This window comes from Cynocephalus volans, chromosome 13 (genome assembly GCF_027409185.1).
Source record: "Cynocephalus volans isolate mCynVol1 chromosome 13, mCynVol1.pri, whole genome shotgun sequence".
Taxonomy (NCBI): Eukaryota; Metazoa; Chordata; class Mammalia; order Dermoptera; family Cynocephalidae; genus Cynocephalus; species Cynocephalus volans.
Genome location: NC_084472.1, coordinates 76,399,158 through 76,543,336, shown reverse-complemented (window position 1 = coordinate 76,543,336; position 144,179 = coordinate 76,399,158). Strand labels below are relative to the sequence as shown.

The window sequence follows — 144,179 nt, the reverse complement described above, 5'->3', positions numbered from 1 at the left end:
AAGTGAACTCAGAGAAGTGCAAACTTACCACTGCCTGAGTGATAACTCACAATCACTCAGGTCTCCCTACACACCTGCTGCCAGAGATCACCTGTGAAAGATGTTGGAGGGCAGAATTTTGGAATTATTAGAGCTGAGTATCTTTTTAATCACTCTGTAATTACTCTGAGAGCTGGTTTGGCATCTACGTTGGGGCCCCTTCTCATCTGCATTCTGACAGTTTTAAGCTGACCTGTATTAAAGAAAAAAAGTGAGTAGCAGCCAATGAGTTTAACTCTGCGGTGAGAATATTCAATTAGGTAAGACCATCTGGTTTTTTGTTTTGATGCAGTCCTCTCTGAGCTCTTCCAATAGCTCAGATTATAAGAATATATTCACTGAAACAAACCTGTGACCATAGTATCAAATTAACAAACCAAGTTTGGTTTGTTAATAGGCTAGAAATGGTGAATAGTTTCAGTACATTTTAAGATAATATGCAATGAAAGATGAACGGGCAATCCCTCTACACCAATACAGAGTGATTTGAAATATCAGGAGGAAACTGCAAGGACGACTGAGGCCAAACAGCTAGGGAAGTGGGAGAAAAACCAACGAATAAGGTGTTTTAAAGAAGAGAAAATTATCAACTGGCTCCACTACTGTTGATGCATCAATAAAGAAGAAGACTGAGGACTGATCACTGGATTTAATAATATATAAATCACTGTCTACCTTAACAACTTGAATATGCATGGAGAGGTTAAAGGGAGAGTTGAAGGATGGAAATCAATTTAAACCGGCTGGTGCAGTCAACTCTTTGGAAGATTTTCATTATAAAAGCAAGAGAAAGAAGTCAGTAACAAGAATACCTTTTTTAGTGAAGACATAAGAGTGTGTTTGCCTACTGATTTAGTAGAGAAGAAAACTCTGATGAATTGGGAGAAAGGGACATTCTGGAGCAGAGTAAGCTAGAGTAAGCTAAAGGAGACAGGATCTACTACACAGTCATGTGGGGAAGAGGGGCTTAGATAATATCACAAATCATATATCCATAGTAAGGCAGGGGAGCCAGAGTATTTAAGAACAGATGAGGTTAGGTCTATAAATATGGTAGAACAGCTTGTGGAAATGCTCTATTGGTTGCTTCTATTTTATTAGTAAAACAGGATGCAAGGTCATCAGCTGAAACTGAGGATGCAGGTAGAGGAGTTATAAGTTTAATGGCAGACCAAATATAAAATTGTTCTATATTTGACGAAGTCAAACTGGTAATCAAGGCAGTTCATGTATAGCAAAGACCATGGCAAAGAATTTGAATTTTATTTAAAGTGCAATAGAAAGCTATGTTTTAATCAATCTTTCTTTAAAACTATCTGCTTATATTGTTCTATTCATTCCTGACAAATTTTTGTCTATGCCATATTATATTTATGTTGGCACTTTATTTTAGATAGATAGATAGGGTACATATAGAGACAGAGATATAGACATGGGTACATATGGATATCTATATAGTATACATGTGTGATATCCTTAATAAGTTTTTCTCTTTGTAAATTTTACTTTACCAATAAGAGCAAAACCTCTCAACAAAAGATGTCATGCTTCGATTTCTTCTCTCATACAGCAAATTCATTAAATGTATCTGTTGGATTTAATAGAGAATGCTAAAAATCTGAGTTCTGAAGAATACTTCTTAACAAAAACACCTGTAGATGTGGCTAGCTCCTTCGGCTGGTATACACTCTGAAAACTTCAGTACTTATAAAAATGTGTTTTGAATGTTAATGATGTTTTCCAAGTTTAAAAGAGAGTTTTTTTAGATTAAGATGCTATGGACCCTGCTCACCAATCTAATCAAATTTCCCAGGCCTTACCTAGAGAATTCTATTAGAAAACAATGACAACATCAGCTGCCATCTACCTGCTTCATAAGGATATTATATAAGCTAATGAGATAATTCTTGTAAATCACTTTAGTTCCTCAGAGATATGTGCTCAATAAAGACAAAATAATAATATTATTATCTAGACACCACAGGGCCCTTTGTCTGTATACTCCTGGCAAGAGAGATATCAGTTGCATACAGGCATCTGCTGCTGTGACTTGGTAGACACTTCAGGATTTAGATGCAAACTTTCACAAAATTCAGTCCTTCACAGGTTGAACAAGTTGCCTCATTTAAATTATGTGTATCAGTGTTCTACAAGGGAGTTCTGGGTCCAAGGAGACTTGCCCTAATGATAGAATACAACAAAATTTAATTAAAAATTTCATCTACAAAAATTTTAAATTAAAGTGAAGTAAGTCTTCAAATTGTTGGGTAAATCTTTGAAGATGTGTTTTTTTTTATTCTGTTGGCTCAGATTTAATGACACTTTCTCATTGTCAAGCTCTTAAGATTATCCCCTAATCCTATGACCTGACTCTCCTAATTCCAAAATCTTTCCTTATATGTAATGTGAGAAAAAAATACTAACTCCCAAGGTTGTGATAAATAAAATGCATCTTGTCTTTGTCCTGTAGTGAGTACCAACAAAATGATGATTCTCTCTAAATCATAACTTGCTTCCTGGATTAGTAAAAGCAGAGTAATCTTCTATAGAATTTTATACATAAATATTTTGGTATTTATAACATTGTATTATAATTTGTAAACATGTCTACTAGACGAAGAAATATGAATTGCATAATGATTTTGATGCCATTTGTTTTTGCATTTGTAGTGTCTAACACACTGTATGTTGATAGGCCATATTCTGGGCCAGAAAAATCTCAATAAAAGTATAATGATTCAAATCATACAAAATTTCTCCCCTTACCACAATAAAATTAAATTAGAAATTATTAGCAAAAACATATCTAGAAAACATCCAAGTATTTGAAAACTAAAGAGCACTTTTAAATGGCCCATTGATCAAACAAAAAAAAGTCAAAGGAGGAAGATATTTTGAACTGAAAGGAAATGAAAATATATCAAAATATGTGGGCTATCCACTTGGACTTAAACAGTCAAATTGAATAGATAAATCATGCTGTTATTAACTTAATTCATAAAAATAAACTTAAGATTTACCTAAGGGGCTTTTGTATCTTAGATATGCCAATAATAATTTCTACAGCCTGCCCAATGTAGCTGGGTTCCTGGAAGGAGGCACACACCATAGGAACCAGTATGTTCAGAATTCCACCCGGTAATCATATGCATAACAAAAGACTATTTCACTAGCCTATTCATTTATTCCTGTGATGATATAAACTTCTTGAAAATGTATGGCATTGTCAGATACTTAAAATCCCTATTTTGAAAACTGAAGATTTTTGAAGATCAGTGGTTTATATAACACTCTGTGTCAGGGATGAATAGCTTGAACTCATTCAATGCAAGTGCAAGGATCTAGGTGGAAATCTCTGACCTTTTTTATTCTGCATGAATTCAGAGCAACACTATTTACTTCAGGGTTTATCTTTGAGATATGAGTTTCCTCTGAAAAAAGTTTACAACAGGGGCTACGAGATGAAGAGCAACAACAAAATCAATTTCAAGAAAGAAAGAGAAATAGGTCAAATTTCAGAAAACAGTTACCAAACTTCTTCGTTTATTTAATGTATTTATTGATAACCTGCTTTATTATAAAAATAGTGTAGTGCTTCCCCTTGAGTGGTTAAAATCCAGTGAAATGAATATATACAGAGGTGCACGAGCATGTGTGTGTGTGCGTGTGCATGTGTACTATTTCACTGCTTTCAGTAGATGCTCTGATTGTCATATGCATGGGTTCTTGAAGTAAAAGACCATAAAAAAGTAACCTAACCACACTTGTGTGTGTGTGTTGGATGAGAGATGGATTGGAAGAGGGCAATTTTGAAGATAAAGTGTTTCTAGGTAGAGAAAATATTTAAGATCTAGGGACCGATAACAGGTAGATGATGGAAATTCCAATCCACACAGGGATCTGTCTCCTCCACTACATCAGAACAAAAACTATGTGTGTTTTTGCTTAACATTTTGTCCCACTGACTAGCAAAGTGGCTGGTTCAGAACGGGTTCTCAAATGTGTTGAATGAATAAAATATAAGAGTAGCATGTCAGAAGTGGAAGGTAATGGATTTAACTTTAAACAGCTGAGTTTGACATACCTGTGAAACATTTAAGCGTGAACACTTCGCTCATTAGAAAAATTAGTTTCTATCCCAAGACAGTATGAAATGTGACATAAAGACTAAATCAGTTATTGTGGAATGTTTTGTAGATATCTACACGGGCATGCTTCCCCATAATATTTGTGGGGTTTAGGGCAGGAATACAAATGGAACTCCATATACCATGAATTTAAATATTTAAATGTCATAAAACTAAACTAGCATATTTAAAAATTATGTTCTAACTTCCTATGTTAACAAATACATCATTATAACGATAGATTTGAATATAGAATTCTCAGAATCCTCAACATTTTCTGAAAGAATATGGAGCACAGCGGGAACTGGCCAGTGGCTCTGGATCACAAGCTGCCTCCCTTCTCTTTCTCTACTGAGATTTGCCCATAAAGCAAGTGCCAAACACTCACATGTCCAAGATTCATATCCTGCCTGCAAACTTCTGTCCCATAGCCAGCACTATGCCAAAAGGTACACACAGCTACTGAACAGGCTACCCTCAGAAGGATGTGCCTGAGGAGGAAGATTCCATAGACCCTGGTAGAACTCTCAAGGTTGGTAGATCAGAGAATTCCAGAACCCCAGGTACCCACAGCCTACTGCAGAGGAGGATGACAACAGAGCACACCCTAGAAAGGATTTCCTCTTGCCTAGGCCTGAGAACAATACGGCATATTGGAGCAGTACTGAAAGGCTATAGACAATTAGGAAGAAAAAAGTTGGACTGCAGAGGGAGAGAGAAATGAAGTTGACAAGCAGAGAGAAGCAAAATGAGAAGCCTTTGAAAGAAAGAGAGAATTAAAGTCTATTGATGTTGCAGTTCCTGTGAAGCCTAGCTAATCTTTTTGTACCTGATACCCATGAGGTTCTTCTGTGGTTTTATAAATTTTTTTCTAGATGATTTGACTTTTTTTCTGATCCTTGTGATGAAATAATCCATGACTAGGATAATCATTAAGACTATGCAACTGCCTAGGGAGGCAATACAGAATGCAAAATGGGCTAAGAATATACCCTGTTCTTTCACCGATTTAACTGAATTGATCTATTAGGTAAGGAACATGTAGACATGGTCCAGAAGAGACCAAAGGCCCAGAACAATTTTTTACTAACTTTACCAGCCTTCTTTAAATTGTTTCCATTCCCCCTTTTGTTTATTTTAGGTATTAGAATCCATAGGAATCAAAAAGTCCATCTTCGTGATATAAACGGGATGGTCCACAATCACTGCCTATATTCTCAATTACAGCATTTTAAAAGTCCTACTGTATTTCTAAGCATTCTCAGAGAACAGATGCCTGACTTTGTTAAACAATGTTCACAGAGCAAACTTGCACATAAATTCATTCTAATGAGGGTCTGTGCTGATGAATGTATAAGGGAAAATGTTGAGAAACAAACAAAAACAAACCTACTATTTCTCAATTCCACCAAGCCTTCTTTCTCAAGAATTCAGCAGATGATAAAAAATGAGAAAAACTATTAGTATGGCAAAGACAAGTTGCCTGTGTTGCAAGGGAAAAAAACAAAAAGAAAGGAGAACCAGAAAAAAGAATCACATCGCTTGGGTAAATAAGTTTTCACATTTCCAAGAAACAGGTACAAGTAATTCCACAGGAGCTAGTGAGTGATTTTAGGAGTCTATCAGGCAAAATGGGCCAAACCTCCATGCAAATCAACAGAAAATGCAAAGAGCATTATGTGAGTCCTTGCACTGAGGGAGCAAATTATACAAATAGAATGAGAAAAAAATAAATAAATTGCAAAAACAGAATGTCTGTCCTGAGACCAAATAAACCACTGACAGACGAAGAAATTCACTTCAAGCTAGTCATGAGAGACCAAAGTACTAAATAGAAAAGAAGCAAAGAAGAGACTAGCACTTTGGAATTAGTGCATCAGAGAACAAAAGAGAGTATTGTTGTAGTAACACGCATGTTACAGAATCTTCAAGCTTATAAATAGCTAATGTACAGAGACAAAGAATAAATAAATATAAAGCAATTCCGGTCTGAGAGGAGAATATTTATGAAATGAAGGAATTATGTTATCATTAGGAGTAGCATGAACTCAATGTACATAGAATGGAAAACAGTTCAGAAAATATCTTAGCTATCATGTCATCCGATCTTCTCATTTTACACCTGAGGAAACTAAGAAACACAGAGTAAATGCTCTTAAAAAATGAATTACTCACTCAATTACTCACTCTCAGTCAAGGCAATATAAAATAATGGGTCAATGTCCACAATTAGCCTGAAACTAATTTTAAATGTTCAGCGTAAAATAATAAAAAACAATAAAACAAAAAAGTGACATATATAGATATTTTTCCTTTTCAAAATTAGCTCATTGAAATGTTTATCCTCTAAAGGAAATAATAACATATTATTTCCTTAATAAAGACAAGTATTTTTTAAGCATCTATTTTACTTAGCATAGGGGAAATATTATGGAATTTACAAAAGTAAAAGACGTAAAATTTTCTTAAATGCTCACACTTTGTTTTGGTTCATAATAAACACCAACTTCAAGGTTGACATTGGAGATCTATAATACAAATGATAGAAATACATTATATTTTATTTTTAGTTTTTAGTTTTATGATTCCCACCTGCAATAGACTAAATGATTGTATCTCCCCAAAACATGTTGAAATCTTAATCCCCAATGCGATAATAATAGCAGGCGGGGCCTTTGGCAGGTAATTAGGTTGTGAGGGTAGAACCATTATAAAGAATGCCCCAGAAAGCTCCCTCACCCCTTTTGCAGCAAGGATGCAACAAGAGAGCATTGAGAAGACAGTTATCTATAAACCAGGAAGCACACCCTCTCCAGACTCCAAATATGCTGTTGCCTTGATCTTGGACTTCCCAGTCTCCAGAACTGTGGGAAAATACATTTCTATTTTTTATAAGCCATTCAGTCTATGGTATTCTTTCACAGCAGCATGAACAGATTAAGACTCCACCCTATCAACTTAGATAAAAATAAATGGACATTGACCCAAACTGTGTCAGATATACCTGGGGCAACCCCCCACCCTCTAGGTATATAAATTGTCTTCCCTTCTTTATTATCCTTCAACCCGAAGATGCAATTGTATAAGTCCTTGAAAAATGCATCTACTCTAGAAGAATTCCCCTCTGTGCACAATGAAGCTAAGTGTCTGGCTCTGGTATGTGGAGGTAGAGAGCCCTTCGTTTTACAAAGACTTCTGACCTCACCTCACATCCACTCACAAAACTCCATGGCAGCTACCAGCCTTTCAGGTCAACTCACCACATTTACCTAACCTGTTCTCTCCGCATTTTCACATAAACTTCTCTGTACTGGATTCACGCCCATCTCCCATATCACTTCAGGTTGTAAGCCTACTTCTGCGTGATCCGCCATTACTTCTGAGGCTCTGTGTATCTACCTTCTCAGTGTTACTGGTTCATTACAGACTCTGTCCCATTCAGTCCTGCATGACTCACTCTCTGCAGAACCATCTCTTTGGTAAGGAACAAATCTTAGTCTCTTCTTCACGTGTACATAGTTTCTTACTGAGGTTTTGGTAAACTCACTTCTCAGTGACAGGTGTCCTGTTGCCAGCCAACATCCTGCTCTCCCCATCGGTCTTGAGGCAGCTACTGACAGTCCTTGCCCTTGCTGAATTCTTCCCCAGTTGCAACTAGAGCTTTTGGAGCCCAAATGGATTGCATGAAAGGAGTCAGATAAAATCAGCATAGACTCACTGGGAATGAAGCAGCTGATGCTCTCCACTCTAGAAGAAATCAGTCTAGTGAGCACCAGCATTAACACACTGATGTGGTTTTGCATTTCAACACTCTGTTAAAAACATTGCCTTCATGAATGACTCCATTGTCTCCTACACTAAAAACCTATCTATTTTCCAATACCATAAAGGAAATATTTTAGAATAGAATGATTTCTTTAATTTGCTAGAAACTGTACAGTGAAATATTTGGAATTATATATGGAGTACTTTTGGTGTTACAGGTACTGGGAAATCTGTTCATTAAATTTTCAAGTAAACCACCCCCACAAACCATTCGATGGCAACTTTAAAACTGTTTTGCTGATTTTTTGTAACTCTTATAGACCATATTGTTATAAGGTATGACTGTGCCTTACGACAATATGTGTGGATCTCGTTACTGAGAAAGACAATCCTTCCACTAGGTAAGGATATCTGAAGAAAGTATATGCTGCAGTTGCAAGTTTCCTTTGACTCAGTCCCTTCAACCACTGCCCAGACTGCTACCTTGTGAACAAAGGCATTTCTGGTTTCCTTGAAATTGCTTATGCTGGATTCCCAACCCAAAAAGGCTTGGAGGTAGCAAGGTGTTAAGGGACCAAAAAAAAAAAAAAAGAAAGAAAGAAAGAAAGAAAGAAAGAAAGAAAGAAAGAAAGAAAGAAAGAAAGAAAGAAAGAAAACTGAGATGTTAAACAGAGAAATAGCACAAGAGCAAGAATGAGTATTACAAAAGTAGATGTGTACAGCTTAAAAAAAAAAGTGCCAAGACAACTAAACTTCATATTTGATAGAAACAAGAATAGTAAATGGGAGTTTAGTTGCTAATGATTAATAAATAGAAGAAAGTGTAGATTTAATGAATGACACAGAGTTGATTCTCTGCCAAGAGACTAATCCTCTAATTTTAAAAGACCTTTATAGTAGTTACCAAACAACATATCTATCTATCTATCTATCTATCTATCTATCTGTCTGTCTGTCTGTCTGTCTGTCTGTCTGTCTGCCTGCCTGCCTGCCTGCCTGCCTGCCTGTCTGTCTGTCTATATAAAAACTCAGAAGACAGTCTTAGAACAAAGTATGTGAGGTATCTGTGTGTGCAGGGCATATAAAAGAGAGCCAGACTCTGTACTTAAAAGAACACAGAATTCAGTTCACAGGATCTCAATTTTAGACTTTGGTCTGCGACTTAAAGAGCTTTGGTGCATTTGACAGTTCATGCAACAGTTACTTTATCTGTTGCATATGAATAATGCCATGTGTCACACTTCTCACTACTGTAGAAAGAATAATATTAGCAACTGATGAGAGAATATTGTAAGAAGTGTAAAGAGCCCTATAAATCAATATTTTAAAAATTACTTGAGCAAACTCATAACAAATTTTATTCATTTAGAATCAGAATATACTAATACAGGATTGTTGTGATATGCCCTTGTCAATACTCCAGCAGGAACTCTCTTTTTAGATTCCATCCCAATCAACCCTCTCAAGGGAAAATATGCTTCCTCATAAAAATGAAATTTCCTTGGCTCAGTTATTCCCCAGAGAGGCAGAGTCTTCTTTTTAGTATGGGCATATATTACAGTGAAGATGCAGTCTGGAAAATTTTATTCTGGGAACAAAAGACTGAAAAATTATATATGGACTAGAGAAAGAAAACTGTAGCCTCCACTTGCGTATTACCAAATCCAGATGCTGAGAGTTTTGAAACTTCAAAGTTTCATCCTGAACCCACACAAAGAACATTACTTCTAAGACTCATAGGATCAATATGCCTTCCATAGAAAAATACAAGCAATCCAATACTGCTGATGATAGTCACTTTTCCTATCCATTCACATATTTATTTAAGTTCATGGACTCTGCTATGGGTCAAATGTGTTCCCCCAAAATTTCATGTATTGGAAACTTGTTCTTCATTGTAACAGTGTTAAAAAGGTGAAAAGTCCAGTTATGGCATTTGAAAGGTGGGCTTTGTGCCCTTGTGAATGAATTAATTCACTTATGAAGTAATGAGTTTTCATGGGCATGGTTCTGATGGCTTTGTAAGGAGAGCCAAGTGAGAAGGTTAGCTCTCTGCTCAGACTACTTTTCCCACCATGAGATGCCTTGTATTGCTGTGGAGAAGAAGGCTCTCACCAGATGCACCCCTTGCATGGTGGACTTCCCAGCCTCTAAAGCTATAAGAAATAAATGTTATTTCTTTATTAATTACCCAGTTTGGGGTATTCTGTTATAAGCAACAGAAATGGACTAATACAGACTCTCTTTGCTAAATAAAGATGTTGTACCATTTTTATTTTACTGCATTTTGCTTTTCACTTTGCTTAATAATATGGAGATATTTATGATACAATTAAAATAACGATTACTAATTGGTTTACAATTTCTTTCAATGTAGGTGAAAATCAAAAACATTCAAAACTTATTTTGTTAAAACAGCAGTGCTTTTTATTTTAGTCAGGAAAATTGAATGCATAAATTTATTTCCTAAAATCAACTATAATTAGAATAATTGGAGGAAAAGGGAATATACTCCAAAAGACAAAGAAAATGGAAAAGAAACGGCAGCAGACATGATGCCAAGGGAATTTTTACAGCTGAAAAGCAGTACACATTGCAACTTACTAAGCAGACCAGAGATAGTTGGATGCTAAGCCAAAAAAGAAATCAGGAAAAAAAAATTCAAAATTTTTCTGTGTTGCAGAACTTTAGAATGGGGAAACCAGTTACTTTTGAAAGCAGGGATCTAAGGGATGGGCTAAAAATGGGAGGATTTGCTGAAAGCCCACTTAAGAAGCAACTGGACCAGCAGATTCTCTATCTCTTATTACCTCTTTACCACCATGACGAAGGACTAAGCTTGAGGTCACATCCACAGTTGCAGAAGAGTGGAACAAACATAAATGAGATATAAATGAAAGCCTATGCTGAAAAATATAATCAAGCAGACCTCTTTCAACCTTTTGGCTCCAAGAATGCTGAAAGTAAGGCATATATGCCTCTGGAAAGAGTTTTTGCTCTACAGGACCTGGTCATCCCAAGAAAAACTCCTGTAGATACTGACATTTGGGCATCCAAGAACCATGTTCCCAGGACGTAAAGAGAGAAAGAAAGAAAGAATAAATTAATAACAAAAGGAAAAAAAAAAGAAAGGAAGAAGGAGGGAATGAGAGAGGGAGGAAGGGGAAAGAAATTGAGAGGTTACCTATGTGGGATGCTCCTATACCTTGTCTCAATCTGCTTTACTGAGCCTGTACACCCATCTCTGAGCTAATGGACGCCAAGGGCATTATCTCTCTCCTCCTCAGGAGAAATGTCTTTGGTCAAGAGGGAGACATCATGCTCTGGAAGTTACAAACCCTACACACCCCTGCCCTTTAAAGCTCATAGCTGACTGCTCAGAGGTAACTCTGTCCCATCTCTCCCCTTGGGACCGACTAAAGGGTAGACCCCTGTTGCAAGATCATGCCCTTGCTTATTTCCTGTCCCAAACCAGTGCCTCTCTCACTTCTCTTCTCCTGAATGCACTTAATAAATTAAATGCATCCAAATCTCTTTCTCAGGCTGTTTCTAGGGAACTTAGAATCAAGACGTTACTTGATCTATTTAAATCCATTGACAGGAGCTTTACATCTCTTACAGATTGGGAATAGATACCTTCAAAAACAACAGTGACAAAAAGGCGATTATTAAACCACAGAAAAACAAGAACTTGTACAGGGAAGAAAATAAAATAATTATAATTATACTATATGACTCCACTGTGGGTAAACACAAAATATTCATGTAATCTAAATGTATGAGATAACTATATTGAGAGGATAGAGTGTGAGGGATCTTCAAAAAGTTCATGGAAAGATTCATATTATCTCTTAATTCCATTTCTTCATGGATTTTTGAAGTGCCCTCGTATTTGCGTAATTGTTGGGGGAAGGGGCATGAGAAAAGCAAACCTGTTACACTTATGAATAAATTAATATATAATTCCTACAAAACATAAGTGGCAGCTATTTAGAAATATGGAGGTAAATATCAAACAAAACAGTTAAAAGTTTGAAAGTGGCTACCTTGGAAGAGCAAAAAAGGTGGGGCAAGAGAATGCTGTTTTTAATTATACACTGTATAGAACTAGTTGATTTTTAAAACCTTGTACATGTATTTATATATACAATATATGTTCATATTCAATATCTTTCTGCATATGAAAAAGTCCACACTAATTTTAGAAAATTCAGAAAAGTATAAAGAAGAATATGATATAATCTATAGTCTCAATACCCAGAGACAATATATTTTTAATGTTTTGCTATAGACCTGCCCAATAATTTTTCTTTGGTTATTTTCTTTCATAATTTTAATTCTTCTATATATGCATTTTTATTTTATTTTATATTATTTCATATGCATTTATTGATGTTAATACTTTTATAAGCATAATTTTGTTAGTAAAATACTTCATCATATACATTACATAATGTACTTAATCATTCCCCTCTTTTTGTATATTTACAGAACTCCTATACTTCTCTATTATAAATAATGTTGTTATGCACACTTATGAGTTGTAAAGCATTTTCTATATTTCTGATTATTCTTTGTAGTTTTTAATGTGCAGGTATCCACTGAGTATTATCCCCGGGTCAATCAATTTGTAGGGGCTTTTACACCTGAAGTCATTTTAACAAAATTTTGCCCCAATAAAACAATTTAGAGATACTATAGATTTCATTACAGCGACATGTGACTTATGTAAATGATTTTCCTGTTCTTAGATTTTAGGAGTTTGCCATCTCCCTCTGGTAGACTTTTCACTTCCTAGTAAAACTTCACGCTCTCTCCAGTGAGCACTAAACCAAACAAGTCATTCACTTTTCTGGCTGCATTTGCTTCTGCTGTCATTGAATTCATTTCAGTCTCTCCCTAGGGGCATATAATCTTCCTTTCCTGTCTTCTCACTTCACATATATTTATGAAACTGTTCATTTTTCTTCACAAAACATGCATTCTTCTTGAAGGTCTTCTTATGATTTACTTTATTTTATATGCTTTTGTCCTACGTTGGTAATAGTAATTTGGATTTCTTATCTTCTAGGCCTTATATTTCTTACAACCTTTATGTTTTTCCCTAAATATCAATCTCACTCATTTCCTTCCTCAGCTGATGTTTATTAGTAGCACCCACATTGTTTAACTCCTAACGAGTTAATAGCAACCCTATGTTGTGTTGCTATTATATGCCAAGCATTTTTTCTTCACTACAACCCTGTAAATTAGGCATTCTATGTTACACTAGAGGAAACAATCACCAATTGTGAAGTATTTGGACAAATGAGTTATTTGAAATAAAGGGAGAGCTTCCAGTTCCACTTTTTGGAAAGTGTAGATGGGAGATTTAGAGAGTGGTTTTTGTTTATTGGCTAGTTTTAAATAACTAAATTAAGTCAAACCAATTTGAGTCAATTCATGTCTAATTAAAATTTGTGTATTCTTTTTATCAAATAAAACCAAGTAAAGTTGAAAGTTTCCTCTCCATTCTGTGCTTAAGTGGCTATTTTTTTCATCTGATTTTCCCATTGCCTGAGTTAAAACTTTGTAGGCATCGGTTAACAACACTTTGAAAATCAAACACTGACCACTTAATTCTGTCTCCCTAACATTCAAATGCATGGCTCCTGGTGGAAAAGTGAACCTTAGGAAAAACTGTCAATAGATTGATTATACAAGTCCATCTCTGCTATTGTGGGAAAATGATCTAAAACCAAGATTTAATTAAACATCATTAGTTTTATACAGTGTACTCCATTTATACCTAACAAATATTTTGCTATGTCTAAGAAATGATATACTTTTAATTTTTTTATTGTTTGATATTAGCAAGTATTTAAAGACTTAAGTGATTAACCTTCGTAATGTGCCAATCTAATGAAAAGGCTCTCATACCAATGGTAATTTCTTAACACTCTTTTCATCTTTTAGTGATAGGAAGAGATAAAGCCTGAACCAACCATGGTAGTTTAAAGTAGGATGAATCAGGGTTTATAAACAACAATAGCACTTCATTCTTAGTCTTTCCTTCCTATTGGCCTTAATTCTGGCTTTTTTTCAGTTTGACCTACATTGTCCTTGGAAAGCCTCCTTCCAGTGATTGTGTCATTAAATCCTGCCTCTGACAATGACTGACAGTTCCAAAAGTACCCACCACCCTAGAATAATCTGTTACTGGAACACTGTCCTAGGGCAGTGAGGGGGAGGCTTATCAGCGAGAGTTGTTATTGCCTGTCTTTATCATTACATCCTAGGCATGGTGCTGACCCTTCTCTTAGTTCTACTAACACAGAGGAAAACAATTTTTACCTTTTGATGAGACTTTTTTAAGCTTATATTAATTTACATGAGAGAATTACAGCACAGTAATTTACAATGAACAGTATATGTGGCTGCTCTCAGAGCCCACAGGCTCTTGCCAATCTTCCTTGAAATTGTACCTTCCTACTTAGACATTTAGAGTGCTATCTTCCCCTACAGTCTCTATCCTGCCCCTTTGTGAAAGGGACCAATTTAACCCAACCAATGAGAGTACCCTAAAGGAAAGCTAAACCTCAGTATCAGGTCCCAAGAACTGAGACCAAGGAGAGGCCCCAGCCTCAGGCCCTGGATTTGCCTCATCAGTGGATGAGAGAGAGTGGGAAATTACAGTCCGTTCAGGAATATGGGGACATGCGCACACACTCTTATTTAGTGGCTCCTAAAGAACAATCATATCAGAACATAATGTTCCAACATTAGTGCATCCCACAATGTCTTGGTGCCAGTCATTCTTGGCACAATACAAATTGAACGTCAGCTACCTCAATCTTCCTGCAGCCTTCTAAAACAAAACTTCACGTTTCCTTGTCGGTGAACCTTCAGACAAAAACAAACATGGTGAGCAACTCTTTAGAACAGAGTACAATCTAAGTCTGCATGGAGAAAATAAACATTCTTCTCGCTCATAAGCAGAAAAGCCTATAAAGACAGGGTCCTCTCTCAACACTACACAACTGTACAGAATTCTAGACATACCACTTTCCTTCCCCGTCTAAAACTTCTTCACTAAAATTAATAGCTACTTCAAGAGTTCTCCAAAGAAAAATCAGAGGTTTACTTTGCATTGAGAAAGGATCCTTTTGGGTGGTTACTAAAAACAGTGAAACAGAATGTCCATTGGGGGTATTTAAATCCTGACCTCAGAGATTAAAACTGTTTATAGCTTTAAGATGTCATCTTTTCCCAGATACTACTAGTTCTCTAGAAAGCTACAAAGGTGTCTGAAGTTTCGGTCAGGGAACTCTTTACAGATATAATCATTAAATCCAACATCTTTAAAGTACCAAATGTCCTATTTATTTTAATCTGTGAATCTATACAATATAATCTGTTCATCTAAACTACCTGCTGAATCACCTCTGTAAATCACGTTTATGATAGCACTTCCTAAATCTTCCAGAAATGTGGAAAGTACTCTTTGTAGAAGAGTCTCAAACCAATTACATTCCAAATCCAATTACTCCAATTCCAAATAAATTATTTATACTTAATTACCTTAGATGTCAGAAAGTTTCCTCTACTTTCTATCCAAATATGTTTTCCATTGAACTTAATTTTGCTTTAAAACACACAAAAAGTCTTATCCTTCAAATACCTGAAAACATTTATCATTTTTTCTCTTTATGTTAAACAAGCCCTTTCCTTCAACCATTTCTCATATTATGTGGTGTGGAATTTTTTAAACAAGGGCTTGGTTAGTAAGGCAACTTAGAGGTTTTTCCACTATGTACTACATATAGGACACTATTAACATCTCTAAGCCTAATTTTCACATTGTTAGTATGTAGATGTGGAAAGAATAGTGCCTACTTCATCAGGTAGTTATAAAATTTGATTGAGATTATGTGTTTAAATCACATAGCACACCACTAGGCACATAAAATTAAACATTGTTACTGTCTTGGGCAATTTTATCTGGATAATCTTCTGTTTGCAACTTTCTTAAAATAGTGTGTTCACATTTCAGCAGATCACTCAAGGGGAGAACTGGCATGCACCACTCTCCTATTAACATATCTGGAGAGTGCATTCTTCAGCAATAATTACACATTATATTTATATTCAGCTAAACACTTCCCTCCAAAGAATGTGCTATGTGTCACTTCTTTAAATCACAATCACTGTTTAGTATCAACCAGTGATTAACAAGTCAATATAGAAGGCAGGAAGTACAACAAACAATGAGATGATAAAGCCATAATCTCTGATTGCTGGATGCTTAACAAATATAAAGGCATATAGACGTATAAATAAACAGTTGTGTTATGCATGGAACATGTATAATAAAAGCTGTGAAAGAAATTTGTAACACCTTTTAGTGTTACCAAAGCACAGAGATAACTACCAAATATTTTTGCTGGGGAAGATGTTAGAAAGGATTTATTGAAGATAACGGAATATGATAGGAGTCCTAACATATTCATTCATTCATTTGTGTCTCCATCATGCATTAATTTATTCAATAAGTCTTTGTTCGATGGTTTTTATCTTCAGGATGCTAAGCTCACTCTAGTAATTGTTACAGACAATACAGTGATAAATACTCAGCCCTTGCCCCTGAAGAGCAAACTGTCTAGTAGAAGATATAGATAAACAACATTTTAGGATACTAAGGATAGTGCCACGAAGTACTGGATGTTAAGAGAACGCATTGACTTGGTTCTAAGAGAAGGTAGAACAACTGAACAATTTTTCTCTAAGATGTATTCAATTGAAGGGTTTTTCCCTGCATATTTGTACTAAAATGTACTAAAACTAAAAGTCAAAACATCATATTAGTTAATGGGAAATTGTTCTGATACATGCATTAAAGGGAAACATCATATTAGTTAACAAGAAATTGTTCTGATATATGCAATAAAAAGAAATTAAAAGCATTATTTCCAAATTGATTGTGCCATGTAAACTCAGCCAAATATGAGTTCAATATACCACAATGCTCTCTTCTCGTGGTCTTGAACTTTGCTTTACATTTTTTCTAATAGGATTTGATGTTTTGGGTATGCTCAACACAAGTGACACCAAACCAAAGTTGAGATCATTATTCTTAACCTGAACATGTTGGAAACCAAGGAGAGGCTGAATGGATATGCTACAGTGTTCTTGAAATAAACAGTTATCTATCAGGAGAGGTGAAATGAAATTAAAATTTTCTTAAAAATAAAACAACTGAAAATTAAATTTGAATTTGACCTGCAGGGGTTGGTCACAATTGAGTAATCTGACCTTTAAAAAATGGCAGGAAAATTGGCAGGGAAAAATTGTTCACTTGATCCAAGAAGGCTTAGTTGTAACCTGAGTAAGGCTGATAGATTTAGCCAATAAAAATACAGAATGCCCATTTAAATTTGAATTCCAGATAGATAGCAAATAATTTTTTAGTATAAGTATGTCTCATGCAATATTTGGAATATATCTATACTAAAAAAATTATTCAGATTATCTAAAATTTAAATCTGAATGAGTGTTCTGCATTTTATTTGGCAACCCTAAATCTGAAGGATGAATTGAATAGAAGTTTTCCCATTCTCAGGATACATGGAGGGAAATGGGAGACAATATGAGGTAAAGGAAACAGCATCCAAAAGGGCTGGAATGACTCAACAAACTGAGGCCGGCTACTACTCATAGGTAGATCTGCATTTGGAGATCTGTGGCCAAACTTACAGAAGCAATGCACGGATCAGAATTCCAGCCCATAGAGAATCACCACTGCTACTTTTTCAGCAGTTGACTGACAAGCTAACCCCCTAATTAAATTGGTAGATAAAATGCAAATACATCTTTGTAAATGTATCCAAAAGTTGTGAAAGAAAAATATACCCTGGCTAAGATTTAAGCACAGTAAGGGGTGCAGGTAGGTAAAATGCATGCTAAAGTTGACTTGGACTTTCAAGTTTTGAAATGTGAGGATAGAATAGAATGCCCAAATCTCTCTCAAAATGGGGAGTCTCATATTTTGGTTTCCAACATAAAGCAAGAACCAAAAAGAGTGTCACTGTTAGCGTGAGGGTAAAACAAGAATAAAAGAGCTCTACATCTAACAAACTTGATAATCAATCAATCGATAATAAAAAATCTGACTCAAATTTTTATACCTGTACATGGGGGAGGGGGAGAAGGATGAGAAATCTTCCTAGAAAATAAATAACCAGAACCTCTTATGTGGGTTTTCAGGCCAAATTCACAGTGCTTGGTTAATAAGAAAAATGTGAAGCCAAGAATTTATTTTAAAATTGAAAGTGGTAAGACTCACAGGCATTTGAAAAAAGCAAAGGAAAATTCTCTCTGGAAGAACCTACCTTTCTCAGAGCCTACAATAATTCATAAATATAAAGTTCTAAAAAAGCCAGCTAACAATCAAAAATCATGAAACACACAAAGAAAACACACAAACAAGGGTACTTCAAAAGTTCATGGAAAAATAGAATTAAAAGGTAGTAAAAATCTTTCCATGAACTTTTTGAAGTACCCTCATGTAAGCAAGAATAAGCAGAAACAGAAAGGGACCCACAAAGCCTTCGGATACTGAATTTGCAGTAAAATAATGTACTTTAAAAGTATGTTTAATATATCTCAATAAATAAAAGAAGTTTAAAACAGAAATAAAAACAACCAACTTTGTAAGAAAAACAAACTGCACTTCTAGAAGTGAAATGAAAACCTAGTGCCTGAAATTAAGAACACAACTGTTGGAATATTGGAAGCTAGTGTATTGGGGTACTTTTCAGCATGAGATCTTGAACCAAATAGGTCAAAATTTAATCATTTGTTTACTTAATATTTTCTGTTTTTAAGTGTCTTACAATTTCAACAATAGGTAGAAACCACCCTTTGCATCTCCTATTAATACAAACCAGGAATTAAATGAGGGTATCTATTTCTAGTCTAGTTGAAGATGATAGAGATATATGTCAGCTCTTCGGATTTTGTCATTTAAATAGTAAATGAACTGATACCTCACTATAAAATATTGGCATAAATAAAATCATATTGTTTTTCTTTTAAACAAAAGTAAAATTCTTATTAAATCAAATCACTTTCAACTGTTTTTCTTCATTTATTGGATTTGTCTTTCTATAATAAAATCAAATCAGATTAGGCAAGCTTTATTAAGTCTCCAAAAAACCATGTTGGTCATTACCTGGGCTATTTGTAAGAATTTGATATAGCAGTTAATGATTGTTTCTGTCTCTCAAAAGAAGGAAGTTAAACTGTCACTCTTGTATTTCCCAGGGTGGAGGTGTTTGAAAGGTACCTACTTCTCTGACCTACTTTGAAATGTACTCAAGGTCACAAGCCACTCTTATCTACAGACCTCAGGATAACTTACTCCTTTTTTCTCTATTCTCACCTTAATCATCCGGCTCATATTGTTACTTTCACTGATTTTTTTGTTTGTTTGTATTTACATCTTAAAGTAAATTAATGTAATACACCATATTAATAGAATAAATGTAAATAACCACAGGATCATCTCAATGAATGAAGAAAAGTCATTTGAAAAGCTTAACACCCCTTCACAGTAAAACTCAATAAATATTGAACGGAAGAAAATTCCTCAATCTGCTTTAAGGCATTTATGAAAAACTCACAGATAACAACATATTTGATGGTGAAACTGAATGTTTTCTTCCTTAAGTGAAACACAACATATTGTCCTATCATGGGTGTCTCTCCTTAACTCAAAATAAAACTATCCAAATAGCCAGAAATAATGACAAAGAGTTACAAAGGGCAACAAATAAAAATAATAATTCACATAAGGCTATATTCATAAACATGACATGCTTATAAATGGATATGAACTCTTCATTTTTTAATTTTTTTTATTTTTACTGGTTATGAATATTCATGAGATACAAAGCTGATTGTCACTCCTCGTGCTCAACGTGTGAAGGCCAGATCCATACTGGTTGCATGCCCATTGCTACAAATTATGATTGTATCCCATGTCCCCCACCCAATTATCCCCAACCTCCCAACAAACTCCACTCCACTCCACTTCGTAGCCCAGGGAATGTTTTCTCCCTCTGCAAGTCCAATGCACCACTGTGCTCTTTCTTTCCTTCCTTCTCTCTCTCTTAGCTCCCACTTACAAGTGAGGACATACAGTATTTATCCCTCTGTGCTTTGCTTATTTCACTCAACATAAGCTTCTCCAGGCTCATCATGTTGTTGCAAATGGGAGAATTTCTTTTTTATGGCAGAGTAGTATTCTATGGTGTATATATACCACAGTTTCCTTATGCAATCATCCATCAATGGACATTTAGGTTGGTTCCATTGAACTCTTTATTAGCAGAAAAAATAAACTTCTTTATGTCAAAAAAAAAAAAAAGAGTAGCTTTTCCCCCCATAAGAAAGAAAGGTGGAATATATATAATAGGTGAGGGATATCCAGAACTTGTCACATAAGTCAGTAAAACTATCTCAACAACTAAGAAAGATTCATTTTTCAGTGATCCATTAATCACAGGACAATTAAATAATGACATAAAAATTTAAGCCTACCTACATATTTGAACAGAAAAAAATTATATTTATTAAGTGACAAAAAAACTACCTATTAAATTCATGTACTATTTCTTAAAGATTACCTGCAGAATTCTCACTTCAATGATTCCTTGCAAAAGAAGTAGAAATCAAAAATCCAGAGACCCTCTTAAGAATGAGCCACTGATAAACACAATGTATGTATAACTTGTATAACATTTCATTCATGTTGTGGATTTTCTCAAGCATTATACAATAATTAATTTGTATCAGGCATTCCATATTACTTGCATTTACAGTATTTCTTTCCAGTGGCAATTTATAGATGATTTTTGAAGTAATAGTTAAAATTTTTTAAAACTGCATTTTTCAAACTACTAGGGTTTATGTCTGGTATGCATTCTTATATTTATAATGTCTGTCTAGCCCATATTGTTACTTCCACTGATTCTTAATAGCAACTGAATTTGCTTCTATAGACTGAAGTTAGTTAAAAAGGAATTCATTAAGTCTACGTCACTTTAGTGCCACTCAGCTTTCTATTTCCAGCTAAACAATGAATAGATTTTGTCATAATGGTGTTTTATTCATAATAGATTAAAACATGTGCATTTTAATTTCTGTTTATTGCTCTGGTTAGGTACATATGAATCTAGAGAGAGCCAAAATAGTAATTCCTAAAACAAGGTGAGCATGTGATTGTATATTAGATAAAAAGAAAGAGTACTAACTTATAAAATATGCAGTCAGGAAAATTTCTAATAATTATTCCCAGCTCCCAAATTGTCTTTCATTGACAAACATTACAGCTATAACTAAAATATTTAAAATTTAGAAAGAAACAGAATGATTATCTGATTATATTTTTACTTTGTCTCTGTAATTAACAATATTAATAAAGACAAGAATTGCAATGAAACAAAGCAAAGCAATGTTAGAGTTTTTATTATCTCATAATTTGTGACAGCATCACAGACCATAAAAGATAGAACAAACTTGCTTTTTTTTGTTTGTTTAGCAACTCAAGTAATTGGTCAAATGCATTGACTTTGGAAATGTCTAAACTGTGTCTTTTCTCTCTCTCTGCCAGTTAACCTTTAATCCCATAGGTATTTCAGGGTAAGTTAATCAGTATGCTTCTGATGTATTGTAACTTAAGTCACTGAAAGCTTGCTCCAAAAAAATTAGTTCATGACTAATGAGCTTTTTGAGCCATTTTAAAATACTTTCAAAATCTTGTCTTTAGAGACAGTCATGTCTGTCTAGATGTCACCAGACTGAAATCCCAGCCAGGTGAAGCCTGACCTCAGTTACTGTAAGTCTGAATAGATTTCCAACTTGAAAAAGCACATCTTCTACCACTATTCTCCAGTGCTGTCTAATCTTCTCTCCTTTTCCCTGGATTGGATATTTAAGCAATTTCCCTTTGAGTTCAGTTTAAAGACTGTCCAAATACTGCACTTGGATTTTCTGACTTTTTTACCATTCACCTGTTAAAATGATAATTAATGAGAGTAACTCTCTTTAACTCTTTGGTTAGATTCATCTTGTACATTTCACTATTTGCAACTGTGCTTATATTAACAGTAATAAAAGAATGTTAACTACTTTCAATTAGGTACTTGCAACTGTTATTATATTCACTTGTGACTGTTATTATATTTTACAAAATTATGGTAATAACAATAATAATCCCTTACCAAGTTTTTATAGTTTGTGTAAAGTACATTATATTTGTTATCTACTTTAACATTCTTCACAGTTCTTTGAATTAAACATTATTGGTCCTATTTTAAAGACAGGGGAGCTAAAGGTTTCAGAATTTAAGACATTTGACCAATTTTACACAGCTAGAAAAAGTAAAAAGTCAAATTATGAACCCAGGTCTATCTGGATCCAAAGCTTGTGTCTTCACAGACAGACACACACCAATGACGGTAACTATAATGTATGAATGCCTTAGATCAAACTATGTCTGTGTTTAAATAGACAAATAAAACTGTCAATTTTAAGTTTCTATGGCAGGGGTAGACAAACATTTTTAATCTCTAGAAAAGCAAAATGAAGAATTGGGAGGTCTGGCTGGTTAGCTCAGTTGTTTAGAGTACAGCCTTGTAACACCAAGGTCATGAGTTCAGATCCCCAAACCAGCCAGCCACCAAAAAAAAAAAAAAAAAAAAAATGAAGGTATCAAAAGGAATTAGGCTGCTGAGGTCAAGAGGGTGCAATAAGGTACAAGGAGTGAAAGAGACATTGAAGAGAGTACATAACAAAATCAAAATGTCCTGTTAAAATCTGAAAATATCTCTTTCTCTCTCTGTCTCTCTCTAACACACACACACACACACACACACTTATTTCCTGCACACACTTTTAACTCGAGCTTTTTACCTTTGCTCCTTTGGAAAGTCTCTTTCTAATAATATACACCTAACCACTTAAAAATTATTTCTTCTTATAATACGTAGTTTTATGTTCCTGTTTTGAAATAATTGAAACGTTTAACCTTATTAAATTTTTTTCTCTTAGAACAAATATTTTTTAAAACTTAAGGATGCTGTTTACCATGTCTCTTTAATGGTGTTCCCCACAATGCATCAGGCCCTCACGTTAATACTGTCATGCATCGCCTAGAGAAAAGAGCTCGTGAACAGCAAAATTCTGAATAGTAGGGTCACAAGAGCCCCACAATGTCTTCAGGCCCTCAATTTTTTCTACCAAAGGCTGCCACAGATCCTAGAATTCCCAAAACTTGATTTCCCCACTTAGGCTAAACTATTGTTTCCAGAAGGCTTTTGTTTAAAGACATATCATACCTAGGATTTAATTTAATATTATTATCATTACTTACCTGATCAGTTAACTTTAATTTGGAAATAAGATGTATGTACTGACATGATGACAAAACTGATAATTAAATTTTGAAGTGGAATTGGAGAAAGGGATATTTTAACAATAATAATAGTAACAATGTCTTAGGTTAAAAATACCAGGAGGCAGAGCTGAATGGAACCCATCTGAGGACCCTGAGAACTGAGAGAGGAAGGGATTATTAATAGAAGAAAAAAAATAAAACAATAACAAAAGGACACTAAAACAAATTTTACCGGTGTACAGTTTTATTAACATATACAAAACAAAACTTGAACACGACATCAGTCTATTGACCACACAAAGTATTTAGTATGAGAACCATAGGACTTGTTCTGTGATTAATTATTCTTACAGAACTCTAATGTCATAGACTAAATATTCTGTTATAAATTTCACTAAGCTTAGAACATGTCAGAGAGAATATACTTGTTCTTGAAGCCTTTCAAGTAGAGAATGTAATGCAGCTTTTAACAATCACTGGTGTAAAAAAGTAATATTAATGTACCACATTGGGTAAGTTATTATTTGTTCACTCAGAAAATACTCTCTGATCATTTGCTATGTGCTAGCTGCTGAGAAAACAAGCTGGAGAAGCAGTCGGTGCTATGCTAGAGCGAGCCCACACCAGTATGAAAGAACTGATTGTTAAATGCTAAAGAATTTTGAGAGCTACTTGGTAAATAGAGACATTATTAAAAATAAAATCATATAAACTTACAATTCAATACTTTTGTAATGTTATGAATACTCAAAGCTCATAATTTCCTAATTCTTTTACTATCATCTATGTTCATGAGGTTATTTTTTTACACATTTTATTTTATTTTATTTTTATTTATGCATATATATGGGGTACAGAGCTAACTATCAGTATTTGTGTGCAGTATGTGATGATCAAATCGATATTATTAGCATGTTCATCATTACAAACCATAATTAGTCTTTGTGTCCTTTACCCAGTTACTCCCTATCCTCTCTCCTCTGCCTTCTTTCTCACTTCTAGTAACTATAGGTCTTTTTTCTCCTTCTGAAATTTCAACATTTTATTACGGTCTTTCTCTCTCTGTTCCTTAGCTCCCACTTACGAGTGAGGACATGCAGTATTTCTCTTTTTGTGCCTGGTTTATTTCACTTAACATAATTTTCTCCAAGCTCATCCATGCTGCTGCAAATGGCAGAATTTCATTCTTTTCTTACAGCTGAGTAATTTTCCATTGTGTATATATACCACATTTTCTTTATCCAGTCATCTGCTGATGGACATTTAAGTTGGTTCCGTAGTTTGGCTATTGTAAATAGAGCTGCAATGAACAGGGGAGTGTAGGTATCCCTTCAGCATAATGATTTCCATTCCTTTGGATATATACCCAGAAGTGGGACTGCTGGATGATATGGCAGTTCTATCTGTAGTTGTTTGAGAAACCTGCATACTGCTTTCCATTATAGCTGCACTAATTTACAGTCTCACCATAAGTCTACTGTATCTGCATGATAAAAATATAATAGACTGGGGTGCTGCTCTGCATCTCTCCCCAACTCTGTTCTCAATGATATCATGCTGGTATGTTGGAATAAGCCATGGCAGGAGTTTTGCACTGCAGACATCAGCAAATGCTACAAGTCAGGGTATTATTTTTTGTTGTGTTGATTGTCAACACATAGAAAATAATGAACATGTTAATAATACAGATTTAACTTAAAAGTGTGTGCGTAGCTCTTATACTATCAATAGCACAAACATGAGAAAATATTCTTCCAGTATTCAAAAACTAGTATGCAGTCCAACAAAGTCAATCACACAATGACTAACAGATGAAGTCCCAACATATGTCTTTGTCTTTGTCATTTTAACTTCACCTTGCACACGGACCTAAATGAAAATATTAACCAACATTCATTTCAGAACTACATTCACCCATCCATTGCAGTGATTGGTTGATAATGGACACAAAAGTTTAGAAAAAATCAACAAATGTATTTTGTGAGAATCAATTGGCTATATGGGATTTACAATTAAAAGCATTAAATATTTATTTATTATTATATGTGTGGATTGTATGCAGCATATTGTATTGTATACTACACAATCTTTATGAGAGTGAAATTTAGTACGTATATGCTATAGATTGGATAACCCCCCAATCTCATTGAAGCTTAATTCTTTCTGTAACTGTTGAGGGTGGAAAATCTTATAATGGTAATTGAAAAGTGGAGCCTTGAAGAGGTGATTAGATTTTAAGACCATGCCATAGTAAATGGATTAATAATTGTGGTCAGGGGCATGGTTTAGAGGGCTTCAATAGAAGAGTACATGAGAGATCCGTCTCTCTTTGCTCAGCCATTTTCTGCCTTGTGAGATTCCTGGGTCACTGTTGTCACCACCAAGTCCTTCATCAGATGTGTTGCTGGACTTTGGATTTCCTAGCTTCTGAAACTGTAAGCAGTAAATTTTGTTTTCTTTATAAATTGCCCAATTCCATGTATTTTATTATAAGCAACAGAAACAGACTAATACTGAAAATTGGTACAAGAAAAGTAGGTGTTGCTTATATAACAAATACTTGCAAATGTGGAAACAGCTTTGGAACTGGATGTTGAGGAGAGGGTGGAGGAATTCGGAGGAACAATCTAGAAAAAGCCTAGATGCTAGTGAAAGTTTAGAAGACAAGAAAACCAGGGAAGAGTTGGAACTTCTTAAAGACTGGTTAAATGGTGGTGAGCAGAATGCTGATAGAAATATGAACAGTAAAGGCCATACTGAGGAGATCTCAGATGTAAATGAGAAGGGGCTTATTGGAAACTGGGGTAAATAAACTGCCTTGCTATGTTCATGGCAAAGAATTTGGCTGCATTCTGTTCATGCCCAAAAGCTTTATGGAATGTGGAACTTAAAGATACTGAACGAGCATATTTGGGGGAAGAAATTTTTAAGCAGCAAAACATTCAGGAAGCTGCATGGCTACTTGCAACAGCCTATGCTGAGTTATGGCGGCAAAGGCATGATGTAAAGCCAGAATTTATAATTAAAAGGAAAGCAGAACATAAAGATTTGGAAAATGTGCAGCCTGTCCATGTGGTAGAGAAGCAGAGAGCATTTTCAGGAGAACAAATCAATAGTATGTGACTGGTGGCTAAGGAGATTAGTGCAGAAGGAAGGGATTATTAAGGGAAGGGAAAAAAAGACCTTGAAGGCATTTCAGAGATCTTGAAGGCTGCACCTTCCATTACAGGTCCAGAGGCCTAGGGAGACAAAATGGTCTCAGGGAACAGGCCTGAGTCACGCTCCTCTGGCTCGCTGCCCAGGGCCACCTCAGGATGCCCCTCCTCACACCCGCACCCCAGTTGCTTTGGCTGCTCCAGCTGTGCCTAAATTGGCCCCAGATGTGGTTGGATCTGCAGGTTTGGAAAATACAAGCCAGAAGCCTTGGTGACATCCATGTGGTGTTAGGTCTGCAGGCTCACAGAATGCCAGAGCTGTGGAGGCTTGGGAACCTCCACCCAATTTCAAAGGGTGGATGGAAAAGGCTGAGGACATAGGAAGAGATCTGTCGCAGGGGTGGAGTCACTGCAGACAGCCTTCACTAGAGCAATGCCAAGCAGAAATGTGGGGTCTGAGTTGCAGCAGAGAAACTCCATCAGCACCATGTTTAGTGGAGCTGTGAGAGCAGGACCACCACAGAGACCCCAGAACTGCAGAGCTACCAGTGTGCATCACCAGCCTGCGAGAGCTGAAGCATCACCTAAGACCAGGAAAGCCATAGAAGCAGAGCTGCCCACGGACTTGGGGACTCAACCCCCACACCAGCATGCAGAGGACATCAAACGTGGATTCAAGGTACATAATTTGGCAGCTTTGAAATTTAATGCCTGCCCTTCACAGATTACGACTTGTTTGGGACTTGTTACCACTTTCTGTTGGCCTATTTCTCCCTTTTCGAATGAGAATATGAACCCTATGTTTGTCCCCCCATAGGTATCTTGGAAGTAGATAACTTGTTTTCATTTCAGAGATGGGACTTTGGACTTTGGACTTTTGAGGTGAAACAAGTTAAGACTTTGGGGATAAAATGAATATATTTGTATGTGAAAAGGAATTGAGTTCTGGGTGGTCAGGTACAGAATACCGTAGATTGGATGACCCTTCAACATCACTGAAGCTTAATTCTCACTGTAACTGTTGAGGGTGGGAAATCCTATGATGGTAATTGAAAGTGGGGGGGGGGTCCTGGAGAGATGATTAGATTGTAGGACCATGCCTTAGTGAATGGATTAATAATAGTGGTCGGGGCATGGTTCGGAGGGCTTTTAAAGAAGAGCACATGAGAGGTTAATCTCTCTCTGCTATGTCTCTACTATGTCATTTTCAGCCATGTGTGACTCCTTGGGTCATTGTTGCCAACACCAAGTCCCTCACTAGATGTGTTCCCTGGACTGTGGACTTTCCAACCTCCAAACCTGTAAGCAATAAGTTTTGTTTCCTTATAAATTACCCAGTTCCATGTATTTTGTTGTAAGCAACAAAAATGGACTAATATATGTGTGTTTACATTTTGGGGGGAGAATTAGTTGCTAAACACTTATAAACACACATCTGGAGTTGCTAAAATAGTGAACTTGTTTTACAGATACTCAAAGTCTTGTATGAAGAATACAGACATTGTAATAACAAAGATAGGCAAAAAATATTTGAGAACCAGAGGAGGAAATCTAACCTATACTGTGTTCAAGGAGGCCACAGAATAGTTTTCCTTGAGGATCTAATAGTACCTGAGCTATGTTGGAGTAGAGCTGTGTGTTAAAATTCTTCCTACAGTTAACAGTACTATACTGTGCATTTAAAAATTTAAGAGGGTAGATCTCATGTTATCGGTTTTTACCACAATTAAAAAGACAAAAACAAAAACAGTAGAACTCCTTATTATAATGATTCTGAAGTAATAAGTTAAAGATTATTTTACAGGTAACAAATCAATGACTAAAGATCTCTGACAGGCAGAACTATGATTATTCTGTAGATGTGTGCAAATGGTATTGATGTAGAAAGTTAACAGAAAATATTATTGAAAGAAGAATTTCTACCACAATGTTTTTCCAAGCATATTCCTGCACAGAGAAGGATGGACTAGACTATACCAGAACTAGATGTTGCTAGGAAGAATAGGACATTCATTTGTAAGATGTACTCTGGAGTCACAACATACTAACTGACAAGATATCAAGATATCTCCCGCCCACCAGATGTGTGAGACTGCAGAATATCAATCTGGACAGCAAGCTTTCAGAATTGCCGGACAAAAAAAGGTAATGGGATAGTGCACAGAAGTTCCGTGCCTGCGATGGGTTGTGCAGAGGGGGTGAAGAGTATGCGCATGCCCCACACTCCCAGAAACACTCTGATAATAGCCCCAGAAAGGGAACTTCTGTGGAGCATTTCAGGGGAACTACAGAGAGAGCTGCCTTCTCTTCTTTGCACACTTCCAGAAAGGGTGACTCTGAACAGGTTCCTAGATCCCAGAAAAATGATCAAGTATGCAAATGTGGGTTATATATGTGTTTGTGTGTGCACATATGAATATATGAGGGTACTTTGAAGAACTCATGGAAAATAGAATTCAAAGATAAAACAAATCTTTCCATGATCTTTTTGAAGTGCCCTCATATGTATGGGGTGTGTAGGTAAAAGAAAGAGAAAAGGAACAAAAAATAGATGAAGATAGATAAAACCCAGAATCCAAGCCCTCCTAGTAATTGTCCTCAATATTTACTCCCTAGATTCTCATATTACAGAAGGTGCCAACTACTTTACTTGATTCTAGGTCTAAGTGCTATTTTTTCAGATACGAATCCTTGTCTCACATCCACCTCTGTGTTTGGATTGCTTACAGAGAAATTCTTGAACCTCAGAAAATAGTGCTTTCTTCTTTGCTTTCCTTTTCATGTCTCTAGATCCTTCATCGACTGTCACTTCTGGATTTCACACATAAGTTCTCACCAAAAGGAACAACATCCTGAAATTATTTCTTTATCTTCACCTCTTCACAATAGCTCAGCTTCTAATGCCTTTTTATGTGTTACATTTTACAGCTGAGTTCTTCAGTGAAACTTTACATTGATCTCAACATTATAATTTCCCTGACAGTTTACCACTTTCATCTTCTTGAACAAGGAATATACTGTCACCAAATAACCTTGTTAATAAGGTGACTGTGTTAGTTTATCTCCTGCATTGTATCTATGGGTTATATCGTTTCATCTCCAGAGGCATAAAAGTTTATTCTACATTTCACAAACCAATAAAGAGAAAGAGCAAAATTGAGACTCTAAAATAACATGATCCAGCAATTCTTTTTAAAACCAGTTTATTGAGGTATGAGTGACATACAAAATGCTGTATATATTAAATGTACGCAACTTGATGACTTTGAAGATAAATGTACGCCCATGAAACCATCATCTCAATCTGTGCCATAAATCTATTCATCACCTCCAAAAGTTTCCTCCTGTCCTCTTTATTAATTATTATTTTTCATGTGATATGAGCACTTAACATAAGATTTACCATCTTAGAAGATGATTAAGTATGTAATACAGTATTGTTAACTATAGGCACTATGCCGTACAGTAGATCTCTAGGACTTATTTATCTTGCATAACTGAAACTTTGTGTGTTTTGACAAATATGTCCCCATTTCCCCTCCCCAGTCCCTGGCAACTGCCATTCTACTCTTTGCATCTATGAATCTGATTATTTTAGATTTATCGCATAAATGGTATGATGTAGTATTTGTCCTTTTGTGTCTGGTTTATTTCACTTAGCATAATGTCCTCCAGGTTCATCCATGTTGTTGTAAGTGGCAGGATTTCCTTTAATTTTAAGGCTGAGTCAGAATTAATTCATAATGAAGAGATGGCATCAAGGTTATAATCCTGTGAGGCATGACCATCACTGCCCACTGGCAAAGCACACAACATGGTAGCAAAACTCTAAACACAGAGGCAGAAAAGTTGAATTGTATTCCCATATCTGCCAGTAAATTATCACCTCTGTAAGTAAATCACTTTTTCTCTCCAAGTCTCCTTACCCTGTACATAATAGTATATAAAGTATTTAAGAGTAATATTTTCAGCCTACGTTGCAATACTGTAAGGATTATTTGTGGTAAAATAAAGGAAACTGCAAACTAATGTACTTAGATATAAGCTTACACATTCGTCTACTCATTTATCAAATAACTATTCCTTAACTATTTCTTAAAAAATCCTCAAAATTTATGTTCGCAAAATCTTTGACAATAAGGAAAGAGAGTTGTTCATTGATTGGAATTATTTGTTATGAAAGTTTTATTAAGAACATGCTCTCTGCCAAGATTATGTTAGATTCTCATGATATTAAAAAGAGAAAATATATAGTTCCTACCCTCAGGAAAGCTTTAGGCTCTGCATGGATTGAATGTTCCCCCAAAACTCACTGAAGCTTGATCCTCATTATAACTGTGTTAAGAGGGTGGGAAATCAGACTATGACAGTGAAAGGTGGGGCCTTTAAGAGAGTATTGGGTTGTGACAACTATGCCCTTGAGAATGGATTAATCCATTAATGGTTTAGTAAATTGTTGCCAGAGTGGCACTCGTGGCTTTATGAGGAGGGCAAGTGAGCACGTTAAAGGCTCTTGCCGTTCTCATCGTGTGATTGCCTGTGTCACCACAGGACCCAGTAGGGTTCCCACCCGGGAGAAGGCCCTCACCAGATGTGTCCCAGATCATGGACTTCCCAGCTTCTGAAACTGTAAGAAATAAATTTTGTTCTTTATACCCATTTTCAGGTATTCTATTTCAAGCAACAGAAAACAGACTAATACAGGCTCCATTTCACAATGAGGAAAATGATAATTTGTACAAAGTCACATTTTTAGCACAGTTCTAAAACAAGTATTTGCATCTTCATTTTTATTTATCTTTATTAAATTATTATAGTAATATATTTTACCTTATTTTCACAGAATTATATTAATGCATATACATTAAATTGTTTTCTTTCTAAATACAAACTTACACAGATTAATAACATACCTATAGCAATCTCTATAATCATCAAGTTCTACATTGATACTAAATATTGACTGAGATAACATATTTCAAACAAATAAAGCTTATTAATACACATAGCAATATAGACTTCTATCAAAAAGAAAATTAATACAATATTGGATTAAATGACAATTCTGTTTCTATTGTGGCAGCTAACATTTTGAAATATTAATATGTGTTTTGTTCACTGTATTTTTCCCTTTCCTGCTTTCTAATCAGATTGCTGGACTTTTATTATTTTCTTGCCTATGGATTTTTGCATGTGGAAAACTAAAGCTGATTTTAGTAAAATTCTAAATTCATTGAAGACACCATGCCAGGAATCCCAGAGCAAGAAGAGATAGAGAAAATAGACATTCCATCAGCTAGAAAAGGAGACTGTGGGGTGGGGACCTAAGCAATGTCTAGAGTTTGTTATCTGGAAGTGTGGCCAGAACTCAGAGAGAATAACTGATTGCTACCACTAGGCTGACTAGAGCTGATGCAGTGTTGAAAGCACCTCCAAGCAGTGAATAGAATACCAGGTATCTACCAAAATATGAGTACTTCTTGATGCAACATCATTAATTCTGCATGTGAGAGAATCTGATATTTAAATCATTTATATCTTTATAATAAAATCAATAATGTAGCATGTCAATATGTACAGAAAAGACAAAACAAAGTGTTGTCTACAAATATAGCAGATCTGCATTTGCACACGTTGTAATAAGTAATCATCTAGTTTTAAAAGTTTCTGCCATTTTAAGCATAATTGTTCTCATATTTCAAAGACCTTATGAACAAGTGAAATATGTGTCATGGTATTAAATTGATACTGTGCATTGTATTGTGGGAAGGGGGATGAAAAAATGTCTTTGGTGTTATCAGTAGTGCTTGTGATTCTTTAAAGATCAGGAATTCATGGGAAAGTATTTGAAGTTAGCTTCTAGAAGTCCACTAAACATTCTGCCATTAGTGTAGACTTAGCAAATGCCTTTCCAACAGATAGAGATTTTTAGACAGAAACAGACCCAGCTCAATAATAATCACATTAATTCACTTTTTGGGAGGATATTGGTTACAAAGAAATTGAATTGTACTACATATTGTTAAATTATTGTGAACAAGTAAATTCACTTCCATGTAGTTTTGGTTTTTAGATAATATTTATTATATTAATTTTATCAGCTTATAAGAATATATTCTTATGGACTGAATGTACATGTCCCCCAAAATTCATATGTTGAAATCCTAACCACCAATGTGCTATTATTACGAGTTAATTGGGTCATGAGGGCAAATCTCTCATGTAAGTGCCCTTATAAAAGAAACCGAAGAGACTTCTTTAGCCTTTCTTAAGCCTTGTAAGGTACAAAGCAACCCTGAAGAAGGTCTTCACCAGAACCCAACCATGCCAGAATGCTAATCTTAAACTTCCAGGCTGCAGAACTGTGAGCAATAAATTCTGTTGCTTATGGGACACCCAGTCTATGGTACTTTGTTACAGCAGCTGGAAATATAACATATATTTAATATTTATATTTTTGCTAGATTAATATTTCACTTGATGTTTACAATATGTTTATAAATTTAATGTATTATATGGTTTTACTGATTTTTCTTATAATATATAGTCTTAGCATTTTAATATAATACTACTATTACTGCCATTATTAGAGAACAAGCAATAAAAAATACTAGTATTACTATTCTGATCCCCTTTGCAATAACTCCTCCCATCCATCTGTGCCCCCCAAAAAACAGAAAATCATCAGGACTGACTGTAGGACCTAAAAGACTGGTAAATACTCAAACAATGTTGTCTTAGCAGCAGTGACCCCAGGGGTCTTCCTCAAGTTTTAATGGGAAGGCAAAAACCCCAGAGGACAAGACCACTAAGGACTGAGATTAAATTTCCTGTCAGCCTTAAGAGATAAGAGGAGATTTTAAATAAATTACTTTCAATGTTGTGTTTCTTTCATACCAACAATTGAGTTGGCAAATTTACATGTGTTTTTCCCCTAAAAAATTTATTTATTTTTGATTATACGTATTTACAAAGTACAGAATTGACTACCAGTATTTATGTACAGTATGTGATGATCAAATCAATATTATTAGCATGTTCATCATTATGAGTCATAATTATTTGTGTCCCTTACCCAATTACTCCCTAACCCCTCTCCCCCTCCCCCTTTCCCATCTCTAGTAACTATAGGTCTGTTCTCTCCTTCTGAAAGCACAACATTTTATTGTGATCTTTCTTTCTTACTTTCCTTCTTTCTTTCTTTTTTAACTCCCATTTATGAGTGAGGACATGTGGTATTACCTGTAGTTGTTTGAGAAACCTCCATGCTGTTTTCTATAATGGCTATAATTAGTACAGCTATTATGGAAAACAGCAAGGAGCTTCCTCAACTACAGATAGAACCACTTTATGATCCAGCAATACTACTACTGGGTATATACCCAAAGGAATGGAAATCATCATGTCAAAGACATATCTGCACTCCCATGTTCACTGCAACATTAATCACAATAGCCAAGATATGGAAACAACCCAAGTGTCCATCAAGAGATGAATGAGAGAGCTGAGAGAGAAAGAAGGAAAGAAAGAAAGACCCTGTGGTACATTGGACTTGTAGAGAGAGAGAACATACCTAGGGTTTCCAGGGGTGGGAGGGATGGAGAGGGAGGAGGAAGGTCAGGAGGAGGTTGGGTGAGGGACACTGGGAATAATTGCAATTTGTGGTAATAGATATACTGATATTGATCTGATCATCACATCTTGGACACAGGTGGTGATGGTCAGCTTTGTACCTCATGAATTTACATGATCAATAAAGAAAAGAAAACATTGTATATACATACAATGGAATATTATTCAGCCTTTAAAAAAATTAAAACCAGGCCATCTGAGACAATGTGGATGAACCTGGAGGAAATAAAATAAGCCGGTCACAGAAGGACAAATACTATGTGATTTCACTTATATGGGGGATCTAACATAGTTAAACACATAGAAGCAAAAAATGAAATGGTGTTTGACAGAGGCTGGAGGGTGGAAAAAATGGGGATTTTTTGTTCAATGGGTATAAAGTTTCAGTTATGCTAGATGAATAAGTTCGAGAGATCTGCTGTACAACATTGTGCCTATAATTAACAATGTGATATTATGCACTTCAAAATTTGTTAAGAGGGTAGATCTCATGTTAAGTATCCATACCGCCAACCAACAAACAAACAAAACAAAGGGACACAAAAAAAGATGGGGAGGTTTTCAATATTCATATCACCTTACCTTGTAGTGATGGTATCATGAGTAGATACATATGTCCCAACTCATCAAATTGCTCACATTGAATATGGCAGTTCTCTGTATACCAATTATACCTCCATAAAGCTGCTTAAAAAGGAACTAAATAGAAAAAAATAAAACAACTACCTCAACAACTAATAAAATAAGCAGATGAAAATGAAGAAGAATATAGAATATTTGAATATGATTACATTCTTGGCATAACTGTCATATATAGAACAGTATACCAAATGATTGTAGAGTATATATTATTTTCAAACACTAAAGGAACATTTACAAAGATTCAACATATAGTAACTTTTAAAAAAAGTAAAATTCTTGAAAGTTGAAATCATATACAGCATGTTTTCTGACTGTGTAATTAAATTGGAAATCAGTTACAAAATGATAAATATTTCTGTTTGGAAATTAGAAAGTATATGTGTAAAAAAAACTTAGGAATCAAAGAAAGAGTTATAATCAAATTTAAATACATAACAAAATATACAAAAGTGGTGGGTGGCAGAAAAACAAAACCTAGAGAAAAAGTATAACTTCTGTATCAGTCAGGGTTCTGCCAAAGTGACAGAAGCACTAGATTTTACATAATAAGAGGCTTATTACAAAGCATTGATCTTATAGAATTATGGAAGCTGGTTAAACTGGCTGTGTTAGATCTTTGTCTTTGCATCTGATGTTAGAACTTGTTATGCACAGGACAGGCAATTGGGAAGGAAAGGTGGATGAGGGCCAAGAATGAAAACAGCAGAGACTCACAAGCAACAGGAGACAGTAATGAAACCCATATCAGTTCTTGTTGTCTCTGACTTTGGTTGTGTAAGTGGCCTGCAGAAGCCAGGGCTCTTTACCATGGAACTAAATAAAGATGCCCCTCATCTAACAATGACGTTCCATCCTGATAAACCCATCACAAGTTGAAAATATCATAGGTTGAAAATGCATTTAAGTATTAGCCAGAGCAATCAAAGAAGAGAAGGAAATAAAGGGCACCCAGATTGAAAAAGACGAAGTCAAACTGTCCCTGTTTGTGGATGAGATGATCCTGTATATTGAACAGCCTAAAGCCTCTACAAAAAGACTCTTAGAGTTTATAAATGATTTCAGCAAAGTTGCAGGATACAAAATCAACACACAAAAATCAGTAGCATTTCTATACACCAACAGTGAACATGCAGAAAAAGAAATCACGAAAGCCTGCCCATTTACAATAGCCACCAAAAAATAAAATACTTAGGAATAAAGTTAACCAAGCATGTGAAAAATCTCTATGAAGGGAACTACAAACCACTGTTGAGAGAAATTAAAGACACAAGAAGATGGGAAGATATCCCATGCTCTAGGATCAGAAGAATTAACATTGTGAAAATGTCCATATTGCCCAAAGTGATCTACAGATTCAATGCAATCCCTATCAAAATTTCAATGACATTTTTCTCAGAAAAGGAAAAAACTATCCAGACATTTATATGGAATAACAAAAGATCATGCATAGCCAAAGCAATCCTGAGCAAAAAAAATAAAGCGGGAGGCATAACACTACCTGACTTTAAACTATGCTACAAAGCTATAATAGCCAAAACAGCATGGTACTGTCATGAAAACAGACACACAGATCAATGGAATAGAATAGAGATCCCAGAAATCAACCCATACATCTATAGCCATCTGATCTTTGACAAAGGCACCAAGTTTACACACTGGGGAAGCACACTCAGCAAATGGTCCTGGGATAACTGGATATTCATATGTAGGAGAATAAAACTAGATCTGTATCTCTCCCCATATACCAAAATCATCTCAAAATGGATTAAAGAATTAAATATACATCCTGAAATAATAAAACCCTTAAAGAAAACATAGGGGAAACACTCCAGGAAGTAGGAGTGGGTACAGACTTCATGAATATGACCCCAAAAGCACAGGCAACCAAAGAAAAATAAACAAATGGGATTATATCAAACTAAAAAGCTTCTGCACAGCAAAAGAAACAATTAACAGAGTGAAAAGACAACCAACAAAGTGGGAGAAAACATTTACAAAATATACATCTGACAAAGATTTAATATCCAGAATATACAAGGAACTCAACTTTACAGCAAAAAAACAAGTAACCCAATTAAAAGATGGTCAAAAGACCTCTTTGAAGAGGCATTTCTCAAAGGAAGATATATGAATGCCCAACAAACAGAAGAAAGAATGCTCAACATCACTCAGCATTCAGGAAATGCAAATCAAAACCACTTTGAGATACCATCTCACTCCAGTTAGGATGGCTAATATCCAAAAGACAGAATGATAAATGCTGGCAAGGTTGCAGAAAAAAAGAAACTCTCATATACTGTTGGTGCGACTGCAAAATGGTGCAGACTTTATGGAAAATGGTATGGAGGTTACTCAAACAATTACAGATAGATCTACCATATGACCCAGCTATTCCACTGCTAGGAATATACCCAGAGGAATGGAAATCATCATGCCAAAGGGATACCTGCACTCCCATGTTTACTGCAGCACTATTTACAATAACCAAGAGTTGGAACCAGCCCAAAGGTCCATCTCAGGTGAGTGGATAAGGAAACTGGTATATCCACACAATCGAGTTCTAGTGTACTATAAAAAAGAATGAAATACTACCATTTGCAACAACAGGCACAGAGAGAGAAATACCATAAGTTCTCACTTATTTGTGGGATCTAAAAATAAATAAATAAATAAATAAATATACAAGCAAACAAAGGGTGTTGGGGGAAGAAGACACAACAATCACAACAATTCCTTGAACTTGTTAAGACAAATGATCAGATATGATGTAGCGGAGTGGGAGAGGAGAGGGGGGGGGCAAAGAGGAACAGGTAAAGGGACACAAAAATCAACTACAATGTACATTGAGAAGCTAAAATTTTTAAAAAGTAAGAAAATGCATTTAACACAAGTAATCTGTCAAACATCATAGCTTAGCCTAGCCTATATTAAACATGCTTAGAACACTAACATTAGCCTGCAGTTGGGAAAACATCATCTGGCAACACAGTATACTGTAGAGCATCACGTTCACTTTCATGACAGTCTGGCTGACTGGGAGCTGCAGCTCGCTGCCACTACTCGGCAGCATGAGAGAGAGTATTGTAGAGCATATTGCCAAACCAGGAAAAGATCAAAATTTCAAAATTTAAAGTATGGTTTCTATTAAATGTGTATCACTTTCATACCATCATACTGTCATGTGTCACCTCCTATCACAATTCTTCAAAGAAATGCTTCAGGATATGGATCCCACTTGCTTAAAATTTCCATGGATAGCTCTGCTATTGTCTGCAGCAGATTTGGGTGCCAGAGTTTTGGTATCTATCAAGCAGAAAGTTTGCTGAACTGTAATTTTTCAGTCACAATTGTGTAATCTGAGCCAATTGAGATGTCTATGGTGGTGGCTATTTTTTTCTGCTGTTACTCATCAGTCCTCTTCAATTAGGGCACAAAGTTAATCATTTTCTTGCAAATTGATGTGAATGGTCTGCTGGTGCAGGCTTCATCTTCAACATCGTTTTGTCCCTTTTTAAAATAAATTATTCACTTTTATTTTATTTATTTATTTTTTTTAATTTTATTTTGTCGATATACATTGTAGCTGATTAATGCTCCCCATCACCAAAACCTCCCTCCCTCCTCCCTCCCCCCCTCCCCCCCAACAATGTCCTTTCTGTTTGCTTGTTGTATCAACTTCAAATAATTGTGGTTGTTATATCTTCTTCCCCCCCCCCCCGGTTTGTGTGTGTGTGTGTGTATGTGTGTGTGTGAATTTATATATTAATTTTTAGCTCCCTCCAATAAGTGAGAACATGTGGTATTTCTCTTTCTGTGCCTGACTTGTTTCACTTAATATGATTCTCTCAAGGTCCATCCATGTTGTTGCAAATGGCAGTATTTCATTCGTTTTTATAGCTGAGTAGTATTCCATTGTGTAGATGTACCACATTTTCCGTATCCACTCATCTGATGATGGGCATTTGGGCTGGTTCCAACTCTTGGCTATTGTAAAGAGTGCTGCGATGAACATTGGGGAACAGGTATACCTGACTTGATGATTTCCATTCCTCTGGGTATATTCCCAACAGTGGGATGGCTGGGTCGTATGGTAGATCTATTTGCAATTGTTTAAGGAACCTCCATACCATTTTCCATAGAGGCTGCACCATTTTGCAGTCCCACCAACAATGTATGAGAGTTCCTTTCGCTCCGCAGCCTCGCCAGCATTTATCGTTCATAGTCTTTTGGATTTTAGCCATCCTAACTGGGGTTAGATGGTATCTCAATGTGGTTTTGATTTGCATTTCCCGGATGCTGAGTGATGTTGAGCATTTTTTCATATGTCTGTTGGCCATTTGGATATCTTCCTTAGAGAAATGCCTACTTAGCTCTTTTGCCCATTTTTTAATTGGGTTGCTTGTTTTCTTCTTGTAAAGTTGTTTGAGTTCCTTATATATTCTGGATATTAATCCTTTGTCAGATGTATATTTTGCAAATATTTTCTCCCACTCTGTTGGTTGTCTTTTAACTCTTTTAATTGTTTCTTTTGCTGTGCAGAAGCTTTTTAGTTTGATATAATCCCATTTGTTTATTTTTCCTTTGGTTGCCCGTGCTTTTGGGGTCGTATTCATGAAGTCTGTGCCCAGTCCTATTTCCTGAAGTGTTTCTCCTATGTTTTCTTTAAGAAGTTTTATTGTCTCAGGGTGTATATTTAAATCCTTAATCCATTTTGAGTTGATTTTAGTATACGGTGAGAGGTATGGATCTAGTTTCATTCTCCTGCATATCGATATCCAGTTATCCCAGCACCACTTGCTGAAGAGGCAGTCCCTTCCCCAGTGAATAGGCTTGGTGCCTTTGTCAAAGATCAGCTGAAAGTAAGTGTGTGGGTTGATTTCTGGATTCTCTATTCTATTCCATTGGTCAGTGTGTCTGTTTTTATGCCAGTACCATACTGTTTTGGTTATTATAGCTTTGTAGTATAGCTTAAAGTCAGGTAGTGTTATGCCTCCAGCTTTATTTTTTTGGCTGAGCATTGCTTTGGCTATTCGTGGTCTTTTATTGTTCCATATAAATGTCTGAATAGTTTTTTCCATTTCTGAGAAAAATGTCTTTGGAATTTTGATGGGGATTGCATTGAATTTGTATATCACTTTGGGTAGTATGGACATTTTCACTATGTTGATTCTTCCAATCCAAGAGCATGGGATATCTTTCCATCTTCTTGTATCCTCTCTAATTTCTCTCAGCAGTGGTTTGTAGTTCTCATTATAGAGATTTTTCACCTCCTTGGTTAACTCAATTCCTAAGTATTTTATTTTTTTGGTGGCTATTGTAAATGGGCAGGCTTTCTTGATTTCTCCTTCTGCATGTTCACTATTGGAGAAAAGAAATGCTACTGATTTTTGTGTGTTGATTTTGTATCCTGCTACTGTGCTGAAATCATTTATCAATTCCAACAGTTTTTTTGTAGAGGTTTTAGGCTGTTCGATATATAGGATCATGTCATCTGCAAACAGGGACAGTTTGACTTCATCTTTTCCAATCTGGATGCCCTTTATTTCCTTCTCTTCTCTGATTGCTCTGGCTAGTACTTCCAACACTATGTTGAATAGGAGTGGTGACAGTGGGCATCCTTGTCTAGTGCCTGTTCTTAAAGGAAAAGCTTTCAGCTTTTCCCCATTCAGGATGATATTGGCAGTGGGTTTGTCATATATGGCTTTAATTATGTTGAGATACTTTCCCTCTATACCTAACTTATAGAGGGTCTTTGTCATGAATGAGTGCTGAACTTTATCAAATGCTTTTTCAGCATCTATAGAGATGATCATCTGGTCCTTGTGTTTGAGTTTATTAATATGGTGTATCACATTTATTGATTTGCATATGTTGAACCACCCTTGCATCCCTGGGATGAATCCCACTTGATCGTGATGAATAATTTTTCGTATGTGTTGCTGTATTCTGTTTGCTAGTATTTTAGTGAGGATTTTTGCATCTATATTCATCAAGGATATCGGCCTGTAGTTTTCTTTTTTGGTTATATCTTTACCTGGTTTTGGTATCAGGATGATGTTTGCTTCATAGAATGAGTTTGGGAGATTTGCGTCCGTTTCAATCTTTTGGAATAGTTTGTAAAGAATCGGTGTCAATTCCTCTTTGAATGTTTGGTAAAATTCTGCTGTGAATCCATCTGGTCCTGGGCTTTTCTTTGTTGGGAGCCTTCTGATAACAGCTTCAATCTCCTTTATTGTTATTGGTCTGTTCAAATTTTCTACGTCTTCACGGTTCAGTTTTGGGAGCTTGTGTGTGTCCAGAAATTTATCCATTTCCTCCAGATTTTCAAATTTGTTGGCGTATAGTTCTTTATAGTAGTCTCGAATGATTCCTTGTATTTCAGATGAATCAGTTGTAATATCGCCTTTTTCATTTCTAATTTTTGTTATTTGAGTCTTCTCTCTTCTTTTTTTTGTTAGCCATGCTAATGGTTTGTCAATTTTATTTATCTTTTCAAAAAACCAACTTTTTGATTTGTTGATCTTTTGAATTGTTTTTTGGTTTTCAATTTCATTCAGTTCTGCTCTGATCTTAATGATTTCTTTCCGTCTGCTAACTTTAGGATTGGATTGTTCTTGTTTTTGTAGTTCTTTAAGGTGAAGTGTTAGGTTGTTCACTTGCCATCTTTCCATTCTTCTGAAGTGAGCATTTAATGCAATAAATTTTCCCCTCAATACTGCTTTTGCAGTATCCCACAGGTTTTGGTATGATGTATCATTGTTTTCATTATTTTCAATAAACTTTTTGATTTCCTGCTTGATTTCTTCTTGGACCCATATGTCATTAAGTAGAATGCTGTTTAATTTCCATGTGTTTGTATAGTTTCCAGAGTTTTGTTTGTTATTAATTTCTAGTTTTAATCCATTGTGGTCTGAGAAGATACATGGGATAATTCCAATTTTTTTGAATTTATTGAGACTTGATTTGTGACCTAATATGTGATCTATCCTGGAGAATGATCCATGTGCTGATGAGAAGAATGAATATTCTGAGGTTGTTGGGTGGAATGTTCTGTAGATATCTGCCAATTCCAATTGGTCTAGAGTCTTGTTTAGATCTTGTGTTTCTCTACTGATTCTTTGCCTAGATGATCTGTCTAATATTGACAGTGGGGTGTTCAGGTCCCCTGCTATTATGGTATTAGTGTCTATTTCCTTCTTTAGGTCTAATAGAGTTTGTTTTATAAATCTGGCTGCTCCAACATTGGGTGCATAAATATTTATGATTGTTATGTCTTCTTGATGGATCAGTCCTTTTATCATTAAGTAGTGTCCCTCATTGTCTCTTTTTATGGTTTTTAGTTTAAAGTCTATTTTGTCAGATATAAGAATAGCCACTCCAGCTCGTTTTTCTTTTCTGTTTGCATGGTAAATCTTTTTCCATCCTTTCACTCTTAGTCTGTGTGAATCTTTGTGGGTGAGGTGGGTCTCTTGTAGGCAGCATATAGTTGGGTCCTGCTTTTTGATCCAGTCAGCCAGTCTGTGTCTTTTAATTGGGGAATTTAAGCCTTTAACATTAAGAGTTGTTATTGAAAGGTGTTGATTTATTCCTAGCATTTTATTGGTTGTTTGGTTGTCTTAGGTGTCTTTTGTTCCTTGCTTTCTGATTTACTGTTTGGTTTCTTTGTTTGTTGGTTCCTTAGGTTGTAGATAGTGTTTTTGTTAGCTTGTTTTCTCTTCATGAATGCCATTTTTATTGTACTAGCGGGTTTAGATTTTTCTTAGGTTTTTATGGCAGTGGTAGTTATTTTTCAGGAACCAAACCCAGTACTCCCTTGAGGATTTCTTGTAAGGGTGGTCTTGTGGTAGTGAACTCCCGCAGTTTTTGTTTGTCTGAGAAATATACTATTTGCCCCTCATTTCGGAAGGATAGCCTTGCAGGGTAGAGTATTCTTGGCTGGCAATCTTTGTCTTTTAGTATTTTGAAAATATCATCCCATTCCTTTCTAGCTTTTAGGGTTTGTGATGAAAAGTCTGATGTTAACCTGATTGGGGCTCCCTTATAGGTGATTTGACGCTTCTCTCTTGCAGCTTTTAAGATTCTCTCTTTGTCTCTGAGTTTTGCCAATTTGACTATGACATGTCTTGGAGAAGGCCTTTTTGGGTTGAATACGTTTGGAGATCGTTGAGCTTCCTGGATCTGAAGATCTGTGATTTTTCCTATACCTGGGAAGTTTTCTGCCACTATTTTGTTGAATATGTTTTCAATGGAATCTCCATTTTCCTCCCCTTCTGGAATACCCATGACTCGGATATTTGAGCGCTTGAGGTTGTCTGATATCTCTCTCAGATTTTCTTCCATGTCCTTGATTCTTTTTTCTTTCTTTTTGTCTGCTTGTGTTATTTCAAACAGCCCATCTTCAAGTTCAGAGGTTCTCTCTTCAACTTCGACAAGCCTGCTGGTTAAACTCTCCGTTGTGTTTTTTATTTCGCTGAATAACTTCTTCTGTTCAGCAAGTTCTGCTACATTTTTTTTCAGGACATTGATTTCCTTGTATATTTCCTCTTTCAGATCCTGTATACTTTTCCTCATTTCATCATGATGTCTAGCTGAGTTTTCTTGTATCTCATTCAGTTTCCTTAGAATTATCACTCGAAATTCCTTGTCAGTTATTTCAAGGGCTTCTTGTTCTATAGGATCTAGAGTATGAGATTTATTAACTTTTGGTGGTGTACTTTCTTGATTTTTTGTATTTCTGGTGTCTTTTTTTTGGAGTTTATTCATTGTGGCAGGGGGTTTCACAGTCCACCGGTTTGAGACTAATGACTAACTAGGATGTTGCTGTGGTTGCCAATTTGGTATGGCTCCCGCCGTGACTGCTCAGTTGGCCTCTAGTGTCTTCTGTGTGTGGTTGCCTCGGGTCTTGGGCTTCTCCGGGGATCCACCTTTCTGGTCAGCTTGGACTCTGCTGGGCTGGTGGATCACGTACCACAGGGTGTGTGATCTCTGTTGAGCTTTCACTTTCTGTACAGGACTTCTCCCCGTTCCGTGTGTTCTGGCCCAGGCTGTTAGATCGTGCAGTGGCGACCCCACCGGGTGTGTGGTTTCTGTCGAGTCTCCGCCTCCCTGGCCGCACGTCTCCCCCCTCTGTGCACACTGTGCTGGGCTGGGGTGTGTCTTCTGCAACCCTCGTCTATCAGCTGGGCCTTCAAGACCCTGCTCAGCACCGCCTCGCCCAGGAAGTCTACCAGGTTTCTGCTAGGCACAGACGACCGGTCTCTCTGGGTGCCTTTGTAGCACTGTGTAGATCTTTCTCGGGTCTTGTTCACCTTTGTATCCCCCCGGTATAAACCGAGTCTAGTGCCCGCCTGCAGCCTGCTCTCCGGCAGGTTCAAGCGGACCTGGGAACTCTCCTACCACACTATTCCCAACCAGAAATTCGTTAGGCTTTTTTCCAAACTGGTGGTCGCAGAGATGGTATCTGCCTCCCAGTAACAGGAAGTTTACCGGGCCGGAGTCCAGGGTGTGGTGGAGTGACAGTCGGCCCGCCCGTACTTCCTAGCCCTCCCAACACTGGTCGGGACGCCCCACACCCCCAGCCCCGCCAGAGAACCGCGGAGGGAGTGGGAGAGGAGGCCTGCCAGCAGGGTCCGGAAAGCCCCGTGCCAGGCCAAGCAAATGGGCTCAGTGATGGCCGAGCTGGGCGGAGCTGCCCGCACCTGGGAAAATGGAGGCAGCACCGGGGCAGTGAGTGGCCTGGTGGTGCAGGCGGGAGCCGCATGGGCATCCACCCCCCGAACAGAGCTGTGCCAGGGATCACTCACAGTGCTGTGCCAGGTCGGGTGCTCGCTCTGTCTCTGGTTTGTTGCCTTCCGTGTTCTAGGCGCGGCCGCCTCGGGCTGTTCAGTCGCGGTGCCGCTCGGGCGCTCCCAGGAATCTTCTTTAATGCCGGCCTGAAACCTCGAATCCTGAATAGGGCAGCTGGTCGCCTTCAGCGCGGCCCCCGCCTCCGGGATCCTGGCTGCATCCACAGCAGCCCTGGCGCCGCGTTCCCTGTTTCAAGACTCGCTTTTGCAGCTAAGAATCAGTTCTTTTCCTGCTCCACACTTCAAAGCTGTTGCCTGTAAATGAGGCAGCCTCTCCTGCCGGGGGCAAAGTGGCGTTGAGCCCCCACGACCGGCCAGCAGCAGCAGTCCTCCCTTAAGAGATGGCCAGAGGAAGGTCCACAAGTTTCCCGGCTGCCTGAGGCCCAGTGGCCACCTTTTCCACCTCAGCTACTCCGCGCCAGCCGCCGCAGCCGCCGCCATCTTGAAAACTCCTCAAATTATTCACTTTTAAACTGCTAATTTCTTTGGGGAATTGTCTCCATAAATTCTTCATGAAGAATCAATGATTTCACCATTCTTCCACCCAAGATTTACCATGAGTTTGATGTGTGTTCTTGCCTCAATTTTAGGAGAATTCATGTTGCTCTGATAGGGGTTCTTTTCAAACTACTGTCTTATTCTTTTTAGTGCCTCAAACAAGATCCTGTCCAGACATGTTATAACAAGTTAGTATGACTTCATTTTGGTGCAAAAATTTTTGAAATGCATGCATAGTTTTTTTATATAACATGCATTTTTCCATGGAAATTTTGAAGATTCCTTGTATAATAGCCAAAAGCTGTAACAAAATATATGTTCATCAACAAAATTGGGTAAAAACTACTCTATCAATTGAATACTGCATAGCAAAAATATGAGGAAACTGCACTATCACACAACAACTTGAGCAAAAATCATGAAATAAAGTAGAGAAAAAGAGCAGAAAATAAAAAGAATGCAATATTTTATTGATGAATTTCTTCATACAGTTCAAATATAAGGCAACTTATTTGTAGGAATGCAAACATAGGAATTAAAATGCTAAGAAAAATAAGTGTGTTTATTATAGAACTGCTTGAATTATGAGAGATGGATGGGGTTGCATTTGGGGAGGGGAATGTACAAGGGTGAATTTCTAGGGTACTCACAAGGTCCTATTTCTGGTTCTCAATGATAGTTTCTTGGATTTTTACTTTATAGTTATTAAAATGCATGTATTGTATTTATTTGTTTGTATGCAACAGGTTACAACAAATGAAGAAAATTTAATAAGCTCAAAGAAAGCTTACTATACACATAATATATGTTATTTCAATTTGAGGGAATCAAATTATGATATTTCCAAAATCAAGCCATCTTTCAGGAAAGCCATCTACACAGTCAAATGCAAAGGGAAGTTAGTAGCATTCTGATTAATTTGTACTGCTGACAACCAAGTCACACCAGGAATTACTGATTTAATTTATTTACCATCAATCCAAGGAGCAGGGTATTTGATGGTTATTCTCTAGAGAGGTCCATGACAGATCATATAGCAGTAGTTATTGCTGATCCTGCTCAGCTCTTGAGTTCTCTTCATGAGAACAGATTTTTATCATCACTCCTTCCAAATTGGGTGATTATATCTAAAAGAGGATAAATGTCTGAGCTTTTCACTGCCATTTGGCAAATCTGCTGATTAAAGCTGTAAACTGAACTTCAAGCTTAATCCGCAGGGGTACTGTGCCTCAGCTGGACAAATAGCACAAATAGCTGACGTATAATCACTCAAAGTGTAGGAGAAAATTGTATAGGAGAGTGCATTGATTTTGCGTTTACAAATTCAGTTTAATTACTAGATTTTTAGTGTTGTAATTTGAGCCTCAAAAAGGTTTGATAGGTTGTCTAAAGTTATATGACTAAGTAATAGAAAAGTCTGGATTCCAGTCTCCTGAAGCCCTGGCTAGTGTTTTTCCTTTTATACAACCTGTACCCCTCAGACTAAAGTTGGAGACTCTAAGGCTTATAAAATCCTGTTTTTTTCTTTCTGCTTTCACACTAGATACTTTACAGTTAATCATTTGTATTCCCATTTGAATCACTCACACAGAGTTCATTTTTTCAAGAGTAGATTCCTTAATGAAGGGAAAAAAGATTGCATGTTATATCTCTTTTCTTCTGAAAATGTTAAGTGTTATACTAAACTTTCAACTAAGAAATCCCAGTTTAATTACTTATTATTAAGTTATCACTTTTTAAATATCTCTGATAGCTAAATATCCCCCAAATTAAAAACAATCAGCCTTATCCCAACTCCTGATCAGCTAATTTGAAAAGAAAATAAAAGTATAAATGTGATTAAATCCTATTAATGGCATTTGTGTTATGTATGCACACACACACCATCATTCCTATACTTAACTGCTAACTTTATAGAAAATAAAAATAATAATTTTAGTGACTGCATTATTTTAAAACAGCAACTAGTATACCTGACACCTTAATTCTCTACCAAGTGGCAGATTATGCACTTGGCACAGTTGTACAAATCACCTATGTCCCCCAAAGCAAAAAACAGCACTCTTATCTCCCTGTGAATCATGCATTGAGAGTGAAAACAGTGACATTATACTCAGTATGCATCTAGAAATTGGGTCTGGGTAAAATCGATTAAATATTGAGTAGATATGTGAGTATTGGAGATGGAAACGCAAGATGCATCTAAATTGACTCTAAAAAACAACAAAAATAATTTATTTTCAGGATTCACCACACTCTTGGAATACGGACTTCATAAAGAAAACTAAAGATGAATTTTTAAGGTATTTTCTTTATTGTCACTCCTTTCCTTTACATAAACCATCTTCTCTATAAAAGCTTAAATTAATTATCTGTGAAGATCCTACACTTTGGTTTAAATTTCATTGCAATGAATTGAAAAATACATTTGTGATTCTATCTTCCTGTGTAATTTAAAGAATTTTACAATGTACCTGGTGCTTATTGTCTTACTCTATTGGCACATCTGGACAAGATAATAAAAGAACTAAAATTTACATTGCATGATAAATGAAATGGGTTTTAAATGAAGTATGCTTTAAATGTATTTCTTTCTGATTATAAAGAATTGTGATACATGTTCAATGTATATAATTCATAAAGAATGGAAAATTTTTTTAAAAAAAGAATAAAGCACATTTAATGCTACCCTCTGGAAGCAACAATTTTTTGTATTCACACTTATTTTACAATGGGTCTTCAAAAAGTTCATGGCAAGATGTGTATTAACTTTTTTTTATATTTTAACATTTACCTGTAAATATTCGTGGTGTGCAGTGTTGTTTCAAATCATGCATATACTGTACAATGATTCACTTAGGAGAGAGCATAGTTTTATACCTGTTAGTCCATCACTTCATATTATCCTTTCATTTTATTTATCCATGAATTTTTTGAAATGTCATCATATCTCAATCTTGGAATATTAAAGATTATAGCAATAGCCCCCCAAAATGAATTCCTACTCCATTTCAGACCCATTGTATCCATCAGATACAGAAGAAGCAGAAGAAAGCATACTGATAAAGTTCCTGCCCTCATGAGGTTTATTGGTGGTAAAGAAGAAAATATGGAAAAGTAAATATATAATACTATTTCAGGTAGTAATAAGTATACAAAGAAAAATTAAGCAAAGGGTGGGAGAGTGACTAGGGATGATACTGTAGGTCAGGGTAAACTTTCCTAAAAAGTAACCATTAGAAGAGAGTCCTGAATAATCTTTGACATAAACTCCTCTAGGTTCTTGTTAGCACAGGCAAATTCCTGGGCTCTTTCCCCAGGAATTATGATTCAGAAGTTTTGGTGTGGATTCCAGTAATTTGCATTTTTTAAATACCTCAGGTGACCTCAACTAAGTATGATGCAAATGACTGGTTTTCACACATTGCAAAGCACTATGTTTTATTGTCCAATATTGTAGCCACCAGTCATATGTGACTATTAAAATTAATGTTTTTATTAATTAAAGTTAAAAATTAAATTTTAATTACATAAATTTAATTAAATAAAATTTGAAGTACATTTCCTCAGTCATGCTAGCTACATTTCAAGTGCTCAACCATGACTTGTGGCTAGTGTCTACTGTGTCAAATAGCACAGATGTACAACATGTCCATGAGCACAGAAGTTTCTACTGAACAGTGCTAGTCTAGTAGAATCATTCTCCATTTGTTATGTTCATTAGCCATATAGCTGAACTGGAGTCAATAATGTCAAGAGAAGAGAACCAGGTATTCCATATTTAGGGGTTCTTTTTAGTACTTCCAGAAAGTAAATTCATCCTGAGAGGATACTTCTTGGGACACTTCCAGAAATTTCTGCACATCACATATGATTGTCATTGATCTGGTCAAACCAAAATAAATTTCTAAGCATTTTGTTCAAAACTTACTTCTTAATATTTAACACCCCAGCTATAAAATGGGAGAGAAACAATATAGAATGGTTTATTTTTTCTTCAGTCCTTTCTGTCTATTCTGATAGATATTTCTATAGTTGGGGTGCTCAAGTTCTAACATTTTTATAACAAAGCGATTTTTTATACCTGAGGTCAATTATATGTTGCTAAATGAAATCACTGCTAAATTTGAACACTAACAGTAAAATAAGATTATTAAAGTCTAAAGTTTAGGGTCAGCATGACATGGATTAACTATACAATTAATCTCTTCTAGGTTCTAGCTATGTACATTCTTAATCTAATCCTATATACATACTTAATAGCTATGGAGGGCATGAATACTCGATGATAAGCACAGTGAATTTATTTCAAGCTCCAACAATGCTGCCATGTAGTGAAGCAAATACCCAGCCATTAATTTACCAGATACTTTATTAAAGCATGAAATCAGAATAATTGGAGGATGAAAGGGAAAGCGTTACACAGTTTAGATAATAGCAAGTGATACTAGAAAGACCTCTCATTTTTTATCATTCCATTCTCAACCTTTCATTTTTCTAAAGAAACCTACAGTTTTAATAGTTTAGTTTTAAAATTTTCGTCTTTGAAATAATACATGGACTTGACTTTTTTACTCAACCCCCTAACTTGTAATATAGTTAACATGGTGTAGGTAGTAATACAATTATGCAAGTAAATAGATATCCAAATATCAAAATAATTAGAAAGCAACAATAATTTAAAGACTTGAAAAGAATAAGCAACTGGCTAGTCCTTTACTGGAATAATAATTGGGGGAAAAAACTAATACAGCTATTTAGAGTCAGTGAGCTTCAGTATAAAGAGACAATTTCTTTAATACTTTTAAATGGCAGTAGAAGCTATTCTGAAGAAAAGGCTAACTTTTGGTAAAATGTTATTATTGTTTATAATAAATTTCTGTTTTAGACAGAAAAGTACTTAGTCTTTAAGATAAATTATGATTTAGTTGCTTGCTTTGTGACAAATACTGATTTAAACAATTTTTAAAAGAAATTTTTATGTGAGCTGAACCACCTTCAATGCCAACTTTTACCCTCATACAAATTAACATCATAGAATATAAATCACAGAAAAGAGTATTTATAATGAAAAATGTGATAGCACTATCAGCTCTAGCTGAAATGACAAATTCTGTTATAATTGAGGTCACCGTGCTTCATTAATTCAAATTAAAAGTAGACAACGAGACCAAAATGGTGGGGTAGAAGATACCATCCTTTATCCTCCCCCCAAGAAATAAATATAAATGGCTATTTACATGCAAAATTGCCCAGAGAGGGCTCCAGGGCCCTTCAGCAAACTTCAGGAAAACAGAGAAACAATTCAATAAGATCAAAAACAATAAATGGCCCCCAAAAAAGATGTTTAAAAGAGAGATTAAAATTATTTTTTTTAAAAAAGCCACATACACACAAACAGAAATTCTGGAGCTAAAAAATAAAATAAGTGAAATAAAAAATGCAATGGAAAACATTAACAACAGAATTTATCAAGCAGAAGAATCTGTGAACTAAAAGACAGATTATTTAAAAATATATAGTCAGAGTAGAAAAAAATAAGAAAATAAAAAGAAATAAAGAAAGCATACAAGTCTATTGGAAAGAATCAAAAGAGAAAATATTCAAGTTATAGGAGTTCAAAAAAAAAAGCAATGAAATATAAAGGGATAGAAAGTTTGTTTCTTAAAAAATAGTACAAAACTTGTCAAATCTGGGGGAAGATAAAAATATCCAAGTACAGAAAGGTTGAAGATATCCAATCACATTTAATCCAAATAAGACTACACCAAGATATATCATAATCAAGCGATCAAAAATCAAAAACAAAGAAGATCCTGAAAGCAGCAAGAAAAAAGAAGCAAATAACATATAAGAGAGAACCAATAAGGCTGGCAGCAGACTTCTCAGCAGAAACCTTAGGGGGCAGGACAGGATGAGATGATATATTCAAAGTGCTGAAAGAAAAAACTGCTAACCAAGAATGCTGTACCTGGCAGTGCCGTCCTATGGAAATGAAAGAGAGATAAAGACTTTCCCAGACAAACAGAAGATGAGGAGCGTCATAACCATTAGACCTTCTTAGAAGAAATGCTAATGGGAGTTCTTCATACTGAAAGAAAAGGATGCTGATTAATAACACAAAAATATACGAAAGTGTAAAACTCACCTGTAAAAGTAAGTACACAGTCAAATACAGATACTGTAATGGTGGTATGTAAATCACTTATACCTTTAGTATGAAGGTTAAAAGACAAAACTACTAAAAAAAAAATAGTTACAAAAACAACCCAAATAAACACTAGAAAAATAAGAACAAAGTAAGTCTAAATTTAGCAAAAGGAAGGGCATACTAGAATAAATGAAATAGAGACTAGAAAAACAATAAAAAAGATCAATGAAAATGAGTTGGGTTCTTCTGAAAAGACAAACAAAACTCACAAGCTTTTAATTAGACTAAGATGACTCAAATAAATAAAATTAGAAATGAAAGAAGAGACATTGCAACTAATATCATAGAAATACAAGGGATGATACAAGACTACCATGAACAATTAAAGGCCAACAAATTGGAAAACTGAGAAGAAATGGATAAATTTCTAGATGCATACAGAATCATGATTAAATCATGAAGAAATAGAAAATCTAACTAGACCAATAATGAATAAGGATATTGAGTCAGTAGTAAAAATCCTCCCAACAACAATAACAATCAGGACATGATGGGTTTACTGCTGAATTCTGTCAAATATTTAAAGAAGAACTAAAACCAATCTTTCTCAAACACTTCTAATAATTGAAGAGGGAATACTACCAAATTCATTTTATGAGGCCAGCATTATCCTGATACCAAAACCACACAAGGACTTTACAAGAAAAGAAAATCACAGGCCAATATCCCTGATAGACATAGATGCAAAAATCCTCAACAAAATACTGGGAAACAAAATCCAACAGCACATTAAAAAATCATAACACAATGATCAAGTGAGATTTATCCCTGGAATGCAGCAATGGTTCAACATATGCAAATCAATAAATATGATACACCACATTAACAAAATGAAGAATAAAAATCACATAATCATCTCAGTAGATGCAGAAAAAGCATTTACCAATATTCGACATTCTTTCATGATAAAACATGCTTAACAAACTACATATAGAAGGAATGTATTTCAACATAATAAAGACCATACGTGACAAGCTCATAGCTCACATCATACTGAAAGGTGGAAAGCTTTTTCTCTAAAATCAGGAACAAGACAAGGATGCCCAATCTCATCACTTCTATTCAACATAGTACTGGAAGTTCTAGCCAGAGAAATTAGGGAAGAGAAAGAAATAAAAAGGAATCTGAATCAGAAAGGAAAATGTTAAATTGTCTCTGTTTACAGATGAGATGGCTTTATAACCCTAAAGGCTCCAACAAAACATGATTAGAACTAATAATCAAATACAGAAATGTCGAAGGATACAAAATCAACGTAAAAAAATTGGTAGCATTTCTATTCTCTAACAAAAAACTACCTGAAAAAGAAATCAAGGAAACAATCCCATAAAAACAATCTCAACTGGAAAGACACTCCATGGTTATGAATTGGAAGAATATTGTTAACATGTTCATAATACACCTAATTATCCACAGATTCAATACAATTCCTGTCAAAATTTTTCTATTTTTTACAAAAATAGAGAAAACATTCTTAAACTTTGTATAAAACCACACAAATTGTTCTTAAGAGCAACAACAAAAGATACTGAATATTCAAAACAATCTTGGAGATAAAGAACAAAACTAGAGGCAACACACTACCTAACTTCAAAATATGTGAGGGCACTTCAGAAAGTTCATGGAAAAATGGAATTAAAACATAATACAAATCTTTCCATGAACTTTTTGAAGACCTCTTGTACTTCAAAGCTACAGTAATTATGAAAAACACTGCAAAGTTTCCTCAAAAAATTAAAAGTAGAGCTACCATATGATTCCGCAATTCCAGCACTGATTATATATCCAAAGGAAATAAAAATAAGTATATTGAAGAGACATCTGCACTCCCATGTTCATTGCAGCATTCTTCACAATAGCCAAGATACAGAATCAATCTGAATGTCCATCAGTGGATGAAAGGATAAAAAAAAATGTGGTATATGTACAATAGAATACTATTCGATCCGAATAAATAAAGGAAGTTTGTATTATCCCACTTACATGTGGAGTATAAAAAAGTTGAATTCACATAAACAGAGAGTTGTGTGATGGTTACCAGAGGCTGGAGGTGGGGGATTGGGGAGATGTTAGTCAAAGGACACAAAATTCCAGTTAGAGCAATAAATTCAAGAGATATATTATACATTATGGTGACTAAAGTTAAAAACAGTAAATTGTGTATTTGAAATTTGCTGAGTAGATTTTAAGTGTTCTCACCACAACAAAAAAATAAGTATGTGAGGTAATTCATGTGCTTAATAGCTTGTTTCAGCCATTGCACAATGTACACTTACATCAAAGCATCATGTTGCATACCATAAATGTACACCATTTCTACTTGTCAATTAAAATAAATAAATCTTTTAAAACAATTAGCCGATGATCAGACAGCATGAAATAAACTGGAAGTAACAAAGCCATTCAATAATCGACCTGTTTCGGTAGTTTTCTTCATAATAATAATTTAACCATAATGTATCTCTTCTCAATCTCTTTTATTGCCCAAACATGCTTTAGGTTTTGGTATATTTTATCACAAGATTCCCCCTAATGGTACACATGTTTGAGTCATGTCTTCCTAGCAAAATTCCATTGGAGAACTCTCTTGAGAACAGGTTTGAGATGCTACTCATGGCAGTGATGGCAGAGTTGGAAGGGCGGCATTTTAAGCCTGAACGTGCAGTGGAGGTGTGGAGAGCAACAACGTTGCAATCCTAGCAGCTCATGTGGTGTAGACATGATGAGGGTCCTGACACAGTTCTGCTTTCTCCAGCATTCCTATTGATCTGAGAATTATCCACAACCCTTATAATAATTTCATTTCCTGTTTAGTTAGCAAAATCTAGTTTCTGTTACTGGCAGCAAAGAAATCTGTTTGGGAAAGTAGAAATAATAAAAGAGCAAAACTGAAGTCTTTCTAATTATAAGCCAAATAACACTGTGATTTAGGAGAGAAATTCAGAATAGTTATTCTTATGGTTTGGGCCATGAAGAATTTGGATGATTATAGGTTTATTTTATTCTGTGTTTTTGAATCTAAGCACCCATCAAACATCCTCTGTAATCTAGAAAAATATAATTTTTTTTTATATTCTGAATTTTTTTATACTCTGAAAAATATAATTCTTTTTACACTCTGAACTACTATTTTTCAGATGAAGATGCTGAATTGTTTAACAAAATATTAATTTATTTCAAAGAATTGCTGAATAAGAAGTTGCAATTTTTCTGCATTTTCTCAATCAAGACATAGAACTACTCTCACTTGGAACTCTACTACACTAATTCACCTTTTCAAAGATTATGCTCAAAAAGGGATAAAATACTGTCAAAGATTTTTTAATTTTTTTCACAGAGTCATTAAATGCTTATTTTCAACCTATAACTTCTAAAAATTAATAAAAGCAATGAAAACCTTCTGAATCAACATCCAAAATGCATCCTGGAATATGAGCATGCAACGACAGAAGGCTCAGTGACAGAGGAGAGAGTGGACCATAGGAGCCTGCTCATAGGGACCCAGGCAAAGAAGATCAGAAGACATGAACTTGTAAAAATTAGTTCACAGTCATTGATGTTCCCCAGTTGCAACTTGGAGCAATTGCAGACAGTCACTCAATTTTTAAAAAATTAATATGCCAGTCTTAATGAAAGAATAAAAAACCAGATTGAAATGGGACCCACACAAGTACACACGCGAGCGCGCGCGAACGAACATATATATATATATATGAATAACCAATAGTATACCCTATTGGTTCTGTTTCTCTGGAAAACGCTGACTAACACGCCTATTTTAAAACCCTGTTCCAAAATGTCTACATGGTAAACTGCCAGTCTTGAATCTCATGCTCAACAGAGGAGAGAAAATTTCTCTCAAGAATTGAAAACCATAAGCCTTCCCACACATGGATTTGCAAACTAATTCATACTGTTTGAGTTGCTTAAAAAAGTTTAACTTAAGAGATATGTTCCCAGTATTTCTGGCTCGGTAGTGCAAATTGTGTCTGGATAAACTCACCTTCACTACAGATTTCAAAATATTTCCACAGATCAAGGTCCAAGGAAAATATGTACCATACTGCCCCAAATAATTAAATATAGAGGAAAACAGTACAATGTCAATGAAAACCAACAGAGATGAAAATGAGAAAATCTAGACTAACAAAAACTTAGGATATCGGGATCTTCAGACACACAATATAAAATAAGAATGTTTATTGTGTTTAAAGGGAGCCCAGGGCGCTTCTGGTGGCAGCTCAGTGGTCGTCACTGGGCTGGTCACGGATGTCAAGGGGCATGGCTGAGCCCCTTGGCCCTCCTCCCACCCTAGCTTGGACAGCAATTCTGAAATGTTCTGAGCAGTTTCTTTTAAAAATATTGCCTCTGTTACCTTTAGTATATCCTCACATTTGGGGATTTTTGAATGGGTATATATTAAACTCTTCCATTCTACTTTTCATGACTCAGTTTCATTTTTGCATTGTTATCTCTCTGCTCTGTATGCTGTATTTGATCATTTCTTTAGTTTTATATTTCAGTTACTAATTTTCTCTTCATATGTGTCTAAGCTGCTTTTTAATATATAGATTATTATTATTTTACTTTCAATTGCACATTTTCATTTCTAGCAAAGATTTTCTTTTATTTCTTCAAATTTGCTTGCCCTTTACTTATGTTTCAAAACTCTCCCCCTCACCCCCAAAAGCTCCAGAACATCTTAAAATGTAAAAAATAATAATATTCACAAATAAAATTTTTTAAAAAGGTAATATTTTTAAAGAAACTGCTCAGTACATTTCAGAATTGATGTAAGACTCCAAATAACATATTTAATAAGCTCAAGACACCAAAACTAGAATAAATAAAATCCTCATTTAGATATAGCATAGTGAAAGTATGCAAAAGCTATGAACAAAAGAACTTAAAAGTAGACAAAGAGAAAATATTACTTTCAAAAGTGGGACAATGAACTGAAAGCTGACTTCTTCAAAAGACCAACAGTTGATTTCTCCTGGCTATATTGAGAAAAAAGAAAAAAAAAAAAAACTATCTATCAAGAATTCAATATCAAGCAGTACTATGCTTACAGAAAGTAGACAAAGTACAGACATTATTCAAAAGGGATGAGAAAAAAACGATCCATCAATTTCAAACAATGAAGGAAATGAGAGGAAAAAAAACTATGGTAAAGATGGGTTGAAAACAAAGTATAAACTAATTAAAAGGAATTAATCAAAATATATTAGTCATTAAAATAAAAGTCAATAGATTAAAAGTTGAAAAAATATATTTTTTAAGATTAAAAAATAACTGAAATTCAACTTTAGTCTGTTTTAGGGACACATAAAAAACATACATGGATAAAGGTTGAAAGTTAAGGGTGTGTGTGTGTGTGCGTTGTGTGTGTGGAGAGAGAGAGAGAGAGAAAGTCAAGTATTAATCAGAAGAAAACAAGTGTAGCTATGTTAATGTCAAAAGATAATTCATTCAAAAAAGGTCTCCAGCAATAAAAAAGTATTGTACACTACATAAGGTAAAAATATTATTAAACAAATATTAGTAGAACTACAGAAACATACAGATCAAAAGATATAGTGAAAGATTTTAACTCACCTCTCTCAATATTTGACAGAGCAAGCAGATGAAAATTATAGCAATAGAAGATTACATAATAAATTAAAAGTGTTTTTTAAAGAGGACAAAAAACTTTAACAAAAACTTCAAAGAATTACTTATATGTACATGAGAATATGTTTAACTTGAATAGAAATAAAGGTAATGCAAATTAAATTAATAAGCTATCATTTTTAACTGACTGTAAAAAATTCAGATAACATTATGTGAAGCAACTGGAACTTTCATATGATGCTGAGTGTGTAGCTAAGTTGAACCACTTTGAAAAAATTTTGCACTATACAATGTAATTAAATATGTGCACACTTTATAATCCAGCAGGAAGAGTTCTAGAGAAAATGTTGCACCAGTGCCCAGGAGACCTTACAGGCATATCTATGATAATAGCATCAGCCAGAATGGCAAAAACTGGAAACAATGCAAAAGGCAATCACAACTGAAATTAGTAAATTACTTGTAAATTTTTATGTAATGGAATACTGTACAGCTGTGAATAAATTTGAATAAAAGTCATAAGCATTAACATGGATGACCCAAATATTATTGGTTAAGAGAGAAAGTTATAGAAGAACATGTACACTGTGATTTATTCTATATAATGCTTAAAAATATACACAATTAATATATTTATTAGAATTGGATAGAAATTCATAAAGATGGCAAAGACTGCAATAGAAAGCAAAGAAAGGCCTACTACAAAATTCAAGAAGCAGTTTCCTCTGGGGAAGAATAAGCAAGAAACAATCAGGCTACTTGGACAGGGTAAAGTTCTATGTCTTGGCCTAGGTGGTGGGTATAAGGGTGCTCGTTTTATTATTTTTCTTCAACTGTAATACGTTTTTGTACATTCCTGTGTACATATACTATCTTTTGCATATTTGAAAAACAATAAATGACTAAAGTAATAGCGATTGAGGGTATTTTGCAGATCTGGCAGCACTGAGTATCCTTTTAGTCTTTAGAAAAAATACCAAGGTATATTTAATAGTTTTTACAAAGAATTTATGAAGCACAGGAAAGCATGGAATCAAGAACAAAAATCAAACCTTGTTTGTAGCTATTAAATCTACACTAGAATATTTCAACCATGAGTCAGCTGAGCCGACAACTAGCTAGGGAAAGAATATTTTCACCCTCAGCAAGGATTCCTCACTGTTGGTTAAATGTTATAACTTTTCCCTGCGGGGTACAAGGAAAGAGGTCAAACACTTTAAGAATAATCGAATAGTTTAACCTATGCTGTAGGGGCTTGTTAAACAGAACTTGTCTGTGGGGAGAAAGTGACAGATTTTCTGGGACTGTTCCAAGGCTGTCAACTTATCAACAATAATTGGCCATATAATGAGCTTCTCACTTACATGAAATCCTTCGATATAAGAACTTTCTTTTTCTCCTAGAAAACAAATAAACCTCTGGCAAAATAAATAAAGTAACAATTATTAAATTATGAGTGGAATGCTGTTTCTAAATTAATCTTTTAATTGATTGTTAAACATCCTTGTATCTCAAGATTAGCTTGTTTTACAGTGAACTATCATTAAAGAATAAGTTAATTATAACTTGAAAGTGATAAACATTTTACTGAGAGGATAAAATTTGTAATATATTGAGCTAGTTAGATCCATTGGGATTTCATACTACAGGCTAATAGTCTGTTCCGTAGTTTTATATAACTTCAAACCCAGTTGTAAAAGATAGCCATAGAATTAAAAATAATAATGTAGAATGCAACTTAACTGCTTCTTTTCAAAATAATCTGACATTAATGTGGTCCAAAACTTAATTTTTTTTAATTTTAGAAGTAAGACTATTCTATTTTACATTGAAATTAGTATGGTTATATGTTTCTAGTTACATATATTTAGTTTGGGACTATGCTACAGTATTTATGCTCAAATCTTATCTTTAGATATTTAATCTACTGGAATCATAAGCATTGTTTTTTAACGTTTGCTAGACAACCTTGAATTTGAGATTAATAATCAAATCTATAGTTTCCTCTCTTCACATAGGGAACTGGAAAGTAAATGGATTTAGAAGATGCAAGACTCATATTTGCATTTTATTATTTATAACCTCTAAGGTATAATTCTTTACTTGCAATCAGACCAATATAAGGCACAAGAACATAAAGTACATCAGAAGTCTGGATTCAGAGGGAAAAGATATGGCTGCACAACATTCCTCTTATCAAAGCTAAATTAATTACATTGTCAGGTTTCTGATGATTTATTTTTTCATCATCTTTATCTCACAAAAGTTTTTATAATACTATGCAATGAATTATAAATGAATGCATTTGTTTATTCAACAAACATGCACTCAATGCCTGCCATACTCCAGACTCCATTCTCGATACTAGGATAGCATAAACAAACCTAGCCAAATTCCCTAACTTCATAGAGCTTATATTTTAAACAAAAAAGATGGACCTATAACAGGAAAGACATGCAGTCAACAAATAAAAAAGTAAAACATGTATAGTAAATAAAATAATCTTAAGTGCTATGGACAAACATGAAACAAGGTGTACAGGGGCTGCCGGGGTTGGAATGTCAGGCTCTTTTATATACAGTGAACAGGGAAGACCTCATGCACTGGCAATATTTAAGCAGAGGCCTGAAGGATAAAAGAGAGTGAGCCTCATGGATACAGCCTCATTTTCTCCTGTGAGAAAAGTTTTCTAGGCATGACAAAAGCAAGAGCAAAGGTGCTGAAGCAAGGAAGTGCTTGACACATTTTAACCTAAGAAACTGCAAAAGGGCCAGAGCAATAGAAAGGAGTGAGTGGGGAAAGGACTGTGGTCAGCAAGGCACTAAAAGGCCTTACAAGGTGAAAATAATTTTTTTGTTTTTATCCTGAGTAGGATGGGAAATCACTAAAGGATCTGAGGCAGAGAAGTAACATGATGTAAGTTTTGAAGAGACCACTCTAGCTATTCTGTTAGAAGAGTCCGTATACACTGATGAATTGTGTGAAGGTGAGAAAAAAACAAAATGATGATTCCAAGATCAATTCTAGGAAGTTAAGTCTGGGACATCTTACTTTGAAATGTCTTTTAGACTACAAAGTGGAGATACTGAGTAGAGAGTTGGATGTACAAGCCTAAAGTTCAGGAGAGAGGTCTGACCTGGAGATACACATTTAGCAGTGTCGAAATGTAAAGTCTTGCAACTATAAACATCAAGTAAAAAAGAGTGTGAGTGGAAAAAATAAGAGGTCTAAGTGCTGAAAACTTCAAATTTTCAAATTTCGAGGTTTAGAGGTCAAGATGATTAATAAGAACCAGCAAAGGAGACTGAGATGTGTGACCTAGAGGAAGATCAAGAGAGCGCGTGAGCGGTAGCCCAGAGCCATAGTTTGAAAGTGGCTTTTGAAGAAACAGCGCTAATATATGAGATCTGAAAATATTTCTGTTGGAAACATTAGCAAAGAGATGTCTATTTATCTTTTAAAAAATTGTTTTTATAGAGGGATAGGTATGAAAGAGGAATAAATATAAAAGTCTGTTGTTACTGTACCTGGGATTGAATTTATAGAGGTAATTGAGTGAGGACGCAGAGAGGTTAAATTGAAAGAAGTCTTCTTACTCACAATTCCCAAGAGAAGGGGGCATGCTGTATCATGCAGAACCACACGGGGAAACACGGGGTCAGTCGGGAAGCAGAAGGAGTGAGGGAGAAGCATAGATCAGAGCCTTTACAGGGGTTTTCAAAGGAAGGAGTCAATAAAGCAGGGTAGACTTGTTGAGTAAGCTTAGGATTGGATAGTTTGAATAATTTTTGTGGGCTCTAGTCTATGAGGGTGAGTGCTAGTTGTCCTGTACATGGTCCTAAGGTGATTTCGGGCAGGAAGAATATTAGCTGAGAGTTTGATAAAGGAGGTGATTAGAAATAAGGATTTTGGATTAGTTGGCTTATACATAAAAGGCACGCTTTCAGGCAAGTTGTTTGTTATCTCTAGGAATTAGGTAACCCTGGAAGGAGCACTCTCTCACTGGGTCCACAAGCCTCCAAGATGTCAAAGCACTATAAAAAATACAGAAAATTTAAAAAAAATAATAATTTCTATAGTTTGAATGTGTCTCACAAAAAAAGTATGTGTTGAAAATTTAATCCCCAGTACAGCAGTGTTGGGAGATGTGGTCTAATAAAAGGTAATTAGGCCACGAGGGTTTAATGCCATTATTACAGGAGTGGATTCATTATAAAAGGAGGACTTTGACCCCCTTTTACCGTCTCTCTCTTGGCCTCTTTTGGCCCTTCCGCTATGTCATGATACAGCAAGAAGGCCCTCATAAGATGCCAGCACCTTGATGTCAGGCTTCTTGGCCTTCGGCACTGTGAACTAATACATTTCTGTTTATTATAAATTACCCAGTCTCAGGTATTCTATTATGACAGCACAAGATGGATTAAGACAGTGATTAACACAAAACCTTAATGGAATAAGTCTATGAGAAGAATCACGGGAGGAGGAGAACTGGAATCAAAATAAAACATGCCTCCAATGAGACTTTCTGACCCTAAAGGGGTCAGAGAAATGAGGCAATAACTACAGGAAAAAGTAAAGTCAAGAGTGTGTTTTTCTTACCACTGTAAGAATGTGGAATTTACATTTTTTTTCTGTACTGATGATCAAGAAAAGAAGAAAAAACTTATCAGTGCGCTGGTTCCCAGAAGTGGAAGTGCTGACTTCAAATCATGGACCATTGTCCTAGAGTTAATGAGAAAAGAGGCAGAGTATAAAGGCATAGGTGCACGTAGGTGGGTGAGAGTGGGAAGCAGAAGAAGCTCTGTTCAATTGATTCCATATTCTCAGTGAAACTGGAAGTAATATCATGAGCTGAAGGTATAAATCATAGAAGATGCCTTAGAGGTTTGAGATGACAAAAGGTATGAAATAATTTTCTAACAGAGTGGGACTACTATTGAATTCAAAAAATATACTAAGTTTGCCAGGATGCACTTAGAACCTTCTTGAGATTAGTATTTGCAGAATTAAAGTGAACTACTGTAAAGCTGTTTTACCTGCCCGTAATCCTGCTGACTGGGCCAATTGCCGAGCTAAGGTTGTATGGCGCTCTGGCTCTTGTTGGAATCCTGCTGATTTAGCTGATGGTAGTGCTCCAGCCAATTGTAAAGCTACACAACTATGGTAGTTGTAGAGCTAGGGCTGGGTCTGGAGCTCACAGACCCCTCAAGCCCATCCAGACTGGGTCACAAGCCCTTCATATGCCAGGCTGGGTCCCCAGACCCTCCGCACGCAGGTCTATGAGCTAGGTAACTGGCAAACAGGTCCTTGGAAGCCACAGGTTGGTAAAAGGCATGGCCACTCATGTGGTGGTGGCTGCCCCAAGGCAGTAAAACTCCAGCCAGGGTGGCCGTGCTGTACAGGTGCACTAACTCTGCCCACACACAACCTATTCATAGCAAATGCTCGGCAAGATTCTGAACGTCTGAGGAGCCCTGACCATTTTGCTATATTTTCCCAACAATCCATCCTTTCAGGGTCCCTCACCGTATAATCTACACCTTCAGAATCTTCCATGACATTCCCTTAGCAAGAAAACTAACCCTTTTACATTCACACGTTACACATTCCATCCCAGTCCCAAAAGTCTTTAGCTTGTTGCAGCACCAACTCAAAAGTCCAAAGTCTCATCTGCGACTAAAGGCAAAACTCCTTTCAGCCATGAACCTGTAAAGAGTCAAAAACAAGTTTATCTACTTCCAAGATACAGTGGGACAGACATTGGGTACACATTCCCATTCCAGAAGGGAGGAATAGAAAAGAAAAACAGTCCCCAAACAAATCCAAAACCCAAACAGGGCAAACGTTAAGCACACTGGGGCATCTGGACCCCTAAAGCATTGGGCAACCTGGCTCCTACAGCTCCACTAAGTGCAGCCCATTGAGCTGCCCTGGTGCCTGCAGCTTTTCCAGGCTGGCACTACACACTGCCAGCAGCCCCACAGTTCTGGGTCCTGGTGGCAGTCCCACCATCCTGTATCCACTAGACATTTCCTCAGTGGGGGTTCTCTGTGGGGACTCTGACCCCACTTTTCTGCTCCACATTGCTCTGTAGATGACCTCCGCAGCAGCTCCACCCCTGCAGCAGGCACTCCCTGAGTGCCCCTGGCTTTTTCACACATTTTCTGAAATCTAGGTGGAGGCTGCTATGCCTCCACTGCTCTCACTTACTGCTGGCCTGCAAACTTAATACAAGAATGCCACCAAGGTTTTTGGCTTTTTCTCTCCGGAGGTTCTGAGGCCATTCACTTTTCTACCTCATGGCCAGGATGCAAATTTTACAAATCTTTATGATCTGGTTCCCTTTTACATTCTGGCTTTTGAATTACTTCAATCAGCTCAGTTTACACCAGCTATTCACTCAATCTCAGGCAGTATTGGAACGTTCACCCACAGTTCAAACAGCTGCATTTTCCCGGTACATCAAGGAGTGGCTGCCCTGACCCTGTGCATATCTGTGGCTCTCCTGTAACCACTGCCACCAAGACAGGTGCATAGTAATGGAGACTAACTTTTCCACCTTTTCACAAAGCAAAAACATACTTGAAATTCTGCAGGGGCACCCATCCTTGGGTCATCTGCCCATCTGCATGTGGCACTATTTTCTCATTCTTTTCTTGTGTTTATACAGCACCCTTCAAGACATCGGGTTTAAGAGCCACCCTTTGAGCCATTTGCCTTCAGACAAATGCAACGTGCATTTACTATATCATCTCTAGAGCACGTTACACCATCCACCCCTAGGTCCCATAGCTATAGTAGCCAGGGGCTCTCCCTGTTTCTGCTGCTTTACTGTCTCAATTTCTCATGCACAACAGGCTGTGCCTGGAGATGCACAGTTTCCCCCAACTCACCACTGGGTTGGTCATCTTCCCTGGTGTGAGAGGCGGGAGTGGCCAGTCACTGCACGTCATCCTCCAGGACATTTTTCTGTGCTTCCAACAACTCTGCTTTCTGCCACAAATCTCAATCAGTTTGCAGCATAGTGATCAGCTGCCAGGCTTCAGTCAGCAGAAAAGTGGCCACCAGCTACCACATGCTCAAGGACAGCCACGTTTCCTCCCCTGGTCTATGCTGCCTTGCAGTACAGTGTGCAGCAACCAGATCCCAGTCAACAGGAAAGTGGCCATAGGGCAGAGCATATTCAAAAGTAGCCACATTTCCTCTTTCTTCCAAGGGCTTTCAGCTCCTGTAACTGCTCAGAAACCTGTCACAGACTACACCAATTGCGTGGTGCTCTTGGCTACTGCCAGCATCCTGCCCATAATCCTGCTGACATCACCGATTGTGGAGCTCTTATTCCTGTTCATGACACCAGTTGTAAAGCTCTTTTACCTGCCCGTAATCTGCCAACTGGGCCAATTGTGGAGCTAAGGTTGTATGGTGCTCTGGTTCTTGTCGGAATCCTGCTGACTTAGCCAATGGTGGTGTTCTGGCCAATTGTAAAGCTACATGACTATGCCAGTTGTTGAACTAGAGCTGGGTCTGGAGCTCACAGACCCCTCAAGCCCGTTCCAGACTGGGTCACCAGACCCTTCACACACAGGTCTATGAGCTAGGTAACCAGCAAAGAGGTCCTTAGAAGTTGCAGATTGGAAAAATGCATGGCCACTTGTGCGAAAGTGGCCACATCAAGGCAGTAAAACTCCAGCCAAGGTGGCAGCACCACACAGTCACACTAACTCTGCCCACACACAACCTATTCACAGCAAATGCTCAGCAAGATTCTGAACATCTGAGCGGCCCTGACCTTTCCCTATGTTTTCCCAACAACCATGTATATAGTTTTTCTTTAGCTATATTCAGTCCCATAGGTCTGGTGCAAAGTTTGTAGATTAGTTAGAGCCAACCAGGTTTGGAGGTTTCCAGGAGAGTAGTACAAAGAAAGCGCAATATTAAGAATGTATGCAAGAAAAAGATTATAATAACAGGTCATGAAATCTAATCTGTGTAAAGAGGGTAGAATATTATGGTTTGAATATGTTCCCCAAAGTTTATGTGTTGGAAACCCCAGTGCAACAGTATTGAGTAGCATAACATTTAAGAGGTGATTAGATCATGAGGCTTTTTCCTCACAAATGGGTTAATGTCATTATCATGGGAGTGGGTTCATTACTGTGAAAGTAGATTTGTTATAGAAGTGAGTTCAGCCTTGTTCTGTTCTCTCTCATGCACGTGCTCTCTTGCCCTTCTGCATTCTACCATGGGATAATGCAGCAAGAAGTCCTTTGCCAGATGTGTCCCCTCAATCTTGGACTTCTCAGCCTCTAGAACTATAAGCCAAATAAATTTCTGTTGTTTATAAATTACCCAGTCTGTGGTATTCTATTGTAGCAACACAAAATAGACTAAGACGCCAAGCAAGGGCTAATGTTTTTAGTTTAAGAAGTAGTCCTGAGGTAGGCAGCTGTCCACACAGCAATCCTCATTATATGGTGGTTATCCTGATGTATTGATAATGAAGATATCATGTCAGTGTGTACTACACACTCCAGTTAGGAAGGAAGCAGAAAGCCAACAAGTCATCCAAGTCTGCTCAATTTATAGATCATTCCTACATTCCCACCCAGGGTTTTGTACATCATTTCATTGGTTTGGACCATGATTGCTGCTAATATTTGCAGGGTCCAACCCACAGCAAGTGCAAGTGTAGGTCCTTTCACCATATGTCTGAATATTTAAAACTTACATGTCAAGCTGGTAACTAATAAAAAAAGAAAAAATATATCCCATCCTGTGACCTAAGCATATATACTTCCATAAAGCCAAAATTTTGAAAACTGAAAAGCTCTGTATGATTTTTTTATTACAAAAAGTTGGCAACTCATCAAAGATGAGTAAATTCAGTTATTATTTCACAAGTTTGGATCATGTGGTGGGAATTCTTAGTTGAGTTATAAAACACAGACATAACTTGTAAAATATTGCATACTAATCTAAAAAAAGTACTATTTTTCTTGCTTCCATACCAATAACATAGAATTTTCACATAACGATAGAAAAGATTAAAATTATTTAAACATTGAAAATAAAATACAACTGTAAACTGTACACATGTGCATAATTTAAATATATTTTAATCAAAAATGTAATTTAATGGTGTTTAAAGAATCAAAAAGTTAACATTACTTTTGATATATTTTTAAAACATTCAAAATGATCTATTAATTTATAAAAGCAAAATAAAAATGTAATTAAAAATATAACATTTTAAAAACCAAAGTTATTTAGATTAAGCCTAAAGGTTTTATTTCATTTTTTTGAAAATCAGATTATATTAAATATATTCAGAAAAATAAAACTACTCACAATTTTAGTGTTTGTTGCCAATATCAAAAACTATTACCATATTCCACATATTATGGCTAGACCTACAGACATTCAAATATAAATGTAATGTGCAACTTTTGTAAACACTGAACCAATTGATGATTACCTCTAGAATCACAAATGGGAACACAAAAGCAGTAAGAAAATGGAAACTCAACATTACTCTAAAATAATACTTTACTATGGAAGAATCTATTTCATTCATGCCACTCAATAGAAAGAGTTTGACAAATTAACTAATATTCTTTTTTTCTTATCTAATCAGTACTGCTGCTCAGATCCTTCCTGGCCTCAAAGCAAAGTACATCTCCAAAGTCAGCAGCAGCAGCATGAACCACAATACTTCCCAGCTTTTAGATCTAATTGGCTTGTTTTGAGTACAGACTATAAGAGATGTGGATGAGTAGTTCCCATTTCCTGGGCCCTGAATAGCATCAGTCATGAGAGCAGATGTTCAGGATGTGTCCATGCCCAGTGACAGATCCTGAGTGACAGAGGCACTTGTGCTCTTTAATAAATGGTTCTCTTATCTGTTTGTGATATGTAGGGTTCTCTGAAATGTGAGTCCAGAGCAGAGGTTCATATACCTGGATCTGAGAGCATTTCTCACCAGGAATATTCCACATGCCTAAAGAGAGACAAGGAGATCAGTATTTCAACAGAACACAGCACTGCCCTTTCTCCTCCCACTCCCCCCAAAATCATAGCTCTCTTATTAAGGAGGAAGAGAAGATTGGACATTGGATTGGAAACTAAAGGTGAAAGCCACAAAAGGTGTAATAAAGGCAGAAGACCATCAGAGAATCTCTAGCTGCCCAAATGTGAAATCAACGTAACCAAAAGACAGAATCTGTACTTTAAAAACTAGCTGTTATTTGAACTTACACGTAGTCTACAGGTAGAATTCCTCGTATGAGGAGAACTTCTTGTATCTTTAGGAAAAACAGCTTAGTATGTTTGGCTATTTTTTAAAAAAAAACTTCTATGCATAGGCTGAAAGGGAAATCTTCAATCAAAAGCTTTATTTACATAATAAATAAAAGGAATAATTAAATATTTACTCTGCTTGTTTGGGAGACAGTTTGGGGACAGAGAGAAAAGGAAAGAATGGATGGAAGAGAAGGTCCTCAGAACAGAGAAGCTTGAGACAGGTGGCATGGCTCTAAAGAAAAAGATGGCCAGTAACAGATTCCCCGTGGTGGGTATGGGTGGAGAACATTCATTACTGCCTATTCGAGAACGAAACTGGCAATTGGGATAAGAATCTGGAGTCAGCAGGAATTCAAAGCAAGATGTAACCATGAAAACATGATTTGAGCATTTGTAAATACCCAAAGAATATCTGGGCCATTTGAGAATAATATAGTCTCCGCATAATACATGAGATAGGAGACAAGCCATTCTACTGAGTTAAGAAAGCAAAATGTAGGCCTCACAATTCAGGAGAAGCTTGAAAATATCCAGGTTAGTAATATCTGATTTACATTAAAATCATCTTTTAGCTTGAACTATGTCACTAGTCACAAAAATCCAATCATTTAATTGTGTTATGCTTCATTCCTTCTTATGTAAATAATAATAATAAAATCTGTCCTGGATTTTTATCATAGGGAAAATGAGTACCATTGGCTATGCTGAAAATTACTGTGTTAGACAGTGATTGACTAAAAATGTAATTCATATGCAAATATGCCATCTCCTCCAAATAAACAAATCAAAATTCTTAGTAAAAGATGAACTATGACATACAATTATTGATGTTTAATTAATATTTTAAGTATAAATATTTATTTTTAAATATAAAAATTAAAACATTTTGACAAAATGTTAAAAATCCAAAGTTAAATAGGTAAAAGTAGAGTTGCCCACCCAGCTATGAATTAACATTAAAGGATCTTTTGGTTCCTCTGGCCCCACCAAAGTTCAATTCTGAGCTGAAAATCAGTGAACTATTTTGTAAATTCTAATAGTTCACACATAAGTTTCTGGTGCAGTGGATGTACCACTGGATCATTGTCAGAGGAAGTAGGTTGAAATCACACATGCAATGCTTCCAAGGTTAGAATTACACTTGCAATAGATGTCACTTGACCTCCACTAGTCTCCTGGTCCTTCCTGTAAAATGAAAGTATTGGTCTTTTTCTGACAGTTATTGTCAAGAGTAAATAAGATGGCATATGTGAAAGTGTCCATTATAACACAGTAATATAGTCAAAGTTTAATTAAGGTGTTTTATACTATAATTTCTGTTGGAGTCATGCTATTTTGCATGAGCAGTTTAGTTTTTACTTTGATACAGCTAGGAATTCATGAGTGCTCAATCATCTTCTTGACTTAGAAAATATGTTATTCAAGAAAAATAATTATGGCATCTTTAGAAACTTTGCTCTGTAATATCTAATAACAATTAGCATTTAAATGTTGTGCTCAATATTGTCTGAATAATTTCTTGGTGATAAGTGTATCACCTTATTAAGCAAGTCAGTTGACATTTGATTTCAGCAAAGAAATAAATAAAAGAAGGTATTAGAGTTCCTTACCATCTTCCCACTATCTGCTGTCCACAAGTGCCAGAAACACAGCCAGCCACTAGTTTTCATCAGGGATCACCAAGAAGCTGCCATTAAGCTCAGGCTGCCTTTTCTAGGCTCATTAGTAGACCAAAGGAGTTAAAATGAGACATTAGGCCCATTAGCACCAGTGACAAAGATGTCCCTTAAACAAAGCTACTCCATACCTACCCCAAAGCCAAGGGAGCCCCCAAACATCCAAATCCCCCAAAGAAAACCATTCCCCAAAGCTAAGGCCATAGTTCTTTTAAGATTCTCAGTTTAGACTTTGTATGTTGCTATTGGAATAGTTCTGTCCTCCAAATTTTGAAACCCTTTTTACTTTAGGAGGAAGAAAAAATGTACCACTTTCTTCAAGTCTTTTCCTGACTATAATGGGTTTACTTCTTTCACCACTGTTCAATTTGTCCCCCTTTCTAAGGTCAGTATAACGTGTCCCTTAACAGTGTACCTTTGATGATTTACAAACACCTTCCCAGAAGTGGTTGGGATGTCAGAAATACACATAGGCAGTCATCATCTGCGAAGAAAGACTGGGAATAGCAGGACCCCAGGCAATGCCCTCTCCTAGAAGAGTTGGCTAATGAAGGGAATGGAAAAGCCTTACACCTCTGTTAGGGCTGCAAATAGAAAAACTAAAGTGGGACTGTAGGCTACAAAGGCTTCCGCCGATGCTTTATTTATTCTTGGATCAAAAATTTAAAAATTAAGAGCAGAGACTAAAGGCTATTTATGTTTATTACAAATCTATACCATTTTTACCAGAAAGGACATAATTCTTTTGTAATGGCAGATAAATTACAGAAATGAGAAAGATAGAAAAAATGAGCAATCATCGAATTTCAGCTGCTCATTCCAATTACTCTTCAAACTTTATTATTAACAGGATTTGACTCATCTCATTTTAAATTATTCAAGTATCTCACCTCATCACTTTTTTAAAAAACTGTTTCTCATTTTAATATCCCCACCTGCAGCAGAATTTTTAATTTAGAGACCTAGTATTCTTTTGCTTGATGTTAGGCCATTACTCTTTACAATGCTTGGCTGTCTTTTTCAAACCCAGGAAACGTAAATGCAAGAGAGAACTTTAGAACCAAACAGCAGGTCACCACGTGGTGACAGAGGACATGGAACAGTTATGAGCCTGTGCCATACATTTTTCCTTTATTGAATAGATAATAATACTTAAAACACAGAATTTATCCCACTACACTCCTACTCGAATTTTTCAATTGCTCCCTGTTGCCTCTAGGATAAATTTTAATTTGCTCTGCTTGAGATTCAAGGAACATTGCAAACTTATTCCTAGTTAATATTTCTAGCCTTGACTTCCATTATTTAATTATAGAGAAAATCTTCACAAGCAACCAGTCTCTTCACTCTTCCTTGAATACTCTTTCTGACTTAAAAAATATAGATATACTATTTCCTGAATGTAAAATTTCCTCATTATAAAATTGTTTTACACATGTACAGTACACAACAAAAGTTAAAAAAAAAATTTTTTTTAATTTCCAAGTTCATGTATAGTTAAATTAGAGAAATACAAACTGCCAATAAACATTGAGAGATAAATGCTCAATCTTGCTGGTAGTGGAAGAAATGTAAACCATAACTCCAATAATGTGCTACTTTTTAGCCTATATTAGTTATAAATTAAAAAATAATTTTAGCTAGTCATTTTATACATGTATATAATCCCTTGGCCAATACCCTATGAATAAATTTTTCCTATTCTTGTAGTTATCCTGTTATCTGCCTGGGACACTTTCTGTAAGTGCAACTTTTGAAAGCAATAATAGGTACATGTGATATGCCAACTTGCCTTCTAGAATATAAGTGAATACTACATTCTCCTGAGGCCAATTTACATAGTAGTATGTTTCAAGAACTAACAAAGAAGAGTCTTGAGGGACAGGAAAGAGGGGAGTCTGAAATTCAGGCCATGCTTTTTTATTATTATTATTCAAAATATCTTAACATTTATTTGTAAAGTACAGTATGTTGTTTCAATACAGGCATATGCTGCACAATGATTCACTTAGAGTAAATAGTATAGTCAAGCTTGACGCTCTATTAGAAGTCGGGGTCTTTTTTCATCTCTGTTATTTTTGTAAATAACGACACACTAAGGCATTCCATCCTCTCCAAAGTCACTAAACCAGAAATGGATCTTATAATTGCCTCATGAGAAGTGGAGACTCACTTCTCATTGACACAACCTCTTCCTATTTTTTTAATACAGAGAATCATGTCTATATCAGAAAGTAACATGAAATTATTTTGGCATTCTAATTCAATTTACTTTTTCCTTATACACAACCAGTTGTCCCAACACCACACATTGAATAATCTATTATTATTAGGAAACTGCTTTTTATCCAAGCTAAATTTTACCCATCTTTAGTTTGATTGAATATTGCCATGATAATATTTTATTATCTATTAATGCAAATCCCAAATTATGTGTCTTCCTTTAAAAATATCTTAGTTATTTTTGCCCATTATTTTTACTAGTAAATTTTGGAGTAGTTCAGCTGGGATTTTTATTGCACTTATATTGTATTTATATTTACACTTAATTTTAAAGAAAATAAAATCTTTATTATATTCAGTTTGCCTTCAAGGAAAAAATATTTCTTCTTACTAAATTCCTCTTTTATGTCTTTCAGTGATTTCTTAAATTTTTTTCATATAAGTTCTATACATTTCTTGTTAAGGTTATTTATAGGTCTTTCAAAATATTTTCTGTGTTTATTACTAGGATCTTTTTTATTACATTTTCTGAGAGGTTATTGCTGGCATATAGGAAAGTTATTGATTTTTTAATAATTTTCAAATAGGCTACTCACATATTCTTTTAACTATGTTAATTTTTCAGGCACTTGCCTGGGATTTTCCAGGCATGCAATTACATATCCTACAAGCATTGTCTACAGAGCGCAAATGCCCGAATGCATTGTTAGGCACAACCATAATAAGCCTACAGATTCAAACTCTAATCTTCTCTTACATACATTTCAGTTTCAACTGTTTCTTCCAAAGGTTAAATAACATATCAGTTCTACTGCAGCAACAAAATAAAACATGTATGACCGTGCACCTGTAATTTAGGTTTATAGTGAGAACAGGGCTGGATTCACGTAAATGCCTATCAAAGTCATTGGCAAATAACATGAGCTTGCACAAGGTGTTATTTTAGAGTCTTCTCAGGGACATTTTTTTTACTCTTCTAGGCTCATATGCATACAAAAGCATAAGTTTAAGAACTGTGAGATAGTTTTTAGGTCAAAGAGATTTTCATGTGCTTGGTTGGTAATCATATTCTGAAAAGTTTCAATGTCCAAGTCTTTTAAATGCCTTTATAAAATATAGGGTAATAACAATTGTTGTTACAATTCTGTTAATTATATCGCTTCATGTTCTCCAAACATTTATTCTGTGGTGCTTATTGTTCGAAGGAACACGTAAGCAGATATCACGACACAAGTGGGCTGCTGTGGCCTTGCTCTGTTAGCTGCTTAACCATACAGCCCACACCAAGAGCTGCAGGACTCACCTGGGGACACTGGTTGGTTGATTGGGAGTTATATTAATGAATTGCTCATCAAATCTTTAGTTCCAGCTTTTTTTTAGTTCCAGTTGATCTGCTGTGTGATACTGTGTCCCTTAAATTCCCTTTGCCTGATTTTTAGAGTATATAAATTATGAATCATATTGATGGTTCCACCATATTTATTAAAAAACCAATATTTTTCAAATAAAAATTTGCACCTTAGTATATGCATGCTCACTCTAATTATGTAAATTCCCATAAATTATTGCCTATACCCCTATTATAAAACTATATCATATATACTCATTTGTTTTCTAAGTAGCTATTAGATTGAGTTCCTTAAGGGCAGAATAAGGGTCTTTAGATTTTTTGTATAGTATTGGACCCATAATAGGTGTTTAATGTATGATTTTTGAAGGGAACAGCAAGGCAAGACACTGAAGGCAGAAGGAGGTAAGAAAGCAACTGACTAAAAACTGGCCAGGAATATAGATTCAATAGAAAAAAATAATTTTATTTCTTCTTTTCTACTTAAACTACCTTTACTTTGGGGTATAAGAAACAAAAGAAAAGAAGTTTCATGTGGTGGTATTAACAGAGAATGTGGCTGAAAGCCCTTGGACAATTTCTCCTGCAGATCAAGTTGCATATTTTTAGTGAACAGCAAAAGAAATACATACATATCTCAGAGGGCCCGATGACATGTTGAGGTCCTGAAAATATGTCTAATATAAGGAATTTTTCAATACTCTTGTAGATGAGCATACATGTTTTTGAGCTTTTGAAAAGGGCCAGTTTTTCTCAGATAAATTACTTGTTAAAGCACTAGGAACTTAAGGGAATTTTAGGCTCTTGAGCTGTCTTACAACTCATATCACAGATATTCAAATTTTAGTTATCAGATTAAGAACAAATTGATGAAATAAATTTGGTAGATCTGGAAATCATATCACTTGAGCCTATAAACAAGCTCACTCTGAGATTTATTCTACAGAAATTACCACATATATGTTGTGCACAAGACCAGCCTTTCTCACCATGCCTACTTTCACTGTAAAAACTAACAGAAAAAACCCAAAGATGCAAATTTTTGGTTTGGGTTAAAAAAAGAAACACCAGTTTGATTACCAATCACAAAGTCTTGGTAAATTTTCTGAGATGATATTTTAAGTTCTTTTTTCTTGCTCTATAATCACCACATCCTGCTTCTAGTGTGACTGCTAGTGAGTGCTCCAGGCTCCTTTGGCATATATTTTAGTTGTCTGGACACAATATGTTCAAAGGACAGATCAGTCATTTAAAAACACCCAGAGAAGATTAACATTTTAATCCAAATTTCTCCAAAGAGTTATATTTGGTTTCTTTTCACTAGAATACACATGCCCTTCTCTAAAATTCATCAGTTAGTTTAAATACCATCAAGTCCGCCACAGATCTCTGTGGCTTTATGAAATTTCAATATATGTCCATACAAAGACAATATTTTCACATTATCTTTAAAAAGGTCCTGTGAGGAAGTTTAAAATCTTAAATTCACTTCACTTATTTCTCTTTCCACACTCACCTTTATGTCCCTTAAAGCAAACAGCAGATGTTGCTTCACAGAATCATTCTGCATAAATATGTTATTTTCATTCAACAGTCAATAAATTCACTTCCTTATACCTCAGAATGATAGAACCCATCAACTTTCTGCCAATATGAATATTTCTCATAATAAGCCCATGAATGAACCGTCAAAGATTAGATTTAAGTCTCAGGCGATCGCTACATCACTCTCAAAGACTTATGATATATGTATGAAGAAAAGGAACTTTCAACATCCCGAGAGAGCAGTTTTAACAAGGCCAACAGACTTCATTGGAAAGCAAATCTGTAGTACTTGTTTGAGGCATAAATCTTCAAACACAAAGTAAGCACTTTCAAAATGTTTCATGTCAGTGTTTTGTCCCCAGTAAGGTAAACTGTCTACACATTTTTTGTTTCCTCTTGTGTTTTAGATAAAAACCAAGTAATCCTAGAAATACCTGTATGAGGTCATTTTCTATAATGATGGGCTAAGAAATTGGAACGAACTCGACTGTAAACAAACTGAAATCACTAGGTAAAATATAAAAACACCATCTCGAAAGCATCAAGGAGATAACAAGATGGTAAGAAACTACCAGCCGGAAGGGAAGAATTGAATTGCAGGAATGAGGAGCAAGTTTGGACCCAGAGGAAAAAGTGAACAAAGCTCCTTTTACTTGAAACACTTGCCACTCTTGGGAACGCTGGACTTTGGTTGGGGGAGGCATATGGTAGGAGGGGAACAGAAATCAAGTTTCGGCGTCTGCTCCAGGTAGGGGTGTAACAGGAGACCACATTAGCTGTAGTGGCTGCACCCTGCAGCTTAAGTCTGCTACTCACACCATGATGACCCGCCCAAACCGACATCTGAGAGGCCCAAACTCAAGATGTGAATTTATCCAGATCCCAGCTAGTCTCAGCACTTACATAAACCTGGCCTTCCCTCCCGGCTAAGTCGGCGGCGCCCCCCTAAGCGAGGTCGCACCGCTCAGCAAAGAAACCCGGGCCTCGCCCAGGACGGCGGCCGCCCCGGGGGCTTCTCTCGGCTCCTCCAACTCCTGTGTCTCCGTCGGCTCCACCAGGGCGGCGCTGTCATCCTTCTTTACTCGAAAGAGCTCAAAAAGTGAGATGAGTTTGAAGATATTTTAGGGGAAGCATGTCACTGACTTGAAATTTGCAACGAAATGCTACACGCCTCTTATACACAAGGGAAATGACTCCTTTAAAAGAATTTAAAGAGAAACACTTCAGGAAATAGGACTGGGCACAGACTTCATGAATACGACCCCAAAAGCACGGGCAACCAAAGGAAAAATAAACAAATGGGATTATATCAAACTAAAAAGCTTCTGCACATCAAAAGAAGCAATTAAAAGAGTTAAAAGACAACCAACAGAGTGGGAGAAAATATTTGCAAAATATATATCTGACAAAGGATTAATATCCAGAATATATAAGGAACTCAAACAGCTGTACAAGAAGAAAACAAGCAACCCAATTAAAAAATGGGCAAAAGAGCTAAATAGGCATTTCTCTAAGGAAGATATCCAAATGGCCAACAGACATATGAAAAAATGCTCAACATCACTCAGCATCCGGGAAATGCAAATCAAAACCACATTGAGATACCATCTAACCCCAGTTAGGATGGCTAAAATCCAAAAGACTATGAACGATAAATGCTGGCGAGGCTGCGGAGAAAAAGGAACTCTCATCCATTGTTGGTGGGACTGCAAAATGGTGCAGCCGCTATGGAAAATGGTATGGAGGTTCCTCAAACAATTGCAGATAGATCTACCATACGACCCAGCTATCCCACTGTTGGGAATATACCCAGAGGAATGGAAATCATCAAGTCGAAGGTATACCTGTTTCCCAATGTTTATCGCAGCACTCTTTACAATAACCAAGAGTTGGAACCAGCCCAAATGCCCATCATCAGATGAGTGGATACGGAAAATGTGGTACATCTACACAATGGAATACTACTCAGCTATAAAAACGAATGAAATACTGCCATTTGCAACAACATGGATGGACCTTGAGAGAATTATATTAAGTGAAACAAGTCAGGCACAGAAAGAGAAATACCACATGTTCTCACTTATTGGTGGGAGCTAAAAATTAATATATAAATTCACACACACACACACACACACACACACACACACACACACACACACACACAACCGGGGGGGGGGGGCGGGAAGAAGATATAACAACCACAATTACTTGAAGTTGATACGACAAGCAAACAGAAAGGACATTGTTGGGGGGAGGGGGGGAGGGAGAAGGGAGGGAGGTTTTGGTGATGGGGAGTAATAATCAGCCACAATGTATATCGACAAAATAAAATTTAAAAAATAAAAAATAATAAAATAAAATAAAATAAAAAGAGAAAAATAAATAAATAAATAAATAAAATAAAAAATAAATTTTAAAAAAAAAAGAATTTAAAATATCCTTTGCTTCAATTCCAGAGAGATTCTTTATGTCATTAGACAGCTTTCCAAGGAATCCCTTCAGTCTGTCCATGTCCCCCCAGAGAAAGTTTGTGAGATCTTGGATGAAATGAGTCACAAACTTTGTCTCAGAGCCATTCGGTTTTTTGCCTTCTTCCCGAGCAAAATATTTAAACACATCTTCTTGAAGATGTGTGTAAATGAAGAAGGTTTTCAGAAACTGCCACGAGCCACCCACGAGTATCCCATCGTTCTGCTGCCTAGTCACTGATGTTACACTGACTTTCTGATGTTGTCTTTTCTTTTATGCGACCATGACTCGCCAGTGCCAGTGGTAGCAGCGGGAATGGACTTCCTGGGAATGACGTTTGTGAGCTGTGTGGATGTCACGCGGTGCACCTTCAGGGCCAACAAACCCTACTGGGCTGCCTTCTCTGCATACGTAAAAACCACGTTATGGAACGCATATGCTCATGTTGGGTTTTTTCTCCAAGGAACGAGAAGCCACTCTGCCAAGACATTGACTCAGAAATTTGGTTTTCTGAATATTGCAATGGAACCATTTTTAAAAAGAGAAGTTTCTGATTCCTACCTCGTCCCAATTAGCATCAGTTATGATAAGATATTGGAAGAAACTCTTTATGTGTATGAGCTTCCAGGGATTCCTAAGCCAAAAGAATCTACATCTGGGTTGTTGAAAGCCAGAAGTTTCTCTCTGAAATTTTTGGAGACATCTACGTATACTTTAGAGACTGTGTCACTTCAATTTCTGGCAGCTGGGAGGATGAGTCAGAGCCCATATAACTTGGTTCTGAGACATATTCCTCAGAAACAGTCCAAGGACATGCATGTCTTCGTCACTGAAGTTGCCTGCAGAATGCAGCTTCTGCAAATCAAAAACCTAGTTCTGAGCCCGTGGGTCCTGACAGTTGCTGTTCTGCTTCAGAACCGGCCATCCATGGACTTTGATGCTCCAGTGGAAAAGACTTCATGGCCAAAAGGCTTAACCCACGCATTCAGAGGGTTTCTCATTTGGCCTGATAATGAGCCTGCTGAAGAAGTGGTCCAGTCCTGTATTCTCCTGCATTCCAGCACCACTAGCCTTATCAAAGACCAGGTGATTCTGAAAGTGGACGCCAGAACTCGGAAGTGGTCTGGTGGACTTACCTTCCAGCACGTCACTCTCCTCGTGTGCTCAGGTTATAGGAACCAGCTGCTCAACATTCTTGTCTGTCCTTTTTTAGTAGCTGTAGCATTGCAGATGACCGCTGAGTTCAGAAAAGAGGCTGTCTACAATGGCCTTTGCTTAATAAGCAACGTTTTTTCAAATGAGTTCATCTTTTTCTCAGGAAATGCATTAAAGGACTTTGAAGAAAGCTCTTACCTGCTTTGTAAAAGTGAGGCCATACAGGTGACTACAAGGGACATCCTAGTTATACAGAAAGGAAATTCTGTGTTTGAATTTTTTATAGAGCTCTTTAAACCTTTCGTGGAATGTTATCAGATAATTTGAAAATACCTCTTGAAAGAAGAAGACCACTTCACTGAGAAACAGCACTTGGCTGCCCTTAGAAAATTCACAAGTCAGCTTCTCGATCAAGGTGCCTCTCCCTGTTATAATGTATTATCTTCCTATGTGCAGAAAAATGCCTTAGCAGCTTGTGTCAGACTGTGTGGTACAGAAGAAGAAGGTAAATAATGACTGTGTATTTCATGTGAATGAACCTGCCACAACCTCATTAGAAGAAATGCTTTGTTGTAAGGTGCCAATGGAAAACCAGCCATGCAAAACTTTAATAATCGCCAAACAGTTATGGAAAATTTGGGTCACATAATTACTGTCATCAGAGGAGTATTATTATAACAAACAGGGAAGTAGAGGAAGAGGTACATTTTCTCATACTTTGTAAGACTGAGAACAGTGAACTCTGTGAGTTTTAAAATAAAACAATCTTTAGGAAACATGTTTGGAAAAGCAAAGCCCAGCTCCTATTTCACTAACACTTTCCAGCCTACTACATGTATTAAACTTTTAGGTTGACTTCTGAATTCAAGTACAACATTAATACTAAAGGCCCTGGTTATTAAAAGAGAACTGCTGAAAAGGGTATCTCTTAAAAAACAACCAACCAAACAAACAAAAACATAAATCTCAAAAATCTTCCTTAAAGCAGTGGTTCTCATACTGGAGCATTCATACAAATGACATGGAGAGCTTATTAAAACATAGATTGCTGGGCCACAGCCCTAGATTTTCTGCTTCACTAGGTCTGGAGTGAGACCCAAGAATTTAATTTCTAATGACTTTTCAGGCAATGCTGATGCTCCTGGTCCAGGGACCACACTTTGAGAATCACGGCTCCAAGTGATTATATCTTTATCCTAAGTTATTTCCACAAAAAAAAAAAAAGAAAGAAAGAAAGAAAGAAAAGGAAAAAACAAATTACAAGCATATTGAGAAGCACGTGATAAAAGAAAAATAAGCACTCAAGGAAATAGGTATCATGAGCAAAAATATCAAAAGCAGAGCTGCAAAGACTTTAGATACTGGAATTATCAGTCACAGATCATAAAACCACTTTGCTGACCTTAACCACTATGATTTAAAAAAAAAAAACAACTCAAGCTTAAAAATATCTTTAAAAAATAGGAAATTGTAAAAAGTGACATCACAGATTTGAAAAAAATAGGAAATAGACATTCTAGAAATGAAAAAGAAAGTAACTTTAAAAAAACATTTAATCTGGATTAACAGATTAGATGAAGCTGCACAAAGAATTAGTGAGCTGGTATATAGGTCAGAAGAAATAATCTAGACCAGACATAAGCTATTATGGTCTGCAGGCAAAACCTGGCCCACTGCTTATTTCTGTAAATGAAGTTTTATTGGAACACAGCCATGCTCATTCATTTATCTATTGTTTATGGCTTTCCAGGGTCTGAACTGAGGTTAGGAAAGTGAGGCCGCTAGGTGGCAAAATTTCAGGAGACACTCTCAGCCGCATGCAAGTGCCTGCAAGTGCCAGCTCTGTGAATGCACAACCCTGAGAGTGAGTGCCTTCTTAAAATTAATGCCCTAGGCACCTCTCCTGTCCCACCCTAGTCTTGGCTTTGGAAGGGAATAGGAGAGAGTCTTCGAGGTGGTTAATTTATGACACTGTTCATTTTTGCTGTGTTACATATAATTTGTGCACTTTTCTGTATGCATTTGTTAGATTTCAATTGTTTTTAAAGAACTGCTCTTCCAAGTCATCAAAGAAGAAATGATAATAGAAATTAAAAACATTTTTAACTCAATGATAATAAAAATGCTACTTACAAAGAAGGTAGGATGAATTTAAGATAATATTTTAACGCATATGTTAGAAAAGTACGTAATACAAATATAACACAACTAAGCATTTATGTTAAAAATCAGCATATCCAATAATGAAGCCATTTTACTTCTGTATTAAGCCTTCAAAAACTGTGTCCCAAGTTACATGTACAAGAATACCCCTAGCAGCAGCATTATACCACATAACTACAAAAGTTATTGAATTACAGAAACAAGCAAAAAAGAGTGAATCTCACAAACATAATGTTTTACAAAAGAAACAAAAGGAAAATAATATAAGTAATGTATCATTCCATTTATGTAAAATTCAAAAACAGACAAAACTACTACCAAAATTAAGAATTGTCTCAAGAAGAGGGGCAAGGATTATGACCAAGAAGGTACACAAAATGAATTTCTATCGTTCTTACAGTAGTTTCTTTGTTAATATGGGTGAAAGTCACACAGTATTTACTCTTTATTTATTCATTGCTTTGAAAAAGAAAAAGGAAAATCCCAAATAAGAATTGAATGAAAGAGAATTAAAATGACAGTTGTTCCATTCTGCTACAGACTTTCATTTATGAAACTGCATGTTGTTAACAGAATCAGATTGACCAATGATATATTGTTTGCTGAGGTTCTTTCAACACCTGCTTTTGTGAACCAAAATAATTTATACAATGGTCTGTTGAATAGGTTATTTTAATAAGTGTGAAAGAATCAAACTTTATTATGGAAAATGCAAAATGTTCACAAAAATAGAGAGCATAGCTGCTATGGTTTGAATGCTGGTATTCCCTCCAGATTTATATGTTTACATCATGACCCTCAACATGATAATATTAGGAGGTGGGGGCTTTCAGGAAGTGCTTAAGTTACTCATGAGTAAGATTACTGCCCTTAAAAAGAGTCCCAAGGGAGATAACTTGTCCCGCCTTCTGCCAGGTGAAAACACAGCAAAGAAACAGCTATCTGTGAACCAGAAATTAGGCCCTTACCAGACACTGAGACTGCCAATGTCTTGATCTTGGCTTACCAGCCTCCAAAATTATGTGGAATAAGTTTCTGTTGTTTATAAGCTACCCAATCTATAACATTTTATCACAGTAGCTGGAACAGATTAAGACAATTGTATAATGAAATCTCATGTACCAACTCACCAGCTTCAGCATTTATCAGGGTTTTTTTACTGTAACAAAATTGATTGTACATATCTGTAGGGTACGGAATTGAACATCAACAGCCATGTGCAATATGTGGTGCTCACATCAGAAATAATTATTATATTCAATAGTATACATTATCATTGCTATTTGTGACCCTTTACTCATTTCTCCCTCCCCCCCTCCTTCCCTCTTCTAGTAACCCCAGTTCTCCTTTTGAAAGTTCAATGATTATTGGGAATGTTGTATCTTTCTTTCTTTCTTTTATTTATATGTTTATAATTTTAGCTCCCACTTATGAGTGAGAACGTAACAGTACTTCTCTTTCTGTGCCTGGCTTATTTCACTTAATATGATTTTCTCTAAGTTCATCCATGTTGCTGTAAATGGCAATATTTCATTCTTTTTTATAGCTGAGTAATATCCTGTTGTGTATATATACCACATTTTCCTTATCCAGTTGTCTGATGATGGACATTTAGGTTGGTTCCAACTCTTGGCTATTGTAAATACAGCAGCAATAAACATTGGGGTGCAGGGTTATCTCTTTGACACGAAACTTTCCATTCCTTCGGGTATATACCCAGCAGCAGAATTGCTGGATCATATGGCAGTTCTATCTGAAGTTGTTTGAGGAACCTCCATACCATTTTCCATAATGCTGCACCAATTTACAGTCCCACCAACAGTGTAGGAGCATTCCCTTTTCTCCACATCCTTGCCAGCATTTATTGTCCTCCGTCTTTTTGATGATGGCCAGTCTACCTGGGGTAAGACGGTAATGGAGTTTGGATGTGTTGTCCCCTCCAAAACTCATGTGGAAATTTGATCCCCAATGTGGCAGTGTTGGAAACTGATTGAGTCATGGGAGTGGATCCCTCATGAATGGATTAATGCTCTCCCTGGGGGAGGGGAGTCTGAGTGAGTTCTTGCTCTATTAGTTCCCAAGAGAACTGGTTGTTTAATAGACCCTGGCACCTTCTCTCTCTCTCTTGCTTCCTCTCTCTTGCTTCCTCTTACCATGTAATCTGCTTGTACCTGCCAGCTGCCTGCCACTTTCCGCCATGAGTAGAAGCAGCCTGAGGCCCGTGCCAGACACAGCTGTCCCAGAATAGTAAGCCAAGTAGAAAGTGGCCTCACTTTCCTAACCTCAGTTCAGACCCTGGAAAACCATAAACAGTACATAAATGAACGAGCATGGCTGTGTTCCAATAAAACTTCATTTACAGAAATAAGCAGTGGGCCAGGTTTTGCCAGCAGACCATAATAGCTTATGTCTGATCTAGATTATTTCTTCTCTCTTCTTTATAAATTACCCGGTCTCAGGTATTTCTGTTATAGCAACACAAAACAGACTAACACAGATGTTATCTTAATGTGGTTTTGATTTGCATTTCCTTGATGCCGAGTGATGTTGAGCATATTTTCATGTGCCTATTGACCATTATATATATCTTCCTTTGAGAAATGCCTATTCCGTTCCTTTGCCCATTTTTTAAACAGGTTATTTGTATTTTTACTGTTAAATTGTTTGAATTCCTTATATACTCTGGATACTAGTCCTCTGTCAGATGCGTAGTTTGCAAATTTATTGCACCATTTATTGTAAAGGCAGTTTTTTCCCCAATGTATGTTATATATTCTTGTTGCCTTTGTCAAAGATCAGCTAGCTGTAGGTTTGTGGGTTGATTTCTGGGTTCTCTATTTTGTTCCATTGGTCTGAGTGTCTGTTTTTATGCCAGTACCATACTGTTTTTGTAACTATAGCTTTTGTACATCCAGTTTTACCAACTCTCCTCCAATTCTTTTTCTGAATATTTTTAAACAAAACCCAGACACCATGTCATTTCATCTATAAATGCATCAGTATTCCATTTTAACAAGTAAAAACAAATTTTTAACATCATCACCATGCTGCTATCTTCATACCAAATAGAAGTACCAAGAATTTTAAATATTAATGTATGTTCAACTGTCATTGACGATGTTAACAATTATTTTTATAATTGTTTTCTTTGAATCAGGATCTGAATAAGGTCTATGCTACATGTGATCATTAAGCTTCTTAAGTCTTCTCTGTTCCTTAACGGCCACTCATTGATCGGGTCATTTGCCCTGTAGGATGTCCTCCATTCTGATTTTGGCTTTTTGCTTCCTTGTATTGTTGACAATTTTTTCCTTTAGCTCCCTTTTTTATTTTCTTTTTGGAAGTTTACAAACCTTCCTTCCAATCTTGATATTGGAAAGATCCATGTGCAGAAACCAATGCTTTTGTGTGGCAGTATCAACCTGCTAGAATACACATAAAAACTCAATTAACACCCTTAAAAAAAGATAATTTTCAAAAACATTCCTTCAGTTAACAATAGTAAGGTCCCAACCACCTATTTGATGCAATAATAATTGCATTGCTATATATCTAAATCCAATCACAGAAAAGACTTAAAAATTAATGGACTTTTAACTCATTATATTTAAGGTAATGAACTTTTTTCCAATTAACTATCATTTCTAAACCTTAAATCTATTCTCGCTGTGCATTCAGGAGAGTCTCATCTGCAGCACAAATTCCTCATTTTATAGAGCAGAGTTTCTCATGCAAAACTTAATGTGTCTTCACTGCATACATAGGATAACCATTTTAAATAACTTGAGAAACAGGATTAACAAACTTTTAAATAATAAAGTTAATGGACACACAGCTGGTCACTGGCAGAACCACCTTGCAGCAGTTTGTGTTTCTATGTGTATGTGACTGTGTGAGCACACACTTAAAAACACACAGATAATACGGACACATGCACACACCTCCTCTCAAGTCAGCATGTGTGTAAACACACTTGTAAACACTCATGTGCACACACAGACCTTAGCACACATCCACAGGCCAAGTTTCTTTTCTTATTTATTTTTTATTTATAATTAGCATATTCATTTTTACAAGTGGTGATTTCTTTATGCCCTTTACCAGACCTATCACTTCTCAAGCCCCCTCCCTCCTTCCCCCCATCTCTAGTATCCTTAGGTTTGTTCTCTCTTTCTGAAAGTTCAACTTATTGTTGTGGTCTTTTCTGTCTGTCTTGCCTTCGTTCCTTCCTTCTCTTCTTCCCTCCCCCCCCCTTCCTAGCAGCCAGTTATGTGAGAACATGTGGTATTTTTGTGAGCAGATGACCCGAGTCTCAGTTTCCCCATTTGTAAGGTGGGAATTAACACAGCACACACTTCATTGGATTGTTGTGAGCATTTGAGATAAAGCAGAGTGCTCTGAGCACAATGCTGCCCCATATTCAAAGCACTCAATTATTGTGCATTTTAATTTATGTATATACACTTGGGGATGCTGTGCAAAATTATATTTGTGTTCCATGTGTTTATGTTTATGTGGAATAATAATAGATTGAGTGTTTATGTGCCAGACACTTGACACACATGGGGATGTGTGCATGTAAGAATGTGTATGTGTTCTGGTGTGCGTGTGTGTGTATGAATTTCTTTTTAAGAAAATTGAAAATAAAAAAAGACCTTAAGGATTAAAAAAAAAGTTAATGAGCATTTTTAAGATTAACCTAATATTAAGACTATTTTGTGTCAGGGAGATAGATAATATTATTTGAAAATTTTTACCAAATTATTTATATTAGGTCTAATAATGAGTATTGTAAGTTATAGTCAAAGTCATATCCAGTTGATTACCTCATTTATTCTTTACTGTTAACAAATCAAAAGTTCTTTTTTTTGTTTTTTTCAAACATGTATACTTTTTATTTTTATTGTAACATAATTGATTGCACATATCTATAGGGTACAGAGTTGAATATCAATGCCTATGTGCAATACATGATGCTCAAATCAGGATAATTAGTATATTAAGCATAATACAACATTATCATTTTTTGTGTCCCTCTACCAAATCCTCCCTTACCCCCATTCCCCTGCCCCTTTCCCACCCCTGGTAACCTCTGTTCTGTTTTCTCCTTTTTTTTTTTTTTTGATTATACATATTCATGAAGCACAGAGCTGACCTTCAGCATCTGTGCCCAAGATGTGATGATCAGATCAATACTATTGACATGGCCCAAACCACAAATAGCAATTATTCCCAAGCCCCCCACCCAATCTCTCCCCAAAACCCCTCCCTCTCCCTCTGACAGCCAGCAACCCTAGGTCTGTTCTGTCTGTCTACAAGTGCAATGCAACACTGTGGTCTTTCTTTCCTTGCTTTCTTTCCCTGGTTCTTTCTCTCTTAGCTCCCACTTATGAGTGAGGACATGCAGTATTTTTCCCTCTGTGCCTGGCTTATTTCACTTAACTTTTCTCCAAGTATATCCATATTGCTGCAAGTGGCAGAATTTCTTTTTTTTTTTTTTTAAATGACTGGTAAGGGGATCTTAACCCTTGACTTGGTGTTGTCAGCACCATGCTCACCCAGTGAGCTAACTGGCCATCCCTATATGGGATCTGAACCTGGGGCCTTGGTGTTATCAGCACCACACTCTCCCAAGTGAGCCATGGGCCAGCCCAGAATTTCATTATTTTTTTATGGCTGAGTAGTATTTCATTGTGTATGTATACCATATTTTCCTTATCCAGTCATCCATCGATGAACATTTAGGTTGGTTCAATATCTTGAACTATTGTAAATAGAGCTGCAGTGGAACATGGGAGCATGTATCCTTTGACATGATGATTTCCATTCCTTTGGGTACATACCCAGAAGTGGGATTGCTGGATAGAATGGTATATCTATCTGCAGTTGTTTGAGAAACCACCATATCGTTTTCCATAATGGCTGTACTAGTATATAATCCCACTAACAGTTCAGAAGACTTTCCCTTTCTCTGCATCCTCACCAGCATTTGTTAGTCTCTGTCTTTTTTGATAATAGCCGGTCTAACTGGGGTGAAATGATATCTCAATGTGGTTTAATTTGCATTTCCCTGATGATCTGTGATGTTGAGCATTTTGTCATGTGTCATTTATATGTCTTCCTTTGAGAAATGTTCAGCTCATTTTTCAAATGTTCATGCCCATTTTTCAAATTGAGTTGTTTGTTTTTTTACTGTTTAGTTGTTTGAGTTCCTAGTACATTTTGTATATTAATCCCTTGTCAGATGTATGGTTTGAAAATATTTTCTCCCATTCTGTAGGTTGTCTTCTCACTCTGTAGTTTTCTCTGCTGTGCAGAAGCTTTTTAGTTTGATACATCAAATATAGTTTGATATTTTTTCTTTCGTTGCTTGTGCTTTTGGGGTCTTATTCATAAAGTCTTTGCCCGGTCCTCTATGTTTTCTTTTAATAGTTTTGTAGTTTCAGAACTTATACTTAAGTCTTTAATCCATTTGGAGTTGATTTTGGTATATGGCAAGAGGTGCAGGTCTAGTTTCATTCTTTTACATATCGATGTCCAATTTTTCAACACCTTTTAGTGAAGAGGAAGTCTTTTTTCCAATATATGTTCTTGTTGTGTTTGTCAAAGATCATTTGGCTGTAAGCATGTGAGTTGATTTCCAGGTCCTTTATTCTGTTCCATTGGTCTGAGTGTCTTTTTTTTTTTTTGCCAGTACCATGTTGTTCTGGTTGCTATAGCTTTGCAGTATTTTTTTTTTTAATTTTACTTCTCAAAGTACATTGTAGTTGATTATCATGCTCCTTTACCCATTCCTCTCCACTCCTTCCCATATGCCCCCCCCCAACATCATATCTGTTCACTTGACTTAAATAGTTCAAGGAATTTTTGTGGTTATTCTGTCCTCTTCCCCCCTCCAACACCTTTTATTTGTTTGTGTGTTTATTTATTTATTTATTTTTAGCTCCTGCAAATAAGTGAGAACGTGTGGTATTTCTCTTTCTGTGCCTGACTTGATTCACTTAATATAATTTTCTCAAAGTCCATCCATGTTGTTGTGAATGGTAGTATTTTATTCTTTTTTATAGCAGAGTAATATTCCATTGTGTAGATGTACCACAGTTTCCTTATCCACTCATCAGGTGATGGACATTTGGGCTGTTTCCACCTCTTGTCTATTGTAGACAGAGCTGCAATAAACATTGGAGTACAGGTATCCCTTTGTCATGATGATTTCCATTCCTCTGGGCATATTCCCGTCAGTGGAATCGCTGGGTCATATGGTAGATCGACCTGTAATTGATTGAGGAACCTCCATACCATTTTCCATAGAGGCTGCACCATTTCGCAGCCCCACCAACAATGTATGAGAGTTCCTTTTTCTCTGCAACCTCACCAGCATTTATCGTTCAGAGTCTTTTGGATGTTAGCCATCCTAACTGGGGTTAGATGGTATCTCACTGTGGTTCTTATTTGCATTTCCTGGATGCTGAGTGATGTTGAGCATTTTTTCAGTGTCTGTTGGCCATTCATGTATCTTTCTTTGAGAAATGCGTATTCAGCTCCTTTGCCCATTTTTTAATTGGGTTATTTGGTTTTTTGCTGTAAAGTTGTTTGAGTTCCGTGTATATTCTGGATATTAATATATTGTCAGATTTATATTTTGCAAATATTATCTCTCACTCTGTTGGTTGTCTTTTTACTCTGTTGATTGTTTCTTTTGCTGTGCAAAGCTTTTAAGTTTGATATAATTCCATTTGCTTATTTGCCTGTGCTTTTGGGGTCCTATTCATGAAGACCGTACCAACTCCTACTTCCTGGAGTGTTTCCCCTATGTTTTCTTTAAGGAGTTTTATTGTTTCAGGATGTATATTTAACTCTTTAATCCATTTTGAGTTGATTTTGGTATATGGTGAAAGGTACGGGTCTAGTTTCGTTCTCCTACATATGAGTATCCAGTTTTCCCAGAACCATTTGCTGATGAGGCAGTCTCTTCTCCAGTGAGAGGACTTGCTGCCTTTGTCAAAGATCAGATGGCTGTAAGCATATGAATTGATATGCCACTACCATGCTGTTTTTATTATTATAGCTTTGTAATTTCTCTCAACAGCGGTTTGTAGTTCTCTTCATAGAGACTTTTCACATCCTTGTCCTTGGTCAGCCTTATTCCTTAGTATTTTATTTTTTTGCTCGCTATCATAAATGCACTACCTTTCTTGATTTCTTTTTCTACATGTTCACTGGTGGAGTATAGAAATATACTGATTTTTGTGTGTTAATTTTGTATCCTGCAACTTTGCTGAAATTATTCATCAACTCTAGGAGTTTTTTTAATAGGTGCTTTAGTCTGTTCAATATATAGGATCATATAATCCACAAAAAGGGACAGCTTGACTTCATCCTTTCCAATCTGGATGCCCTTTATATCCTTCTCTTCTCTGCTTGCTCTGGGTAGTACTTCCAACACTATGTTGAATAGAAGTGATAAGAGTAGGCATCCTTGTCTAGTTCCTGTTTTTAAGGGAAAAGCTTTCAGCCTGCTCATGATGATACTGACAGTGGGCTTATCATATATGGCTTTAAATATGTTGAGATATTTACCGTCTATGCCTAACTTGTAGAGAGTCTTTATCACGAAAGGATGTTGAATTTTGTCAAGTGCTTTTTCAGCATCAATAGAGATGATTGTGTGGTTTTTGTCTTTGCTTTTATTAATATGGTGTATCAAATTTATTGATTTGAGTATGTTGAACCAGACTTGCATCCCTGGGATGAATCCCACTTGATCATGGTGTATAATTTTCTGTATGTGTTGCTGTATTCTATTAGCTAGTATTTTATTGAGGATTTTTGCATCTATATTCATCAAGGATATTGGCCTGTAGTTTTCTATTTTTGATGCGTCTTTGTCTCATTTTGGTATCAGGGTGATGTTTGCCTCCTAGAATGAGTTTGGGAGATTTGCCTCTGTTTCAATCTTTTGGAACAGTTTGTAGAGAATTGGTATCTGTTCCTCTTTGAAGGTTTGGTATAACCCTGCAGGGAGTCTGTCTGGTCCTGAGCTTTTCTTTGTTGGGAGCCTTCTGATAACAGTTTCAGTCTCTTTTATTGTTATTGGTCTGTTCAGATTTTCTATATCTTCTTGGCTCAGTTTTGGTAATTTGTATGCATCCAGAAATTTATTAATTTCCTCCAGATTTACAAATTTGTTAGCATACAGATGTATATAGTAGTCTCTAATGATTTCTTGTATTTCTGAGGTGTCAATTGTAATATCACCTTTTTCGTTTCTAGTTTTTGTTATTTAGGTCTTGTATTAGTCCATTTTGTGTTACTATAACAGAAATATCTGAGACTGGGTGATTTATAAGAAAAACAAAATTTATTACTTGCAGTTTCTGAGGCTGGGAAGTCCAAAGTCCATCTGGTGGTGGTGACAGTGACCCAGGAGTCTCACATTACAAGATGGTGGTAGAAGAGAGAGCAGAGAAAGAGAAAGAGAGACATACTGTCTTCTTTTAAAGCCCTCAGAACCACACCCTTGATCAACATTTTTAATCTATCCACTACTGCAAGGTCCTATAACCCAATCACCTATTCAAGGCTCCACCTTTCAAATACCCTCATAGGATTTCACAACCTCTTAACAGTCACAGTGGGGACTAAGTTTCTAATACATAAAACTTGGGGGACATAATTCAAGTTTCAGTGAGTTTTGGGGGGACATAATTCAATCCACTATAGGTCTTCTCTCTTCTTATCTTATTTAATCTGGCTAAAGATTTGTCAATTTTATTTATGTTTTCAAAAAACCAACTTTTTGTTTCATTGATATTTTGTATTGTTTTTCATGTTTCTATTTCATTTAGTTCTTCTCTGATCTTAATTATTTCTTTCCATCTACTAACTTTAGGTTTGGATTGTTCTTGTTTTTCTAGATCTTTAAGGTGATGTGTTAGGTTATTTATTTGCCATCTTTCCGTTCTTCTGAAGCAAGCATTTAATGCAATAAATTTCCCCCTTAAAACTGCTTTTGCAGTATCCTACAGGTTTGGGTATGATGTGTCATTATTTTCAAGAAATTTTTGATTTCCTGTTTAATTTCTTCTTGGACCCACATGTCATTAAGTAGAATGTTGTTTAATTTCCATGAGTTTGTATAGTTTTCAGAGTTTGTTTATTATTGATTTCTAATTTTAATCCATTGTGATCAGAAAAAATATATGGAATAATTCCCATTTGTTTGAATTTGTTAAGAATTGCTTTGTGACCTAACATGTGGTCTACCCTGGAGAATGTTCCATGTGCTGATGAAAAGAATATTCTCAGGTTGTTGGGTGGAATGTTCTGTGGCTATCTGCCAAATCCAATTGGTCTATTGTTTAGATCTTGTGTTTCTCTTTTGAATTTTGCCTAGATGATCTGTCCTATGATGAGAGTGGGGTGTTCAGGTCCCCCACTATTATGGTGTTAGCATATATTTCTTTCTTTAGATCTAATAGTGTTTGCTTTGTAAATTTGGCTACTCCAACATTAGGTTCATATGTATTTATGATTGTTATGTCTTCTTGATGGATAGATCCTTTTATCATTATATGTTGGCCATCTTTATCTCTTTTAATGGTTTTTGGTTTGAAGTCTATTTTATTTGATATAAGAATAGGTACTCCAGCTCATTTTTCATTTCTATTTGTATTGTGTATCTTTTTCCATCCTATCACTCTTTGTCTGTGTCTTTAAAGGTGAGGTGAGTCTCTTGAAGGTAGCATATTGTTGGGTCCATCTTTTTAATTCATTCAGTCAGTCCATGTCTTTTGAATGAGGAATTTAATCCTTTTACATTTAGAGTTATTACTGAAAGGTGTTGATTTACTCCTAGGATTTTACTGATTTTTGTTTAGATGTCTTAAGTATCTTTTGTTCATTTCTAATTTTATGTTTGTCTTCTGTATTTGTTGGTTTCTTGGGGTGATAGATAAACTATTTTTTTCCTCTTTTGTTAGCATTTTTGTTTTGCTGGTAGGTATTGTTTTCTTGCATATTCATGGCAGTGATGGTTGTTTAGTAGTATCAAACTCAGTACTTCCTTGAGAATTTCTTGTAGGACTGGTTGTGTGGTAGTGAACTCCTGCAGTTTTGTTTGTCTGAGAAATATACTATTTGTCCTTCATTTCAGAAGGATAGCCTTGCTGGGTAACATGTTCTTGACTGGTAATTTTTGTCCTTTAGGGTTTTGACTATATCATCCCATTCTTTTCTGGCTTTTAGGGTATCTGATGAAAAGTCTGATGCTATTCTGATTGGGGCTCCCTTTAGGTGACTTATTGCTTCTCTCTTGCAACTTTTAAGATTCTCTCTTTGGTTTTGAGTTTTGTCAGTTTGATTATCACACGTCTTGTAGAGGACCTTTTTGGGTTGAATGTGTTTGGTGATCTTTGGGCTTCCTGAATCTGGGGATCTGTGACTTTCCCTATACCTGGGACGTTTCCTGCTATTATTTTATTGAATATGTTTTCAATGCCATTTCCTTTTTCCTCCCCTTCTGGAATGCCCATGATTCAGATATTTGAGCACTTGAGGTTATCAGTTTTCTCTCTTAAACTTTCTTCAGTTTTTTAAATTCTTTTTTCCTTTTTCTGGTCTGCCTGTGATAATTCAAACAGCCTGTCTTTGAGGTCAGAAATTGTCTCTTCTGCTTGTTCAAGTCTGCTGGTTAAACTCTCTGTTGTATTTTTTATTTCATTGAATGAATCCTTCAACTCCACAAGCTCAGCTACATTCTTTTTCAAGGCATTGATTTCTTTGTACATTTCTTCTTTCAGATCCATTATATTTTTTACTCATTTCATTGCATTGTCTGAGTTTTCTTGTATCTCATTTAGTTTCCTTAGAATAGTTACTCTAAATTCCTTGTCTGTCATTTCAAAGACTTCCTGTTCTATAGGATCTGGTGCTTGAGAGTTATTGATGTCCTTTGGTGGTGATGTACTTTCTTGATTTTTCATATTTCTGGTATCTTTCCTTTGGTGTTTAGTCATTGTGGCCAGGAGTATCATAGTCCACTCATTTCACCCTGATGTCTGGCTTGGATCCTGAAGGAACTGCCACTCTGGGCAGCAGAAACTGGGCAGGGCCAAAAATCCCACCCTGCCTGCCTTCTCCAGCATGGCTAGCTCGGTGTGTGGGGTCCCTGAGCCTCTTATGACTCTCCTGGTAGTGGGGATGGCCTGGGCTGGAATTCCCACCCCACCTGCCTTCTCCAGTTGGGCTGGCTTGGGGTATGCTTTGTAGTATAATTTGAAGTCAGGTAGTGTTATGTCTCTGGCTTTATTTATTTATTTACTCAAGGTTGCTTTGGCTATTTGAAGTTTTTTCTTGTTCCACATGAATGTTAGGATTGTTTTTTTTCCATTTCTGTGAAGAACGTCATTGGTATTTTGATGGGGATTGCATTGAATCTATAGATTGCTTTGGATACTATGGACATTTTCACAATGTTAATTCTTCCAACCCAAGAGCATTGAATGTCTTTCTACCTTTTGGTGTCCTCTTTAATTTCTTTCAGTAGTGATTTGTAGTTGTTTGTAGAGATCTTTCACCTTCTTGGTTAAATTGATTCCTAGGTATTTTTGTTGTTGTTGTTGTTGCCTACCATAATGGGCTACTTTCTTGATTTCTTTTTCTACTGTTTTGTTATTGGAGAATAAAAGCACTACTGATTTGGGGGTGTTGATTTTGTATCCTGCAGTGTTACTGAAATTGTTTATCAGCTCGAAGAGTTTTCTGACAGAGTCTTTAGGTTTAATCCATTTACATTTAGGGTTTTATGAGAGGTATTGTCTTACTCAGCATTCTATCACTTTTTGTTTAGATGTTTTAAATATATCTTGCTCTTTCTTCCCCTTTCATTATTCATCTTCAAGGTTTGTTGGTTTTTGAGGTGGTAAGATTTAGTTTCTCTTTCTCATTTCATTTTTGTCCTACCAGTGGCTTTTGTTCTTTCTTGTGTGTTTGTGGTAGTGATTAGTGTCTTTCAGATTTCAGATGCAGGACTCCCTTGAGAATTTCTTGCAGGGCTGGTATAGTGGTGAACTCTTGCACTTTTTGTTTGTCTGAGAAATACACTATTTCTCCTTCATTTCTGAAGGATGCCCTTGCTGGGTATAGTATTCTTAGCTGGCTATTTTTTCTTTTATTATTTGGAGTATGTCATCACATTTTCTCTTCACCTGTAGAGTTTCAGTTGAGAAGTCTGCTGTTAGTTCAATGGGGGCTCCCTTATAAGTGACTTGATACCTTTCTCTTGCTGCTCTTAGGATTCTCTCTGTCTTTGCTCTTTGCTAGTTTGACTCTAATGTATCTTGTAGAAAATCTTTGGATTGAATCAGTCAGGGGATCTTTGAGCTTTCCGGATCTGGAATTCTGTGTCCCTGACTCTGTGTGGGATGTTTTCCATTATTATTTCATTGAGTAGGTTTCAGTGTCTTTACCTTTCTCCTCCCTTTCTGGAACACTGATGAATTGAATGTTTATGCATAAGGTTGTCTGTTAGGTTGTCTGCTCTCTTAGGCTTCTTCATTCTTAAAAAAAAAAAAAAAAATTCTGTTTTTTCTTTTTCTTTTCTTTTTTTTTTCTTTTTTCTTTTTCTTTTTCTTTTCTTTTTTCTTTTCTTTTTTTTTTTTTTTTTTTTGTCTGCATGTGTTATTTTGTAAAGACCATCTTCAAGATCAGGAATTCTTTCTTTTGGTTGCTCTAAACTGCTGCTTAAGCTCTTGGTTGTGGGGGTTTTCATTCCATTGTATAAATCTTTCAGTTCCACTAGTTCTGTTACTTTCTTTTTTCAAGTAGAAATATCTTTGTAAATTTCCTACTTCATATCCTGCATATTTTTTATTGTTTCATAGTGTTGTCTAACAGTCTTCCCTTATCTCATTGAGTTTCTTTTAGATTGTTACTTGGAATTCTATTTCAGTCTTTTCAATGGTTTCCTGTTCTGTAGGGTCTGGTACTTGAGAATTACTATATTCCTTTGATGATGTCATATTTTCTTGTTCTTTTTGTTTTGTTTTGTTTTTTTGTATTTCTAGTATCCCTACGTTGAATTCTGGTCATCTGGTAAATCAGTTCCTTCTATTACTCTTGAGTGGGTTTTATGGAGAAAGACTACTCTTCTTTTCCCAGGATGCCCTGGTGACCTATACAGTGGAATATGCAGTGAGCCAACTGCACAGTGGTTTTGGCTGCTGCTACAACTGCAAGCTGTCCTTTGCAGCAGTGGAAGCTGTGGTGGTGGCTGTTGTGGACCACCACTGTGGAAGTGGCCCAGGGCCTCCTGGTCATGGCAGTGTTCCTGCTTTCTGTGTGAGTAGGAAGAGGGATAGCCAGGGCTTTTCCCTCCTGGGCCTTCAGGTCATGGTGGCACTCCTCCCTTTTGTACGGGTCAGGGGAAGGCTGTTCAGGACTTTTCCCATCTGGGCTTCCCTGGAAATTCTTAACTAAGATATATGTCATTAAAATGAGTTTGAATGTTTTTTATGTCTCTGTCTTACAGTTCTGGATATTTGGATCAAACATGAACCTAGAAATTATTGAAAATATTCCTATTAAATACCATGCCCTGAGTGCTAAGAGATGCTAAACTGATTAGTGCAACACATTCAAAAGCATTGGAATGATCAGGTAGGGACAAAGTAGTAAATAATTTCTAATTCTTTCCTTTTATTTATTATTATTATTTTTTTTTTTTTGGTACTTATCCAGGGAAGTATTTCTTCATTTCTTCACATTTGTGTTAGCATTTAAATTTGTTTTTTTTTTAACTATCAAAGGATGTGTCATTTATTTATCTAACAAGTGAAGATAAAATTTGAAGGCTGAAATAAATCACATTCTTGGCAGTTGAGCTATATGCGCCAGTTTGGACTTCTTTAAAAATCTTATTGTCTTATCATCAATATTACAATCATGTTGCTACTAAAGTAATATATTCAGACTATTCAAGTTACAAAACGTATTTTTGAGGTATGTCACAATAGCATAATGTCTGAAGTCAGAGAAATAGACCTTAATCTTTTATTGGTGTTGCAAATATTTAATTAAAAAAAATCTTATCACTCACTTGAAAAGCTCCCAGAAACAATTTTGCTTTGACAACTAGTATGGTTCAGAAGGAAAAATTGAGTATTGCTTTCATTTCTAACCTATATCTTTGCATAGCAATCTGAAAAGTCAGACATTCAATGGTCAGGATTGCCCACATTCACAACGTTTTCTATTTACTTGAACTTTAAATCAAGATTGGGCATGTTACCAATGTTGGCTGAATAAAAACAATATTTGCTTGACATTTTAATTCATACATTTTTATTTGCTTTTCAAAATGTTACTTGCAGAAAATATAGTGATTACTCCTTATTATTGATCCCAAACACATTTATTCAATCATAGATCTAAAAAAAAACTGTTTTATACTTCTTCATATACTAACTATAGATATGCTAAGGATGTATTTACATCAGGACAGTCCTTCCCTGTTAAGAAAAATATTGATCATAAGCACAGATAATTGCACTTCCACATGTATGCCATTAATATGTACCTAATTTTGTCTCCTCCCATTGTCCCCTTTACACACTATGCCCCAGTTGTATGGGTCTTCTTTCTCTTGCACAGAAAGGCCCAGCTTTTGCTTGCCACAGAAACTTTGCAAGAGCTTGCCCCTCTATCTCCACATGAATAAAGGCAGTTCTTTTCTATTTTACATGGCTGGTTCCTTCCTGTTATCCAGATTTCAATTAAAAGTCTCTCCTCAGTGAAATTTATTCTAACTTCTCAATCTATATTACCACCCTTCTAGTCACTTACCATCACATTGGAAGGAATATTAAAAACAACTGAATGATCTGCAAAGCATGAGCATCAATCAGAAGGAACAAAGGTGTACACAACAGTCATGACAGTACTGGTACACCATTGCTGGACATCTATACCAACAACATTAAGCTCTTCTGTTTTCTTCAGAGCCTTTATAACTATCTGAAATTAATTCTGAGTTGGCTGGTTTTTCCTTCTTCCTAAAAAGAATATATGCTGTATGAGAGCAGGGCTTTCTTCACCACTGTATGCCCAGTGCCTAGAATAAAGTTTGACATTTAATAGGTTAAATATGGATTGTGATACATGTCTGATTTTGCTCTGAAGAGTACAACTTTGAATGATATCCCTATATTTTTAGTTTCTTATGTGCCATTAGCAACAGCATTCAATTAACAAATATAGGAAAACATTATTTTGTTCCCATCCTAGGAAAAGCTCAATGAGTTTGCCAGACAGAAAACTGAACTTTGCCTAAAAATAGATGGTGCAAAAGCATCAGTGGCCCCCTGCCATTGTTTGACAGCACCTGACAGACTTGATAAGTTCTGACTGCTCCTTTGACACCATCCACTCCTTCTAAGGACCACCAGTGAGCCATGGATCACATGCTGATAAACACCTTTGTAGAGCAAGGTATGACTTCAGGTAAATAAATATCCAAATTTTTACTAGTGCCAAATTAGAGACTTTCAAACTTAGTAGATCTTGCATTATTTTTCTAATATGAAATAAATAAAGGCTTAGAAAATAGTAAGATTAAATTTTTAAAATAGTATGGAAAAGACATTAAATATAACTTGAAAGTTCAGCACAATTTCTAGAGATTCTAATAATGATCATAAGAATTTGGGTTCAAACTACACATAAGGAGGATAGTCATAGAGTTTACTAGAATGCTATAAAGTACCAAACGCTCTTCTGAATTTTCCTCATCTGTGTAACATGTATAACGGTGTCTATTGTAAGGATTTGTTGTGAGAAATAACAAGATACTCATGAAAATTTTAGCATACTCCCTGGCAATGTAGCAAGTGTTCAGTTTATATTGTTATTATTAACCATTTCAGTAATTAAAAACACAGATATGAAGTACAGCTCTAACAGCTCTAGGAGTTTATGATCTTATTATTCCAAGAATGTCCTAGAAATCTTCATCCTCAGAAACAGGGTAAGAGATTTGATTCAGTAACATGTAATCAAGCACCAGCCTTCTCCATCTTTCAAACTACCTTAAAGTAGTAACTCTAGGAGAAGAAGGCAGTTAAAAAGTTTATAGTAACTGTGAAAACTCTTCTTCCAAATGCACACACCAAAATTAAAAAAGAAAAACAAAAGCCTTGAGGTGATAAAATAGCTGAAAGGGGCTTCATAGTGCATCTCAGAGGTTAAGCAATTGGCCAAGAGTTCTACAGCTAGTTTAAGTCAATCCAATGATGTTTATTGAGCATTTACTATGTGCAAGGTAACCTGCCTGTTATTACAGGAAATAAAACATAAATAAGGCATAAGTTCTGCCTCTAAGTAGTTCATAATAATGAGAGAGGAGGAAATACACATATCAAGAAATAATAGAAAACATAATATAGACTGTCACACAAAAGAAGCAAACAGGTGCTCTGGTAGATTTTTTTTAAAAAGGTTGCTTCTGCTTGGATGCAAACAGCAAAAGATTTTTTAAAAATAAACTTGTAGATGAGCCTTAAATACTGGATGGGCTTTCACCATACTGGGATGAAAGGACTGGTTACCCTTCTAGGTAGAAGAGTCAGCAGAAGAAAGACAGCAGGCTTGATTGCCCTGTGGTTGGCCTTGAACACCAGGTAGAGGAATTTAAACTTAATTTCTAAAGTTGAGGAGACACTGCAGGCTCTTTATCAGAAGAAAGGCTTTCTATAAACTGGTTTGGGAAGAAAGATCTGTAAATACTATGAAGAACGATTTATATCAAGGAGAAACTAGAATTTGGTGGATAATTTTACTTTGCTATAACATTGGTCAGAGTACATACTTTATCTCCCATATTGGCAGTGACCATGGAAGGAAGAGAAAAGAAACAAAAGGTATAGCACCAATAAAGTTGGTTGCATTTAGTAACATGTTGAATTTAGAATAAAGAGAGTAGGAAGATCTGAAGATGAAGGAAAAGGGTAGAGCCTTTAACAAAAGTAGATCTGACTAATAGCAGAAAGAAAGTCCACCTGGGGAGAAAAGATGACTCGCTTAGCTTTTGGCCTTAAGCCTGATGTATTGACAATGCATTGCATTCATTTAAATGAAAATAAATTTATACAATAAGAGGTTGTAAAAGCAGACAGAGGACATGCAAAATTGATTGAGATTAGAAAGCTAGATTTTGGAGTGATCCTCAGAGAGCAAAAAACGTCTTTGGAGTAGGTAATATCACCAAAAAAGAGAACGAAAGGCAGAGGACAGCCGAACACGAAGTGTTGGAGAGTGTATTCTTTATTTTTTTATTATTATTATTTTTAGTAGTAGAAAGAATTGTCAGAAAAAGACATTAAGTACAGTGTGGTTGGAGAAGAGGAAAGGGAGACTCTCAGCAAGTGGTGACGCCTGCTCGTCTCCCACACCCTGTACTTACTCCTCTTGCCCCAGAGCTGGGTCCGCCTTTCCAGAGTGCGGTCACTTTGTGACGCAGGGGAGGAAAGACACTAGTGAGATACAGCACAGCTGGGATCAGAAAGAATTTTCGGGTTTGGAATGTAAGAAGCTCCTAAACAGCAGGATGTGTGGATTTGCAAGGTGGAGACGGGACTCTGTAAGGATTGGGTTGGGTTACAAATGAGTTACCTTCGAACCAGGCCAGCAATGGAGCCAGCCGCCTGGGGTCCTGAGACAGGGGCTGAGGGCCAGCCCCACCCACCTTCACAACGACACTTCAGTATGTTCTTATTAGCCACATGTGTTTTTTGGCATGTGTGACTTATTTGCTCATGTCCTTCACCAAATTTCTGCTCAGGATTTTCTAATTCATTTTTAAGAGTTCTTTTTACATTAAGGGTGTTAATCTCTGAGTGTTAAATTTGTTCCTTATCAATTGACTTTAAATTTAATTTGTGATGTTTTCTTTCAAAAAATGTAAATAAACGAGGGGCCAGCCCATGGCTCACTTGGGAGAGCGTGGTGCTGACAACACCAAGTCAAGGGTTAAGATCCCTTTACCCGTCATCTTTAAAAAAAAAAATACACACACACACACACACACACACACACACACACACACACATATACATATATATATATATAACATATCATAAATAAACAAAATAAAATAAACTGCTGAACTGTTGCCCAAAGTGGTTGTCCAATTTTGTGTTACTACCAGCAGCATATGAGAATTGTGTTTAAAAAGAAAAAAAAGAAAACAAAAAAAGCCAAAAGGTTTGTGGTATTTTTTAATATAGAACTTTAAAATTATAATATATTCAGACATACCAATCTTTTTCTTTATGGTTGGTGCTTTGGGGGATTTACAAAATCTTCCATCACTTGGTTCTTCATATTGTGATTCTCCTATTAGCAATTTCTCCTGAGAGGTTTATTACTTTTTTTTTCTTCAGAAAGTTCTTCTATGACATTCTCACATAGCAATTTATAGGTAACATACACTAAATTTTCTGTGTCACCTAATACAGCATTTGTCATCGTTATAGAATAATGTGACTTGAGATTGAGGGTAAGAGCTTGAAGTACTCAGTTAAGCAAACTCTTTCTGTAAAGGGCCAGATAGTAAATATTTAGGGACTTGTAGGCCATACAGTCTCTGCCACAATCACTCAACTATGCTGTGGTAATGCAAAAGCAGTGGCTGACAATATGTAAATGAATGAGCGTGGCTGTGTTCCAATAAACCTTTATTTATGGGCACTGAAAAAGAAATGAGTTAACTTCAGTGTTGTTTAAGAAACATAAATAGAGATCAGAATTCCTTTTCTAATTATTTTATTGCTGGTCTGTGTTCATTCAACGCAGATTTGTGCAAAGGTCCACCCAGGGCCCAATTCTCATTAGTAGTATTCTAGTCTCTAATGAGAATAAATCTTCTAGATGCCAAGCACGGTAGGCACTTTACACACATATCTTATTTAATCCTTAAAATTATCTTGTAAAGTAAGCATTATTATACCCACTTTGTGCAGAAGCAGACTGAAACAAGATCAGGAATAATGACAGAGTGAAGCTAATTTAATTTACCGAGAGTTCAGTCTCTGTCCATCTTTGCAAGAGGAGTTTTAAAACATTGATGAGAACAGAAGTCAGATTACTAAGACCTAGGCTGTCATTGTGGGATAAGCAAGTGGAGGTAATAAAAGTATTCAAATAATCTTTGTTTGATAGGCAAAGCTGGGGCACATAATGCTTTTTTTTATTGAAACACATTGATTATACATATTTATGTGGTAGAGTGTTGAATATCAATAGATGTATACAATGCATGATGATCAAACCAGGGTAATCAGCATAGTCATCACTGCAAAACTCAATCATTTCTTTGTGATGAGGACATTTGATCTCCTGTCTTCTAGCCATTTGATAACATGTCGTAAATTATTAATTATATATGCCTAGCTTCACTGTACACCTATAGAACTCATTTTTCCTATCTAGCTATTACGTGTCCATTAACCAACCTCTCACTATCCCCCCTCCAACCCCTTTCCTGCCACTAGTAACTACAGTTCTGCTTTCTCCTTCTAAAAGTTCGACTTATTCTCTCTCTCTCTTTCTAGCTCCCACTTATGAGTGAGGACGTGGTATTTTTCTGTGCCTGACATATTTCACTTAACATAATTGTCTCCAAGCTCATCCATGTTGCTGTGAATGGCAGAATTTTAGAATTTTATTCATTTTTAGGGCTGAGTAGTATTTCATTGTGTCTATATGCCATGTTTTCTTTATGTAATCATCCATCGATGGACATTTAGGTTGGTTCCAAATCTTGGCTATTTTGAATAGAGCTTCAATAAATGTGGGAGTGCAGGTATCCCTTTGACATGATGACTTCCATTTCTTTGCGTATATATCCAGCAGTGGGATTGCCGGATAGTAGGGTATTTCTATCTGTGGTTGTTTGAGAAACCTCCATTCTGTTTTCCATAATGGCTGTACTAGTTTACAGTCCCACCAGCAATGGAGAAGACTTTTCCTTTCTCCATATCTTCACCAGCATTTGTTATTCTCAGTCTTTTTGATAATAGCCAGTCTAACTAGCATGAGATGATATCTCAATGTACTTTTGATTTGCAATTCTCTGATCATTAGTGATGTTTAGCATTTTTTCATGTAGCTGTTGGACAGTTGTATGTCTTAAGAAATGCCTATGGAGCTCCTTTGCCCACTTTTAGATCAGGTTGTTTGTTTTTTTATTGTTGAGTTTCTTGTATATTCTGGATATGAATACTTGGTTGAATGTGTAATTGGCAAATATTTTCTCCCATTCTGTATCTTGGTTTTTTGTTTGCTTGTTTTTTGTTTTTGTTTTTGTTTTGTTTTGTTTTTTTGCTGTGCAGAAGCTTTTTAGTTTGATAAAGTCCCATTTGTTTATCTTTTCTTCTGTTGCCTATGCTTTTGAGGTCTTATTCATAAAGTCTTTGCCCAGCCATGCATCCTGAAGAGTTTTACCTGTGTTTTCTTCTAGGAGTTTTATACATTCAGATCTTATATTTAAGACTTTAATCCATTTTGAGTTGATTTTGGTATATGGTGAAAGATAGGGATCTAGTTACATTTTTCTGCACACGGATATCCAGTTTTCCCAGCACCATTTATTGAAGAGGCTGCCCTTTCTCCAATGTATGTTCTTGGCACCTTTGTCAAATATCAGTTGACTGTACATATGTGGATTAATTTCTGGGTTCCAATACAAGCTTTGGAGTTAAACAGATGTGTTCATATCATGAGACTCTTGCTAGCTATTGTCTCTATTTCAGAACATCTTTTAACATCAGTTTTGGCACATGTGTAATGGTGTCAGTCAGATTCAGCTGCTATAACAAAATACCATAGACTGGGTGTTTTACAAACAACAGAAACATACTTCTCACAGTTCTGGAGGCTGGAGATCAGGATGTCAGCATGGTCAGATTCTGATGACGCTTGTCTTCTGATTTTCAGATTTCCATTGTCCTGTTGTATCCTCACATGGGCGAAAGAGAGCCACAGAGGTCTCTGAGGTCCCTTTTATAGTCGCACTAATCCTACTTAAAAGGGCCTCATCTAAACCTAATTACTTCACAAAGCCTCCACCTCCTAATACAATCACATAGGGGGTTAGAATTTCAACATATGGATTTTGGGGGGACAAAAATATTCAGTCTATAATGAATGAGAATAACAATAGTACCTATCAAGTGAATGCATGGTTTAAATGAGTTAATGCATATAAAACACTTTAGCACAAAGCTTGGCATAAAGTAGCTCAATAAATTTTAGCTATTATTAATAACAAAATGCCTAATACAGAGCCCAGAATTTGGTAAGTATTCAATATTGCTGAAAGTTTAATAATAGCACCTAACACACACTAACCTACAGCACTGTTGTGAGTTAATAATAGGCATAGACAAAGCACTTTGAAAACTGAATAGCACACACTTAGTAAATGTTAGATTAAAAATTTTATAAACTATCTTAAGAGGCATGCATGGTAAAGACATTTTTTACAGAATTATATACCTCTGAGAATGTTTGTAAAAGTAGAAAAATACCTCTTAAAGTCCTGCTTGTGATGATCTAAGCTTTTGAGGAAAAAGGAAGAGGAAGCCATGGTAGGGTATTAGAGATATTTCTTTACAAAATGTGTCTATGTTCCACCCAGTCCTCAGACCCCACCTTGACCACAAAAGATACAGTTCTTAGTAAGTATGTTTTGGTGTAAAACATATAAAATCAGATATCATTATATTTTTACCAATACAAATAAATTAGAAAAATATTTTGATCCTTTTTATGGCCAAATCTCAACCATAGGTAAAATAAAATAAAGCAGTTGGAATATCTAGGTCAAGAAGATAAACCAGTCACACCCAATATCTATTCCCTACTTCTCCTTAGCATAGAAGTATCAGTAGATATTACTGAAGTGATATAGGAAGTATCAGCCTTGCTCTAACAAGGTATGGGAAAAGGATAAAGCAAGGACTCAGAGAAGCAAGACAGGACATGATCTTACTCTCTCCCCTCTTTCCCACTGGTGTGTGTGTGTGTGTGTGTGTGTGTGTGTGTGTGTGTGTGTGTGTGTGTGTGTGTGTGTGTGTGTTCTGTGTCTTCCCTACACAAGTCAGAAGAGCAGAAGCCCATTATGAATCCAAGAAGAATATTACATCGACCATCAGCATTTATAAATCTAAAGGTAGAACACTTGCATACCTGTGCTATTTTCTGTTTCCTTTCTATTCACTCTGATTAAAGCCATCTGTTTCCTGAAAAAGAAAAGCTAGCAGAGAAGGAGAAAATACAAGCAAAATAAAGAATAATCTATGAAAGCAGTGTGTTTTAAAATGTGGAAAGAGATGGAATTGAGAACATAAATAGAGGGATGTTTCTAGGGAAGAAGGCGCTGTTTTTATTTTGTCCTCGGACACAGGTGAGAAATATTTCAATTCTAGTTAACATTTATTAAGTGCCTATTACCATATTCCATGCTCTGTCACTGGAATTAGAGATTCAAATAAGAAAATATGTGCTCCCCTCAAGGAACTTATAATTTACAGGAGGAGCAGCCCATGCAAATGAAAATAATCCCTTCACGGATCTCTGCTGTGGTAGAGCTCTGAACGAAGGGCTATGGGAACAGAGGTGACTGAGTCTTCGATTCCACCTGCAGGAACAGAAGAAATCATTACAGAACCACTAACATTTACTTGCACCAAAGTGAAAACTAGGATTTTGCCAAGTAGCTAAATCGTGATAGAGAGATTCAGGCTGGGAAAATGTGAGCAAAGTCACAGACAAGTGGGGAAAAAAAAGAAAAGAAAAGAAAAATGATGTGGAGGCACTGACAAATAAAGAAGAGGATAATTAAAAGAGTTTGTGTTCCAGGATCTTGGGTTCTCAGTAAAGAAGAAATGCTATATTGGAGAGGGCTCAGGTAAAAGGAGGTTTGGAATATGAGACCTTTGGGGAATAGAAAAAGGTTACTAAATAAGCAAGAGGTTTGACCTGCAATTAAGAGTTTTTACTCATGAATTTTAAGTGACCTAGGAAGCACGGTTATGTGAGTTTCCCTCAGTGATCATTGGCTAACAATGAATTAAATCCACCTTTCCTCATTCCTAGTGAATGCTTTCTCCATTCAGATACAATATTGGGTAGAGAAAGACCGATCTCTCTCTCTGGCAAGAGAGATGAGACTCTTGTTTTGCCCTGGTGGATGATAACGTACTTGGATATAGTATTACACTAGGCATAATACTTGCAAATGTCTAGAAAATTTTTTCTGGAATAAGCTTCTCTCTTTCGGTCCTTAACAAAATCAAAAAACTAGTTACAGGTTAAAAATAGTGAAACCAGGAGACATCAAGCAACATGCTCTGCTGGAGCAAAACTTAGCAAAGGTTACTTTTACTGACACCGTCCAGAATCACTGGAGCACAGAGCTACAGGAGCTCAAAGAAACAGTCACTGACACTGAATTCAAAAATTGAAGAACCAGTTAGGCCACACACACACACACACACACACACACACACACACACACACACACACACACACACACACACACACACACACACACACACACACCCCTTAGCTAATAGGCTCTTTTAATATATTTTCAAACTTTTGCTATGAAAAATTTTAAACATGTATAAAAGAGCAGTGAAATGAACATTCATATATACCCATTTCCTAGCTTTAATTATAATCTATGGCCAGTTTAGGCTGATGAGCACTAAGCTTCTTTTACATTTTAAAACGGCTCTGCGGAGACTAAACAGTTGTAAAAAAAAAAAGACTACCAAAGTATTCAAGAGAATGGAAGCTATTTCATGCCCAGAAACAGTACATATCACCTTACCTGGACTGTAAAATTTAAAACCAAAGGTTGCAAAAGCCTCTCTCAAATATACATACAATTAAACATAAAGAGAACACAGAACAATTGTATTCCAAACTCACAAAAGACCAGTAAAATTATAGGAGCTTAAAATACCCCCGAGAGAGTTTAGGTAAGTCCCATATAATTTTTGACTACAGTATAATTTAACATTGAGATGGTATTATCTGGGAAACTATTAATTCCATCTGTAATAATCACTAAAAATATCTTCAACATCCATTTTTCTTTGGGATACGGATGTTGAAGATATTGAAGATACTGTCATAAGTATCTTTCTATTTCATTCATTTATTTGTGTATTAAGTCAAACTATACTATGTAGAATTCAAGTAGTTATACTGAATTCTAAATTATGTCATCAATTTTCTAATGCAGAAGTGTATTAATATTTTAAATTTGTTGTTAGTGCAGTTTATTTGCTAAGGACTTACATGCAACATGTTATGCTTTTATGGAAAAAAAACAGCAATCCATAATATTGTCTGACTTTGTTAACTTAATCAGCTTATAAAACAAGTAGTGAGTGAGACAGAGAAACAGACAGAGAGAGACAGAGAGGGAGAGAGATATTCATCTGATTGCTAAAACAACCTTTGACCCTAATTGATTTCCCCTAGTTCTATGCAAATGAAGGGCAGACTGTTCACCGCTTTCTATCCTAACTCTTAAGCAGACTCCTTCCAGCTCAGGGGAGAACTGAGTGTTTAACTGGCCCAGGAATCATCTGACTCAGTATCACTTTTCTCACCTTCATGAACTTTCTTTGGTCTTCATCCACTCTCAAACTAGCAAATACTATTTCACACAAATTTTTCTGATATACAAATTCTGCTAAATTCACTCCTCCTACTTCTGATTTTCCAATTACTAGAAAATGTTTCTTCCATCCCTCTCTTTAGACATTTTGTAAATTGCATTTTAAAAAATCACCTCAAATATGACTCATAAATATTAGTGGAATGGTGGCTATGTACCTTTATCAAGAAAAAGAAAAGTCACAAATTTTGAAGCAAAATTATATCTAGCAAAGGAGCAAATGATATCAACCTCTAAAACCTTAAGACTCTCTTGATGTTCCCTTTAAAGTTACTTTTATCTTCCTTAGAATACTTTTAATAATTACTCTGTTTTGCCTCAAATGCCAGCATGTAAGACAAAACTTCAATTAAAATTTCCATTAATTAATTAATTTATTTATTTAGCCATCCAAATAATAAGAAGCCAGCAGTGTGCTACAGTAGAGGTATACAGTGGTGATCAAAACCAGACATGACCCCTGATCTCATGGAGCCTATGTACTGGTACAGAAGAGAGATAATAATCAAATTTCACACTAATGAATACATGTAAATAACCTGAGTGAATGCTATAAAGTAACGGAACAGGGTTCTCTGAAATGATGTAAGCAAAAAAAATCGGACCTGGACTTGGTGGTCAGGTAAGTAAAGCATGAACTGAGACCAGAGGGTAACTAACTAGTAAGGAAAGGGCTAAGAGTTTTCTAGGAAGAAGTTATAAAATGTATAAACATAAAGTGACAGCATAGAGAAAGGCCAACATGACCGGAATAAGAACAGGCTATATAGAATCATATGGGATAAAGTTGGTGACATTCACATTATGGTGAAGATTTCCATCTTAATCTCTAAAGCAATGAGAATCCAATAAAGAGTTTTAACTCTGTGTGTGAGTGTGGAGAAGTGTGTGTGTGTGTGTGTGTGTGTGTGTGTGTGTGTGTGTGTGTGTGTGTGTATGTGTGTGTGTGGAGTAGCACGATCAAATCTGCATTGCCACAATTTCATATTGGTCGCAAGTGGAGAAATTTAAACATAATTTTTATTAATGTGTGTTATCACTAGCATTACAAAATATGTTCTCTTTATTGCCAATCTAAAATTTTTGTCTGTATTATGCACAAAATTAATTTATTTGGGCTAGTCTAGAAGTTCAACCAAAGTATTTAGCATTGTTTGCAAGACACAATGCCATCCAAGTACCAAATATTTTACAAAAAGACTAGGAAAATAATCAACCTTATAAGTGCATCTGTTATTTCTTTAGGTTATTTCTTGTGTATTTGTAGATTTCTTATATCTTTTTAAGATTTTTCTTTAATGAGGGGTTCCTGGCTTCTGCATACAAAAACGCAAGTATTTATTACTTTTTATAAATTGTTTAATTGGTCCAAATAATTCTCATTGCCAAAAAAAATAAGCCGATATTGTTTAGGACAAAGAGAACCTAAATTTAGCATTTTACTACATTTCTGACCAAAAAAATTCACCAGTCTTTGCTTTATGATGAGGTATGGACATTATGAACACATAACTAAGTATACAATTGATTATCTATTCTAAGTATTAAAACTACAAAGTTGTTTCCACAGAAACTTGGAAACTTGGAGCTATAAGCTCCTAGAGAAAAAGCACGACATTTTGTTTATCTTGCTATTTTAGAGCCAAACAAAATGTTTAAAATACGGTAGTCTTAATTAATATGTGCTATTTTACTTCATAAAGTATTTTCAAGTCTATTTTAGTAACAACTTCAGATTTAATTATTAAATGCCAAAAGCAAAGTTTTTTAATTGAAAAATTACTTCTTAAAAGAGATCATTTGAAATAAATTTGATGACTTTCTAGTCAAATATTTTTAAATTAATATGCATTTAATATTCTTATTTATCTTAAAACATAATTGCATACACTCAAATACAACAAACTAGACACTTCTAATAAAATTTAATGACCTCATTATGGGAATGCCAGCTATCTCAGTTTGCCTAGGACTGTGAAATTTCCAAGGATGTGGGACTTTCAGTGCTAAATCTGGGAAAGTCCCAGGCAAACAGGGACACTGGTTACTAGAACATTGCCACATGTAACAAATAAGGGTCAATTGCCTATTATGTGTAATTGAGACTCTTTGATTTTCTTTGTTGTAACGGTTTATTTTATTGTAAATTTCCTGAGTAAAAGTGGAAAATTAACATTAAGTTCATGGCCTATGGGATACCAGTACTTATTCTCTGAGTACATATTCTTTGCTCAAACTCCAGTTTGGTAACCAGTTTCGGCCTAGTTACATGAATGACTTGTATTTTCTTTTACGCTGTTTACTAATTGTCCTTGAAACAGTTGTAGAACTTGAAAATATGGATATTCATTTCCATCTAACAGGTTTTAACAGAATGCAATCAAAATACCTCCCTCTTAATCACCAGAGTTTATGTTGGCACAAAGATATCTTGTCATGGAACAAGATAAGAAGACAAAATTTTCACATCTTCTCGGACCCTTTGGGAACAATATATAAATGGAAAATGTTACTGATATATGTGGCTCTTAGAATCTATAATGGTAGCTGAAATGAAGAGAAAACTAATAACAGAAATACACTGAAACATGATAGAAGAAAAATATAGCAAACATATTTTCTAATCAACATAGTAACAAAGAGAAACTGAAAATTTCTAGCTTGATTTAATGTAAGGTTGGAGCTAGGTGTAGAAGGAGGAAAACACGTAATTAGAGGGAGAGAGAAGTTGGCTCTGTTTGGCGTTTTTAATGAAGTTTTTTACAGAGCAATTTTATGTCTTTATAGTAAAATGGAGAGTCACAACACACTGAGGAAGCATCCAGTGAAGACTACTTAAACTTGAGCCATTGAAATCTTTCTTTTTCCTCTCTTTTAAATCAGCATTTGGAGTGAATTCCAATCTTATGCAAATTTATTGAATATAAACAAACAGTAAATTGTCTGCTATGTTTTATAGAAACAACAAACATTTTAAAACGGGATCATTCATTTTTTTTTTTTTTTTTGGCGTGAAAATTAATCAAAAACAAAGCAGGCGCTCTTAGTGTAATAGAGGTACAAGTTCAGCCTTGGAACCTCTGATCTCTGAGAGCCAGGCAGAGGGGACAGCAGACACCTGTAGACAGTCTCCTTGTTTGTCACTTTGTATATGGTATTTGAAGAATGAGTGTGGTGTCTACATTTGTCACATTTAAATGCCAGATTGCTGTTGTCAAATGTGACTGAACTTTTCAACAAGGCAAATACTGAGGGATTTAGATAGCTGCAAATATACGACTAGGGAAGTTAATTATAAATAATACAATCTGTGTATGCAAATACTAAAGAAACTTGTGCTAAATTAAGTCACTGCCAACTTTAAAAGTTTGTGTTTCTTCAACATTCTGTCCCACTGGTATGCTTCATGGGAATATATTAAGTAAAATGAGGAAATAGTGTTATTCGTAATGCCCTGTCACAGACTTTAAATTATTAAAATGCTATATGATGCTCCAAATGGAGCCTCGTCAGCATGTAAAAGGTTACATTTTACCAAAAACCTATAGACTATAGGGAATCACAATTTAAATTTTGAAGCTCTTCTTCCACATCTTTCAAAAACAATTCAGTCAGCTCAGTTAAAAATTGTAGTAAAAAAAAAAAAATGTAATGAAGTTCTTTGGTAAACATGCCCCAGAAAGGACAAAATTTGCTCAGTACTCAGGATGCTAAAATTTAAATAAAATTTCTAGGTGTTTTTGATAGTGAGTAAAAAAATCATTTAAAAAATTGTATGTACAAATATCAATCAAACACAACTAATAGGCTACTCTTAAAGATTATTCTTCCACTCAATCATAGAATTATAATCCTTGTGATTAGTGTAATAAGGAGTGTGGAAATCACGGTAAAAAAAAAAAGGATGTGGAATTAAAATGTCAATGACAAAGTTTTGAAAAAATGAAAATCCTCTTTAAAATATTGGCTTATGATTATATAGACAAAATAATTTAAGTGATTATCCACTAGTGGGTGGAAACAAAAGGAAAACCTCACCTTACAAGTATATTGTACATGTCCTTTGGAAAATCCCAGTCTGGAGGCAACTAGCCCTTAGAAGAGATAAGTTTGGAGGGTACTAGGTAAGGAATTATGTTATTTAAAACCATGGGTTCTATTTATTAATATTGTGTTAAATGGTATCATCATCTTAATTTTAGTAAAAAAAATATGCATGTAATGAGATTTTAGTTAATATAGATGATATTTTAATATAACTTTGCAATTTGCAAGAATGTGAAGCAATGTTTATTGACATAAGAATTTTCTATGCCCCTGTCATTCAACACTGTGGAAAAAGCCCAGCACTTTGGCCACTATAGCTAAATCACCACCATCTCCTCTGATATATATTAAGTAGTAAATTTAACACAAGTTTTCTATAGGATTTACTCACTGAAAGACTACCTTCAGGAAAAATTCCTTAGAAATCATCTGGTAACTTTCTCCTTTTTCAGATGAGGAAGAAACACACACACACACACACACACACACACACACACACACACACACACACACACACACACAAAACCACTTATCCCAAGACAGATTATGTACAATTGATAATTCTTCTTTAAATAAATGGTAGAATTCTTTAATGAAGCCATCTGGCCTTATGTATTTTTAAGGAGGGGGTTAGTTTTAAAATTATAAATTCAGTTTCTTTAACAGTTATAGGGCAATACTAATTATCGATTTTATATTGGGTAGGTTCTGGTAGTTTTTTTTTATTATTGGTTATGAATATTCATGGGATACAAAGCAAGTTGTCACCACTCATGCCTAAGACATGATGGCCAGATCCATACTGGCAGCATGCCCATGACCACAAATTGCGATTATACCCCGTATCCCCCACCCAATTATCCCCCCAATTATCCCTGGCCTCCCTCCCCATCCCTCTTTCCCCCACTCCACTTTGTATCCCTAGGATGTTCTCTCCCTCTGCAAATCCAACGCACTACAGTGATCTTTCTTTCCTTCCTTCTTTCTCTCTTAGCTCCCACTTATGAGTGAGTACATATGGTATATATCCCCCTCTGTGCTTTGCTTATTTCATTCAACATATGTTTCTCCAAGCTCATCCATGTTGTTGCAAATGGAAGAATTTCATTCTTTTTATGGCATAGTAGTATTCCATGGTGTGTATATACCACTGATTCCTTATCCAATCATCCATCAATGGATATTTAGGTTGGTTCCATGTCTTGGCTCTTGTGAACAAGCTATGATGAACATGGGAGTACAGGTATCCCTTCGACGTGATGATTTCCATTCCTCTGGGTATATACCCAGAAGTGGGATTGCTGGATTGTATGGAAGATCTATCTGTAGTTGTTTGAGAAACCTCCATAGTGTTTTCCATAGTGGTTGTACTAATTTACAGTCCCACCAACAGTGTGGGAGCATTCCCTTCAGTCCACATCCTCGCCAGCATTTGTTATTATCATTCTTTTTGATTATAGCCAATCTAACTGAGGTGAAATGATATCTCAGTGTGGTTTTAGTTTGCATTTCCCTGATGACTAGTGGTGTTGAGCATTTTTTTCATGTACCTGTTGGCCATTTGTACATCTTCCTCTGAAAAATGTCTATTCAATTCCTTTGCCCATTTTTAATTGGGTTATTTGTTTTTTTACTGTATAATTGCTTGAGTTCTTTGTATATTATGGTTATTAATCCCTTGTCAGATGTATAGTTAGCAAAAATTTTCTCCTACTCTGTAGGTTGTCCTTTCACTCTATTTATTGTTACCTTTGCTATGCAGAAGCTTTTTAGTTTGATATAGCAGATTATATGATACTATATATAAAAAAACCTAAAGACTCTATCGAAAAACTCCTAGAGCTGGTTAATAACTTCAGTAATGTTGCAGGATACAAAATAAATGCCCCCATATCAGTTGCATTTATATTCTCCAATAATGAGCTAACAGGAAGAGAAATCAAGAAAGTATGCCAATTTACAGCAGTCACAAAAAAATAAAATAAATTGCCTAGGAATCAATTTAAACAAGGAGGTGAAAGACCTCTACAATGAGAACTACAAACCACTATTGAAAGAAATTAAAGACACAAAAAGATGGAAAGACATTCCATGCTCTTGGATTGGAACAATTAACATTGTGAAAAAGTCTATACTACCCAAAGCAATCAACAGATTCAATGCAATCCCCATCAAAATAACAATGACATTCTTCACCAAAATGGAAAGAACAATCTCAACATTCATGCAGAACAACAAAAGACCCCAAATAGCCAAAGCAATCCTGAGCAAAAATAATAAAGCCAAAGGCATAACACTACCTGACTTCAAAATTATACTACAAAGCTATAGTAACCAAAACAGCATGGTACTGGCATAAAAATAGACACTCAGACCAGTGGAGAAGAATAGAGAACCCAGAAATCACCTCTCAGGCTTACAGCCATCTGATATTTGACAAAGGCAACAAAAACATGAATTGGGGAAAAGACTGCCTCTTCAGTAAGTGGTGCTGGGAAAATTGGATATCCATATGCAGAAGAATGAAACTAGACATGAACCTCTCACCATATACTAAAATCAACTCAAAATGGGTTAAAGACAAATATAAGACCTGAAACTGTAAAATTACTAAGGGAAAATACAGGTGAAGCACTTCTGGAACTAGGAACTAGGTCTGGGCACAGACTTTATGAACACGAGCCTGAAAACACAAGCAACAAAAGAAAAAATAAACAAATGGGATTATATAAAACTAAAAATCTTCTGCACAACAAGGTTTTGTTTTTTGAAGAATTGGTCTATATCACCAAAGTTGTCAATTTTTTGCACATAGAATAGTTTGCTGTATTCCCTTATTATCCTTTTAATATTTTTAGGGTCTATATTGATATCCTGTTTCATTCCTAATTTTGAAAGTTTGTGTTTTCTTTTTCTTTGTCAGTCTTACCAGAGGTTCATCAATTTTATTGATCTCAGAAACCCAGCTATTTGTTTTACTGATTTTCTCTATTGTTTTTTGTTTTCAGTTTCACTGGTTACTGCTGTATCTTTGTTAATTCCTTCCTTTATCTTGGTATGTATATATTTTGCTGTTCTATTTCTATGTTCTTGAGGTTAGTCAGTTTGTTTTCTGCTTCTGCAACAGAATACCACAGACTGAGTCATTTGTAAAGAACAGAAATTTATTTGGCTCACAATACTGGAGTCTGGAAATCTAAGAGCATGGCACTGGCATCCGGTGAGAGTCATCCCATGGCAGAGAGTGGAAAATGAAAGCAAGCATAGAGACAGAGAGAATAAGTCATCCTTTTAGCAGGAGCCCACTCCCATGATTTCTAACCCACTCATGTGATAACAGCATTAATCTATTTATGAGGGCACATCCCTCAGGGCCTAATCACCTCTTAAAGGCCTTCCCTCCTATATTAGTCAGTTTCCTGTTACTTACAATACAATACCTGAAACTGGTAATTTATAAAGAAGTGAAATTTATTTCTTACAGTTTTGGAGGCTGGGAAGTCCGTGGTGCTGGGGGCACACCTGGTGAGCAAATTCTTCTGGGTGGAAACTCTCTACAGGGACCCGTGGCAACTAGGGTATCACATGGTGAGAAAAGCAAGAACTCTTTCATGTCCTTTCCTTATAAAGCCACCAGTCCACACCCATGAATTCATTACTCAATGAATGAATTAATCCATTCATGAGAACGTAGTCCCATGATCCAATCACCTCTTAAAGGGCCCACCTTTCGAATACCATAATTGGATTTTCCACACTCTTAACACTATTACAGTGGGGATCAATCTTCCCACATGTGAACTTTTGGGGGACACACTCAACTTATGGTACCTCTTAATATTGTTACATTGGCAATTAAATTTCAATCTGAGTTTTGGCATGAACAGTCAAACCATAGCAAGGAGAAATCTTAAATTATTGAATTAAGGCTCTCTACTATGACACATAAATTTAACTCTATGAATTTCCTTCTCAGTACTTCTTTAACTATACCCCACAAATTTTGATATGTTGTATTTTTATTTTCATTACCTTGACACTTCTTCTTTCACCCATTAGTTATTTAGAAGTGTTCTGTTTTGTTAGCAAGTGTTTGAAGATTTTTCTGTTATTAATTTCCAGTTTTATTTGTGATTGGAGAACAGAATCTGCATGATATCACTTTTTTTATTTGTTGAGCTTTGTTTTATGGCCAAGGGTATGGTATATCTTGATATATATTCTGTGGGACTTGGAAATAACATGTGTTCTGCTGATATTGAATGGAGTGTTTGCTAAGTGTCAATTAGATTCTGTTGGTTCATGATGTTGTTGAGTTTTTCTATATCTTTGCTGATTTTCTGCCTGGTTGTCCTATCAATTATTGGGAGAAGAGCATTTGTCTCCAGATATAGTGTGGATTTGTCTGTTTCCTTTAAGTTCTATCAGGTTTTGCTTTACCTATTTTGTAGCTCTGTTGTTTTGTGCATACATATTAAAAATTGCTATGTTTTTTGGTAGAATGACCCTTTTATCATTTTATCTTTCTGTCTCATGATTTTCTTTGCTCTGAAGTTTACTTTGTCTAATATTAATAATTCCACATGTGCTTTTTAAAATTAATGATTGCATGATATCTCTTTTTCCATTGTTATAACCTGCTTATATTATAACTGAAGTTGGTTTCTTGTAGACATGTTTTTTAATGCACTCTGCTAATCTCTGTCTTTAATTGTACATTAAGAATATTTACATTTAATACAGTAAATGATATTTTAGGACTTAAGTCTGCCCTTTTTTTAAAATTTAAAATTCTTTATTTTTGATTTTCTGTTTTCTTTTTCCTGCCTTCCTGTGGGTTACTTGAACATTTTGTAGAATTCCATTTTAATTTATGTATAGTATTTTTGAGTGCATCTCTATGTATAGTTTTTTAGTGGTTTCTCTAGGTATTGAATTATTTATACATAACTTATCACAGTCTAATAGTGTCATCATTTTACCAGTACAAGTGAAGTGCAGAAAACTTACCTTCCTTATGTTTCCCCATTTATAAAATTATTACGTTCATCCATTTATGAAATCATTGTTTTAAGTATTTTTTCTCATATAATTTTAGAACCACATCAGAGAATGTGATAATTTTTGCTTCAATCACCTAAGATAATCTAGAAAATTCAGGAGAAGGTGTGGAGCATACTAACATTAATAAAGCAAATGTATTTCACAGGGCCTAGCTTCCAAGGCCCTGTAGTTTCAGGTATAGCCTAACTTTTTAAAATTACATGTAGAAATGTTAAGCTTGCAAAGGACAGGAAACTTTCCCTGGGCTAAAGTCTCTCTCGTAGATAAGGAATTGTAACACAGCAAAATTGCTGGCTCTAAGGGCAGATGTCCTTGGTGCAGCCAAACCTAATGATTGTTGCCATGACAATTATCTTACTGTTCTTTTGTAACCACCTATGTTCCTTTTCTGTAACTTTCTGACCTGGAGAATAAATACTGAGAGAAGACCCCAGTTCAGTGTTATTTTTCTGAGGAATACTTCTCTCTTGAGGTTTCCTGGAAAATTAACTTCTTTCAGGCCTCTCACTGCTCAGAAGAAATGGGCTTTAAGTCATCCTTTGCATCTCTGTTACACTGGGGGAGAGGTGACAAGAAGGAATGTTGTTTTAATTTACCCATATTTTTGTTTACCATGTTCTTTATCCCTCCCCAATGTTATAAGGTTTCTGCTTTCATCATTTCCTTTCTAACTAGGTAACTCCTTTGGTTATTATTCTAGGGTAGTTCCACAGCCCATAAATTCTCTTAGTTTTTCTTTATCAAGAAAATCTTTTTTTTCTGCTTAAAAAATGTATTAATACCCAACATTGCCAAATAGCTTGTCAGTATTCACATTTCCTTAATTCTCTCTGTCTTTTTAAAAATTATTTATTTTATTATTATTATTATTATTATTATTATTATTATTATTATTATTATTATTATTATTATTATTTTACATTCTAAGACATTGTTGTGGAGCAGTTGGGGGGGAAGGGGAGAGTGAAAAAGGGAGGAGGATAGGATGGGAGGGGGATGAAAGAGGGAGGGGGCATGGTCAAGGCTCATAGCACCACCTGCATTCCAGCAAAGGAGACAAGGAGGCTTCCCCAGAGGCTTGGTCATGGCTGTGCTAGGTGTGGATGTCAGGGGGCGTAGCTGAGGTCCTTGGCCACCAATTGTCCTGGCTCGGGAGCCCAGGGCACTTTCAGCAGTGGCTCCATGGTCATCACTGGGCTGGATGTGGATGTTAGGGGGGGGGCGTGATTGAGACCCTTGGTCCTCCCTGCCCTGGCTCAGGGGTCTGGGGCACTTCTGGCAGTGGCTGAGTGGTTTCATGCAGAATGTGCTGATTTCCCCGTTCATTCCTGAAAGATATTTTCACTGGATATAGAATTCTTTTCAGTTCTTTTCTCTTTTTTTTTTCCCAGCATATAAAAAATGTATGCCCCTTCAGTTTGGTCTTTATGATTTCTAATGAGAAAATCCCTGTTATTGAATTGGTTTTTGCCTACAGGTAAGGTAATGTTTCTCTCTCACCACTTTCCAGATTTTTTTCTTTGTCATTAGTTTTTAGAATTTTTACTGTGATATGTCTTAGTGTAGTTTTGTTTGGGTTTATAGCGTTTGGAGGTTGCTCTTTATACCTTCTTTATACCTTTCACCAAATTTTTGAAGCTCAAAGCCCTCATTTATTCAGATGCTTCTTTGGTGTTACCCTCTTTTGCTTCTCCTTCTAGAACTCCAATGACACCAACACTCGATCTTTTATTATAGTCTCAAGGTGCCTGAGGCTGTATCCTTTTTTTTTTTAGTCTTTCTATTGTTTAGAATGGTTAATTTCTATTGTTCTATCTTACAATTCCATAATCGTTTGATCAGTTCCTTCCATTCTGCTGTTCAGCTGATCTATTAAGTGTTTTATAAATTTCTGTTAATGCATTTTTTAGTTCTAAAATTTCCATTTGTTTCTTTTTTAATATCTTCCATTTTTCTGATGAGACTTTTTATTTCTTGTGACTTTCTATTTTTTCATTTGTTTCAAGTGTGTTCCTAATTGCTCCTTGAATCTTTTTAATAACTGCTTTACAACCTTTGCCAAATAAATTTAACATCTCTTTCTTCTCTGTGTTGTATCTATTGATTATCCTTTTCCATTCAGTTTAAGATCTTCTTGGTTCCTGGAAAGACGAGTGATTTTTTTCTTAATTAAAACATGGACATTTGGGCCACTGTATTATGAGACTCTGGGCCTTATTTTAACTTTCTATTTTAGCTGGCTTTCTCTAATACCGCCCTGGAAGATGAAAAGGGAATACCACCATATTACTGCCAGGGGAAGACAGAAGTCTATTTTCCCAACTTGGTCCCCATTGGCAACCAAGGTAGAAGGTTCCTCATTACTACTAAGCAGAGATGGGAATTTCAGCTACCCACTAGGCCTTCACTGACAACTCCCTCGCTAGGATAAGGAGTGACTCATTTACCTCCTCACTTAGCCTTCACTGACAGTACAAGAGGGAGAAAGTTGCCTCATTACCGCAGGGTGGTGGTGAAAGTTCTGACTTACCTCTTATGACACCACCTGAGAGGGGAGGGGAAAGGTTACCTCATTATTTCTCAGTAAAGGGGAAAGTCCAGCCTCCCAAAGTGGTCTTTACTGACACTGCTGTGGGATGCAGTCTGTTACTGCCCTGTGGGGAAGAAAGCACCTGTCCTATGGGGGAAAAAAAATTTCTGCTCCCTACTCTGCCCTCTCTGACACCATTCTAGCAGGTGGGCCGGGATACCTCATTACAGTTTGGTGAGAATGACAGTTAAGGCTACTCACTGGACTTTACTGGCACGGCTGGGGGTGGAGCCACAGATTTTTCTGTGGTATTTGGCTAGAGTAGAGCAATTATTGCCTTAAAATGTTATGTCTTGCAAGGCTGCCCCTTTCCTGATCCTTTGGCTAGAGGAAGCAGTCTTATATTAGGGCTTTTCTGGGTTGCTCACTCCAAGACTAAGATATATGAGGCAGAAAGAAGACCTTCGGAACTATCCACCATGTCGTTCCTTAGGTCCTGAGGCCCCTAACTGGTTTGTTGGATTATCTTCACCTCTCAGTCTTCTTATGTTTGTTATATATGTATTATCCAGGATTTTTAGTTATATTTACCAGGAGGAATAAGGAAAGGTATACACCTAATCCATCTGTCCAGAAGCAGAGGTCTTCTCTTCACTGTCTTTTAATTTATTAATTTCAGTATCTTCTCTGTATTAAAACAGATTGCTGATACTTTCTTATGAGCATGGGAAATTCACATATGGTTATGGCATTTTAAATACTGAATCCCCATCACCACGTCATTCAACTAACAAAGTGAGTAACTTACAATACAGTATGTAATACACAAATTTCATGACATGTTCTGTAGTTTTAAGAGTCCAAAATTATTTTAGGAAGTAAGTGCTACATTTAGCAATTCCTTCTTTATAATTCTATCCCTATGCTGAAGTTTTCTGCAAAAATGTTACATGAGATTTTTTATATTTTCCATAAGTTTGAGGGATTGTAAAACTCTTTTATATATTATATAGCAGTTTTCTTTTCAGAAAATGGGATACCCTTTCTGCCCTTTTTCTTGTACAGAGAAAAAGACTAACAAATTTAAAATTGAAGTCATACATACTATGAAAATCCATCCCAGAAAATTTATTCAGAGGTCACAAACCCCTTATGGCATAAGTGGCAATATAAAGAGTGCAATTTAACAGATCTAAGACACAGAGAAATCTTTCTTCAAAAGGAGCTCGAAAACATTATAGGAGATAGCCCAGATTTAATTGGCGAGTGCTTAAGGCTGCTCTTTGAGATACTCTTTCCCTCAGATCTGATAAGAAGTGGGAGCATTTGTGAGAAACCCCTTTGAAAAATAAGGTGTTAAGATTAGGTGGCAAAACTATTAAATGGTTTCCCTTTGTTATGTTCTGCTGGCTCATAAAGTGTTGAAAGAGTGAATTTAGAAAGCAGGTGACCTGACAGAATATCCCTAAGAGGGGGATCAAGACACAGCAAGAGAGTATGCTGGAAAAAAAATAATAAAGAAAGAAAAGCAGTAATTGAAGAGAATAAGAGCTTCATAGAGCTGGGATAGTTCTTGGAGTGAGTTTGTGCTGACAAAAAAAAGAAGAATTTTAAGGTGGCTTTTGGGGTTATTTTTACTTTTAAAGATGAAAGGATGCCATATATATAATAGTCAGCTATAGGGCTCCTGAAGTGGGGGTTCTTAGTTTGAAGACATTCCTCATCCCTTTTAAACAGAATTGGGATGTATCTGTATTAAAATGAATGAAAGCCAGAAGGCAACAAAACCTGTCCAATAGCTGTTTAAATAGCTGCCCTGGAAGCCAGCCCAAAACAGATTAGATTAACTTTGCAAAAGGGAGTCAATAACAAATGCAAGTTTGTTTCAAGGCAGAGTTCAAATCTAGTCCACTGGAAATAAAAACTAAGTAGAAGATCAAAAATGCAAAGACATGAAAACTGTTTGAAGGTGTTAAATTAGTCTGACAAAACAGATAGGAAAAGTAAAGTAGCAACAATTTCATCTCTATGAAAAAAATACACATTCTATTAACTAAAAGAAAAAAATGGATTGACTGTGCTAAATGTAACAAATTTGGCATTTTAAAAATAGAAGCACAGAAAAGATTCATAGATCTTGAAACAGTATTTAGAGTCACAAATGTTCTATACACCATAATGATCAGTTTGAAGTGAGGAGATCTTGACTGACTATTTTTTATAAAAGTGTTCATAAAAATGCTTGGCCACATTTGTTCACATTAAGTAGTACAATTATTTAAAAATTTGAATACTATACACTCAATGAAAATTATATGGAATTAAAAAATAATAATAAATACTACCAAATTTTATGTATTTCTGGGGTTGGAAATAAACCACATGAATGAAGTACAATAAATGATGAATTGATTTTGTTTTTTCATTGTTGGACTGGAGTACACTTGTAGAGAATGCAGGCAGCATGAACTAAGGATGGACGTAAGGGGCTGTATGATTCGGGTATAAGAAGTTGTGTGACTTCTCAAAGACAGTCAATCTTCTGTGGGGAAATATTTTATCAGCTAACATGTGCTGAAGTGAATTTAGTACTGGTTTCAAGTTCTCCTCATCCTATTTGAGCAGTTGTTGTGAGGTGAACACGCCATGGTCTTTGAAATCACACAGACCTGTGTTGAAATTCCAGATCCCATTTTCCCATTTTTGTGGGAATTTAGGATTATGCCTTCTCTAAAGGAGACTGAATTTTCATTTACTCATGTGATTGTGGAGGCTGCGAATTCCCAAGATCTGCAGTCAGCCAGCTGAAGACACAGAAGAGTTGATGATACAGCTCCAGTCTGAGTCCAAGGGCAGGAGAAGACCTGTATGTCCCCAGATCAACAGCCAGACTGGCTAAGTACCATCTATCTCAGTTTTTTCTTTCTTTGTTTGTTTGTTTTATTCAGGTCTTCATTTGATTGGATGAGGTCCACTCATATTAGGGAGAATAATCCACTTTACTCCATCTACCAATTCAAATGTTAATTTCATTCAGAAACACCCAGAATAATATTTGACCAAATTCCTGAACAGTCCATGGCCCAGTCAGGTTGACACGTAAGATTAGCCATGACAATTACCAGTAAATTATATAAAGAAACTAGTCATTGCAATACAATATGGCAGATACTCAATAGATTACTGTGAACCAAAATTAAGGAAGTTTGAGGCAAAAGAATTTCAGCAAAGTTTATTAGAAGCCGGACATGAGGATTGACCCAGGAAACACAGACCAACAGGGTGGAAAGTCTCCAAAGTCTATTACAAGTTGAAAGAATTTTATAGGAAAGTTTACATAGAGAGAGAGATGGCTCACTTTGGAGTTGTCCCATTTTTATTGGTGAGTAAAACTACAGAAATTATAATCATTAATTACAAACTACATCATAAAGCTATGGACATTTTCTAGAGCATTTTCTATGTTTTTTGACCTTCTTTGTCAGCAAGTAATGCATTAGATACTGAATCACAACCTAAACCACATACTATTTTATAGGATGTTGACACTAAGATCATGAGACTCAACCTAAGGCAAGGTTTATTTTATTAGAAACCTGCTTTGTTTCTGTCATCATCATAAACTACTGTGTGTAGTTCCCTGGCACTGAAATATTTGAATCAACATGGACAAAAGAGAGTAAAAAAAATAAAAAAGGAAATATTTAAAGTATGGGATCTCTAATATTGCTGTGTAATGTAGCTTCTCAGTAGTGGATATCTCACAGAAGCTTAATTATGTGAGTGACATTAATCAGAACTAAATAGAAGGAAAGAAAAAATAGGTTTATAAAACTCAAAAAGTGAACATGACCTAAGTGAGACTGAACATTGGTTGCTAATGATTTTGCAGTAAGAAACAATAAGAAGTTTCCCAGTTAAAACAAAAACAAAACAAAAAAAAACCCAAATTTATTACATCTAGGAGTATAATACTTCAGAATAGACTCACAGAATCTCAGTAAAGGTATTTTCTTCTTCTTTCCCTCAGAATTATAGTTTTTCCAAAATACATCTCATTGCACAGTACAGTGAAATACAAAAAAATTGAAAAAAATTTATTTAATTACCTGGCATCTGCTGTTCTAGAAAATCATAAAAAATTAAACAGTATTATTTTGTTGGGAAAACTCAAAATTAAAATTTTGCCTAGCTTGTGCAATGCCTCTATAGCTAAATGTGCTTATCTACAAGGGCCCCCAGAAGTCAGCCTAGTTATTAATCAACTGCCTGCATTCCTTGCTTCTATAATCTTGCTTGCATACTTGCTTAGGTCACATAAATTCTGAGGATCCAAAACTAGCAGCTGCCTGCTTGAGATGTATGTTAAGAAACTGAAACTTAAAGAGTGCACCTATAAAAGGCCCTGTAAGACCTGGGTTTGGGGTCCAGAATTTCAGAGTACTGGCTCATCTGAGCCTGCCAGCCTAATAAACTCCTGACTCTCCAGCTCTCCAAGTGTCTACTGCTTCCTTGCTGAGTCTATTTCCATAACATTTTCTGGTGCTTTGGCCGGGGAGCAATTTGGACTGGCCCCTTGAGACACTGGTCTGGGTAGGGCTGCCCGGTGGATCGGCAATGCCACAGAGGACTGAGGGGGAGCTGCCTGGCCAGTTTTCCAGGATCTCACCAATCTAAGGGAATGCCTTTCTAACCAGACTAAATGGAGAGAAGGACCAGCCAGACCCCTGTGGCCTTCAGGACAGGTAGGCCCCCCCAATCCTTTAGTTCAGTTCAGGCCTGACTGTAGGTGGAAGGGGAGCTTGATCACCTCCCAAAAGTGTCCCCCTGAGGGCCTGTCTTGGTTAAGGACATCCAGCTGGGTAAAGGATCACATAACGAGGTCCATCTGTGTGGGACCTTGTAGTAGGGTCCATCTGTTTGGGAACTTGTCATGAGATCCCTCTGTTTGTGGATGTCCATCTAGGTAGATTAGGTCGGGATTGGGGAAGGGAAAAGTACCTTAACTTTTGTGTGAATGTGTGAAATATTTGTGAATGTGAAATATTTGTAGCACCAAGTGATAAATCAGTGTCCAAGTTGGTCCTAACCTGCGGTTTTATGGTCACATCGCATGGCATAATGGTGATTCCAGTCTGGAAATGGACTGGACCAGGCCCAGGGTATATGTGTACACCTTAGCCAAGATGTACCCAACAGTTCCTGTGAGGGGCGCAGCCAGGTGGACACCTATGTGGTCTTTCTCCTTGTCTGGGAGAAGAGGGGCTCCCTACCCTTGTTTGCCTTGCATCTCCATTGCAAGCAGGGATCCGGGAGGGGTCTCACGTACAAAGAAAGCCCTTGCCTATGTCTGGGCACCTCTGGTGCCCATGGAAGAGGTGGAAGTTTCTTTTCAGACCTAGGAGAGGAGTGTTTGACTATTGATGAGTGACACATCCTCTCACGCTGTTTGCTCTAGGAGACTCAGTGCTCATTCTGTCACAAAAATCCCCTCCCCACATATGGGTTCAGCCATCTAGAAAGGAACCCAGATTATGTCCTAGTACACCTTTCCTGTCACCATCTGCCCTTCCCCCACTACCTTTACTCCCCTGAAGAACAGACATCTGATTTTAAAAGGGAGGCTCTAGTTTATGGACCATTAATTTATGTGCACACCCTGCAGACCCATCCAGCCTGCCAAGGGTTAAAGGATCCTGGTTGCCATTTCCTTTTTGCCTGGAGACCCTGCCATCAGGCACACCAAATAGAACTGTACTTCTTTTGCAGTCCCAGCTGGCCAGAAACTCCTTGCACCAGTATATGAGGAGGCAATTTGGGAACTCCAAGCTTTCTTAGAGTGGTGGCACCAATGCTGCTTGGGATATAAGCATTTGAGGCAGGAAGGGGAAGCTAGAATTAAACATGGGGACAAACAATTCAAAACCTACAGTCCTTGAAAGTATGTTAAAGAACTTTCAAAAGAGATACTCTGGGGAATACGGAGTCAAATTGAATCCTGAAAAACTCTGGACCCGGTGTGAATTAGAATGGCCTGCTTTTGGAGTTGGGGGGCCTTCAGAAGGGACATTAAACACCCAAAATGTGTGAGCAGTTTATGAGGTTACTACAGGAGAACCAGGGCACCCAGATCAGTTTCTGTACATAGATTCCTGGTTGACTATGGCCAAGACTCGGCCACCTTGGGTCCAGTTCTGCGTTCATAAGGAAAAGAGTAAGGTCCTCATTGCACAAACAACGCAAAAGTCAGAGTGCAATCAGAAAGAAACAAAAAGGCCTATATATCAAGGAGATCCAGAGGAGGAGCTCTTGCCACTCCCATATCCCACTCTTTCAGGGATGCTTGGCCCTAGACATTCCTTTGCCAGACAGCCCCCTGACTTTGGTCTTTTTGGCCCCACTGGCATCACCACCAGAGAGCCCAGAGAGTCCTGAACCAGTGAGGAGGCAATTCCACTCAGCCCAACAGGTTCCAGCCCTTCAGATGCCCCTGTGGGAGACCCAAGGTACACAGCAAGTCAATCCAGATGGCAGCATGCAGCCAGGATGCCCCCTCTTCTACTACCAACCTTTCATAACCACAGACCTTTTGAATTGGAAACACCATACTCCATCATATTTGGAAAAACCCCAGGCTCTCATAGGCCTCCTGGAGTTGATTTTCGTCACTCACCAGCCCACCTGGGAAGACTGTCATCAGTTACTCCTCATCCTCTTCAATACTGAGGAACAGCAATGCATCCTGACTGGAGCCAGAGAGTGGTTGCAACAATAGGCACCCACAGGGCCGAGCCCGTGGCACACTCGTGAGAGTGCGATGCTGGGAGCGCAGCGACGCTCCCGCCGCGGGTTCGGATCCTATATAGGAATGGCCAGTGCACTCACTGGCTGAGTGCCGGTCACGAAAAAGACAATAGGCACCCACAGCCATGATGGACCCTGAGGCCTGGGTGAGAGATGCTGCTGCAGACACCATGCTGAATTGGGACTTCAATGAAGAGGAGGGGAGAAATCAGCTCCACCATTATAGAGAAGCTATTCTCCAAGGGCTGCGAGCAAGGGCCAGGAAGTCCACCAATATGTCCAAGACAACCATTGCAACCAAGAAGGCAGACAAGCCACCTGCAGAATTCTATGAGAGGTTATGTGAGGTCTTCTGAAGCTTTTGACCCCAAAGCAGCCGAGAATCAATGTGTGGTCAATGCAGCTTTTGTGGCTCAGTATTGTGCCGACATCCATCGCAACCTTCAAAAGCTAGAAGGTTTTGCTGGAATGAATGCTACACAGCTCCTAGAGGTAGCCAAAAAGGTGTTTGTCAATCGAGACTGGAAGGCCCAGAAGGAAGCAGATAAATGCCTGAGGCAGAAGGCAGCACTCCTGGCAATGGCACTTAATCCAGACTGGAGCTCTGCACCAAAAAAGAAAAAGAACCCCCACCAAGGAGGGCAAGCCCCGCTACAGTCCAACCAGTGTGCTCTCTGCAGGGAGCTGGGCCATTGGAAGAATGAGTGCCCAAAAAGGGGAGAGAAATCCCAAACAACATCACAAGATAAGGTACACTCTGGAAGGAAAAAGTATGAGCCTGAACCAGCAGGCCAAGAGCCCCAGAGCCTCACTGGCCTTGCAGGGATAGACTCATATTAGGAAAGACTGGGATCCCTGTTCCTGAGACTCCAGGAGCCCATGGTCAAAATGGTGGTAGGGGGCCAACCTATGACCTTCATGGTGGACACCAGGGCAAAACATTCTGTAGACACCAGCCTGGTGGCCCCATTTTCAGGCCAAAAGGCTACCATCATTGGTGCTACAGGGACACAAGCAGACCAGCCATTCTGCAAGGCCCAAACTTCCACCTCAGGGGTCACAAAGTAACTCATGAATCCCTGTATTTGCCTAACTGTCAGGTACCCCTACTAGAAAGAGATTTTCTGAGAAAACTATGGGCACAAATAACCTTCACACCTGGGGAAACAACTCGTTTGACTCTAAATAATCAAGAGATTCTAATGATAGCCATAATGGTGCCTGGAGAAGGGGAATGGCACCTATACATGAAGGCTGAAGAAGACTCAAACACAGGACCACTGGATCTCTTAAGAGACTGCCTCTTTAGAGACTTTCTTTTAGTCTGAGCAGAATTGGGACCTCCAGGTATGGCAAAGAACCATGCCCCAATAATTATAGAGCTAAAACTAGGGGCCATACCAGTCAGGGTAAAACAATATCCAGTCCCATGAGAAGCTCAACTGGGAATCCAAGAACACATCCACTGGTTGCAAGAAGTGGGAATTTTGGTGGAGTGCCAGTTGCCCTGGAACACGCCACTCCTGCCAGTCAAAAAGCCCAACCGAAAGGGGTACCAGTCCAGGATCTGCAAGCCATAAACAAGGCAGCTGTCACCCTCGACCTCATGGTGCTCAATCCATACATGCTCCTGAGTCTGCTCCCTGTACAGTCTAGATGGCTCTCCTGCCTTGATCTCTTCTGCCTCCAACTGGCACCTAAAAGTCAGCCACTGTTTGCCTTTGAATGAGAAAATCCCCAAACTGGAAGGAAGACCTAACTAACCTGGATGAGGCTGCCTCAAGGATTCAAAAATTCACCTACACTCTTTGGAGAGGTGCTAGCTTCATACTTAGCTGTCTTTCCAGGGGTCAGGTTGAATTTCACCCTGCTCCAATACGTGAATAACATCCTCCTGAGAAGTCTGACAGGAAAACTGCTGGGAAAGAACAAGAGCCGTACTGAGTCTGCTCTCTGACTTAGGTTAGAAGGGGTTGTGTGAAAAGGCACAGATATGCCAACAGAAGGTTAGATACCTAGGGTACCACATCTCTAAAGGATGTCACTCACTGGGAATAGAAAGGAAACAAGCTGTTTGTGCCATATCCCAACCAGACACCAAAAGAAAGTTTCAAGAATTTCTTGGGGCTGCCGGCTTCTGTCAAATCTGGATACCAGAATACTCAGAAAAGGCTAAGCCCCTATATGAAGCAATCAAATGTGCTGAAAAAGAGCCTCGAGTATGGGGCCTGGAACAAGAGCACTCATTTTTAGAAACTAAAACTCTGTTAACCCAGGCTCCTGCCCTTGGAATTCCAGATATAACTTGGGACTTCAACCCCTTTGCGCACAAAAGGGATCATGTTGGCTGTGCAGGGTCCTCACCCAGACTATAGGGCCCTGGAAGAGACCAGTGGCATACTTACCCAAACAACTGGATACTGAGGCAGTCGGCTGGCCACCCTGCCTGTGAGCCCTGGCCGCCACTGTTGCCTTAATCCAAGAGGTGGACAAACTAACTTTGGGACAAAATCTCAATGTAAAGGTCCTACACACAGTGACCACCCTGGTGAACAGTCAGGGGTACAAATAGCTGGCCAACTCCAGGATGACTCTCTATCAGGGACTCTTTTGTGCAAACCCCCAGGTGCACTTTGAGGCAGTGCCGAGTCTGGATCCAGCCATGCTCCTACCTGCTGAGCTGGGCTCCCTGGATCACAACTATGAAGAACTGATAGATGAAACATACTCCAGCAGGCCCAACTTGACGGACTTGCCTTTGACAGATCCAGACATGGAACTGTTCACAGATGGGACTAGTTATGTTGAGGAAGGACAATGAAGAGCCAGGTATGTGGTAACAACTCATAAAGCAGTCCTAGAGGCAAAATCCCTACCCCAGGGTTGGTCAGCACAGGGGGCAGAGCTATGGACACTTATCCAGGCATGCAAACTCTCAAAAGGAAAGCAAGTCAACATTTACACTGACTCCAAATATGCCTTTGCAACCTTGCATGTTCGTGGGGCCCTATGCAAAGAAAGAGGCCGACTAAGAACAGGAGGAAAAGCAATTAAAAGCAAGGAAAAAATTCTCCAGCTCCTCAAGGCAGTTTGGGAGCCCACGCAAGTGGCTGTTATACACTGCAAAAGACATCAAAAGGGCACTGACAAGATCAGTGAAGGAAATTGACTGACTGATCAGACAGCCAAAAGGGCAGCCGCCCAAGCAGAGCCTGCTAAAAGCCTAAAGAAAACTGCCAAACTCATGCTAGTACAGGTGGTGGCACAGCAGATACAGTACACGAAACAGGAGGCTCAATGGACAGAAAAAGAAGGTGGGATTAAGACTCCTGAAGAATGGTGGAAGCTCCCAGACCACAGACTGATCTTTCCTCCATGGCTAGCCCCCCGACTAGTCCTGGAATATCATGAACTGCCACACTGGGGGAAAACAGTCCTAGAGACCACTCTGAGTCACTACTACTTCATCTCAAAATTGGCCTCTCTTTGAGCCCAGGTCAGCTTATGATGCCCGACCTTCATCTAGAACAATGCCAAGCAAGGACCCCAGCTAGCCCCCAGAGTCCAGCCAGTCGGGACATTGCCTTTCAAGGACCTGGTAGTGGACTTTAATGAAGTAAAGTCTTGCAGAGGCTATAAGTACTTGCTGGTGATGATATGTACTTTCACTGGATGGACTGAGAGATTGCCTACATGGGCTAAACAAGCCCAAGAGGTCACAGAGGCCCTTTTAAGAGAAGTGGTCCCAAGATACGGGCTCCCTCTAACCATAGGGTCAGACAACAGGCCAGCATTCATCACAGCAGTTGTACAAGGACTAGCCAAAATGGTAGGGATAAAATGGAAGCTTCATACACCATATAGGCCACAGAGTTCAGGGAAAGTAGAGCGCATGAACTGGACCCTAAAGACTACTTTAGCCAAGCTCTGCCCGGAGACAGGACTGCCCTGGATAGACATGCTTCCCTTAGCTTTGCTACAGGTCCAGTGTATGATGGGACCAGTGGAATATTCCCCTTTTGAGATTATGTACGGAAAACCACCCCCACTTGTAGCTAAACTGCAGTGGGACCCCCACCAGCTGGGAGAAGTAGAAATGTCACAGTACTTGCAGTCATTGGCCAGGACTTTCAAATAACTAAAACAGTTTTAGAATGGGCTCACATCCCTTTAGGGAGTTGGGCCCATCAGTTTCAGTCTGGTGACACAGTGTGGGAAAAAGACGGGAAAAAGTCTCCGTTAAAGACAACCTAGATGGGGCTGCACATAATTGTACTAACCACTCCTATTGCAGTTAAGGTTGCAGGCTCGACACCCTGGATCCACTATACATGGGTGAAACAGGCAGCCTCCTCAGACAAGGCAACTTCATGGTCCATGAAGGTCAATCCCTCCAACACGCTCAAGGTTCGGTTCCAGAGGCATCCCCCCACCTATTCACTGCCCTGCTCTGGTCACACTAGAAGCTGACCAGTCTATGCACAGACGAAGCCTGAGGATTGATGAGCCCTGGTTCAGCCACTCTGGAGACTGGCTGATCCACACATGGCTGAAGCCTGAGGATTTTGCCATCATGGGACATGATAAGTATATGTCACTTCTTGCCTCTAGTTTTTGTTATATTTCCTGCTTTGCTGTTTGCCATAGAGTTAACAGCAGTTGCCCCAAAGGATTGGAATAGAATAAAAAAGCTATTACTAATTCTATCTCCTGTCAACAGGATGTTTTTCAGTCATTTCTTGGTGGCAATGTGCCTCTTAAATGTTTGGGAGGCTTCATTAGTTCCCTTATTTATCGAGAAGCACACAGCCACAGAGAAGTTAAATAAAAGGCTTAAAAAACGTGATTGGGATGAAGATATACAGGATTCCTTTAGGGAGTCTGGCAGATCTGTTATTGACAGACTACCCAGAAATCACTATCCTGTAGACTACAAGCCAGACATAGGAGGCATAGACTAGGAATACAAGGAGTGCTATGCAGGACCTCCTCCCTTTACCCCCTAGCCTCCCCGGAGTTGTCAAGACTAAAGATGTATATACCCAAGTCCTGATCACTGGGCCAAAAACAGGGCCTCAACCGGATGCTAAGTGCCATCCACCATCTTCTTAACATCACCAACCCCGACATAGCAGGGGATTGTTAGCTCTGCTTGCCTGAAAAACCTAATCAACTCACTAGCCTAGTAAATAGCTTTAATAATAGTGAAGGAACCAGAGCCAATTTAACCCACCATGGGAGCCTAGGCTGACAACTATCAGCATGCCAATCAAGGCCCGACAGTGCATTGAGGGCAAAGGAAAAACAGTTTGGGTATGCAATTTGAAAAGTAACCAATGCATCTGTATCACCAACGTCCAAAATTTCAACCCTTCCTTGGCCACTGGGCCATGTTGCCAACCCCAGGTAGGCATCTTCTTTGTGTGTGGCAACTATGCCTACCAGTGCCTTCCTACTAACTGGACAGAAATCTGCACAGTAGCCTCAGTCATTCTCCAGGCAGATATTGTCCCTGGGAATCAATCCTTCATGGTGCCCTTAGTGGCACATGTACATCACAGAGCAAAGCAGGCAATCCAAGTCATTCCCTTGCTAATCGGCCCGGGAATAACTGCTGGGATAGGCACAGGGATCAGAGGAATAGCTTCCTCCATGACTTTCTATCACAAATTATCTAAGGATTTCTCTGATAACATGGAATAAGTAGCCAACCCCCTGACAGCATTACAAGACCCAGTAGACTCCTTGGCAGAAGTAGTTATTCAGAACAGGCAAGGATTAAACCTATCTACTGCAAAAAAAAAAAAAAAAAATGGGGCTCTGCCTTTTCCTCAATAAGGAATGTTTCTTCTGTGCCAACAAATCAGGAATGGTAAGGGACATGGTTCAGCAGCTAAAAGAGTGAATAGCCAAAAGGAGAGAAGAATTTAAAAGGTTTTGGTTTTCATGGACAGGCACCTGGAGCTGTCTGTCCTGGCTTATGCCTTTAGCTGGACCACTGATTATGATATTCTTAGTTCTTTTGTTGGGCCCATGTATTTTAAATTGCCTTGTTAATTTTGTTTCAGATCATTTATAGTCAATCAAGTTACAAATGGTTCTGTCACCCCACGAATATACTTACATGCCATTAAAGGACTGAGAATCTGAAGGTGATGCTCACTCCGGGGTTTAGAGAGAGCATCAAAGGAGGGAAATATCGGAAAAACTCAAAATTAAAATTTTGCCTAACTTGTGCAATGCTTCTATAGCTAAATGTATTTATCCACAAGGGGCCCCAGAAGTCAGCCTAGTTATTAATCAACTGCCTGCATTCCTTGCTTCTGTAATCTTGCTTGCATACTTGCTTAGGTCATGTAAATTCCAAGAAGCCAAAACTAGCAGCTGCCTGCTTGAGTTGTATGTTAAGAAACTGAAACTTAAAGAGTGCACCTATAAAAGGCCCTGTAAGACCTGGGTTCAGGGTCCAGAATTTCAGAGTAGTGGCTCATCTGGGCCCACTAGCGTAATAAACTCCCGACTCTTCAACTCTCTAAGTGTCTCCCACTTCCTTGCTGAGTCCATTTCCATAAAAACTTAATTTACAAATGGTAGAATAATATAAATATTATTATTATAGGCTAAATAATAAAAATATATTTAATCTATATACATGAAGAAATTATAAATCTTGTAGTCTATTTTTTGTGTATCACATTAAAAGAAAATTATCTGGGACAGGAATTTCCCTGCCCTTGGACTTGTATTACCTGCACACTATGCATACAGTAGCTATTACCCAATTTATTTAAGTATAAAATCTACTGAAGAGGAAATAGAGAGTTGAAGATTGGTCTCTTCATGAAATAATATTAGCAAACATCTACTGTATGCTAGGTACAGTTTTAAATGTGTGAAATATTTTAACCAGTTATTCATTTCTCCATCAATCCTATGAGGTAAGTACTATTATTATCCATTAAAAGGTGAAAAATCTGAGACACAGAGGAGTTAAAATAACTTTCCCAAGACTATCTAGCTAGTAACTAGCAGAGCTATACTTAAACACACAGTATGGCTCTAGACTGTGGGCTGTCAACCACTGTGAGATTCTCTTCTTCTCAGTCCTATTAAAAGACTAGCCAAGCACCACATGAGTATATAATAAAAATAGAATAGGAACTGTTTTCTCATTTTTATTAATAAAGGATGAATATGTATAACTAATCTGAGACTGATTGTTATGAAATAACCAGTCATGTGCCATACGGAGTATGTTAGTTTTCTAGGGCTGTCGCAACAAAGTGCCACAAACTTCGTTACTTAAAGCAACAAAAATGTATTCTTTAACAGTTCTAGAAGCCAGGAGTCCAAAATTAAAGTGTCGGCAGTGCCATGCTCCCTCCAAAGGTGCTGAGGAGGAATCCTTCCTTGTTTCTTTCAACTTATGGATCCCCCTGGTATTTCCTGGCTTGTGGCAACAAAACTTCAATTTTTACCTCCATCATCACGTGGCCTTCCTATCTCTGTGAGTGTCTATGTGTCCTTTACTCTCTTGCAAGGACACTTTCATTGGATTTAGGGCCCACCCTAATCCAGTATGATCGCACTTTGATCCTTAATTACATCAATTACATCTATTTCCAAATAATATTACATTCCAAGTTTATAGGTAGAAATAAATTTGGGGACGCTATTCAACTTTTGTATAGTAGGAAAAATGAAACAGATTTTTTCTCCTACTACACAGCTACACAGAACACACTGGTCACTAAAATGTGTGGTAGTTGTGGAATATACTATAAAGTAAATGTACCTCACAGGACCTGGTTTTCCAAAGTCTTGCAGTTTCAAATATTGACCTTGCAAGGACAGGAAATTTTCCTCAGGATATTGAGTCTCTGTTGCAAGATAAGAATTGTGGCACAGCAAGGTTGCTGGCTCAAAGACAGATGAGTTACTGATTGATATCTAAGTTGCTGGAAAACTGCTAGCGGGAGAAGGAATGTTTGCTAAGATCAAGCTTTTGTTGATAGCTTTACTGGAATGTAATCTGGCTTGTTTCACTGAAAGTTACCAGCCTGTATTGTTAAACTATAACCACACCTATATTCTCTTCCTGTAACTTCCTGGTCTGGAAAATAAATGCAGGAAGAGAACCCCAATTCGGGGTTAATTTCTCAAGGAAGGGTTGCCTCTCACTGGAGGGTCCCAGGGAAGTTAACCACTTTGGGGCTTCTCACTGCTCAGAAGAAATGGGCTTTGAGTAATCCTTTGCATCTCTGTCACCCAGGAGAAGTGGGGTGACAAATCCTTGAGGGGGGGGGCAAAGCAACACAAAGCAACAGTAGTTGTTTCCAGCAGCTACCAGCTGGTTGTCTTACAATTTAAATTCTTACACTGTCTACCTGGAATTAGTATCAGATCCCACAGGTTGAGGGCTCATTCCAATAAGACATCTTCCCACTTCAGATGCTGATTGTAAACCCCAGGTTGTCTTACCTGTGCTTCTGACAGAGGGGCTATAAATCAGGGGTTTGCATGACCCCCTTCTGGGGTTAGATTAATTTGCTAGAGTACCTTACAGAAATAAGTGAAATTCTTGTGTTACTATTGCTGATATATTATATAAGACATTTTAAAGGATACAAATGAACAGCCAGATGAAGAGACGCATAGGGCAAGGTATGCAGGAAGGGCATGGAGCTTTCATGCCCTCTCTGGGTGCACCAACCTCCAGATACCTCTACAGGTTCAGCAATACAGAAGCTCTTCCAATCTTGTCCTTTTGGGTTTTTTATAAAGTCTTTATTGCATAGACATGATCGATTAAATTATTGGCCATTGGTGATCAACTCAATCTTCAGCCCACCTCCCCTATCTGAAGGTCAGGTGGTGGGGCTTAAAGTTCCAACCCTCAGACCACCTGGTTGGTTTCCTTGGCAACCAGCCCCCATTGCAGGCTATCAAAAAGCCCCTGTCACCAGTCATCTCATTAGCATATAAAAAGACACATCACTTTGCAGATGCAAAAAGTTTTAGGAGCTTGTGCCAGGAAACAAGGACAATGCCCAAACATGTATTTCTTATCATAAATCATAATATCACAACCCACTACTTGAGTTAAACAAATCCAGCCAAAACATTAAAAGTGCATAAATATTTTAGATAGCCTGACTATTCTTACTGAAATGCAGTGAAGAGTCTACTGACTTTTATCGTTGAAAAATTACAAGTTAGAAACCTCTGGTAGAATCAGCCCTTTTTATAGGGAAGAATTCAGGGAAGACTCTGGGAAGAGCTGAATTATGATTCTGAGGTGCTGATTCGGAGGAAGACTGAGAGAAATCAAATAAGGTGAGGTAAGGGACTCGGTAGGGCTAGGGAAACAAAGGGTGGAAGATGAGAAAAAGTGATATGGGTGCCTGTGGGCATAGGTAGGGATGGAAGTGTAGGCTGGGCTTGGGGTCAGCCTGCTCTGTGCTCAAAATGTGGCTTTGGAGCACCATAATCTTAGAAAGGACTGAAACAGAGTAGCAGGGAGCGTAGAGGACCTCCCAAGGCAATCTACTCAACAACCTCAAAATGCCTCTGCAAAGGTGGCTGCAACCTTCTAGGCCAGACTCATGAACAACTCTCCCTTCCTTCAACATTAAAAATAGGTGGTAAAGTTTCTGGATAGGAAAATCAAATGCTCCTTTTCCTCAACCAAAAAGGGCATACATCCCAGGCCTAATTAGGGAACTGACATGGGAAGGAGACAGAAAGCCCAAAGAATGTCTGGATATTGGAGTCTAAAAAAAGAAAAGAAAATGAATAAACAATGTTTTAGCTGATACTTCAAGAAAGAAAATTCAGTGTCCACGCAAAGAGAGGTAGCTGAGCAGAAGAGCTGGCTAGGTTGGCAAGGATAGTTTACTTCTTTTATTGGATCTCAAGGAGAGTAGACAGAACTTCACATAAAGTAATCCTATTGTTTTATGGATTTGTTTATCTGTACATTATTTTTCCTTTTATCCCCTTTCTTTATACACATTCCTCTCCCTTGCCGTAGGATACCATTCTATAATGTTTAATGTACCTCTTTTTGTTTTTACATGTCCTTGCAAAATATACAATTTTATTTTATATGAGTTGATGGAGTTTGGATGTGTTGTCTCCTCCAAAACTCATGTGGAAATCTGATCCCCAATGTGGCAGTGTTGGAAACTGATTGAGTCACAGGGTGGATCCCTCATGAATGGATTAATGCTCTCCCTGGGGGAGGGAGGATTAATGAGTTGAGTTCTCGCTCTATTAGTTCTCACGAGAGCTCGTTGCTTAAAAAGACCCTGGCACCTCCTCTCTCTTGCTTCCTCTCTCTTGCTTCCTCTCGCCATGTGATCTGCTTGTACCCGCCGGCTGCCTGCCACTTCCCGGCATGAGTAGAAGCAGTCTGAGGCCCGTGCCAGATGCAGCTGTCCCAGAATCGTAAGCCAAATAAACCTCTCTTCTTTATAAATTACCCAGTTTCAGGTATTCTGTTATAGCAACACAAAACGGACTAAAACATGAGTGCAGATTCAGTATATTTAGTGTTATCTACTCACTCTTACTTTTTTTACTCAACTATTTATTTTTAAGATCCATTCATGTTGCTGTGGGTTTATCTAGTTAGTTGCTTCTAACTGCTGCAGAGTGCTTTGGTGAGAACACACCAGATTTAACCTAACCAACATGCCCACTGATGGACACTCTGACTGCCTTCAACACTGCCACCCAAATTCGCAATGATGAACATCCTCTTGCAAATTTCTTTACAGTTTGTAAAATAATTTATTTGAGATATATGTCCAAGAGATGACTTCCTACATTTTGCAGGACACACAAGTTGTTAATTAATTTGCCTAAATTCTGTCAGATTGGTCTACAGGATTGGTGGAGACTTTTCCATTTTCACCAGCAGTGGATGAAAACCTTGTAAGAGCACATCCTTTGAACACTTGATATCACCCATACTGTCTAATAAGATGTCTCTTATTATCTCATAGTCATTTTATTGTATTTCTCTGATTACTATGAATTTCTAAGTTTCCTCTTCTGAAAATTGCCTGTTCATATCATCTACACATTTTTCCCCTGAGGTTCCTCTTTATTGTTTGGTGAAATTTGGAAGCAAGACAAAGCAACTTGGGGGCAAAGAAAAGAAAAGAGAGATAGGATAAAACCAGGATATTCTTAAGGATGTCACAGCTTACATAGCATACAGAGTTTTCATGGGTAAGAGTGTTTTCTGTACTAATACACTGTCTCTCTTTACAAAGGGAATGGCCTTTTAAATAGCTTAAAGTCAAATCTTATATAGAGTTGCATAGAGATTCTGCAGAGATTTCTTCAGGGAAACAGAGAAGTAAATAAAGATAAAGTTGTTGTCTTTCCTAAGCACAATTGGAATGAAATGAGACTGAGAGAAAACTGTGAGGTATATCAGCCCAGAACTAACTCCCCAGCAGAGTTCAGGAAGCCTCCATTACTTCCATCAATTAAAAGTGACAGCCTCTATTAGAAGAAGCATGGAGAAATGAAGTATAACTGATGATCCTTCGTTACTGCTGGAATGGATTAGACGCTTCAGCTGACGGTTTCTGCTTTTTTGCCCTGATTTAATGTGGCACACATGATCACAGAATAAAGCTCTTCTCAGTTCCCTCCTGTCATCTTTTAAATACTCATGGATAGAAGTTAGTTTGGCTGCCATATCCAGTTATTTTAAAAACTCCTTTTTAAAGCCACCAATTACATGGGTAATTGAGAGAAGTTACCCAAACTAGTGACAATACAATGTCCACAACTCAAAATAAGGAAGATGGGTGGGAGAAAACAACAATCAGGGCAGTGCAGCTCTGGCTATTATATCCACTGCAGACACAACTGGGATATTTGGACCCAAGGGCTTTGAATCCCAGAGGCAACACTTAAATTATTCATTCTCTGGTAATGCTTCTTCTCAGCAAGGTGCAATGCACACGGGGTGCTGAGTCATTGTTCTTAAATTGACCAGACAGATTACAAATGATAGTTAGAAAGGTGGAAGCAGCTCTTTATCAGCTTATAATTTAATTTTATGAGCCCATTTGATGAGTTCTAATTTCTTCTTTTCATGGTCTTATCTAGAGAAACTACTTAACTCATGTTGGCCCTGGATAATTGCGTTAGGCCTTCTGTACTCGCTGATAATACGCATTCTACCATTTGGCATTCGCATGGAAATAGATCATGTTTTCTTCTTTCTGAAATTGAACATAAATATGGTAAAATTTTACTTAAAAGCTGGTTTGTGTCTTAAAGTCCATAAAATAAAATAGAGAAATCTATTATCTTTTAAAAGACAAATAGTAAGCTGCAAGAAATGAATACATCCTATCTTAGCAGATTAATTTTTCTTGCATTCACACAACTGTGCTCCCTTTAATGGGTATGAAGGTCAGATTACTGAGCACAGAAATAAAAACACGTGCCTAAACCCACAGAATATTTTCAGCTTTATGTCTGAGGATTCTTAACACTTATTCTTGCTACCTTGACCATTTAATTAGATTACATGATGCAAACCTTCAAGTCCCTTATCCATATCTGTATGGCAGTTTACCGGTTCCAAATGTGTAAAGAACACTTTACCTCGATGTCATAGACCCAGTGAAGTAGAGAGGACCAGCGTTATTATTACCCCAATTTAACTTTACTTTCACTTTCCTCATCTGCAGAATGAGGTTGATTATAGTATGGCATCTGCCCCACATGGCTATAGTGAAGCTTAAAGGGATGTTCCATCTACAGCACTTAGCAAAATGTCCAGAATATATTAAGTGTTTAATAAATGTCAGGGTGGTTATGAATATTACTAAGAAAGTTTCCAATAATCACTTGACTCTATCAAGACACACAGTCCAATCAGTTGTTTCTCCCACCTTCTAACTGTCCTTGTCTCTATACTATGGCTTTCTTCCCTCTATACCCAGTATAAATTTTCTGGACAATCATTAGAATGACATTCTCAGTTTTTTTGACCCTTTCTTGCTTCATTATACTGACAATTCTTGTTAAATCAGACTTTCTGCCTACTCCATGAGTGTCTGTACCTGTGTAGCTGAATGTGGATGAAAACATACACACACACACACACACACACACACACACACACACACACACACACACACACACACACACACAAGCATTCTGACTTGCCTCACTTTAAATTAATGCTCACAATGCCCGTTGCATTTCCTAGTACATTTCCCAATTCACTTCACTCTCCATCCAACTAGGCAATTTTACAACCTCCTCTCTTTATGAAAATCTTCACTACCTGTCATCTTTACTCTTCTTCAGATCTTTACTCAAATGTCAATTTCCCCGTAATAATTCCCTGATGTTATTTGATATCGTGGTTCCTACCCCAGCCCCAGAATCTGTCTCCCTTGCCTTGCTCAATATTTTCTCCAGCACTGACCTCCTCCTAACTTGCCATATTAATGTACTTAGTAGGTATATTGTTTGTCTTACCTAATAGAATATGAACTCCTCGAACACAGAAATTTTGTCTATTTTGTTTCAGGGTGTATTTCTAGAACCTAGAACAGTGTCAGGCACCTACTAGGCACTTTCAGTAAATATTTGTTGAATGAATAAACTGCAGAAAGGATATTCTGCTTTAAAGTGGACTTGGAACTAGAAAAATCAAGCGAAAGATCCTGTTTCCTCAGTAATTAGGAGAGGGTGGACTGAACACTAACAAAAAGTAGAACGACAAATAACAGATTTCTCCCACTCAGGAGAAAGACACTGAGTGATAATGACCAGACAGCAGAAGACTAGGTTATAATTAGAGATGTTGAAATTCATCAACATCTTAGATGGATGTACCTGAGAAACAACTCACAACTCCACGAGGCAAACTGTTACGGTCATCTTTCTCCTGATAGTGGAATGTGGAGAGACAAAGGAAAATGAACTAATCCCCTTAGCTGGATTCTCAGGAGCTGTGGGAGAGGCAGTAACAAAATGCAGGAAGCCCGAATCTGAACTTTCCCAAATTTGCTCTTAAAGGACAAAGCAGCAGCAATGCAGAGAAGACCATGAGTATTTTCATGAAGGCTGAAATATGGTAAAATGGAAAGAGCTTGGAACAAAAGCTCTAGAAGTCCTTGGATTCAGCTCTGAAAAGCACATGTGACAAGCATTAATTACTTTGGGCTTTCCTTTTTTTTCTTTCTCTCTCTTAAAATAAAAGGGTTTATGAATTTAGGCACATTTGTTCTCAGTTTCTTTCAACACTTAACTTCCTGGATTCTCATTTTGGAAATAATTTGGAAATTTCAGGCCTCTGTTTTTTGTGCAAAGATTCTTATCAAGATAAATTATGACCAATAGGAAAGCTAAAACTGCTCTGGATTTCGTGGTTTCCTATAAATTCCTAAATCCTACCTATAAAACCTATACTATGCCCATTTTACAAAAGTGAAGTCTTGTTTCATAAGTGCTCTATGGAACATTTAAGTTATCTCATTTATGACTTACTTTTTTTTTTTTTTTCTCTTTTCTCACATTGTTTCTTTTTTTTTTTTTTTTTTTAAGTTTTATTTTGTCGATATACATTGTGGCTGATTATTGCTCCCCATCACCAAAACCTCCCTCCCTTCTCCCTCCCCCCTCCCCCCCAACAATGTCCTTTCTGTTTGCTTGTCGTATCAACTTCAAGTAATTGTGGTTGTTATATCTTCTTCCCCCCCCCCGTTTGTGTGTGTGTGTGTGTGTGAATTTATATATTAATTTTTAGCTCCCACCAATAAGTGAGAACATGTGGTATTTCTCTTTCTGTGCCTGACTTGTTTCACTTAATATAATTCTCTCGAGGTCCATCCATGTTGTTGCAAATGGCAGTATTTCATTCGTTTTTATAGCTGAGTAGTATTCCATTGTGTAGATATACCACATTTTCTGTATCCACTCATCTGATGATGGGCATTTGGGCTGGTTCCAACTCTTGGCTATTGTAAAGAGTGCTGCGATGAACATTGGGGAACAGGTATACCTTCGACTTGATGATTTCCATTCCTCTGGGTATATTCCCAACAGTGGGATAGCTGGGTCGTATGGTAGATCTATCTGCAATTGTTTGAGGAACCTCCATACCATTTTCCATAGAGGCTGCACCATTTTGCAGTCCCACCAACAATGTATGAGAGTTCCTTTTTCTCCGCAGCCTCGCCAGCATTTATCGTTCAGAGTCTTTTGGATTTTAGCCATCCTAACTGGGGTTAGATGGTATCTCAGTGTGGTTTTGATTTGCATTTCCCGGATGCTGAGTGATGTTGAGCATCTTTTCATATGTCTGTTGGCCATTTGTATATCTTCCTTAGAGAAATGCCTACTTAGCTCTTTTGCCCATTTTGTAATTGGGTTGCTTGTTTTCTTCTTGTAAAGTTGTTTGAGTTCCTTATATATTCTGGATATTAATCCTTTGTCAGATGTATGTTTTGCAAATATTTTCTCCCACTCTGTTGGTTGTCTTTTAACTCTGTTAATTGTTTCTTTTGCTGTGCAGAAGCTTTTTAGTTTGATATAATCCCATTTGTTTATTTTTCCTTTGGTTGCCCGTGCTTTTGGGGTCGTATTCATGAAGTCTGTGCCCAGTCCTATTTCCTGAAGTGTTTCTCGTATGTTTTCTTTAAGAAGTTTTATTGTTTCAGGGTGTATATTTAAATCCTTAATCCATTTTGAGCATGATCCTATATATCAAACAGCCTAAAACCTCTACAAAAAAACTGTTGGAATTGATAAATGATTTCAGCACAGTAGCAGGATACAAAATCAACACACAAAAATCAGTAGCATTTCTTTTCTCCAATAGTGAACATGCAGAACGAGAAATCAAGAAAGCCTGCCCATTTACAATAGCCACCAAAAAAATAAAATACTTAGGAATTGAGTTAACCAAGGAGGTGAAAAATCTCTATAATGAGAACTACAAACCACTGCTGAGAGAAATTAGAGAGGATACAAGAAGATGGAAAGATATCCCATGCTCTTGGATTGGAAGAATCAACATAGTGAAAATGTCCATACTACCCAAAGTGATATACAAATTCAATGCAATCACCATCAAAATTCCAATAACATTTTTCTCAGAAATGGAAAAAACTATCCAGACATTTATATGGAACAATAAAAGCCCACGCATAGCCAAAGCAATGCTGAGTAAAAAAAATAAAGCTGGAGGCATAACACTACCTGACTTTAAGCTATACTACAAAGCTATAATAACCAAAACAGTATGGTACTGGCATAAAAACAGACACACTGACCAATGGAATAGAATAGAGAATCCAGAAATCAACCAACACACTTACTTCCATCTGATCTTTGACAAAGGCACCAAGCCTATTCACTGGGGAAGGGACTGCCTCTTCAGCAAATGGTGCTGGGATAACTGGATATCCATATGCAGGAGAATGAAACTAGATCCATACCTCTCACCGTATGACTTACTTTTTAATATATATTTCTACAGAAAGGATGAGATGGGGAAAAAGAACTGTAATAGCTTCTTCCAATAAGAAGAACATGTGGATAAACTAGAAAAAAATTTTTTAACTATTATATCACTCAGGGGTTTTAGTTGTAAAAGATGGAATCGAGTCTGTCAAATTGATACAGGAGCGGGCCGGCCTGTGGCTTACTGGGGAGAGTGTGGTGCTGATAACACTGAGGCCACGGGTTCGGATCCCATATAGGGATGGCTGGTTTGCTCACTGGGTGAGCGTGGTGCTGACAACACCAAGTCAAGGGTTAAGATCCCCTTATTGGTCATCTTTTAAAAAAAGAAAAAAAAATTGATACAGGAGCAAAATTCACTACATGAAATCACTAGACTTATGGTGCAACGGAGCCAGGCTCAAGTGCTGTGAGGCAGAGACAATCACAACCACTCCACAGGCGCTGATCTGGTGCACCCTCGTCTGCCTCCACTGTCCAGAGTCTGTGATACTCAGGTCCAACCACAAGAATCTTCACCCCTATCATTTCCAACAAATGTGATGTGGCTGCCACCACATTTGTCACAAGCTCAGTTCTCCCAAGCTTGCCTCCCTGCTTTCTCATTTCTCAATTCCAGATCCAATTTGTCTCTGTATTAGTAGAACCTAAGTCACATGTCTAAGCTGATTAATAAAATCACATAGGTGGAGGATAAAAAAAAATAATTAATGATTCTAAGGTCCCCTCCAGATCTAAAAAATATAACACATCATTAAATTATGCCTTTGGTAAAATATTCAAAATATGGTACCTAAAATTAACTACTATATTTTTTTCATTGTACTCACTTTTAGGATAAAACAGCTTTATCTCTTCCAGACATGAACATCTTTACAAATGAAAATGTTATATCTTTTTTTTAATGTTAAATAAACTTATTGGAAAGATTTACTAGTTAGGCAGATAGACACATGGACAACAATTTTATCAATAAACAAAATATACATTATTTTCAAATACTAGAAAAACAATTCTTGAAAATTGCAAGGTTTTAGGCCCCAAAGATATCAATAATATCATGAAAGCAGAAATCCTACAGGTTGTATTTTTTGTCAATTCTGAAATAACAATAAAAACTACCAGTTAAAGTGTAACCAAGCATCTTCTAGCCGCATGCAAATTTAATTTTAGATTATTTCTAATAACATCTGGATTAAATAGAAAATTCAAACAGATTTTTTTGAGGAACCAGGAAGGAAAGGGGGACAGGTGGGGAGTTAGAAAGAAATTAGTTAAGGATCACAAAGATTGATTATGTTTTGTAAACATGAATATACTAATCATCCTCATTTGATAACCACATATTATACACATGTATTGATATTCAACTCTGTACTCCACAAATATACAGTCTGTTTCAATTAAAAAAAACTGTTAAAAAAAAAACTTACAAAAGAGAAAAGCCAAGATACTATAAGAATACAGATAACAGTCACCATATCCAGGCATAATTGTTGAAGGGTTGTTTGTTATTTATATAAATTATTTGGCATATAAAAATAATGCTGAGGTTGAATTTTTAAGAATTTGTAAGAGTTAGGTTAATCAAGAATAATTGGGTAAAATAAAAATGATTATGACTACTAAGGAAATTTTGACTGCTAAGGAAAGATCATTTGATGATGCGATACCTATTCTGTTTTGTTTTTAGGCATGCAGTCATATGTTTTCTCCCGGCCATTGAGTAAACACGCTTCATACTTACGTTGCCAATTCTACTGGGAATTTTAAAGATTCTTGTAAGTTCCTAACTATTTTTAGTTCTTGCATTAGAAGAGATTTGGGCCCTTTTTGCAGTATATTACATTTTCCAAAACACATATTCGAAATGCACACACAAGTAAAACATTTCACATAGATATTTTGTGGCAGAAAATAGTCTTATGAAAAATTCCAAGTTTCTTATTTTAGAATATCCTCTGACCCCAGCAATATATCACATATTAATTATTTTTAGAGTATGATCATTTTAATATTTTAAAAATAATTTTGTGTTAAATTTCTGAAGTTATAATCCTCCACTTTAGTGAAGAGTACTAAATATGATCAGAATTAATATTTTTTCTTGTTTTTTTAACATAGTTTTGTAGAATTAATTACCTGAATTCAGGTTTGGGTTCCAATCACCATGTTATATCTTTTTAAAATTATTTTTTAAATACACATGCAATACATGAATACATTCTTCTTCAAAAAATAACACACGATATTGCTGTCAACTCTGCTCATCACCCACAGTCTTGGCCTCTTTTTCCCCATATCTATGGAAACAACCATTATCAAGCTGGTGTGTTCCTTCTACATAGTTTCCATTCTCAATTTCTCTTAAGATCTGAGCAATTAAGTTAGTAATTAATTTTATGGCTTCATAGACAAGTATTTATTTTCAATAATAAGGATTTTATAGCAAGAGACCCTTGGAAAAAGAGAGAGAGCTTCTCTAAAAACAAACTTTGCCTGGCAAATATTGCATTTATCATATCATGGAAGTTTTAAAAGTCACAATGTTTTGCAATCTTGTTTTGGCAAAAGATAAAAAATTGAAAGAAAGGAGTCTTCTGAAACTAAAAAAAAAAAAATCCACTCAATTTGTAGAGCATTTTAATTTACTATTATGTTTAAAAATCAAATCTGTACTTTCAGGTAAGCCATTTACATAATAAATTTGCAATAAAAAGCATTGATACATAACAGTGCCAATTTAACATGTTTATAAACAATTTTAAAGGTACTTCTCTATAAAGCAATCTGCAGTAAATCATGTCTATGGAAAGCACTGTCTTCATTAGAGAATGTTAGTGGAAAATACCACATTTTACTCTTATTTTGTGTTATACTACATGGGTTAGTACCCAAACCATCAATAACAGGAATTGCAAAGTTATGTTACTATGTTAATTTGATAACATATGGCTATATGTGTTCTGTGCAAATTTTTGGTGCACCTATATTCAGACTGCTGGACTGAAACCCTGGTCCCACCACATAATAGTTCTATGAGCATTAGCAGTTTACTTAACTCCTCTCTACTTCAGTTCCCTCATTGTTAATTTTTAAATGATTATAATATTCATAAATAAGTCATGGAGCTGTTGTGAAAATTAAATAAATTGCTGACAACAATTGTTGGTATATACTAAGAGCTAAGTAAATGCCATGTATCATTATTATTATTATGACTATGCTATTACTGTTATTACAATTAGGTTCCTATGAATAAAAAGATGACTTTTCCAAACTTACGAATATAGCGAGAAAAACTGATTTGAATTTCTATAATTTGGTACAGTATAATTTGGTAAATTTAGTGTCCAAAAGTTTCAGTTATAACTTTTGAAATTTTCCCTTATATGTAACTGTAACTTTTAAATCAGGGATAGTTGCAATTCAAACAGCGTATGTTATTTTTTAAGAATCTTATCATAATCCTCTTGGCTTAAATTCCTATCCAAAACTCCTGTGGAAACACTTCTTTAAGCATGCTGAGCACAATCCATTAAAGTGAATATATTAGGAGAAAAAAAAAATTCAATGACTAGTGCTCTGTAATTGATACATTATTACAATAAGATTATTCACAAAATCTCTC

General features: G+C 36.7%; 1 protein-coding gene across 1 annotated transcript; it reads left to right on the top strand.

Annotated features, from left to right (window-relative positions):
- Nucleotides 1-57,625: 57,625 nt before the first annotated feature.
- On the top strand, nt 57,626-124,007 carry LOC134361702 (dihydroxyacetone phosphate acyltransferase-like). The gene is given in 8 exon segments (XM_063076700.1): nt 57,626-57,731; nt 74,986-75,111; nt 75,114-75,183; nt 75,185-75,262; nt 76,487-78,163; nt 78,165-78,318; nt 94,002-94,181; nt 123,570-124,007. Coding segments are annotated over 8 exon segments (2,829 nt in total).
- Nucleotides 124,008-144,179: the final 20,172 nt, after the last annotated feature.